The sequence below is a fragment of the Myodes glareolus genome, chromosome 5 (assembly GCF_982192425.1).
Source record: "Myodes glareolus chromosome 5, mMyoGla1.1, whole genome shotgun sequence".
Taxonomy (NCBI): Eukaryota; Metazoa; Chordata; class Mammalia; order Rodentia; family Cricetidae; genus Myodes; species Myodes glareolus.
This window is the reverse complement of record NC_142030.1, coordinates 33,186,583-33,330,761: the sequence shown is the minus strand read 5'-3', so window position 1 is coordinate 33,330,761 and position 144,179 is coordinate 33,186,583. Positions and strand designations below refer to the sequence as shown.

Below are 144,179 nucleotides of genomic sequence, written 5' to 3'. Positions count from 1 at the left end.
ACAAATATCCTATTCTAACTAGCTTAAGTCTTGTATAAGAAATAACTTGGCCACGTCATAAAAGGAAAGTAACTACGTTTATATAATCTTCAATCCCATCAAAGATCTGAGAAGGGAAATAATGTTACCTAAGTAATTAGGAAGTGCAATCAAACTTCCAGAACATGTAACAAATCACAGAGACAACTGGCTACCTGGGCAAACACCCAAAATCACGTTTGCAGCATTGAAGCAACCAACTTTGGCTAAGGCCTAACGTAACTGACATACCATTTTCAAAGGCAAGGAACTTTTCAAAACTATCTTATCCTGTCTTGGCAGGATATGACAGTCCTGTTTTATCCATTTACGGATACTCTGCAACTCTGTCAGTAGTTGAGGTATGGGCATTTCTTTACCCAAAGGCCAGTTCTACCAAGAAGAAAGGCTCCAGGTGGAGTGTCTTTGGTGCTCAACATTCTCTCGGGAATAGATCAGTGTTGCCAGGAAGGATTGTGTCTCCCTACCACAGAACTCTGAGTTAGATTAAAGGCCATTTTCTACAGCTCTTTGAAGAGGTTGAAGATTATCTATCTATACTGAATATAATCTCTATGTATCTAAAGAACCTGATTAGTCTAATTATAAATGACAAACTTAGATGACTATTGATCTATATTATTCTCAATATCTATCTAACTTAAAGACTGAAATAGTAAACAACTGTGCAATAAATGGGGACAATATGACCTCCAAATATAAACAATGTGCAAGTATACATTGCAATATGGTAAATATATATATCAATACATAAACAATATATAAGTATCTTAATCAGAGGTAGAAGTGTACAATGCAATATGGTAAAATATACATATATCAATACAATATATATATGTCAATACATAAAAATGTTTTAAACAGAGGTAGAAGCATGTATGCATAAAATAGTCAACATAATTTAACTTTGTATCAATATATAAGAATCAATACCAATATATTTGTCAAAAACAATAACTCACAAGTACAAAGCTATTATCCCATAATCCAATTATCCCTCTTTTTTTTTTTTTTTGATTCCTGCGCTTATAAAATTCCTCCCCCAACCCTCAACCCTATACTAATTATAACCAACCCCTAAATGATGTCCCTAAACCCAAGGACAAACTTTACTGGGAGAGGGGACGTCGTTCTCTAGAATTACTTCCAGCTGTCATGGGGGCGACGTTCTTTCTGGGGGATCCTGTGAAAGTAAAATGATGGTTAAATTTCAAGATCAATGTCTTTTAAAATTGCAAATAGTCTCTGAGTATTTTGTGGAGGTCTGGCCAGAATGTTGTACAAGATGTGCATCATTTCAGCTAACCACGTTGGCATCGTCTTGTGCAGCTGGTACTCAAAACAGGTCTTGTAGTAGCGCAATCAGTATCATGATGTCATATCAACCAGGTGGAGTTGTTGTTGTGGGGCCCCATCTTCTTCCTGGAAACTTCAAATGTCACTGCAGGAAAAACTTATTGTTCATTGTGGAAAAATTAAACATTAATCATATATATTAATCATATATTAATATCATATATTATATGATTATAATAATATATAATCGTATATTAATCATATAGACATATACAGACATACATATATTCAATGAAAGACATGATAGATATATTCACTGAAAGGTATGATAGATATGAAGAAAAGTAAAAATGTTTTCTAAACTCATATTTCTTTCTGTCCCATATCATGGCTCTTGACATGAGACAGAAACTCCAGAAATTCTGGGTTTTTCTTTTAACAACAGGCTTGGAATTAGAGAGGGACTGAGCCAGAGTCCAACTCTAAAACCAGCTCTATAAATTTAGAAATATGATTTAGTATATTTTACTTACAGAACCTATTCAGTTTTCTTGATAGTCCTTATTGTGCCATTATTTTCCATCTGTCAGTATTCAGATATCCAGGGTCCCTTGAACTTTTCAAAAATCAGTGTTTTCCTGTGGAGATAAGAACAGAACCCTGCCCCCATTCTATATGTTTTTCTTACCAACTATGAATATCATCATTGTGGATGAGCTGTCATTTCTCCTTTCCAAGAGGTTTCTCCTCTTCAAATCGAACCTTTATTAATTTTGATGGTATCCACAATTTTTCTTCTCCTGTGGAAACAAGAGCAAAACCCCTTCCCCAACGCAGCACATCTCCTGGCCTCCATTGAGAGGTCAGCATGTCTTTGAAATAAACAGGTTGGTTTAGTTCAGAAGTTTTTTCCATTATCCAATGCCTCTCTGCTGCTGTTGTTCCTTTCTCATTAGCATTAAGAAAATTCAAGGTTAATAAAGCATTATGCAATCTATTTCTGGGGGTATCTTTCGTCCCTTTCTGTTTGTTTAGCATATCCTTTATAGTACGATTTGATCTTTCTATAACGGCTTGACCTGTAGGATTGTATGGTATACCTGTAACATGCTTAATATTATAATAAGCAAAAAATCGTTTCATTTTCCTAGATACATAAGCTGGACCATTATCTGTTTTTATTTGTGCAGGTATACCCATAATGGCCATAACTTCTAATAAATGTGTGATTACTGAGTCAGCTTTTTCTGAGCTTAAAGCGGTTGCCCACTGAAAGCCTGAATAAGTGTCAATGGTGTGATGTACATATTTTAACTTGCCAAATTCTGGAAAGTGAAACACATCCATCTGCCAAATTTCATTCCTTTTAATACCCTTTGGATTAGTCCCTGCAGGCAATGGTGTTTGGTTATAAAAAGAGCAAGTAGCGCATTTCTTTACAATCTCCTTAGCTTGTTGCCATGTAATAGAAAACTCTTTTTTCAAGCCTTTGCTATTGACATGATGTTTTTTATGAAATTCAGATGCCTCCAGCACACTACCAATCAATAATTGATCAATATCTGCATTACCTTGTGCTAGAGGACCTGGCAGACCTGTATGGGATCGGATATGCGTTATATACATAGGGCAGAGCCTGTTTCTGATCATGTCTTGTACCTGGATAAACAATGAGGTCAGTTCTGTATCATCAGGTATAAATTCAGCAGTTTCAATATGCAAAATAACTCTTTCTGCATATTGTGAGTCAGTAATTATATTAAGAGGTTCTTTAAAATCCCTAAGCACCATAAGGATGGCATATAATTCTGCTTTCTGGACAGAATCATAAGGACTTTGTTCCACTTTACTCAATTCTTCTGATTTGTAACCTGCTTTCCCTGATTTATTAGCATCGGTATAAAATGTATGGGCTCCGGTTATTGGAGCATCACGGACAATTCGAGGGAGGATCCAAGAAGTTCTCTTTATAAAGTTAAGTCTCTTGCTTTTTGGGTAATTGTTATTGATTTCTCCCAAAAAATTAGCACAAGCTCTTTGCCATGGTTCATTGTCTTCCCACAACTTTTTTATCTCATCAGCAGTGAAAGGCACTATAATTTCTGATGGGTCTATACCTGCTAATTGACGGAGTCTCAATTTTCCTTTTATAATCAATTCAGAGACTTTTTCCACATAAGTTTTTAATTTTTTACTTGGTTTGTGTGGTAAAAAAATCCATTCTAAAATAGTATCTTCCCTCTGCATTAAAATTCCTGTAGGAGAAATTCTGGAAGGCAATATAACTAGAACGCAACTAAAATTTGGATCCACCCTATCTACATGTGCCTCCTGTAATTTTTCCTCAACCATCATCAGTTCCTTTTCTGCTTCAGCTGTTAACTCTCTGGGACTATTCAAATCTTTGTCACCATCTAAGGTTTTGTTTAAATGAATTATTAGATCAGGTGTTATCCCAACAGCTGGTCGTAGACTGGAAATGTCTCCTAATAATCTTTGAAAGTCGTTAAGCGTTCGTAACCGGTCTCTCCTGATTTGTGCCTTTTGAGTCTTAATTCTTTGTAAGCCTATTTTATAACCTAAATAATTAACAGAATCTCCTCTCTGAATTTTTTCAGGAGCAATTTGCAATCCCCATTTAGGTAATACTAGTTTTACTTCTTCAAACAGCCTTTCTAAGGTATCTTTGTTTTGATCAGATATCAGGATATCATCCATATAGTGGTATATTATGGACTTAGGAAATTGTTTGCGTATAATTTTCAATGGTTGGCTTACAAAATATTGGCACAGGGTGGGAGAGTTCAACATTCCCTGTGGGAGGACGGTCCACTGGTACCTCCTTGCAGGCTGAGAGTTATTATAGGTAGGCACTGTGAAGGCAAACTTTTCTCTATCTTTTTCTTGTAATGGTATAGTGAAGAAACAATCTTTCAGATCAATAACTATAAGAGGCCATCCCTTTGGTAACAGGGAGGGCAGAGGAATTCCAGATTGCAGAGGGCCCATAGGTTGAATAACCTTGTTGATAGCTCTAAGATCTGTCACCATTCTCCATTTACCAGATTTTTTCTTAACAACAAACACAGGAGAGTTCCAAGGGCTGGTAGATTCTTCTATATGTCCAGCATCTAATTGCTCTTGTACCAGCTGTTCTAAAGCCTGTAACTTTTCCTCAGCTAAAGGCCACTGTTTAGTCCATATTGGTTTCTCAGTCAACCATTGTAGAGGCATGGCTGTTGGTACCTCTGAAGAGCCATCAATTGTGTTGTGTTCTTGTATAGCTCTAATGGCTGGTTTCCGCCATCTGTAATATCTTGTAATATTGTCCTCAGAAATATGGGCTCTGGAAGCAGCAGGAATGTTAATTTGGGTATTCCATTGCTGCAATAGGTCACGGCCCCACAAATTCACTGCAATATTTGCTACATATGGCCTTAGTTTTCCTATTTGTCCGTCTGGACCTATACAATTGACCCATCTCGTGCTTTGTCTTACTCGAGATAGGGTTCCAATTCCTAAGAACTGAATATCTACCTCCTGAAGAGGCCAATGCGGATGCCAAGACTCTGGTGTAATGATACTTACATCCGCACCTGTGTCCAGTAAGCCAGTAATAAGTTTGCCATTACACACACTCTTAGCTGTGGCCTTTGTTCATTTATAGAAGTCTGCCAGAATATTCGTTTACTTTGTCCTCTTAGATTTCTTGATTCATTCACCACATTTAACTCATCCTTCAGGCCGTTATTGCTTTTAACAGCAGGCATGGGGCATTCTAATTTCCCTGAAGAGGCATGTTCTCTGCAGTGATCGGAAATGACTGGACCACATTTGCCATGGGGGCCTTCGAGAGGCCCCCTATTGAGTTTCCCGATGGCAACGGGTTGCCCTGTTTATCTCTTGTTGACCTACACTCATTCGTCCAATGCCTGCCCTTTCCACATCTCCTACATAAACCTGAAGGCTGAGTCCTCCTATTCCTGTTATTCCTAGAAGAGGCATTATTCCTGGACTTCCATTGTCTGCAGTCCCTTTTCATGTGTCCCATTTTGCCACAATGAAAGCATTTTGTAATCTGATGTCTCCTTTTACCTTTGGAAATTGCTTCTTGTACCCATGTTTCATTGCCATAATCAAATGTATCAACATTCATTGTATGTAAAACCCATTCGTCCAAAGGCGCTGATCTGAGCTTTAAAGGCCCCAGGATCCTTTTGCATTCTACATTGGCATTCTCATAAGCCAAAGACTCAATTACTATATTTCTTGCTTCTGGATCAGGTATCCCTATTTGTACAGCCTTAGTTAGTCGTTGCAAAAAGTCACTAAAGGGTTCTCTCTGACCCTGTTTGACCCTGACATATGATTCTACTCTCTGACCTGAGTCTTGAACCCTGTCCCAGGCCCTTAGAGCTGCTGGAGCACATATGGATAAAATGTTTTCATCATAAAGAGCTTGTTCCTGAGGATCAGAGTAAGGTCCTTCCCCTAGAATTTGATCTAGAGAAACCTCAATTCCTTTCGCTGATTCTTGTTGTTGTAAAAGTCTGGCCTCTTGTTTGAACAGGCATTTGAAATGCCATAAAGGTCCGTTCTCAAGGACAGCTGATGTGAGCTGGTTCCAATCTTTAGGGGTGGCCCTGTTGCTCAAAGCCCAGGATTTTAACATCTCCCTAACAAAGGATGAATGTAGTCCATAATTCACAATTGCTTGTTTAAATTCTTTCAGATCATTCATACATATAGGCTCCCATGTATGTTCTTTAACGACCTTAGGGTTTTTGGAGCCAGTTATCTTTTCTGATGTTATTACTGGAAAGGCAGGTATAACTCTATGTAGACTGAGAGTTTTTTGAGGTGAAGGTTGCCTTTCTACCTTTTGCTCCTGTTCATCAGAGTCTATGATTTCCTCAATCTTATTAAATCTGCTCACCATTGCCTTCTGTAAGTCCTGAATCTCCTGTCCAGTATTATGCTCCAAAGCCTTCATTAACGATTCTAAGGCATGGAGCTTGTCCGTCAGAGACACGATATCCTCCTTGGACATAATCCTCATGGCATGTACTGTGCCTTCTTGTATGGAAATCCTGTCTATTAATCTATCATACCCTTTTGATAAAGTCCGATTTTCACATTCAATGGTTATAATCCTCTCAGCTAATGTTTCAGCACTTACAGTCATGGACTGGAGGTTATGCGTCATTTTGGTTGTCCCCTCCTCCAGGGCAGTGACGCTCCCTTCTAAAGAAGCAATATCAGACTGTACCTTCTTGATATTTTGGCCAGTTGACCGAGTCATATCAAACAAAGATCTATTCTCCTCCTTGAGAACTCCAAACTCTGATCTAGTCTCCTGCTTGAAAACTCCAAACTCTGATCTAGTTTCCTCCTTGAAATCTCCAAACTCTTTTTTGAGGAGGTTGGTATCAGTCTGAATTGTTCTTAAGGTTTTAATCTCTGCCCTCAGCATTGTAGATTCAGTCTGTAAGGACTGTATCTTTCTTATAAAATAGCCAAACACCAGAAAAGCAACAGATCCCAGGAATAACAAAGTAAGAGGAATATCTGAGACATCCTTCAGAATATCCTCCATAGCGCAACTGAAAAAACCATTGAACTTTTGGATAGTAATATTTTCCGACATTTTCAATCAAAGGAAATTGTACTTGTATGTATGTATGTATGTATTTATTTTCAACCGAAAAGAAAAATCTTACCTGTAATGACCGTTGCCTGCCAGTAGGAGGTGGGGCGCACCTGAATCCACGTGGCAGTGGTGTTGGATTGAGGAAGTAAACTCTAGAATATATACACTCAAATCCAGAGGTTAAATCCACAGATCACAAAAGGTCAGAGAGCTTCTAGTGGCCAAAAAACAAGGCAATAAACAAGGCCCTGCTGCTCTGTTCAACCGGATGCAGAGGGTCGTGACACAGCCACTGCACTGTTGCTAAAGAGGCCTAGTGCTTTGGGCCCTGTGTCCCTGTGCCGGGATTAAGGGTCAAGCTGCTTTCAGCACTCCTAATCAGTTATGGGTTTCAAACAGCTTGCTGGAACTTCAAAGGGAGCTTGCGCTGTGAGCTCTTTGACTCACGTTGCAAGGAGAAATTTAAAAATCCGTGCCGAACAGGGCAAAGTAAGCCGGCAGAGACTGTCCGGACCTGTGTATCCTGGGAGGCCGAGCTGGGGGTGGGGGGGTGGGGCAGTTCTTAAACCAAACGCTGGGCGCCAATTATCGGCGAATCAATCCCACACCAGTTATGTTTTAAGGGGTTGTTTATTTTGGGGGGTAAAACTTACATACACCATAAACCGTCGGGAAGGGAGCCTAGTCGCAGGAGCCGGGAGCAGGAGCCAGGAGCAAGCACCGGAACCAAGAGCCGGAACCAAGAGAGCCTTATCCGGAACTGCTTCTCTTTTTAAGAGAGAAATATACTACGCCCCAGTGGGCTGGTATTTCAGCAGCTATTGGCTGACGGAGCGGAAGTCGCTCCCCGCTGCACTGTGGGCTCCTGCTTCAGTGATTATTGGTTGAGGCAGCGGAAGTTACTCCCACAACAGTTTCTTTTACCTTACAGAACATTTTCAGTTTTAGGAGGTCACATTCATTAATTTTTTATCTCAGTGTCTGTGATACTTGTGTTCTATTCAGGAAGTTGTCTCCTGTTCCAAAGTGTTCAAGGCACTTCCCTTTTTTGTCTTCTGTCAGGTTTGGTGTACCTGGGTTTATGTTGAGGTCTTGGATTCATGTGGACTTGAGTTTTGTCCAGGGTGATTGATATGACTCTATTTGCATTCTTCTGCATGCTGACATCCACTATGCCAACAGCATTTGTTGAAGATGCTTTCTTTATTCCATTGTATAACTTTGGGTTCTTTGTCAAATTAAGTTGTTCATATGTGTGTAAATTTACATCAGGGTCTTCAGTTTGATTTCATTGATCTACCTATCTATTTTTATGCTGATACAAAGCTGTATTTATTACTATAGTTCTATAGTAGAGCTTGAAGTCAGGGATGGCAATACAACTGTAAGTTCCTTTATTGCACAGGACTGTTTTTGCTAAAATAGTTTTTTTTTTTTTGCTTTTCCACATGTACCTGGGTATTGTTTTTTGAGGTCTGTGAAGAGTTGTGTTGGAATTTTGATGTGTATTGCATTGAATCTGTAAATTACTTTTGGCAAGATTGCCACTTTTACTCTGTTAATCCTACTGGTCAATGAACATGGGAGGTCTTTCTACTTTTTAATATCTTCTTCAATTTCTTTCTTAAATACATAAAGTTCTTGTCATACAGGTCTTTCACCTGCTTGGTTAGAGTTACCCCAAGATATTTTATATCATTTGTGCAGTTGTGATGGGTGTTAACTCTCTGATTTTTTATTCAGGCCATTTATTGTTTGTATAGAAGGGAGCTATAAATTTTTTAGTTAATCTTATATCCAGTCACATCACTGAAAGTGTTTATCAGCTGTAGACATTCCCTGGTAGAATTTTTGGGGTCACTTATATATACAATCATATTTTCTGCAAATAATGATACTCTGACTTCCTCCTTTCCGATTTGTATCTCCTTGATCTCCTTCAGTTTTCTTATAGTTCTAGGTAGAATTTCAAGTACTCTATTGAACAGAATTGGAGAGTGTACAGTCTAGCCTTGTCCCTGATTTTAGCAGAATTGCTTTGATTTTTGTCTCTCTTTACTTTGATATGGTTGTCAGCTTGTTCTATATTGCCTTTATTATGTTTAGGAATATTCTATGCATCTCTGATCTCTTAAAGACCTTCATCATAAAGGGGAGTTGGATTTTCTCAAGGGCTTTTTTAGTAACTAATGATTGCCATGGACCGGCTCAGAGGAGCCACTCAGACAGTGGGAGAAGCAGGGTCATGGTACACAGGAAGGCACAAGTTTGGCGAATGACAGACAGACACAACACACAAGAGAGTGGTTGGAATCTGCCGCGATTTTACTGAATTAATGTTTTCATTATATAGTATTCAAACAAAGAACAAAAAAAAAAGAAGGCCATGTATCATTGGTTGGCACAGTATGAAAGCTTCTTTTAGTTAGATCAGCAGTATGTAATAAAAGCATATTATCACGGACAGGTGTTAGGCATAAAGCATCATTAGAAGAGGAAATCTTGTTCTTGGGAACGTGACCCTCAGACAAGTGGTTTCATCTTATGAATAGAAAGTTTCTGTCTCATTATTGCTATGATGGCCTTTCCTCTTTCTAATCTTTTCTTTATCTCATCTAGTGACCAAATATGCCTAATCAGTTCTCTGCACTTGCTGAAATATACTTTCTTGTACCTTCTTATGCAGCGGACGCCATGGGGGTTGGGATCTAGCAAGCCTATCCATAAAGTTCAGAGTATAATATAACAGTCTTTGTCTGTCAACATTAACCCATCTGTTCCCTTGCTCATCATACACCCCATGTATGACAAAGGTTCTGCTGTAGTCTTATACATTCTCATTCTGTGCTCCCCTATCCCAGAGCTGTTCCTGAAGAGATAATCCTTGTATTGTAGATATGGAGAATATCATTATTATAAATGAGGTTGTGCAAAGCCCATCTCCTGCATAGCCAGCTAATCGAGAAACCCATCTATGCCCCAAGGGTGGCCAATACTGGACTGTTTGCCATTGACCTCCAGGGAGCCTAGTCCCATAGGACACGTAGCTCCTGTCCAGCATAATGACATATGTCATGTCACACAGACGACGCTGGAGTTGGTGTGGCAAATGATAGTATCATGTGTTTTTGTCTTTCAGTTTGTTTATATGGTGTATTACATTGACAGATTTTTGCATGTTGAACCATCCCTGCACCTCTGGGATGAAGAATACTACAACACGGTGGATTTTTTTTGATGTGTCTAGATTCAGTTTCCCAATATTTTGTTGAGTAATTGTTCATCAAGATTTATGAGGGAGATAGGTCTGTAATTCTCTCTCTCTCTCTTTTTTGTTGCATCTTTGTGTCGCTTGGGTAGCAGTGTAACTGTAGCCTCAAAAAAGACTTTGTCGATGTTCCTTCTGTTTCTGTTGTGTAGAACAATTTGGTGAGTATTGGTATTAGCTCTTTTTTGGAATTCCTGTACAATTCTGTACTGAGACCATCTGTCCCTGGGCTTTATTTCATTAGGGGACCTTTAATGACCTCTTCTATTTCCTTAGGGTTATGGATATATTTCAATTTTTTATCTTGTCTTGATTTAATTTTGGTATGTGGTATCTATCAAGAAAATTGTTCATTTCTTGTATATTTTTCAATTTTTGGAGTACAGGTCTTTAAAGTATGACCTAATGATTCTCTGGATTTCCTTAGTGTCTGTTGTTATGTTAGTGATCTTTTAAATCTGGATGTTCTCTCTCTGCCTTTTAGTTAGTTTGGATAAGGGTTTGTCAATCTTATTGATTTTTCTCAAAGAACCAATCTTTGTCTCATTGATTCTTTGTGTTGTTTTCTTTGTTTGTACTTTATTGATTTCAGCCTCACTTTCCACCGTCTCTTCCTGGGTGAATTTCCTTCCTTTGGTTCTAGAACTTTCAGGTATGCTGTTAAGTCACTAGTGTGAGATTTCTCCAAGGTCTTTATGTAGGCATTCAGTGCTATGAACTTTCCTCCTAGCACTGCTTTCATAGTGTCCCATAAATTTGGTTAATTTGTAAATTCTTTTTTGTTGAATTCTGGGAAGTCTTTAATTTCTTTCTTCATTTGTTACTTGACCCCGTGGTAATTCAGTTGAGAGTTGTTCAGTTTCCATGAGTCCATAGTCTTTCTTTAGATTGTGTTGTTGTGAAACTCTAACTTTAAGCCATGTGATCTGATAAGATACAGTAGGATATTTCAAAATTTGCATCTGTTGAGATTTTCTTTGTGACTGAGTATGTGGTCAGTTTTAGAGAAAGTTCCTTGAGGTGCTGAGAAGAAGGTATATTCTTTTGTGTTTGGGTGAGACGATCTATAGATGTCTGTTATGTCCATTTGAGTCATCTGTTAGTTCCCTTTTTTCTCTGTTAAATTTCTGTCTTGCTGACTTTTCCATTAATGTCAGTGGGTTGATGAAGTCTCCCACTATTAGTGTGTGAGGTTTGATGTGTTATTTAAACTTTAGTAATTTTTTTACAGATATGGGTGCCCTTGAATTTGGGACATAGATAATATGAGAATTAATCTTCTCCATCTCTTATGATTGATTTTACTTTGAAGTCTATTTTGTTAATTATTAGGATAGCTACTCTGGCTTGCTTCTTAGGTCCCTTGATGGGAAAATCTTTTCCTAACCATTTCCTCTGAGGCAATGTCTCTCTTTGAAGTTGAGGTATATTTCTTGTAAGCACCAGAAGGATAGACCATGTTTTCACATCCATTTTATTAACCTGTGTCTTTTTACTGACAAACTGAGTCCACTGATATTAAGAGCTATTAATGATAAGTTATTGTTAATTCCTGTTATTTTTGGTTTTGATGGTGGTGGTGATAGTGTGTATGTGTGTTTGTGTGGGTGCATGTGTGTGTATGCTTGTCTGTGTGTTTTCCTTCAGGTTTTATGGTGTGAGATTATCTATTGCCTGTGTTTTTGTGGGTGCAATGAATTTTCTTGTGCTGGAGTTTTCTTCTAGTACTTTCTGTAAGGCTGGATTTGTGGATATGTATTGTTTAAATCTGGTTGTGTTATTAAATATCTTGTTTTCTCTGCCTATAGTGATTTAAAGTTTTGCTTGGAAATTATTCTGGGTTGGCATCTGTGGTCTGCAAAATGTCTGTCCAGGACCTTCTGGCTTTCAGATTTGCCACGGAGAAGTCAGGTGTAACTCTGATAGATCTGCCTTTATATGTCACTTGGCCTTTTCCCTTTGTTGCTCTTAATATTCTTTCTTTATTCTGCATGTTTAGTAATTTGATTATCATGTATCATGGGGACTTTTTTGGTCCAGTATACTTGGTGTTCCGTAAATTCTTGAGCTTTTATTGGTATGTCTTTATTTATGTTGGGAAAGTTTTTGTCTCTGATTTTGTTGAATATATCTTCTGGGCCTTTAAACTGGGATCTCTCTCCTTCTTATATCTCTATTATCTTTAGGTTTGGTCTTTTCATGGAGTCCCAAATTTCTTGAATGTTTTGTTTTAGGAATTTCCAGGATTTAACATTTTATTTGACCAATAAATCTGTTTCGTCTATCATATCTTCAATGTCTGGGATTCCCTCTCCCAACTTTTGTATTCAGTTAGTGATGCTTGCATCGCTCCTGTTTATTTAGCCAGATTTTTCAATTTCAGAATTCCCTCAGTTTGTGTTTTCTTTATTTCTTCAATTTCAGTTTTCAAGCCTTAACAGTTTCCTGCAGCTCTTTGATTGTTATATCTTGGCATTTTAATGGGTTAGTTGATTCCTTCCAATTTTGTTTTCCTTTTCTGAGTTTTCTTTACAAGAATTTTTCATTTTCTCTTTAAGAGCCTCATATCATCTGCATAAAACTGGTTTTAAGGTTACTTTCTTGTACTTCAGCTGTGATGGAATGTTCAGGTCTTACTGTTGTAGTGATAGAGCCTCAGAGGGTGTCTTTAACACTTGGAGACCCTCGCCCAAGAACCAAGTCCGAGCCACTGGATGCAAGAACAAGAGGCAATTTTTATTGTTCACACAGGGCCTGTGGGTGCTGCAGTCACATGGAGGACTGAACGCCCCGGGCTGGGTTTGGGGCAGATTATATGGGGTTGGGGTAGGCAGAAGCAGGCGTACAGAAGCAGATGCATAGTTACAGGGGTCTCATTGGTCAATTTTAATGAGGCCATGAGGTCATGCCTGAGACAGGTTGTTGGCTCTCTGCTGGGTGCCTGGCAGCTTGGGGACTTTCCGTTCCTCCCCCTTAATCTTTCTCATGCGGGTGGCATAACTTCTGGTGTCTAACCACAGGCATCCTGTTTGTGCAGACTTGACAATATCATCTGTAACCTTATTATGAGCCCTAGTTCTTAGTTCAAGCCTTGCTATAAAATGGCATTACGGCAGCTAAGCCAGGCAGGGGTCTTTCAGTAGGATCACACCCCCACCACCATGCTCCCAGATTTTGCCCGGCAATCTTGTCTACTTCCAATTTCCAGGAGGATAAATATATGTTTTTCTTTGGGTTCAACTTATTACTTAGGTTCTCTAGGATCATGAACTATAGGCTCGGTGTCCTCTGTTTATGGCTAGAATCCACTAATGAGTGAGTACCTACCATATTCATCTTTTTGGGTCTGGTAATTTTTATGCTTCTCTTCAAGGCCAGCTTAAGTATAAATTTGTTTTTTAAAACGCTTGGAAAATTAAAGAACTCATTTTATATGCCGTTATTCAAAAACACAGAAAACAATGATGGTGACAATTTCTAGAGTAGCTACAGTTGAAATAAAAGGAACCACCATGTTTAATACACAGATGACATGACTTCTGCAGTGCTGGCTGGCACAGGTGAGGGGGTCGCAGGGCCAGAGCCCAGAGCTGTACTCTAGTTTCTCCTCTGCCCTCACTTCAATCTGCTGCTTCCTCCTGGATCCTGAAAGCAAACTAGCCACGCTTCCCTGCTCCTTGCCAGTTATTGAAGCTAGCTCACTTTCAAATAAGGCGAAAAGTGCCGGTTTGCTCAGGGCTTGAATGAGCTGAGTAACCTTGCTTGGCCCCCTAGTACAATCTGGAGCTGTGCCAAGCTTTCCATCATTGGCCTCTGCCCCTAAGACCCATGCTGCCATTTCATCCTCAGCTCCTACAGCAGGACCTCTGTGCGATGGGGAGCGTAGGTGGCTCGGGTTCTGAGAATCTTGCAGAGTTTGCCCCTGGCCAAGTTCACATGAGGTACACCATAGGCTCAGTTTCTGGGACTTCAGGTGTGACCACCACCAGATCCTTAGTTCGGGGGTGAGGGTCTAGAGAAGCAGTTGCTGCCACACAGCCCTACTCACCTCAAGCAGCCCCAGAGCTCCTGCTTCTCCACCTCAGAGGTCTTCATGGCCTCAGGACCCCACTACCTGCAGCTTTCTTGGCAGAGGCTACAGTGACAGCTCTAGGTCCCTGGGGAGCAGAGGACATGGCACTCCTGGAGCCCCATGTGCTGCCTGCTGGGCACCTCCTGTGGCTACACAGCCTTTCTTTGCCTTTGCCCCTGGGGCTGACCAGTCTCATCAAGCCATTGACCATCTGGATGCACAGGTTTGCTTGTGGCCAAAGCCACTTACTATCATGCCTGCACAGTGTCTCGTGGGCCCTACATTGCCCCTGTGTAACACCCTGTTGGGCCCCTGTACTGACCTGCCAGCCTTTGGCTTCCAGCTGCTGCCCTGTCTGTCCAAGACGCCTGAGTTTAATGTGACCCACGGCCCCAGTGCTCCCTGTTGGTCTGCTGCAGTACCTGAGCTGCTGGCTGAGCTCAGGGAGCTTCAGAGGTCAAGGTCTGCCCATTTTCAGATGCCTCTCTGTCCCCGAGGACTGAGTCAAGTGGACACCCGAGTGACATTCAGAGAGGTGCTGTGGGGGCACAAGGCAGGTGACAGTGCCACAGGCGTGCTTACATACCCCGCAGAGCCACTGGACTCCACACTGCTGGGAGAGGCCTTCCCTTTTGTGTATGCGCAGTTTTATTATTCTTATTATTTTCATCATCATCGTTATCATCATTCTTATTACTAGTATTGCAAAGTTTCATTCTTGGAGAAATAAAAGTCAATGAATTTTTTGTATGAAGGAACCAAATATTCACAGCAGAGCTATAGTGGTGTGGGTAGAACAAAAGATACCAAACGTTTGTATAGCTCTCAGACGAGTTTAAAACTTCAGTAAAAACAGAAACAAAAGAAAAACATCAACCCGGCACCAGCAGCTAAGACCCACCATTCCACCCCTTCTTTCTCCTGGAAGCCTTAGTACAGGTGAGAGAACTCTCCTTGGAAGGGCTTTCTAATGTTTGTCTCAGACAAGTGTGAGCCAGTCAGCAGCCACACTAAACCACAAGCTCCCAGAATTCAATATACTGCCAAGAATACGCTTGTATAGGAGTAATTAACCCCCAGTCTCATTTGTTGTATTTGCCTTCCTTTTGTTTTGTAACACATGTACTAAACTATGTTCATAGCAGCATTGTTTGCCATAGCCAGACCTAGAAACAGCCTAAATGCTCCTCGACCGAAGAATGGATAAGGAAAATGTGGCACATTTACACAGTGGAGTACACACAGCAGATAAATAGAGTGACATCCTGAAATCTGAAGGCAAATGGATGGAGCTTGAAAACACCATATTGAGTGAGGTAACCCAGACCCAGAGAGACAATTATCACATGTCCTCACTCATAAGTGGCTTTTCAACATAAAGCAAAGAAAACTAACCTACAAATCACAATCCCAGAGAACCTAGACAACAATGAGGACTCTAAGAGAAACATACATTGATCTAATCTACATGGGAAGTAGAAAAAAGACAAGATCTCCTGAGTAAATTTGTTGCATGGGGACCATGGCAGAGGATTGAAGGGGAGCGGAGAGGCAGGGAGAGGAGCAGAGAAAAATGTACAGCTCAATAAAATCAATAACAAATAAAATAAAACAAAGTAAAGATACATATGCGATGTGTGGTGTTGTACTCTTTTGTCTTTTTGGGGGTGCCCACCACCCAGCTCCCAAATAAATCACACACGAAGGCTTATTATTCCTTATGCACGCCCAGTCTTAAAATTACCCCGTCTACCTGTTGCCTCTGGGCTTTCTCCTTTTCTTACTGTTGTGCCTTCCTTCACTCTTACTCCTTGGCTGAGTGTGTGGCTGTGCAGCCGAGTGACTGCTCCCTGAAGTCCTCCTCTCCTTGTTCTCTTGCTCCTCCTTTCCTCGGTTCTCCTTCTATTTATATTCTCTGCCTGCCAGCCCTGCCTATCCTTGCTCCTCCCTCGCTATTGGCCATTCAGCTCTTTATTAGACCATCAAGTGTTTCAGACAGGCAAAGAACCACAGCTTCACAGAGTTAAACAAATGCAGCATAAACAAAAGTCACACACCTTAAAACAATATTTCTCAACACATACTTCTGGGGGGTGGAGGGAACCCTTGCTTTCCAAAGTTTGATACGGGCATCCTTGCCACCAACTCGTGAGTGTTTATCTTAGAGCCTTTGCCTTTGCTCTCTGAAAGACTTGAGCAGGGCTTGGTTAATAATTTTTGGAAAATATGGGCTTCCCAACATTGCACCACAATGCAATATTAAAAAATTTAAACTTATTTATTATCTTGTGGAAAGTATACATTATAGATATTTTTCTTACTGTCTTTACTGAGTATGACAAAAAGCAATATATGGACATATTGTTTTATCATGTTAAATTATAATTGACCTTGTTAATTGGGAAAAATGTGGATTGTAGTTTCTTAGGAATTTGGAGCTATGTCAACTAGACATTTGGTTATGTTGTGCCCTGAGGAATGGTGCCTACCTGCTATCAACTGCTGTCCCTAGAAGGGACAACTCAACTACCTCCAGAGCAGAACCCTCAAGTGCTTACTACTTTATGTTTACATGTATTATTTATGTGTGTCTGTGTGTGCACATACACACACACATGTAGACACACACGTGCCACAGCTCCAGAGGGAGTTCACTCAGGTCATCAGGGTAAGCGGCACACACTATTACTGGATGAACCATCTCATCAGACCCATCAAATACTTTCTAGAACCAGGCAAACCCCAAGATGACTGGATGTCTTTACCATCCAGTATTGAGTTAAAAGTACAGTTGGCAAGACCTGGAAAGGGCACCAGTTTATAAGGGTACTGCAGAGCAGGGTGCAGACACATACTTCCTCCATCATTGCTCTATTGTCCCTTTTGTCCTCAGAGGCTGCCATCACCCAGCCCTTTAATAAGTCCCTACTGCTAAATCAGGGTATCAGGGGGCCTGGGGATCAGTGGTAGAGCACCTGCCAAGCTTACAGTTGGGTTCTTTTTCCAGTACAAAAAAAAAAAACCGGGCTGGAGAGATGGCTCAGCAGTTAAGAGCATTGCCTGTTCTTCCAAAGGTCCTGAGTTCAATTCCTGTCAACCACATGGTGGCTCACAGCCATCTGTAATGAGGTCTGGTGTCCTCTTCTGGCCTGAAGACACATATGCAGACAGAATATTGTATAATAAATAAATATTTAAAAAAAACCTGTCTTTCTTTCTCTCCCTCTCCTTCTCCCTCTCCCTTTCTTTCTCTGCCCCCCTCTCCCTTTCCTCCATAACTCCGAATAAATATTTTAATCTCAAAAAAACCCCACAAAAACCAAAAACAAAAACCAAAAAACCCCCAGAAATGAAAAAAACTAAAACAAAAACTCAGGTGGCTGTCTAGGGACTCATACAGTGAATGATCAGTACTGTCTTCCATCCTTGGGGTATAGAGGCCTCCTCAGTCATTGTGGCCTCGAGTAGCCACTTGAGATTCAGGCCTTCCATACAGACAGAGAGGGGGCCCTGTAGTTTACAAAGAGTTCCCCAAAGTCAACTCAACCTGCGACGCACATCCTGACCAGCAGGAATGAACGCCACTAAAAACGAGAATTCCTTCCCTGGTCACGTCTTTATTCGGAGCCCTTTGATTGAGGAAAATTGGGGGAAGGGAAGATAGAGCCGGGACGAGAGAAAGCTTAGAGAGAGAAAGTTGAGCCCAGAGGCAGCTGCTTTTAAACGGTGGAGAGGCTTGAACGCTGTCCTGATTGGTTAATGCCATTCTGCTGGTCTGAGCATGTGCAAGCAAGGGTGCAGGCAAGGGTGCTCAGCCCCACGTGGGAAAGCCAGGTATGGGCTTGTATACCTCCAAACTGCAGGACCACCTGTGCCTCCAGGTGGCTTCCTACATCAACCTTCTGATTACGTCCCTTCAGCCAGTATGTATGTAGCTGAACCAGATCTGAGGAGGTTGGACAATGTTTCAACTCTGAATGGTCCTGTGCCTGACTATAAATAAGGAGCCCTCTTGTTAGCAAGGAACAATGGCACAGAATGGGGGGAACCAGGCATGTCTCAGTCCCTGGAGTCTAAGGACCTTTCTCATTCTTGGTTTGACAAAGGTCACAGTATGTCCCTTGACCTGTCAGAATGAATTTTATTTTTTTGCGGTAGAGTGCAAGGATCACTCCAGAAAATAAAGACAAGACAGACCCCATACGCTTCTTCTCAAGAGCCTTTTGATTTCTATTCAACGTTATGCCAGAGGGGTGCATACATATGTACGTGTGTATGTGACATTCAAATCAGACCCCACTCCCTTAGAAATAGCAAGCCACTCGAAATGGTTCTGGGGTGATGGAAGGGGTACTATTAAGTGCAGAATCACCAGCTATCACCATTTTCAACCATACCAGCAGGGTATAGGACAAGGTATACAACGGCCCCTCCCTTATGGGACACCTGTGGTGTCCCTTGATAATGTGCATTGAAGACTGTGGGGAAAGTATCAGAATAGGGTCTGCCATAATCTTAATGCTCAGCAAAAGGGAATTCTTCTGACTTGCACATGGCCAGAGCTGTGTTTATCCATGGAGCTCCTGGGTTTCAGAGTTGAGTCTGTGTCTAAAGTAGAGAATGGAGGTGACCTCATTGCAGTTCTTGTCTGTATTTCAGAGCAATTAACACAAGTCTTCTCTCTGTCCCCAGTTCATCTTTCCAACAACAACAACAACAACAAAAAACCTGAGAGGCCACTATGCATGAGGACAGAGTCTGGGGACAGAGGCTGACATGTCAGTGTTAAAAAGGATGACATTGCAGCAGTCAGTTCAGAAAGGAAGCGGACAATATTCCCTCCACTGAAGTTCATGACAATGAGAAGCCTAGAAGGGAGCGCTGACTTTAAACTCATCACCCTGCAGGCAGAAGCAGGCATATCTCTGCAATTTCGAGGCTAACCGGGTTTATGTAGACAGTCCTGAGATAGCCAGTGCTACATAGAGAGACCTTGTCTCAAAACTAAGAAAAGAAAAGCCAACAGAGACTTGCTGATGATCCTAGGAGCTCTTCCTAGGGAAACCAGGGGCCAGACTACAGGCAAATTGATCCAGGTTTCTGTTTCAGGGCACAAGATGCTTTTCTTTAGCTGCAGACAGGGCACAGAGGTAAGGTTAAAGATATTTCACTGAATGATGTGGCAAGAAAAACACATCAGGATACTCCTGGGAGAGTTTGGGTATCTGTAAGAACTGGGGACTCTATGCTCTTGATTCTGTTGCCAGCAGTGACCACCAGGAACACTCTTAGCATAGGAGTGTTTGTGTGCTGTCTGGGTCAGGGAGAAAGGCTGTTCGTGGAACTGTAGCCCAATTCCATTCAATCTGATGAGAGAACAGGCGGAAACCTAATGGACTGAGTTCTGGTGTGAGAATTGGCACAGAGACCTAGTCAATTTTTAGCAATGTGGTCAGAATGTAGTACGGTCCTTGACCTCAATAGTGACCCCTACCCCAGGCACTATTCCTTACTGTGTCTCCACAAGAAGACACTTTTTCTCACCTTCAGAACTACAGTTTGTAATATATAGAGCACTTGCTGTTCTATGTGGCAATCACACAAAACATATTCTCCCTGAGAACAGCCACATTGACAGGGTGTGATGTGTAGTTGAAGGTGCCCGGCACTTCAGAGTTTTCCAGCAAGGCCCCAGGAGACATTACTGACAGAGATCTGCAGGCTTCCTTGACAATTATTTTCATCATGTTCTCAGTGATTTTAACACATTTGTGGCAGGTGTGTGTGTGTGCATAACCACACACATGAAGAAGAGAGGACAGTCTTTGCGAGGGCTGTCCTCTCTAGCATGTGGGTCCCAGTGAAGAGACTCAGGTATGTAGGGCTGGCAGCAACTAACTTTACCCACTGAGCCATCTCACCAGCTAGCTGATCACCTCAAACATGGCATTTCATAAGCTGTACATCAGTATTTATGAGCTCTGAGTACATATCTGTGCTTTATTACTAAAATATAGAATCTTTCCACCCCCAAAATAAATGATTGCTGTAGTGAAAAATACATGTTCAACAGGTGGAGTCCATGGAGGGAGCTGTGAAGCTTGGGGTTGGGAGGTTGGAAGCTGGAGGACCGAGGACTTAAAAGCTCCACGTAGGTTCTAAGCTACGTTTCTTGCTGTTGTGGGATTCTTATCTTTTCTTCACCTCTAACTACATGGGTTAAAACTGAACCTAGAGCATTGTGCATTCTAAGCAACTACTCTAGCACTGAGTTTCTTCCTGGGTCTAGAAGTCCACTCATCTTTCACAGCAATAACAAGGCAGCTGGATGAAACGACTCAGCTGTCAGTTTGTCCACTCCAAGACCACACCATGAAAATGGCTGACAGAATGCACTCAAGACTGGGTGTGTATCTGGGTAGTGGTAGCACATGCCTTTAATCCCAGCACTTGGGAAACAGAAGCAGGCAGATCTCTGTGAGTTCGATGCCAGCCTGGTCTATAAAAGGAGCTCCATCCAGGTCAGCCAGGACTATTGCACAGAGAAACCCTGTCTCAGAAAAACAAAAGAGAACAGAACAAACAAACTTGCAAACAAACCAGCAACCTGGACTGTTAAGATAAATGGGAGCGGAAAAAGGGGGCTTCAACCCAACTCAACACTAAGGACAATTTAGCCTGTGAAAAGCTGAAATGAAACTATTATCTATCTTCAGAAATGTAGTAAAAGCAGCCAGGTTAATCTACCTATCTGTCAGCATTTACCAAACCAGCCAAACACTCTACTGAAGACTCACGTGTGAAAAGGTTATAGCTGGCTCCATATACTGAGAAGATGGAGAAGGAGACCTGTTGGGGACCCTTCCCCAACCTCCTCGGTTATGGATGACCCTGGGTAGTGCTGCAGATATCAGGACACAGGGGATGCAGAGTAGGAGATATAGCTGCAAACTTTATTGCAAAGCCATTGCTCTTTTTATAATACTCAAATCATGATTCAAACTAGGTTCCCATAATACATGAAATTAGTTTCATAGACTAGTCATTTAGTTGCGATTAATTTCAAGAGCTTTGTGCCCTAGCTAATCTAAACAAAAAGCTCGGTGTTATGGGAATAAGTCTTGTTGTAATATAATATGTAAAAACACCTCATCATAAGACAAACCACAACCTAATCAGAGCCTTTGAACTATACTGCACATCTGTGTTCGCAAGGACAGACCATTGGCAAGGCACTCTACTGATGGGAAAGGTTTGCCTCCTCCTGACTTGGTTTGCCAAGCCTATCAGCAAGAATGCTACCTCAAGTCTCCCTTGCACAGAGTTTCTATGCAGTTCAAAACCAGCCCTCTACAGAGACCCACTCAGTATACTAGGAACTAGGTAGTGTGGCCTAAACCAAGACTCACATAGTTTTCAATGTGTCTATAGATGGCCCTTTCTGGGTCAGGGTCAACTCACAAAGAGAAGGAGACCCATGACAGTGAGGAACCAAATCCCCTATCCTGGTTCTCTGGCTGCTGAGCTTGATGATTCCTGGTTTCTCAGCACCTGTCTGAGAAACTCCCTCCACACTTGCACTCTCTGACTCTCCTCAGTCTCAGAAGTCGGATCCACTCCTGGCACCTGTCCAATTATAAAACAATCACCTAGAAGAAACCCTGCCTCAATAGGCCTGGGGAGATGGCAAAGAACTCAAGTGCCCAAATACACTCAGATCTGTCACGGCAAAGGCCACTTCAGTTGTCCCTCTCTTGTCCCGAACTTGCACAGGCATGCTCTCCACCAAAGGCATTTCTCTTCTGTTGCAGGCTCCATGCACTGTGCCTGCTCTGGAGCTCCTTCCCAGCACTGCTTTAGCTGGAGAATTTTGCTATCAAGGCATCTTTGCCCCACATTCAGGCTCCAAGAGGGTCACCTCAACTCGACATTTCATAGATGTGATTAGTCTACACCGTCGTCCTAGACGAGAGGTGGCAGATCTGCTCCAATGCTAACAGTAAGTAGTGATGATGTGGCCTGGTCCTGAACCCACAAAGATCAGTGGAGACACATGAGCCTGCCATAGATGCCTGGCAGCCTAAGACAATTAGCACGCCTACCTCGTGTATACCTGTCCCCATGCATTCCCAGTGACTTCTCTCTTTGGTTGAGGGTGATCCCCATAACTTATACAGCACCTATGGTTTGAAGGACAAAAGCCAAGAGCAGAAGCTGGAGAAATGTCTCATAGTTAAGAGCATTTGCTGTTCTCTCACATGGCACCTTAGAACTTAGGAGGAACAGAAACCCAGTGCCCTCTTCAGGCCTCTGTGGGAGCTACGTTCGTGTAGGGCAAATACAAGCTCAAGGCCAATAGCCACTATCTCCTAATGTGACCTGGAAGGTCATTAATGTGTTGTGTGCTTATCACGGACGCTGTGTTGCAAGAAAAACAGAGGCAGATAGGTCTTGGTTTCCTGATTTCTTTTGTATTCCCGTAATGAATGTTTTTATTGCCTGAGAGTCCACTTAGCACTAAAGGTGCATTTCTCAATAATGTGGTCCTTATGGCCAATCCATAAAAGTGTATCTAGAAAGTATCATATTTAGGGTTAGTTAAATACATGACATCAAGAATACAGTATGGATACTACTTTCACTCTAAGGTGTGTTTCCATGGAGTAAGCCATGCTATCAGTACCCAAGATAAAAATCTACTGTGTCCCCCTGGCTGGCTGGGAACTCACTATGTAGCCCATGCTGTCTGGAACTAGAGGAGATTCATCTGTACCTGTGAGTTCTGGGGTTGCAGCAGTGTGACACCACACCTGACTAAAGAAGATGGGTGTAAGTGTGAAGACTTGGAAACTGCTTTTTAAAGGAAGCCATTTTAGGGTTGACAAGAGATTTGGCTCTAGAGGGATTCCCAGGTGTCCAAGGGGATATTCCCATCTAGGTCCTTGAGCAGCAGAGGAGAGGGTGCCTGAACTGGCCTTCTCCCACAGCCACACTGATGAAAATCTTGCACATCGCCATAGAACCTTCACCTGGTGATGGATGGAAATAGAGTCAGAGACCCACAGTGGAGCACTGGACTGAGCTCCCAAGGTCCAGATGAAGAGCAGAAGGAGGGAGAATATGAACAAGGAAGTCAGGACCACGAGGGGTGCGTCCACCCACTAAGACAGTGAGACTGATGTAATGAGAGCTCACCAAGGCCAACTGGACTGGGACTGAATGAGCATGTGATCAGACCAGACTCTCTGAATGTGGCTGACAATGAGGGCTGGTTGAGAAGCCAATGATAATGGCACTGGGTTTTGATTCTACTGTATGTACTAGCTTTTTGGGAGCCTAGTCTGTTTGAATGCACACCTTCCTAGACCTGGATGGAGGTGTGAGGGCCTTGGACTTCCCACAGGGCAGGGCACCCTGACTTCTTTTAGGAGTGGAGAGGCAGTGGGGAAGGAGAGAGTGGGAGGGAATTGGGAAGAGAGGAGAAAGTGGAAAATTTTAATAAGTAAATAAATTTAAAAAAGAATGACTTGAACATAATTTGTTATAACCTGAATAAAGTAGAGACTCACTATTTTGAAGTTTCTGTGAATTTTAGGAAGTTTAATAGCACTTATGCCACTATGGATATTTATTTAGAAAACTTATATATTTATCCATAACAATGATCAATATACACTCTTTTTCTTTTAATTAATTACCATCAATGTTATGATTTAATGTTGATAAAATTGATATAATTGGTTATTTGACAATTTATTAAAATTTTAATGCAAGAATATATTTTAAAACAAACAACTTATGGTACACAGTTACAATAAAATGTTGAATGGTAAAATATTTGAAACATGTATTGAGGAATTAGTCATTAGGGTAGAGAGTAAATATAGGGCATAATGGCATCATTACGTTCAAGACAAATATTGACTACATCTACCTTGCTCTTCCTTAATAGTGAACCGCTCTTCAGTTTTCTTTGGAATGGTATTTCTCTTTCTTATGGGGCTACTATATTTATCTATTAGCCTGGTCTATTATTTTGTTAGAAGTCCCATTCTGAAACAACTCTGCAAAGCCAGTTTGCCTCTTCTATGACTGTAATGTGCCTGCTGCACCAAAAGTTCAAATACAGAAAACATTTCACTAGACTTCCAGTTCAAATATTGTCACTCGTGGTGGGCTGGCCACATAACTCTTTGGAGTTTGTTTTTTATTATTTTCATCTTTGTGAAATAAATTAACTTTGAAATCTCAAAAAGAATACATTTTTCTCAAAGGGGGCTTTAACAGAGCATTCAACATAAACACTAGATAATATTCTTAACAAATTATGAAAATCAATAACAAGAACAGATAACGTCAAAGTAACAAAGCCAAAACTGAAACAAATAGAAACAAAAATGTAGAACAAAACCAAACAAAAATTAAACTAAGTAGCATTCTCTCATAGACATGGTGGTGAGGCTGTCACCGATTGGAACAGCTTTTTCAAGATGTCTGTAGTCATTTCTCTTCTGTTCTATGTCATGTTCCCCCCAAGGCTGAGGCCACCTGATGGTAGATGCAGCCTTTGGAGGAGTAACTTTTGTCTCTGGTGTTCTGTACCCCAAGCATGGTTTTGTTGCTTTCTTTTATTTATGAGAACTTAGTCAACAGACACATGGATCAGATTGGGCATGACCACCTGGAGGGCAGCTGATATTTCCTTCCCTGGTGAGTTCACAGTTACAAGGGGTGTCTTTTTGTCTAGAGGCTTTGATGCTAATGTGAAGAATGTGATGGTTTCTAGGTGTCTGTGGCTTTCTTTGGCTTCCTCAGTTCTCTCAGGGGGTGTGATCAAGAAGGAAAGGGAATCAAGACCCAGAAGCAGCCATGCTGGGTCACTGGATAGACATACTCAAGGCCTATTCCATGATGGAATCCAAATTTGAAGAATAAAATTCATCCCTGGAATTTAGTAGTTGCTGGGAATAGAGCTCAGCAGGTGGCTCTTGCTCTAGCAGCTCCTTCTGCAAGGGGATCTCATCCTGGGCTGTGATCTCTTCCTCCTTAGGCTGGAGTGTTTTGGACCTGGGAGAGGATAGCAGTTAAGGCACAGGTCAGGAGGGGACATGCCATGTCATCTGTCTGCTCCTACCTCCCAATACCTCAGGTGTCCTGGAGAACCTACACTGTTCTTTGGACTGATAACGTTTTTATATCCGCAGAGAAATAGGATCACAGAGTAGCTGGGCCTAGAACTTTTCTCAGCAATAGACACATGTCATAACTTAAACTGAGCTTGTATGTTGTCTTTTCTACTAGAAAATTAGAACATTCTCCTACAGATCAGAAACATCATTTTGTTCATAACAGCAGAATATAAATACAATTGCCAACAGTATATGAGCAATACACTTGGTATTGATGAGGAGTTACTGATCAACACATCATCTTATTGATAGCAGTAATACAGCCTAGCCATCTGCGCACCTGAACAAGGTCATGAGGTCAGCTCAGTCCTCATGCCCAGAGGGACCATAAACATGAGTACCATCCAAGACAGAGCCTGCCATGCTAGAGCAGCATTTCCTGTGAGGTGTGCTGAGAACACTGGCCCTGTCTGGGCTCTGGGACCAAACAGAGACTTGCATTTCCTTAGGACTAGAGCTGGGAATCTGCATCCTGGCTCTCTTTGGGAGTCTGTTACAGCACACTCCGAGAAGGTTATGATCTTGCCTGTAGCTGACATATCTGCCTGAGTTCATCCTGGAAAGTCCTTAACATAGTCTATCCAGAGAACCCTTCGTACAGGAAATAGGATAATGTTGCAGAGAGCATTGCTCAATGGTGGGAATCTCTTCTCTACACGGGATGTTCCTAAATAAAAATGTTATTTCAACAAGGTGTGGTGATGCACACCTTTAAATCCCATCTCTGGGGAAGCTGAAACAGGCAGGTCTCTTTGAGTTAAAGGGAAGTCTACTTAGAATGGAGAAAGGTCAGGAGGGAAAAAGTGAGACTCAATTCTAATAACACACTTGTATAACGTTTTATTTCCCGGATAGAATTTCTTGTTGACTGATCCAGCACAATTTTCTTTGGGCTTCTTTCCATGGTTCTAGCTTGGATCCAAGCAGAGGAGCAGAAACTTATAAAAGACAGAGGTCCAAGGTACAGGGGATCCCCTTGGCTGTATCATGTCCTCCGAATCTGAGCTCCTACCTCATCTGGGAGAACTCAAAGTGATGCCGCAGCTTTTCTGCTAAGACCTTTTTCTGGGTGTCTGTTTCCTTCTGCTTCAGCAGGAACTGAAGTCTTTCCACCAATCCCTTGAGCTCCTGTTCATTAGAAGATTGTGTTCTTAGTGGAGGATTATACAGTCTCATAGACATCTAAGCAGATACAAAGGAACCCAGTAGCTTGTTGGTCATCCAGGCAGGAAAAACAGTAAACATTCAGGGAAGTAAGGAAGCCTGATTCAAGGCAGAGAATAAATAAAAACAGAGTGGTCTCTGCTAGCTAATGAACATGTGTGTCATACACCACAATGCCCATATGCTTACACTACACACACATATGCGTGCACGCGCGTACGTACACACGCACCACAAGGTTAGAGAGTTAAAGAAAGAGAAACAGGGAGGGAGAAATGGGGTTTGTAGAAACATCATGTAGGATGAGCAGTTTAGATGAACCATACCAGCTCTTTCAGAACAGTCCCACAACTCAGCCATCATTTCTTGGAGATTAGTACGGTTGTGATTTGCTTGGCCAGACAATGTTGAGTTGGTTAGAGAAATTCTTCCCCTGATGGCCCAATTCTCCCACCTTCCACCACCAGCTTGTTCAAGCCCCCAGTAGATAATCCAATCAACCCCAGACTGTAGTCTGCTGGATGGGAGAACTGTCCAGCACTAATCCCAGACAACAGGGCTGACGAGCTGATGCTCAGACTCTGTCACTGGGAACTGAGAGCTGGGCAAAGGGAAGAGAACTCATTGGGACAGAGGAAGAAAGGAGAAGGCCCCATGCCACCCTAACCCATGACAGTGTGGGCACTCAATGGGCCCTTGTATGGGGAACTCCTCCTTGTAACTGCTTCCCACCTGTGATCTCTCACATGAGCCCTGCCAAGCAAATGATCCCCAGGAGCCAGACCTCACTCACTCCAAGCTATGTGCATAGAATGCTACCTATCATAGATGCATGTAGGTGTGTGGTATGTTATTGACCCATCTCCTTCACTGGACTGCAGCTTTAAACAGAGCAGCAGGAATGGTTCTCCTGTTTCAGCCAGCAATTCCAGGTCCTGGGTGACTATTGCCATGCACTTAGATAGAGCAATACCTCAGTCTCTCATAAGAGGCCAACTTCCCAGAAGTACTTGGACACGGACATGGTAATGAAGACCTGGTAGCATGAGGTGGGTGACTGAATGGGAGCACGAATGAGTCAGGTGAGGGTGAGGGCACAGGTGGGGATGGGCAGAGAGGCAGTCAGGATGGCAAAGGGGGCCAGACCTTAGTCTGGCTTATTTACCTGCCCCTACCTGTTGTTGCTGGGTGTTGACGGCACTGTTCTCTCCTTGATCCTTACAGAGCACTTTCAAGTCCTCTACGTGCTGCATCAGTAGGACCCAATAATCCCGCAATTTCTTTTTCTCCTGCCTCAGCAGGTGCACCTTCTTCTTCAGCTGCATATGCTGCATTAGGATCATGCTGTGCAGACAGCTAGAGAGACACACTGCATAGTAAGGCCCCACCAGACACTCGTGCCTCCCCTGCCTCCAAAAACCAGCACCCCAAAAGGCCTTATGTTTCCTGAAAGATGTATCTAAGAGTCTGACACAGCCTTGACAGCTACACTCAGAAAGCCAAAGTGAGACAGCAGCTAATACCAGAAAGTATCAAACTACTATAGAAAGCCCAACAACAAACAGGATCCTCGTCCCTTTAATAGGAAGAGGAGTCCCCTACCTGTCCTTAACTGTCCATAGTAATGGGGAAACATCACCATGTAGAGGGCAAATACCCTTCAAGGGGGGACAGATGACCAAAGGTGAGCTTCTTCTACCTACAAGTTCCACAGCCACCAGATCTCTCAAGCCTGGGCCTGTGCTCCAGACTCCCAGGGCTGCCTGGCATTTCCCTCATGGTGCAAAGCCCTTTTCTATCTAGAGGCTCCAGAGGCTCTAGGACAATGGTGGTAGGGCTAACAGTCTCTTTCACACTCTCCAATAATGAGTCCAAGAGACACAAGTCCCAGAGCTGCTTGCTAAGGAGCAGAAAGTCTAGAGGCAGAGGCAGGAAGTCTCCGTGCAGAGAAACAGAGAGGCAGAGATGGCCGTTCCACAACTTTCAGGGTCCAGGACGAGATGCGCCCTTACCGATACAGGACGGTCTCCCTGGTCAGCTCGCTCAGCTGTTCTGAGGCCTCGGTGTTCTCGTCCTCCAGGCGCTGTAGTGCTGACAAGGCCTGTTTGTGCTGCAGCTTCACTTTCTCATTCAGGGGATTGGGCGGGTGGTAGGGCCTAGAACAGGAGGAAAGAATCCCATGAACACAGGCCTCGAGGATCATGGAAACTCAAGCTGGATCCTAGTCTACCACAGCCCAGGGGTTGCCACATTCTGGATTCTATGTTCTGGGACCTCTTGGTGCTTATTTCTTGTTATCCTGACCCTAGGTCAGCAGAGGCCTGGCTCAGATGGAGGGTGTCCTAGCTGCATGAGCTCACGCAGTAGGCCTAGAGGATCAGCTGAGCTCTATGTGTTACCAGAAGTGTAAAACAGAGGTCCTGCAACACCAGATATTGCAATGAAATCTCATCTGTTTCAGAATTAGGATTCTAGGCCCTGGGTGACTGTCATTGAGCAGCAAGACAGAAAAAACTACTCTGGGTTTCAGATCCAATAGCCAGACAGTAATATAAACTCCATAAGGGATTCCTAGGTGCCATTACAGTGAGCACATTAGACAATAGTAATGTTTAAAGTTGGGCTCCCAGACCTCTACTAGCATCGCCTAGAAACTGGGGCAGGGAAATCCTTAGGTCCCAGCACAGATCCCTGCCTGCCACAGTCTGTAGAGTCAAGAAAATAAGCAAATATGTATATGCATGCACACACACACACACAGAGACAGACACACACATTCACATGACAGAGAGAGGGTGAGATATACAGAAACACAGAGGGTGAGCATCCACAGTCATATGCCAAAGAAATGTGTGGAGCAGTATTGGCAATGAGTACAGTGCACAAAACTAGAGAGAAACTGTGATGATCCCCAGGACTCCAGTTACCCTGAGATGGACCAAGTAGGAAGAGGCCCCTCCAGCTGCTCCTAGCAGCTTTCAGCACAGTCTCCTCCCAAGTAATCCAAAGACTCCCTACAAGCTACCAGCAGCTAGTATCTCACACAAGCCACTACCTGCCATGTCCCTTGATAATGCATGCTGGGAAATACACATTACTGCCCCAATCCCTTAGCTGTGTGACTCAGACCATAGGCTCTGGTTTTCACTTGGAGGAAGCAGAATTGTTAGAGTCCCCATTTCAGCTTCAGGACTGCCTTTACCCTGAGAATTTAGGACTTGAGGTTAGTCACTCAAAAAGTGCAGCCTCCTAGAAACCAACACTTTTTTTTTTTAAAAAAAAACAACAGAATTTTATTTTTACTTTATATAAATAAAATTTTAGACACTTCTTTTACAAATTGTTCGCATATACCCCTGCCTTCTCTCCTCCCTGTTACCCTCTTTCCCATCTATACCTCCCTCTCCTTCCACTCCTCCTCTGTCTCCATCAGAAACAGGCAGGCCTCCTGTGGACTTGAGCAAAACACGGCATGGCATGTTAATACAGGCTGAGCTCCCTGCCTTGTGCCATATCTAGGCAAGCAAATACAGCATGGGAGCAGGCTCCCCAAAGGCAGATGAGCTCCAGGGAAGGGTCCTGATCTCACTGATAGGAGCCCTACTAAGAGATCAAGCTACGCACTGTCACACACAAGCAGAGGGCCTAGTTAGGTCACATGAAGGCTCCCCGTCTGTTGGTCCAGATCCATGAGCTCCCACAAGCTCAGGTCAGATGACACTGTGGAGCCCAAGACCATAAAGAAAGCAGGTGAGGTGACATTGCTGACAGTGCCATGAAGTCTGGAACAATGGATACCTATCATCCACCTTTCCTTCTATGATAAAGATCACGTGATCTCGCAGCTCATTTCTCTGGCTGGTCATCTCCTGCAGCTCCGTGGTCAGCCTCTCTATTTCCTTCTGCATCTGTTTCTGGGTAAGGGGCCTTGGTTTGAATGATGGCACCGTAGCAGCATCTGTGGGTAGATGGAACACAAGTGAGATTGCATAGCAACAAGGCATAGACGATGGACAGGCCACCCCGTGGCCCAAACACAAATATCATGTCTGGAACCTGGTGACAACCCAAATATATTGGGCCAGGTTGAGATGCTCCCTCTGTGGACCTCAGCTCTCACATCGCTCTAGAGATGTGGCTCCTTAAGCAGTCAGCACTTTCCTCTTCCTCCCTACACATGCTTCAGGGGAACACAGACACCACTTCTTCAGGCACAGTATTCACAGCAGCCCAGGATGCAACATGGTCTAGAGCCCTGAAGCCTGCGTGGGGTTTCAGAAGCTCAGAGAATAATGGCATAAGCACTTGGTTGCTGTGAGGAGCCCAGATCTCCTTCCTGGTCAATCCAGGCCCATGGTTGTCAATTGAAAAGCCATTCAGGGGCACAACATGGTCAACAGACTCCCCAAGTCACCCACCGACAACCCAGATCACTGAAGCTGGCAGGAGGCAGCCAGTCTCTGCTCTACTCCCATACCTCGGGCAGGTGTTTGTCTACCCTAGGGAACTGCCTGCCATCCTCAGCTGCTGACATAGAACCCTAGGGGGCCACTGTTGGGGAGAGGTGCTCAGAGGAATTCTGTAGTACAGTCGGAGGACATAATGTCTTGGCCAGAAGAACTTTTTCTCTCTTGTGACTAATATCAGACAGAGACTGGACCCACAGGAAACTACAGAGGGTGAGAGGCAGTGATGCCTCCCTAAGGTGGGGACACATCAGTCCTTCCCTGCTCCTGCTGGTCTCCTTTTTTCCCCACATATCAACCGAAACCACAGTAAAGGTCACAGCTAAGTGGTCATTCCAGCACAACATCCTTGGCCTGGTCAGACTCTGGCTTAGGAGATGGGCAAAATTAGATTCTGGAATCTTTGACCTTCAGAAGTTATGATAATCAGGGATGTCCATTAGCTACTGAGAGGCTCCTGGTCCTCTGTCCCATTACTGGAAGCCCACCTCAAATCCACCTCTTCCAGAAAGCTGCCCACCTCCAGCCCATGACTTACTACATTTTCGCCAGAACCATTTATTCCTTCCTGATTTACGCCCAAACTGAGCATCAGCCTCCTCCTGCCTCTCTCTGTTCTCTGGACGTTCTCCATCCGCTCTCCTAAATAGACTCCTCAGTCTTGAGAACATGACTCTTGCTGTACCCTGTGGGCACCGAGGAATGTCCTAAGGGCAGTTGGTGTTGCTACAACACTGGTGACATCACATGGAATGCCAAGAGTTCTCTGGGATACAGTAGAATTGTCTGGGGGAAGGAACTGCTGATGTCAGGGGAACCTGCATTTGTCACCCTGCTAACTAGCTGTCCTTAACTGACCAGAAGCCAACTTCCCCATCCAGAAGCCTCTCTGGGAACACAGAGGAAGCCATTCATCACCTCCTCCTTCCAAACCCAGAGTTCCCTTAGCTTGATTGGAAGGCCAAACTTCCCATGTTGAGAACTGAGCTTTTCTTTTAAAACATGCTGGAAATGTCTCAATCTTTCCTCAAAATCACTGTTCATCAATATGAGCATGTAAATCTCACTGAGAGTCTATGTTAAGATGAACATAACCTAGGAAAGATCTCCTTCCTCAAGAACAAGTGTTAGAAAGCTTATTCAGGAAGAACCTGCAGAGCTGGTTACAGTGTGGGATTTAGGTTAAGGATACAGTCATGGAAGCCATGTGCTAAGTTTTAGAAAATTATTCCGGGATTCCCCAGCATATAGGGAATGCCCCCATGGGGGTGCTGGTCAATGTGTGATGATTCGTTAGCAGAGGAAACAGAATTAGGGAATCCACCAAGTGAAACAGCCGCCAGGCTGAGTGTGGTGCTCTCCACTCTGCACCAAAGACAACAATGCAGGGTTAGCTACAGGCCTCTGTGAGTTTCAGTGCCTACTGAAGGAAAAGAAAGGATAGTTGGAAAATCAAGACAACAGCTGTAGACATTCCTCAGTTGGCAGAGTGACTGCCTAGCATGTAACATGTCCTGGGTTCAGTGACTAATGCTGTCTTCACAGGTCTTTGGGGCCCCACTTGTAATCTTAGCCCATGTGAAGTGGAAGCAGGGTGATCTAAGCTCAAGAAAAACCTGCAGGGCCAGTGTTCATGACAGCTTGGGAGACATGAGACCCTGTCTCAACATTAAAACAGAAATATATTTGACCTCCAAGGGCCTCAGCTCCCAATCCTTTCTTACTAGCTCTTGCACACCAGGATGGCCTCAAACTCAGAGATCCCTCTGCCTCCTCCCCTGCCTCTGCTTCCACTGACTCCTGCGTCACTGCCTCAGCTGGGATTAAAGGCATATGCCACCTCCCCCTGACCATTAGGAATCATTTTATCAATTCATTTGTTGTTGTTGTTTTGGTTTTGTTTGATTCAGAACAGTAGTATTTGATTTTACCTAGGTCCCAGGGATATCTAGTCTCAAGTTCTTGGTCACACATTCTGTTCTAGTTACATCTCATGGAGTTGATCTTAAGTCAAATCAGTTTATTGGTTACTCCCACAAGCTTAGTATCACCATTGCCCTAACGTATCTTGCAGGCAGGACACCACTGTAGATAAAGGGTCTGTGCTAGGTTGATGTTTACATCACTCTTTTGATAGCATTCAGAGTACCTTCCTGTAACAAAGAAGCTGGAACTTAGGGGTGAAGTCACCAGCTCGACATCTCCATGTTCGATATGGGTGTTGTCTTCAGCAATGTGGACTTGTCAATCTGCGGAGAACAATCTATGGTCCTGGCAACCGCATGGGTTGTTTGGGGATTCCCATTAGACCTTTGAGCCAGGAACTCAATTATATGTAACTCAATTCTGGTACTGGAAGCCTCATTGCGTGGCAAGAGATGGCCAGTTGTGATTCTGTCTCCTCCATTATTTGGCAATTTCATTTAGATTGCCTTCATGTGCGTATATATTTTAAGAAGTTTCTACTGTCTCAAGTCTCCATACTGCCTCTCAAATGCCCCTTAAATTTTGCTGTCTTTCTAACTCTTCATCCTAAGTTATGTCTATCATTGATGTCAAGGTGTGTCTCTTGACTGCAGCAGAAGGCTGAATCTCATTTACACATCCATCTATTAGTCAGTGTCTTTTTATTGAAGGAATTAAGACTGTGGGTGTCGAGAGATATCAATGACCAATGATTGTTGATTGTTGTTGAGTCTTGTTATTTTGTTGTTGTTGGTGTGGTGATGTGTGTGTGTTTCCTCCTTTGACTTTGTTGGTCTGGTATTATTTTTTTTCCCGTTTTTTTCTTAGATGTAGTTATCCTCTTTAGATTGGAGCTTACCTTCTAGTACATTCTGTATGGCTGCACCTTCTGTATTGGTAGATTTCTAGATAGATGATGCTTCAATTTGGTTTTATCATGAAATGTCTCATTTTCTTCATCTATTGTGATTGAAATTTGTTCTGGGTCTACTAGTCTGGGCTGGCATCTGTAGTCTCTTAAGAGTCTGCAAGGAATCTGTACAGGCTATTCTGGCTCTTAGTGTCTCCATTGAGAAGTCATGTTTTATTCTAATAGTTCTGCCTTTATATGTTACTTGGTCTTTTTTCGTTGCAACTTTTTATATACTTTTTTGGTTCAGTAATTTAGTGTTTTGATTATGTGTCTAGGGCACTTTTTTCTTCCTATTCCAATCTATTTGGTGATCTTTCTGCTTCATGTACTTTGATAGGCATCTCCTTCTTTAGATTAGGGAAATTTTTTTTCTATGATTTTGCTGAAAAATTTTCTGTGCCTTTAACCTGTGTTTCTTCTCCTTATTCTATTCTGTACTCCACTTTTTTTATTGGATTATGTGGGTTTTTTTGGTGACCAATTTCTTGAGTTCTTTGTATATTCTGGAGATCAGACCTCTGTCTGATGTAGGGTTAAAGAAGATATTTTCCCATTTTGTAGTTTGTCGTTTTGTCTTGTCAACCGTGTCCTTTGTTTTACCGAAGCTTTTCAGTTTCAGGAGGTCCCATTTACTAATTGTTGCTCTCAGTGTCTGTGCTGCTGGGGTTTTATTTAGGAAGTAGTCTTCTGTGCCAATGTATTCAAATGTACTTCCCACTTTCTCTTCTATAAGGTTCAGTGTGGCTGCCTTTATGTTGATGTCTTTGATCCATTTGGACTTGAGTTTTGTGTATGGTGATAGATATGGGTCTATTTTCATTCTTCTACATGTTGATATCCACTTATGCCAGCATCATTTTTTAAATATGCTTTCTTTTATCCATTTGATATTTTTTGCTTCTTTGTCAAAAATTGGGTGTTTGAAGGTGTGTGGATTAATATCTGGGTCTTCTATTTGGTTCCATTGTTCCTTCTGTCTGTTCTTATGCCAATACCAGTCTGTTTTCAGTACTGTAGCTCTCTAGTAGAGTTTGAAGTCAGGGATTGTGATGCCTCCAGAAGTACAGGATTGTTTTGGCTATTCTGAGTTTTTTTGCTTTTTCATATGAAGTTGAGTACTGTTCTTTTGAGGTCTGTGAGAGGGGAGTGCTGAAGTCTCCCACTATTAGTGTGTGGGCTTTAATGTATGATTTAAGCTTTAGATGTGTTTCTTTAACATGTCAGGGTGCCCTTGTATTTGGGGAATAGATGTTCAGTGTTGAGATTTCCTCTTGATAGATGTTTCCTGTGACTAATATGAAATGAGCTTCTTTGTCTTTTTTGACTGAGTTTAGCTTAAATTCTATTTTGTTAGATATTAGGATAGTTACACCTGCTTGTTTCTTATCCGTTTAGTTGCAGCATCATAGATTTCTTTAAGGGAGTTATTGGATTCCTCTTCAAGGTACCATATTATAATCATAAAGGCTATTTAAGGTCTTTCTCTTGTGCCTTAGCTATATTGCAATACTCAGGGCCTACTGTGCTAGAGTTGTTGGGATCTAGTGGAGACATATTGCTCTGGTTGTTGTTGATTGTGTTTTTACACTGGTGTCTAGGCTTCCAGGATTTGGAAAGATTGTAATTCTAAGTATTGGTAGCTGGACTTATCTTTGTTGGGTGGGTGTTTTGTTCCTTGGTTTCTGTTTCCTTTCTGGTTCTTAGGAGGGTGTGTTGCCTGTAGGAAATTTTTCTGAACTTCTGATAGATGTGGTTACTGGGTATTGCAGGTAAAATATGTTTCTGGGTGTTTTGACCTGAGAATTAGGAATTGGGATGGCCTGGGTTTGGGGGGCTTGTTTCATAATAATGGAGGATGTTCCAGCATCTGCTTAGACAGGTCTCAGAAGAAGGTGCACTACACAGCTAGTAATGAATGAGACGGGGGGATTTGACTTAGAGGAATGGAGGGAAGATCAGAAGTTAGCACACTTGCTTCCCTGGTCAGAATGGGCTGTGGCTTCCCAGGAAATGCCTTCTGGAGTTGGAGCCTGGGACAAAGTGGGGGGAAGGGAGTTTGAAGAAGATTTGTAGGATCCACTGGAGATGAGTGATGGAGGCTACAGCAGGTGTTCTGCTGCAGAGCTGGGATGAGGCTGGAGGGTGGATGTAAGGAAGAGGGAGAGGTGAAGATCTGTAATTAACCTACCTGCTTCCCTGCCTGGAGTACTTGTTGGTACTTAAAAGTAGAGCTCACACTGCAGCCCAGGCTAGCCTGGAACTCATAATATACCCCAGACTGGCCACCAAGTCAATGGAAATCCTGCCACAACCTCTTAAGTGCTGAAATTACAGGCCCTAAACAACCTTTCAGGGGAACCAGAGGATTCTTAGGGCCACAAGAGGACAACATCCACAACTGGCAGCCAACTTCTCAATAGAAGTCTTAGACTGTCCTTGTTTGCTTTCTGTTGTTGCAATAACGATCACGACCAAAAGCAACTTTGGAGGAAAGGGTTTGGCTTGCACATCCCAGTCCATTACTGAGGATGTCAAGGCAAGAACTAAATCAGACAGCGAACCAGGAGGCAGGCACTGATGCAGAGAGAAGATGGAGGAACGCTGCATACTGGCTTGCTCATCATAACTTGCTCAGTGTTTTTTTCTTACACAACCCAGACAGCCAGCCCAAGTATGGACCCTTCGACAGTAGGCTGGGCTCCCACATCAATCATTAATTGAGAAATGCCCTACAGAGTTGCCTGTAGGCCATTCACAGGGAGGCATTTTCTCAGTTGGGGTTCCTTCTTCCTAGATGAGTCTAGCTTGTGTCAAGTTGAGAAAAACCCTGACCAGCACATAGAGCAAGATAAAAAGGCATGAAAAGGCCAGAGACAAAAGCTGAGAAGTCTGTCTCTACTCTAGCTACTCTACATGACGTGCTTTACTCAGGCACTGAGGCGGGGGGGCAGCAAAACCTGGGGTTCACGGTCAGACTCGGCTGCATAGTGAGTTTGAGGTCAGCTTGAGCTCTTTTCTAAGGGAGATACTAGGAGAATTCTTTGAACTGAACAAAAGATGTCAAGGCCTGGATAGATGGTCAGCAGTCAAGAGCACTGGCTACTCTTCCAGAGGACCCAGGTTCAGTTCCCAGCACCCACATGACAGCTCACAATTGTCTTAAATCTATTTTCAGGGGATCTAATGCTCTCTTCTGAATCTGCAGACACTGCATGCACATGGTACACAAATGTACATGCAGACAAAGCAAACACACACACACACTATAAACCCTCAAAAAGCTTTAAAAGAGATGTCAATGAGTAAGGAGAAACTATCAATAAAAATAATAATGCAGGGCTGAGCTGGCCCAGGGCTTGAAGGTACACTACTGCAAATACAGAGAACCTGAGTGTGGCTTCCAGCACCAATATGCAATGGCTCACAACTACCTGTACCTCCAGTTCCAAGGCAAAATGTCACCTCTTGCCTCTATCGGAACCCACATTCACATGTGTGTACTCATACACAGACCTATACACATACACATAATTTAAAATAAAAAATTTAATTACTTATGCAAACAAATATCATAATATTGCAAGTATGGTGTATTAAAATGGGGCTCACACAACAGTCCTCCAATGTGTACACACATTGCTTGGTCCCCCCAATAAATAATAATATTTTTAATTTGAAAGTGTATCCCCTCTCTTTCTGTGTGTCTTTCTTTTCTAGGAATTGTACCCTTGGCCTTATACGTACAAGACAATTGCTGTACTCAGAGCTATACTACCAGCTTGTTTCAAGGAAATATTTTAATTTTCTTCTTGATTTCTTCTTTGCTTATTGATTGCAGGAAAGTAAATATTTGGCTATTCATGGTGGTGAACACCTTTAATCCCAGTGCGCAAGCAGTAGATTCAGGAGTTTTTGAGTTGATATCCAGAATGCACACTGCTATAGCAGAGGACCCCAGTTAATCAGGAACTTTGGATATAGCTCAGTTGTTAGGGTGCTTGCCTAGAGTGCACAACTTCTTAGGTTTCATCACCAGCACCACAGATATCCAGGTATGGTAGTAAGTTCATATAATAGCCAGCATGTGGAAGGTGGGTCATGAGTTCAAGCGCATCATTTGAAGAAGAGCTGAGTGTATCCTGAGTTCAGAGCAAGGAGTCAAGAGGAGAGAAGGGTGCATCAATCCACATCCTATTACAGATGATATGAATCTATGTGCAAGTCTTCCCCAAATGCCACCCACCATTTTAGAGCTAATAAGATGGTTTTAGCAGAGTTGTAGAAAACAAAATCAACACTCAAGAACTCGTAATTAGAAGCACTGCTAAAACCAACAGCAAATGGTTAGAAATCACAAAAACAGTGTGTGTGTGTGTGTGTGTGTGTGTGTGTGTGTGTGTGTAGTGTGGTCACCAGAAAAGAAGAAAAAGAAGAAAAAAATTAACCAAAGATGGTAAAGATTTCTAAAACAAAAATTACACAACACAGGTGAACCGAGTGGAGATGCAAAGACATGGAATCATGCCATGGCTGATGGGTTGAAAGAGTTAGTACAGCTCAATGTCTGTGCTGTGCAAAGCAGTTTCCAGAGCAGCACGGTCCCTATCAAACCACGACAGCACTTACCCCAGTTACTTTTCCTGTTGCTTTGGTAAAATACCCTGACTGAGCCACTTCACGGATAACAAGTTTATTTTGGCTCACAAACCAACTCTACAGTCTATGCTGGAGGAAGTTACAGCAGCAGGATCTGTAGGCAGCTGGTCTCGTTGTGTCCACAGTCAGGAAACAGGGATGAATGCTGGTGTTATCTTTCTCCTAATTATGTAAGACAGGAGACCTACCTGTGGGATGATTGATGGTGTCCACACTTAGGCTGCGTCTTTCCACCCAACTTTACATAATCCAGAAATCAATCACAGACATGACCAGAAAGTTGTCAGCAAGATAGATCTAGATCCTGACAAGTTGTCAAATTAAACATAGAACTATCATAAGCCTGAGCAATTCTACCACTCTGTATGTGTCCAAAGAAACAAACTCATGTGTCAAAGGAAGATCTGCTCGCCTGTTGCAGCACTGCTCACAAAAGCTAAGAAACTGGAACAGCCTGTCTACCAGGCTGACAAAGAAAATGTGGTACATATGCGTGACAGAAAATCCCAAAAAAAATGATGGAACATATGCTACAAAGTGTTTTGAAATTTTTCACCTCAAAAAATGGGAAATATTTGAGAACAAAAATATGTTTGTCCTAATTTAAACATCACACAGATTCCAGGTGAGGTAGTCTATGACCTACCTCAGCACTCAAGATGTAGAGGCAGGAGTTCAAGGCATAGGAAGACCCTATCACTGCTAAAAATCATTCTTGTGTCAAATATTGCATAGTACTTCATTAAAATGTCTAATAGATTTTTTCTGTATTTTTTAAAATTTTCAAATAGCAAAGACTACAGATTATAAAGTTCAAAACTTACACACGGCATCTGAGGCAATTTTCTTGGTGTGGTAGGACGCTTAGGGTTGGGTCTGAGACCTAAGCTTGATCCCTAGCTATGCATGCGGCCTCTTTAGCTCACCCAGTCCCACCTGGAAGGCCCAGCTACACATGTGCACACACCTGGGACCCCTCCTGGCATTCAGCCGGCCTTGCAGTAACCTTCCTCCACCCTTTAACACAGCTGTCCCAGCAGAGCCTGCCTCTGGCTTGTGGCCTTGACTCCCTGTTAGACTGCATACTTCTGGATGTTCCTTTTTTATTCTCTCTGGTGTCTCTAATGGGCCACTCAACAAATTTGGTCTGCCTAAAACGCCAAGCTAATAAAGCTATCCTGGGAGTTTTCTGTTTATTGTGCAGCTGGGACCCTGCTCCCAAGTGAACACAGACTTGAACCTTCTTGGTGGGAAGTGATCGTGTACTTATTCCTCCTGAGGTAGTTCTGTTGTTCTCAGTGAGTGGCTACCTATGTTATGTTATTGTAACATGAGGGCCGACTTGTTGGGGTATCTGTTTCTGCCCAGTACCCCACAGCCGGCAAGTCCCAGAGAAAATCAATCACACAGCGATCTCTATAAGTTATAAAGCTGATTGGCTCATTAGGTCAGGCTACTTATTAGTTCTTATGACTTATCTTAACCCATTATTCTGATCTATGTTAGCCATATGGCTTGGTACCTTTTTCAGCTGTCAGCTCACATATTGCTTCTTTGGTGATCTGGGCAGGAATGGAAGAGGGAGCTTCCTCCGCCCTAGTCTTCTCCTATTCTCATTGCCCCGCCTCTACTTCCAGTCTGGTTGACCCGTCTATACTTCCTGCTGGCCCATTAGCGTTTTATTAAAATACATGATTGACAGAAGACAGACAATTCTACTGCACCATGTTATGCAAAAAATCATATCCAAACTGGGTAATCTAATGCAACAAGCATTTATTTGATTCACAAGTCAGCGGATTCACGATTTAGACTGGGCTTTGCTAGGCAGTTCTGGGCTGGCTGTCTCTTCCACAGGCTCTTCTCAGCAGCCTGTCCCAGGCTGTCAAAGGCAAGGAACAAGGGCTATCTAGAGAGGAACACTATAGAGATAGCTTTGTATTTTAAGAACATGGCTGCAGGGCTGTGCTTCAAGCACTGCTATAGGAAGCTGAGTGGAGAGCTTGGGAAAGCTGGAAAACCACTACATACTTTGCTAGAACACCAATTTCTTCACTGGCATTAGAGACTACATTGAGGCTGAAGCAAATACAAAAATATAGGAGAGCAGCTGAGACCCCTCTGCCTCATGGAACAGAGCAACTGCTGGACCCTTGCACTTTCTATTCACAACTAGCCACTGCTGGATTCAGGCTACTAGGGCACCTTGCCTTGCTGCGAGCACTCAGTACTTCATTGTCTGCTGGTTTTGAGTTGGAAGAGACACCAGAAGTCACCCAAAGCAGCAAATCCCTGTCCAACTTCGGACAAGGGGAGATCCAGGGAGAGGGCCAAGAGGCTACCAGGAGCATGAGAGGTGATTAACCGCCTGCCAGGAGCAGCAAGCAATCAGCCACTGGGAAGGAGGACTGCAGTGGCTTCCAAAGGCTAGAGTAAGAAGTTCCTCCAGAAAAGAACACCTGTGTCCCAGCCAGCATCCACAGCCATTCTCTGTCTGAGATACCTTGCCCCTGGAACTTGATCCCCAAGTGCACCGAGAGGAGAAATCACCAGAGCCCTGGTCCCACCTGCACCTGAAAGAGCATTCAGGGACCCAACTATGCCAACTGGAGGAAGAGGGTCCCCAAAGCACAGACTCCACCTATACTAATTGGAAGAAGAGATGGGCAAACAGCAGTGTAAGAATACATTCAGCAACGTAAAGAGCAATACGGCTTCACCAGAAACTAGTGGTCCTACAACAGCAAACCTGAGCATCCCAACACAAGTAAAGCAGAAGGAAACAACCTTAAAAATACCTTCATGGAGATGATTGAGGCCCTTAAACAGGAATTTAAAAATTTCCTTAGAGAAGTGAAGGAAAAGACAAACAAAAAAAAAGAATCAGAAGAAATCAGCAAATCTCTTAAAGAAAACCCAGAAAAAGCAATCAAACAGATGAAGGAAATGGCTCAAAACTTGGAAACTGAAATAGAGGTAATAAAAGAACACAAACTGAGGGAATTCTGGAAATGGAAAATTTGGGTAAACAATCAGGAACCACAGATGCAAGCATAAACAACAGCGTATAAGAGACACAGAGAGAATCTCAGGCATTGAAGATACAATAGATGAAACAGATTCATCGGTTAAAGAAAATGTTAAATCCAATAAAGTCTTAATGCAAAGCCTTCAGGAAATCTGGACACTAGAAAAAGACCAAACCTAAGAACAATAGAAATAGAAGGAGACAAATACTAGCTCAAAGGCACAGAAATTATATTTAACAAAATCTTTGAAGAAAATTTTCCTAACCTAAAGAAGGACATGCCTATGAACATACAAGAAGCTTCCGGAACACCAAATACACTGAACCAAAAGAAAAGTCCCCTTGCCACATAATAATCAAAACACTAAACATATAGAATAAGAAAGCATATTAAGAGTTGCAAAGGAAAAATTTAAGTATATATAAAGGCAGACCTATCAGAATCACACCGACTTCTCAGTGGAAACCATGAAAGTCAGAAGGTCCTGGATAAGTATTATGCAAACACTAAGAGACCAGGGATGCCTGTCCAGAATACTATACACAGAAAAATCTTTCAATCATGATAGACAGAGAAAGCAAGATATTAAACGACAAAAGCAGATTTCAACAATACATATCTACAAATCCAGTCGTGCAGAAAGTACTAGAAGGAAAACTCTATGCGAAAAAGTGTAGCTACATCCACAAAAACACAGGCCATAGAAGATCCCACAGTAGCAAATCCCAAAGAAGGAAAATGCACTCATAAAACCAACAACAACAAAAACAAAATTAACATGAACTAGCAATCATTGGCCATTAATATCAATTAGTAAATGGACTCAATTCACCTATAAAAAACACAGGTTCAACGATTGGATATGAAAACAGAATCCATCCTTCCGCTGCATACAAGAAACACACCTCAACCTTAAAGACAGATATTACCTCAGAGTAAAAGGTTGGGAAAAGATTTTCTAATCAAATGGGCCAAGGAAACGAGCCAATGTAGCTATCCTAATATCTAATAATAGATAATGAAACTAAAAACTAAAAGACATTTAATATTCATCACAGGAAAAGTCCATCAAGAGGAAGTTTCAATTCTGAGCATCTATGCCCCAAATACAAAGGCACCCACATTTCTAAAAGAAATATTACTAGGCCTGAGGAAGCATGTTCCACCAGGAGCAGAAACCAGGAACAAATCCAGTCCTGGTAGCTAACCCAGTTCCACATTACTGGCAGGCCAATTTTGAGCCAGTGACCTGATCCAGAGTCAGCGATCTCCACCAGAACAGGTACAGGGGAGGAACCACTGAACAAGTAAGCCAGAGCCAGAAACTGCTGAGGGTCCAGATGTGAATATGGGACCTTCAAGAGAGTAGATACAAGCCAGGACCCCTGTGGGTCTGGGTGTGAGTCTAGGACCTCCCAGGAACTAGGCTTGAGCCAGGATCTATGCCAGTCTGGGCGTGATAGCACCTGGGACCTCTGAGGGAATAGGCAGGAACCAGAGATATTTGCAGGGCCAGGTGTGAGCCAGGATCTCAGTGGGTCGGGTCATTAGTTGGGACATCAAAGGGAATAGGCAGAAACCTGAAACCTCTGCAGGTGCTTGAGTCTAGAACCTCTAAGGGAGAAAGCCTGAGTCAGGTCCTTTGTGATTCTTTGCACACCTGAGCTTGGGAACTCCGAGGCAGTAGACTGGAGCCAGAAACCTTTGCAGGACCAACTCCAAGCCAGGGACTTCTGCAGGATGGGATCCAGACCAGGACTTACAGAAACAGGGCAAAGCTAGCAACCTAGGTGAAAGTAGGCCTGAGACAGCAAACTCCAAGGGAGCAGAGCAAAGCACAGAAATGCTGTGCTATCTCTAGGAACATGGAGTAACCAATGGGGTAACTAGAACTATGGCACCGACTTACCATGAGGAACAACCAACTGAGCTTTGGATTCACTGGCACTTAGACGATTATTCAACAGAATCTCAGACAGCCTTAACCACACCTTAGAAACTTAAATACCATATGGAGCCTCCCCTTGGCTTGTAAGCAATACTCTTGGTGTCATGGGGTTCTTATCTTTTCTTCACCTCTAACTACATGAGTTAAAATTGAACCTAGGGCATTGTGCATTCTAAGCAACTACTCTAGCACTGAGTTTCTTCCTGGGTCTGGAATTCCACTCATCTTTACAGCAATAACAAGGCAGCTGAATGAAACAACTCAGCTGTCAGTTTGTCCACTCCAGACCGCACCATGAGAATGGCTGACAGAATGCACTCAAGACTGGGTGTGTATCTGGGTAGTGGTAGCACATGCCTTTAATCCCAGCTCTTGGGAGGCAGAAGCAGGCAGATCTCTGTGAGTTCAAGACCAGCCTCGTCAGTAAAAGGAGCTCCATCCAGGTCAGCCAGGACTGTTGCACAGAGAAACCCTGTCTCAGAAAAACAAAAGAAAACAGAACAAACAAACTTGCAAACAAACCAACAACCTGGGCTGTTTAGATAAATGGGAGGGGAAAGAATGGGCTTCAGTCCACACTCGACACTAAGGACAATTTAACCTGTGAAAAGCTGAAACGAAACTATTATCTACCTTCAGAAATGATAGTAAAAGCAGTCAGGTTAATCTACCTATCTGTCAGCATTTACCAAACCAGCCAAACACTCTGCTGAGGACTCACATGTGAAAAGTTTATAGCTGGCCCTAGACTACTTCCAGATACTGAGAAGATGGAGAAAGAGACCCATGCAGTATACTAGGAACTAGATAGTCCGGCCTAAACCAAGTCTCACATCATTTTCAATGTGTCTATCGATTGGTGTGGGAGAATTGTCTGTATTCTGTCAATCATATTTTAATAAAACGCTGATTGGCCAGGCAGGCAGTATAGGCGGGAAAGCCAGACAGGAATTAGGGGTGGAGTAAAGAGACTGGGAGTATTCTGGGACACAGGAAACTCTCTCTCGCCACTCCTGTGCAGACCACCGAAGAGGCAGCATGTAACTTGCCCAGCTGAGAAAGGTACGGAGCCACGTGGCTATTGTAGATAAGGATAATAGGATAACATAAGTTATAAGAGTTAACAAGAAGCCTGACCTAATGGGCCAATCAGTTTATAACCTTATGGAGTCTTGTGTGTGATTTTCTCTTTGGGATTTGCCGGTTGTGGGGTACCGGGCGGGACGGAACAACAAGCCGGCCCCTCATATTACAATAGATGGTCCTTTCTGTGTAAGGGTCAGCTGACAAAGAGAGGAGACCCATGGCAGTGAGTAACCAAATCCCCTATCCTGGTTAACTGGCTGCTGAGCTTGAAGATTCTGGGATTTCTCAGCAATTGTCTGAGAAATTTTCCCCACACTTGCACTCTCTGGCTCTCCTCCAGATTCAGAAGTCGGATCCACTCCTGGCACCTGTCCAATTATAAAACAATCACCTAGAAGAAACCCTGCCTCAATAGGCCTGGGGAGATGGCAAAGAACTCAAGTGCCCAAATACACTCAGATCTGTCACAGCAAAGGCCACTTCTGCTCTCCCTCTCTTGTCCCGAACTTGCACGAGCATGCTCTCCACCAGAGGCATTTCTCTTCTGTTGCAGGCTCCATGCACTGTGCCTGCTCTGGAGCTCCTTCCCAGCACTGCTTTAGCTGGAGAATTTTGCTATCAAGGCATCTTTGCCCCACATTCAGGCTCAAAGAGGGTCACTTCAACTCGACATTTCATACATGTGATTAGTCTACACCGTCGTCCTAGATGAGAGGTGGCAGATCTGCTCCAACGCTGACAGTAAGTGATGCTGTGGCCTGGTCCTGAACCCACATAGATCAGTGAGGAAACCTGAGCCTGCCATAGATGCCTGGTAGCCTAAGACAATTAGCATGCCTACTTCATGTACCTGTCCCTACGCATTCTCAGTGGCTTCTCTCTGTGGTTGGGGGTGATCCCCATAACTTATACAGTACCTAGGGTTTGAAGGACAAAAGCCAAGAGCAGAAGCTGGAGAGATGTCTCATAGTTCAAGAGCTTTTGCTGCTCCCTCATTGCAGTGCGCCATAGAACCATCTGTGAATGGGGATACAGCGCCCTCTTGAGGCCTCTGTGGGAACTATGTACTTGTTGGGCAATACAAGCTCAAGGCCAAAAGCCTCTATTTCCCAATGTGACCTGGAAGGTCATTAATGTGTTGTATGCTTATCACAGATGCTGTGTTGCATGAAAAACAGAGGCAGATAGGTCTTGGTTTCCTGATTTCTTTTGTATTCCCATAATGAATGTTTTTATTGCCTGAGAGTCCACTTAGCACTAAAGGTGCATTTCTCAATAATGTGGTTCTATGGCCAATTCATAAAAGTGTATCTAGAAAGTAACATATTTTAGGGTTAGTTAAATACATGACATCAAGAATACAGTATGGATACTGCTTCCACTCTAATGTGTGTTTCTATGGAGTAAGCCATGCTATCAATACCCAAAATAAAAATCTATTGTGTCCCCCTGGCTGGCTGGGAACTCACTATATAGCCCATGCTGTCTGGAACTAGCAGAGATCCATCTGTACCTGTGAGTTCTGGGGTTACAGCAGTGTGACACCACACCTGACTAAATGAGATGGTTTTAAGTGTGAAGACTTGGAAATTGCTTTTTTAAGGGAACCATTTTAGGGTTGGCCAGAGACTTGGCTCTAGAGGGGTTCCCAGGTGTCCAAGGGGAAGTCCCGAGCTAAGTCACTGACCAACAGAGGAGAGGGTGCCTAAACTGGCCTTCTGCCATAGCCACCCTGATGAATATCTTGTGTATACCATAGAACCTTTATCTGGCGATGGATGGAGATAGAGACAGAGACCCATACTGGAGCACTGGACTGAGCTCCCAAGGTCCAGATGAAGAACAGAAGGAGGGAGAACATGAGCAAGGAAGTCAGTGGTGCGGGAGAATTATCTGTATTCTGTCAATCATATTTTAATAAAACGCTGATTGGCCAGGCAGGCAGTATAGGCAGGAAAGCCAGACAGGAAGTAGGGGTGGAGCAAAGAGACTGGGAGTATTCTGGAAGCAGAAGCTCTCTCTCCGCCACTCCTGCGCAGACCACCGAAGAGGCAACATGTAAGCTGTCACACTGAGAAAGGTACTGAGCCCATGTGGCTAACATAGATAAGGATAATGGGGTAATATATGTTATAAGAGTTAACAAGAAGCCTGACCTAATGGGCCAATCAGTTTATAACCTTATGGAGTCCTGTGTGTAATTTTTCTTTGCTGCTTGCCGGCTGTTGGGGTGCTGGGAAGGACAGAAACCCCAACAAGCCAGCCCTCATACTACATATGGCGCCCAGACGTGGATAACTGAATCCACAGAAAGCCTGAGAAAGCTTAGAAAAGAATAGAGTAAAGCATGGCTTCTTGGTGGCAGCAATTTCTCAGGTCTACTTTGCTTGCTAGAGGCAAGCAAGCGCTCTCATCTGAGAGAGGCTTCCTGAGTCAGCTTTAGCTGCAAAACCTTGCAGCTCTTTAAAGAGGTCCTGCCACAAAATACTTAAATGTTGTTGATGACAAGCTGAACGCATTCTTTTCAGTTTTCAGCTGTAGCAGGAGAAAAGCTGTGCTGTTTTAAAATGCCGGCTATCTGGGCTGTCCTGCCAGAGCAAACTCTGACTCTTTCAGGCAGGCAGTCCGACTGAGTGTGGTCTGTGAGCAGAATGCTGCAGCTTGCTTGCTGGCAAGGACCTTGAAACGCCATAGAGTTGTGGCAGTGAACACAGCTCTGGCTGGTACCTCAGCCTTGAGGCTGAAAAGCTAAGGAATGAGCTGGATCTAGTCGTCAAAGCCACAGCTCTCCATATTGCTTAGTAAATTAAAGACTCATATGGTCAGAAAAAGAAAAACATACAGTAAAGAGAGATTCAAAGAGGAAGAAAACCTCTAAATGGTTTACAGTGTGTATATGCAGGCTAAAAGTTAAAATTCTTAAAGTTAAAAGGAAAGAAAGAGAGTAGTTGGGTGTGGTGGTACACACCTTTAATCCCAATGCCTGGGAGGCAGAGGCATATTGACCTCTGTGACTTCAAGGGGTAGAGGTAGATTGACCTCTGTGACCTCAAGGTGTGGTAGTACACGCCTTTAATCCCAATGCCTGGGAGGCAGAGACAGATCTCTGTGAGTTCAAGGTGTGGTAGCATACACCTTTAATCCCAGCACTGGGGAGGCAGAGACAGGAGGATCTCTGTGAGTTCAAAGACAGCCTGGTCTACAGTGTTATTCCAGGACAAAGATATACAAAGATCCTGTCTCAAAAAGTAAAAGTAAAAATAAAAGAAATAGAGGTTAAAATAAAGCCACATAAGGATGGAAAATGCACAGAGAATCTTCATACTGTATGCTTTTATGTTCTCTTTAAATTGTTTGATTGCTGAGGAAGGAGCAACAACTGCTAAAAGACTTTTGTTTATAAATGCTGCTGAACTAACCCAAGATAGGAATTTTGAAAATACCTTGGCTTCAAAACTGAAGTCAAAAGGTATGTTACTTTGGAGAAGAGATTTTGCTTTTGTTTCCACAGAAAACGAGAGACTCTGGATTTATTCAGAGTTAAGAATAATCACCTTTGACCAAGGGAGGCCGCCTGAAAAATCTCCGATAGGAACAGATGGCCCAGATGACAGAGGTCTACATCCAGAACTGATCCAAGACTGCTGCCTGAGATGATCGAGACTCACAGGATACTCCAGTCATGACTTGATTATAACTCTAAATTTTCTTTAGGTCCCCTTAAGACTTTCAGCACCCCCAACCAGCAGGAAGTAGCCTGAAATACTACGCCCACATTCCCAACAAATGGATTATGGGTATTTTCCTTTGTTTAAAAAAAAAAGAGGGAAATGGTGCGGGAGAATTATCTGTATTCTGTCAATCATATTTTAATAAAACGCTGATTGGCCAGGCAGGCAGTATAGGCAGGAAAGCCAGACAGGAAGTAGGGGTGGAGCAAAGAGACTGGGAGTATTCTGGAAGCAGAAGCTCTCTCTCCGCCACTCCTGCGCAGACCACCGAAGAGGCAACATGTAAGCTGTCACACTGAGAAAGGTACTGAGCCCATGTGGCTAACATAGATAAGGATAATGGGGTAATATATGTTATAAGAGTTAACAAGAAGCCTGACCTAATGGGCCAATCAGTTTATAACCTTATGGAGTCCTGTGTGTAATTTTTCTTTGCTGCTTGCCGGCTGTTGGGGTGCTGGGAAGGACAGAAACCCCAACAAGCCAGCCCTCATACTACAAGTCAGGACCACTTGGGGTGTGTGTACACACTGAGACAGAGGGAATGATCTAATGAAAGCTCACCAAAGCTAGGTGGGCTGGGACTGAACGAGATTGTGATCAGACCGGACTCTCTGATTGTGGCTGACAATGAGGGCTGATTGAGAAGCCAATGATAATGGCACTGGGTTTTGATTCTACTGCATGTACTGGCTTTTTGGGAGCCTAGGCTGTTTGAATGCTCACCTTCCTAGACCTGGATGGAGGGGGGAGGGCCTTGGACTTCCCACAGGGCAGGGCACCCTGATTTCTCTTAGGACTGGGGAGGGAGGGGGGAGGGGAAGATTGGTAGGGAAATGGCAAGAGGGAAGGAGGTGGAAAATTTTAATAAATTAAATTAATTTAAAAAAAGAATGAAATGAACATAATATGTTATAACCTGAATAAAGTAGAAACTCACTATTTTGAAGTTCCTGTGAATTTTAGAAAGTTTAATAGCACTTATGCCAGTATAGATATTTTGTTTAGAAAAATTATATATTTATCTATAAAAATGATCACTAATACATTCTTTTTTTAAATTAATTACCATCAATGTTATGATTTAATGTTGATAAAATTGATATAATTGGTTATTTGACAATTTATTCAAATTTTAACGCAAGAATATATTTTAAAATAAATGATTTATGGTACACAGTTACAATAAAATGTTGAATGGTAAAATATTTGAAACGTGTATCAAGGAATTAGTAATTAGGTAGAGATTAAATATGGGCATAAAGGCTTCATTATGTTCAATACAAATGTGGACATCTAACTTGCTCTTTCTTAATAGTGGACCACTCTTCAGATTTCTCTTGGTATTTCTCTTTCTTTGGGGCTATTGTATTGACGTATAAGCCTGGTCTGTTATTTGGTTAAAAGTCCCATTCTGAATGAACTCTGCAAAACCAGTTTGCTTTTTCTGTGACTATAATATGTCTGCTGCACCAAAAGTTCAAATACAGAAAGCACTCCACTAGGCTTCCAGTTCAAATATTGTCACTCGTGGTGGGCTGGCCACATAGCACTTCAGAGTTTGTTTTTGATTATTTTCATCTCTGTGAAATAAATTAACTTTGAAATATCAAAAAAGAATACATTTTTCTCAAAGGGGGCTTTAACAGGGCATTCAACATAAACACTAGATAATACTCTTAACAAATTATGAAAATCAATAACAAGAACAGATAACATCAAAGTAACAAAGCCAAAACTGAAACAAATAGAAACAAAAATGTAGAACAAAACCAAACAAAAATTAAACTAAGTAGCATTCTCTCATAGACATGGTGGTGAGGCTGTCACCGATTGGAACAGCTTTTTCAAGATGTCTGTAGTCATTTCTCTTCTGTTCTATGTCATGTTCCCCCCAAGGCTGAGGCCACCTGATGGTAGATGTAGCATTTGGAGTAACTTTTGTCTCTGGTTTTCTGTACCCCAAGCATGGTTTTGTTGCTTTCTTTTATTTATGAGAACTTAGTCAACAGACACATGGATCAGATTGGGCATGACCACCTGGAGGGCAGCTGATATTTCCTTCCCTGGTGAGTTCACAGTTACAAGGGGTGTCTTTTTGTCTAGAGGCTTTGATCCTAATGTGAAGAATGTGATGGTTTCAAGGTGTCCGTGGCTCCCTTTGGCTTCATCAGTTCTCTCAGGGGGTGTGATCAAGAAGGAAAGGGAATCAAGACCCAGAAGCAGCCATGCTGGGTCACTGGATAGACATACTCAAGGCCTATTCCATGATGGAATCCAAATTTGAAGAATAAAATTCATCCCCAGAATTCAGTAGTTGCTGGGGTTGGGGCTCAGCAGGTGGCTCTTGCTCTAGCAGCTCCTTCTGCAAGGGAATCTCATCCTGGGCTGTGAGCTCTTCCTCCATAGGCTGCAGTGTTTTGGACCTGGGAGAGGATAGCAGTTAAGGCACAGGTCAGGAGGGGACATGCCATGTCAACTGTCTGCTCCTACCTCCCAACACCTCAGGTGTCCTGGAGAACCAACATTGATCTTTGGATTGATATCGTTTTTATACCCCCAGAGAAATAGGATCACAGAGTAGCTGGGCCTAGAACTTTTCTCAGCAATAGACACATGTCATAACTTAAACTGAGCTTGTATGTTGTGCTTTCTACAAGAAAACCAGAACATTCTCCTACAGATCAGAGACATCATTTTGTTCATAACAGTAGAATATAAATACCATAGCCAGCAGTATATGAGCAATACACTTGGTATTGATGAGGAGTTATTGATCAACACATCATTTTATTGATAGCAGTAATACAGCCTAGCCATCTGCGCACCTGAACAAGGTCATGAGGTCAGCTCAGTCCTCATGCTCAGAGGGACCATAAACATGAGCACCATGCAAGACCTAGCCTGTCATGCTAGAGCAGCATTTCCTGTGATGTGTGCTGAGAACACTGGCACTGCCTGGGCTCTGGGACCAAACAGAGACTTGCATTTCCTTAGGACTAGAGCTGGAAATCTGCATCCTGGCTCTCTTTGGGAGTCTGTTACAGCACACTCCTGTAGCTGACATATCTGCCTGAGTTCATCGTGGAAAGTCCTTAACATATTCTATCCAGAGAACCCTTCACACAGGAAATAGGCCAATGTTGCAGAGAGCATTGCTCAAAGGTGGGGATCTCTTCTCTACACGGGATGTTCCTAAATAAAAATGTTATTTCAGCAAGGTGTGGTGGTGTACACCTTTAAATCCCATCTCTGGGGAGGCTGAAGCAGGCAGGTCTTTGTGAGTTCAAGGAAAGTCTGCTGAGAACAGAGAAAGTTCGGGAAGGAGTAAGTGAGACTCAATTCTAATAACACACTAGTATCAAATGTATTATTTCCTGGATAGAATTTCTGTTTGACAGATCCAGCACAATTTGCTTTAGCCTTCTTTCCACGATTCTAGCTTGGATCCAAGCAGAGGAAAAGAAACTTATAAAAGACAGAGGTCCAAGGTACAGGGGATCCCCTTGGCTGTACCCTGTCCTCCCAGTCTAGAATCCTACCTCATCTGGGAGAACTCAAAGTGATGCCGCAGCTTTTCTGCTAAGTCCTTTTTCTGGGTGTCTGTTTCCTTCTGCTTCAGCAGGAACTGAAGTCTTTCCACCAATCCCTTGAGCTCCTGTTCATTAGAAGATTGTGTTCTTAGTGGAGGGTTACACAGTCTCATACCAATCTAAGCACATACAAAGGAACCCCGTAGCTTGCCGGTCATCCAGGCAGGAAAAACAGTAAACATTCAGGGAAGTAAGGAAGCCTGATTCAAGGCAGAGACTGAATAGAAACACAGTGGTCTCTGCTAGCTAATGAAGACGTGTGTCATGCACCACAACCCCCATATGCTCACACTACATACACATATACATGTGCGCTCGTGCACACACAGACACACACACGCCACACGAACTGAGAGTTAAAGAAAGAGAAACAGGGAGGGAGAAATGGGGTTTGTAGAAACATCATGTCGGATGAGCAGTTTAGATGGACCATATCAGCTCTTTCAGAACAGTCCCACAACTCAGCCATCATTTCTTGGAGATTAGTACGGTTGAGATTTGCTTGGCCAGACTATGTTGAGCTGGTTAGAGAAATTCTTCCCCTGAAGGCCCAATTGTCCCTCATTTGACCACCAGCTTGTCAATAGTCCCCATCAGATCATCCAATCAACCCCAGACTGTAGTCTGCTGGATGGGAGAACTGTCCAGCGCTAATCCCAGACAACAGGGCTGACGAGCTGCTGCTCAGACTCTGTCACTGGGAACTGAGAGCTGGGCAAAGGGAAGAGAACTCATTGGGACAGAGGAAGAAAGGAGAAGGCCCCATGCCACCCTAACCCATGACAGTGTGGGCACTCAATAGGCCCGTACATGGGGATCTCCTCCTTGCAAACTGCTTCCCACCTGTGATCTCACATGAGCCCTGCCAAGCAAATGATCCCCAGGAGCCAGACCTCACTCACTCCAAGCTCTGTGCATAGAATGCTACCTATTATAGATCCATGTAGGTGTGTGGTTTGTTATTGACCCATCTCCTTCACTGGACTGCAGCTTCAAACAGAGCAGCAGGAATGGTTCTCCTGTTTCAGCCAGCAATTCCAGGTCCTGGGTGACTATTACTGTGCACTTAGACAGAGTAATAACTTAGTTTCTCATAAGAGGCTAACTTCCCAGAAGTACTTGGGCACGGACACGGTAGCACGAGGTGGGTGACTGAATGGGAGCACGAATGAGTCAGGTGAGGGTAAGGGCACAGGTGGGGGATGGGCAGAGAGGCAGTCAGAAGGGCAAAGGGGGCCAGACCTTAGCCTGACTGATTTACCTGCCCTACCTGTTGTTGCTGGGTGTTGACGTCACTGTTCTCTTCTTGGTCCTTACAGAGCACTTTCAAGTCATCTACGTGCTGCATCAGTAGGACCCAATAATCCCGCAATTTCTTCTTCTCCTGCCTCAGCAGACGCACCTTCTTCTTCAGCTGCCTATGTTGCATCAGGATCATGCTGTGCAGACCGCTAGGGAGACACACTGCATAGTAAGGCCCTGCCAGGCTCCTCCTGCCTCCCCTTTCTCCAGGAACCAGCACCCCAAAAGGCCTTATGTTTCCTGGAAGATGTAGCCAAGAGTCTGACACAGCCTTGACAGCTACACTCAGAAAGCCAAAGTGAGACAACAGCTTATAACAGAAAGCATCAAACTACTATGGGAAACCCAACACGAAATAAGATTTATGTTACTTCAATATGAAGAGGAGTCCTCCACCTGTCCTTAACTGTCCAATAGTAATGGGGAAACATCACCCCATTCAGCCAGCAATTCCAGAGAGGGCAAATACCCTTCAAGGGAGGACAGAAGGCCAAAGGTGAGCTTCTTCTACCTACAAGTTCCACAGCCACCAGATATCTCAAGCCTGGGCCTGTGCTCCAGACTCCCAGGGCTGCCTGGCATTTCCCTCATGGTGCAAAGTCCTTTTCTATCTAGAGGCTCCAGAGGCTCTAGGACAATGGTGGTAGGGCTAACAGTCTCTTTCACACTCTCCAATAATGAGTCCAAGAGACACAAGTCCCAGAGCTGCTTGCTAAGGAGCAGAAAGTCTAGAAGCAGAGGTAGGGACTCCCTGTGCAGAGAAACAGAAAGGCAGAGATGGCCGTTCCACAACTTTCAGGGTCCAGGACGAGATGCGCCCTTACCGATACAGGACGGTCTCCCTGGTCAGCTCGCTCAGCTGTTCTGAGGCCTCGGTGTTCTCGTCCTCCAGGCGCTGTAGTGCTGACAAGGCCTGTTTGTGCTGCAGCTTCACTTTCTCATTCAGGGGATTGGGCGGGTGGTAGGGCCTAGAACAGGAGGAAAGAATCCCATGAACACAGGCCTCGAGGATCACGGAAACTCAAGCTGGATCCTGGTCTACCACAGCCCAGGGGTTGCCACATTCTGGATACTATGCTCTGGAACCTCGTGGTGCTTACTTCTTGTATCCTGACCCTAGGTCAGCAGAGTCCTGGCTCAGATGGAGGGTGTCCTAGCTGCATGAGCTCACGCAGTAGGCCTAGAGGGTCAGTTGAGCTTTCTGGGTTATCAGAAGTGTAAAACAGAGGTCTAGCAACACCAGATATTGCAATGAAATCTCTTCTTTTTCAGAACAGCGATTCTAGGCCCTGGGTGACTGTCATTGAGCGGTAAGACAGAGAACACAACTCTGGGTTTCAGACCCAATAGCCAGACAGCAATATAAACTCCTTAAGGGATTCCTAGGTGCCATTACAGTGAGCACATTAGACAATAGTAATGCTTAAAGTCGGGCTCCCAGGCCTCTACTGGCATTGCCTAGAAACTGGCGCAGGCAAATTCTTAGGTCCCAGCACAGATCCCTGTCTGCCATAGTCTGTAGGGACAGGAAAACAAGTAAATGTGTACACACACACACACACACACACACACACACACACACACACAGAGAGAGAGAGAGAGAGAGAGAGAGAGAGAGAGGGGGAGATATACAGACACACACAGAGAGAGTGAGCATCCGAAATCAGATGCCAAAGCAATGTGTGGAGCAGTATTGGCAATGAGTACAGTGCACAAAACTAGAGAGAAACTGTGATGATCCCCAGGACTCCAATTACCCTGAGATGGACCAAGTAGGAAGAGGCCCCTCCAGCTGCTCTCAGCAGCTTTCAGCACAGTCTCCTGCCAAGCATTCCAAAGACTCCCTCAAGCTACCAGCAGCTAGTATCTCACACAAGCCACCACCTGTCATGTCCCTTGATAATGCATGCTGGGAAATACACATTACTGCCCCAATCCCTTAGCTGTGTGACTCAGAACACAGACTCTGGTTTTCATTTGGAGAAAGCAGAATTGTTAGAGTCCCCATTTCAGCTTCGGGGTTGCATCTACTCTGAGAAGAATTTAGGACTTGAGGTTAGTCACTCAAAAAGTGCAGCCTACTAGAAACCAAAACATATTTTTTAAAAAACAGAATCATTTTTACTTTATATAAATAGAATTTTAGACACTTCTTTTACAAATTGTTTGCATATACCCCTGCCTTCTCTCCTCCCTGTTACCCTCTTTGCCATCTATACCTCCCTCTCCTTCCACTCCTCCTCTGTCTCCATCAGAAACAGGCAGGCCTCCTGTGGACTTGAGCAAAACACGGCGTGTCATGTTAACGCAGTCTGAGCTCCCTGCCTTGTGTCATATCTAGGCAAGCAAATCCAGCATGGGAGCAGGCTCCCCAAAGGCAGATAAGCTCCAGGGAAGGGCCCTGATCTCACTGATGGGAGCCCTACTAAGAGATCAAGCTACACACTGTCACACACAAGCAGAGGGCCTAGTTAGGTCCCATGGAGTCTCCCGTCTGTTGGTCCAGATCTATGAACTCCCACAAACTCAGGTCAGATGGCACTGTGAAGCCCAAGACACTAAAAGAAAGCAGGTGAGGTGACATTGCTGACAGTGCCATGAAGTCTGGAACAATGGATACCTATCATCCACCTTTCCTTCTGTGATAAAGATCACGTGATCTCGCAGCTCATTTCTCTGGCTGGTCATCAGCTGCAGCTCCGTGGTCAGCCTCTCTATTTCCTTCTGCATCTGTTTCTGGGTACGGGGCCTTGGTTTGGATGATGGCACCGTATCAGCATCTGTGGGTAGATGGAACACAAGTGAGATTGCATAACAACAAGGCATAGATGATGGACAGGCCACCCTATGGCCCAAACACAAATATCATGTCTGGAACCTGGTGACAACCCAAATATATTGGGCCAGGTTGAGATGCTCCCTCTGTGGACCTCAGCTGTCCCATTGCTCTAGAGATGTGGCTCCATAAGCAGCCAGGGCTTTCCTCTGCCTCCCTACACATGCTTCAGGGGAACACAGACACCACCTCTTCAGGCACAGTATTCACAGCAGCCCAGGATGCAACATGGTCCAGAGCCCTGAAGCATGCGTGGGGTTTCAGAAGCCGGAAAAATAATGGCATAGTGCATAAGCACTTGGTTGCTGTGAGGAGCCCAGATCTCCTTCCTGGTCAATCCAGGCCCATGGTTGTCAATTGAAAAGCCATTCAGGGGCACAACATGGTCAACGGACTCCCCAAGTCACCCACTAGCAATCCAGAATACTGAAGCTGGCAGGAGGCAGTCAGTTTCTACTCCGCTCCCATACCTCCGACAGGTGTTTGTCTACACTAGAGAACTGCCTGCCATCCTCAGCTGCTGACATAGAGTCCTAGGGGGCCACTGTCAGGGAGAGGTGCTCAGAGGAATTCTGCAGTATAGTCGGAGGACATAATGTCTTGGCCAGAAGAACTTTTTCTCTCTTGTGACTAATATCAGACAGAGACTGGACCCACAGGAAACTACAGAGGGTGAGAGGCAGTGATGCCTCCCTAAGACGGGGACACCTCAGTCCCTCCCTGTTCCTTCTGGTCTCCTTTTGTCCCCACATATTAACCCAAACCACAGTAAAGGTCACAGCTAAGAGGTCATCCCAGCACAACATCCTTGGCCTGGTCAGCCTCTGGCTTAGGAGATAGGCAAACTAATGTGCTGGAATCCTTGACCTTCAGAAGTTATGATAAACAGGGATGTCCATTAGCTACTGAGAGACTCCTGGTCCTCTGTCAAATTACTGGAAGGCCCACCTCAAATTTGTCTCTTCCACCAAGCTGCCCACCTCCAGCCCATGACTTACTGCGTTTTCGCCAGAACCATTTATTCCTTCCTGATTTACGCCCAAACTGAGCATCAGCCTCCTCCTGCTTCTCTCTGTTCACTAGACGTTCTCCATCTGCTCTCCTAATTAGACTTCTCAGTCTTGAGAACATGACTGCTACTCTACCCCATGGGCACTGAGGAATGTCCTAAGGGCAGTTGGTGTTGCTACAACACTGGTGACATCACATGGAATGCCAAGAGTTCTCTGGGATACAGTAGAATTGTCTGGGGGAAGGGACTGCTGATGTCAGAGGGGCCTGCATTTGTCACCTTGCTAGCCAGCTGTCCTGAACTGACCAGAAGCCTAACTTCCCCATCCAGGAGCCTCTCTGGAAACACAGAGGAAGCCATTCAGTTCCTCCTTCCAAACCCAGAGTTCCCTTAGCTTGAGTGGGAGGCCATACTTCCCATGTTAAGTACTGAGCTTTTCTTTCAAAACATACTGAAAATGACTCATTCTTTCTTCAGAATTACTCTGTTCATCAATATGAGCAAACAAATCTTACTGAGAGGCTATGTTTAGATGAACATAACCAAGGAAAGATCACCTTCCTCCAGAAGAAGTGTTAGAAAGCACATTCAGGGAGAACCTGCAGAGCTGGTTACAGTGTGGGATTTAGGTTAAGGATACAGTCATGGAAGCCATGTGCTTAGCTTTAGAAAATTGTTCTGGGATTCCACAGCACATAGGGAATGCCCCTGTGGGGGTGCTGGCCAATGTTTGATGATCCCTTAGCAGAAGAAACTGAACTAGGGAATCCACCAAGTGAAACAACCACCAGGCTGAGTATGTTGCTCTCCATTCGGCACCAAAGACAACAATGCAGGGTAAGGTACAGGCCTCTGTGAGTTACAGCACCTCTTGAGGGAAAAGAAAGGATAGTTGGAAAATCAAGACAACAGCTGTAGACATTCCTCAGTTGGCAGAGTGACTGCCTAGCATGTAGCATGTCCTGGGTTCAATGACTAGTGTTGTCTTCCCAGGTCTTCGGGGCCCCACTTGTAATCTTATCCCTTGTGAAGTGGAAGCAGGGTGATCTAAGCTCAAGATAAGCCAGCGTGAGGACAGCTTGGGAGACATGAGACCCTGTGTCAACATTAAAACAGAAATATACCCAACCTCCAGGGGCCTCATCTACCAATATTTCTTTACTGTGAAGATTGTTTGGAGACAGGCTTTATGGAACCCGTAATCTCTAATTCACAATCCTGTTAAAATATCCTTAGTGTTTGACTCCCTGGAGTGTCCTAGTCCCCTGGAAGTCAGCTCCTTTTCTGTCTTCCTGAGTTTTAGACATTAATGAGAGGATGCTTCTCAATATACCCACCTGGAAAATTAATTGTGGCCATAATAGATCCAGGGTTCAACACCTCAAATTGTGAGCTGTGTCTGTGCTCACAGGTCAGGGTGGTCCTGGAGTCATCTTGTCACATTCTCTGCCCTTGCAGATTGAGAGCATGCTGGGTGAGGACGGGGAGAGACAGACTGTACAACAGAGTGAGCAGTTCTCCTTCACATGAGCATTTACATGTGTGCATGCATACATGACTGGATGTCCACCTGCTCTCACACAGACAGCAACACACAAAGTCATGGACATCTGCTTCATGAGCAATTTTAAATATTTCTTAGGAGTTATTGTTAGCCACTGCGATTCACGGTCCTCCAGGACCTAGGGAAAGAAAGGCTTTAGTGCAGCTTGGACATTTTGATTGTCTGAGCTCAGGAAACTTCATTGATTGGAAATCTGACCTGATGAAACATTCTCAAATTTTCTATAAATTTAATAGGTTGAAGGTTAGTGATCTGCAGAACCAGAGTATGGCTTCTCAAGGACCGCATTTTCTTTCCTCATCTGCTACCTACTGACCTTGGATCCTTGAAGGAGCTGTCTGTGATCAGGGACCATGTTGTCAGTACCTGCCTCTGAGAATTGAACAAGAGCAACCTCCCCCTCACCTCCCTCACGTGACCCTGTGTGGATCCAATGACGAGCTAAACCCTCAGGGTTGGCTATTTGTGTGCCCTATCAGAGACTTGTCTGTAGAACATGTCTTTGGTGGTTTTAACTTCAGAGAGGCAATTAATTTCTTCAAGTGCCTGTCTCTAAATCATGGAAATCTGAGCTTTTGTCCCCTTTGGGTCGGGGCAGTTTAAGTCTTTTGAAGACACTAGTTAATAATGTAGTTGTGTTCCTGAGATTGAAGGTGGTTTGACCAAATTTGGTGTTAAAAAGATGAAAGCTGAGAATTTTCAGTAATTTTTTTTAGGGAAGTAGCTTTTTTCCCCCTTTTCTTGCAATGCTGAAGATCAAACCCAGGACCTCATGCATCTGAGGCAAGTACTCCACCACTGAGATATAGCACTAACTTAGATGTAGCAAAATCTTTAACTTCATATTTACTCAGACCCTTACAGCATTGCTCAAACTCAGAACCTCAGGGCTTCTATTGCTGTGGGGTTTTGTTCATCATGAAATAAAATTCCAGCTCTCTAACTTGAATGCCCTTTTCCCTTTGCTCTACTTCCTGCTCCTGGTGATCACCTAGGGTCCCCTCCTCTACCTTTGCTTCTCTCTCACTCTCCCACACACATTCACACACCTTCTCCCCTTCCTCCTCTCTGTGCAAACCCCACGTCCAGAGGCCAATCTGACGTCGTCTGAGTGACTCCAGTGGACCTTCCCTCTACCCTACACATGCACACGTCCCTCAGCCCTGTCCTTGTTCCAGCTCTGTTACTGTCATTCTGTCCTTCAGTAACCTTGGACTGGTTGTGCTGTGTCACATTCTGTTTATGCCTCTGTTCTGTTTGGCTTCTGTTGCTGTTTCCAGTACAGTTTTCCATTTCTGACCTGTTCCCAGGTTCCTTCATTAACATATCACAGATGATCGCTTGTGTGGGACAGCAAGCCTTCATTGGCTCCAGGCTCCAGATTACTTTCAAAACAGACCTTTGCCTCACTTTGGGGAATATCAAAGGTAAATGGCAGTGGAAGTTTGACAGATTCTTTGTCTGGATCATCCTCTGAGGAACAGAGACTCATCAGGATCTAAAGCCGTTGGTTATTTTCACTTGGTGTTTACATAAAATGTGTTGCTGTGGCATTGAGTTGCACTGCATGTCAGTCTGGACCCACTGAGGCGCCTGTTCAGTGACTGTTGGTGTGTCAGAGCTGCACTGCCATCGCTGAGTCTATTTTACATCTTCAGTACCTCTAGCTACAGGAGGTTCTGGTTTGGAGGTGGGCGGGGCCTGCCCACAATAAGGATGTCTTGAAAAAAATGATTTCCCAGGGAATGGTTTGGGTGCCCTCTGAGGTGCTTGGCTCTTCTGGAATAGCAGCTCCAACCCACGTTTTCCTCTTGCTAGCCTCTAACCTGCACCAACATTCTAGCAAAGATGTAATGCCTAAATTATTTCTCCTCTAGGCAAGGGCATAGGACATCTGCCAGTTCTTGAGTTTGTTGTGTGTAGCCTCCAGGGAACATATCCTTATGTATATGGATTTTACAATTTTGGATCTTGGACCTTGATTGCTATTCTTTTTTCCTACATCTGTTTAGCTCCCTGCTGCCAGAGATTTTGTGACCTATAGGTTTTATTCTTGCTGAATGCCTACTGAGATGTTCTTTCACACAATGCCTGGATGGGAGGGTCTTGTAGACTCTGCTGTAAAGACCCCTGGAAGAGGATACCAGTAGGAAACTTGAGGAAGTATCATATTTCACAGAACAACAGCACTGTATAAGTATGCACATCGCCTGTTCGGTGCATGTGTGCGTGTTTGTGTGTGTGTGTGTGTGTGTGTGTGTGTGTGTGTGCGTGCATTCTTTTGTGTTTGATTGTGTTCATGCATGCATGCATGTTTTGTACAATAGCTGTGATATACCCTTCTTGGGGTTGAAAGGGAACATTTAGACATGTTGGTGCTTTGACGATAAGGAAAAATATAGGAACTCAGCTCAGGTTGTGGTGTGAAGTTGAAGTTGAAGTTGCCCATCATTTCAGTGTTTTCCAGCATGGCACCAGGGGACATTACTGACAGGGGTCCACAGGATCCCTGACAATGCTTTTCATCATGGGCTTCTAGGTGATTTTTTAAACAAAGTTATGGTGTGCGTGTGTGTTGTGTGTGTTGTGTGTGTGTGTGTGTGTGTGTGTGTGTATGTAAACACAGACACATGAAGAACAGAGGACACATGAGGGCCTACTAGTTGGGGTTTCTGTCCTGTCCAGTTCCCACAGCTGGTAAGCCCCAAAGAAAATCACACAGAGATCTCCATATATCATTGAAATAATTTTATGGTCTGAGGGGTCACCATGAGAAGAGGAACTGTATGTAATGGTTATACCATTGTTATGAAGGCTGAGAAGCACTGGCTAAAGGACAGAAGGTGCCCTACTGTGACTTTCCAATGAGTTCATCCATGGTTCCTCAAGACCACTGACATTGTAGCAGTGTAAGGTGAGTGGGAGTTGTTTACCTCATTGCTGACAGGAAGCAGAGACACAGAGACAGGAAGGGCCCAGACAGGACAAGCTCTAACCTGAGTACCTCTCTCCCCTGAGAGCTACTTCCTCCAGCTAGGCTCTGCTCCCGATGGTCTGGAATCTCTCCACAGGGTGGGCTCACACTTTGACCAGTTGTCCTCCAGCTGCTGGTTCAACCTCAGGAGGTTGGGGGCTCTTAGGAGGGGCTTCCCTGGGAGAAGGAGGTCACGACAACTGTGCCTCTGAGCAGAAAAGCCTAGTTTAGGCTCCCTTCTGGCCTAGCCCCTTGAGCCTGTAAGCATCTTCCTGGTATGCTGCCATGGAAACAGCCTCAGCCTCCCAACTCCACAGACTGAACTTTCCACCTGCCTTCTCTGCTGAGATGGAATGAGCCCTAGTAAACCCAAATGTTTCTGTCAGGTATCGAGGTGAAGTCATACATTATAAGGAACTAATACAGAAATTGACCTCATCACACCGAAAGCTCCAGGTTCTGACTGCTTCACAGGTAAAATCTAAATTCTACTAAACTGTAGAGAAGAGATAATGCCCATTAAAAGAAAGACAGTCTGCTCTGTGGCTCTAACTGGTGTAGGAATCACTATGTACACCAGGCAATACTCAACAATACATTAATCCTCTTTTGTCTGGTTGCTATGTGCTGGCCTTACAAGCACTCAGTACTGCTTTTTCAATGAAAGCTGTACCCAAGAATAAATTTAAACAGTGCCTCAACTCTAGTTTTGCTTTTCAAGACACAACTTTTCTGTGTAGCCCTGGCTATCCTAGAACTCACTATGTAGACCAGGGTGGCCTGGAACTAAAAATTCTGCCTGCCTCTACCTCCTGACTGCTGGGATTAAAGGGATCTCCCACAATGCCTGGCTCTGCATCAACTCTTTTTGAAGTTAGCTTAGTTTTGCTTACAAAATTTAGAAAACCAAATAAAATTATAGACTCACTTTCACTTATTAATGTAGCGCTGTAGGAAATCTTACAGCTTGTAGTTATCCACCTACTGGGGCATGGCCTTTTAGACCATATATGCTGATACAGAGCCTGCGTCTGCCCCTTCTTCTTTATTCCCAGCTGCTCTTTCAGATTGCTGGTTTTGATCTCTGTACTTCATTCAAGCAGAGAATTCTAATTTGTGAGTTTACCCCTAAATAAATAACCATCTATTTTTCAATTCTGAACTAGTGTGGAATTTCTTTTAAGCATTCGTTCCACACTTGGCGCCCACATGGATTTAAACTCCATGCCTACCAGGTGGATGGCCTAACAGCCTAGCTGTTCCTGGCCCAGACAGTCTCCCAGCCCTGCCCGCTTGGCTTGCTTTTGCCTAAGCAGTTTTTTTTGTAGACTCCCCACCACAGAGGAGTTTACTGCATGCGGCAACTTGGAAATTTCTTTGGGGAAGTTCTTTGCCACATGGCTACCTATGCAGCTTCCGGTTTCTGTTCCCGGCCCTGATTTCTGGTTTTCTTGCTTTGTGTATGAAATTGATTTAATTGCCTTTAATTTGTCAAGCAAAGCATATTTCTCAGTATTTAACCAGTACAAGGCAGAAACTAAATCAGCCCAGGACCATTCCTGTCATTACCATTTGCATTGCTTCTAATCGCAACTCTGCAACCACAACATCTGCTGGACAATAAAGATTGTTGTTTACCGTATCTCATAACAGGTAATAAATAAATCATTACGGCAGACTTCGTTACCAATGCAACTTTAAGTAACTTTTTGCTAATACTATGGATTGTATTATGCGAGGCTTATATGACTATGGTGATACTTTAATTTATTGGGTGTTGGGTTTAAGTTTTCTCCATATTCTATCATTAAGGAAGAATATGGGATTTTTAGGAATGGTACAATCTTTACAGACTAATAATGAACAGCTAGTTGACAGGATTAATAACATCAAAAATCAAAAGTTACCTGAAAATGTTAATACTATTACAGACAAAATTGAATTCATATCTAAGGGTACTAAGAAGTTATCTGAAAGAATTCATACTGTTGAATTTGACAATCAAAACTTGTCAAAAAGTTATGGTAAGTTAACAGAAAAACTGTCTCTCCAGGATGGCAATCTGCCCGATAGTTCAAGCAAAGTCCAAAGATGAGATGTTATCATTAAAGGAGAAACTTCAGACCTTGGAATCACATGGGCAGAATGAGGACCAGAGACTAGGTGCCTCACTGAAATATGATCAAAGACCAAAGCTAAGAGTGCATATAAATGGCATTGTAATTGTTGGCTTGATAGATACAGGTGCAGATGTGAGAATCATTACTCCAGAATCTTGACATCCAAGTTGACCTCTTCAAGAGGCAGATGTTCAGTTACTAGGAATTGGAACCATAGCTCAAGTTAAACAAAGCATGAGATGGGTTGACTGTATTGGGCCAGAGGGTCAAAGAGGGAAGCTGAGGCCATATGTAGCTAATATTGCAATAAATTTATGGGGCCATGACCTGTTGCAGAATGGAATACACAGATTAACATTTCTGCAGTCCCAGGAACTCAGAATTCTGAAAGGAATATAATAAGGTACTATGAACAAAGGTCACCAGTCATTCAGGCTGTACAAGAACATAAAGCAACTAGCAAACCTTTAGAGGTACTAACAGGCCTTCCTTTAACATGGTTAACTGAGAAGCCAATATGGGTTAAGCAGTAGCCTCTAGCTGAAGATAAGTTGCAAACTTTAGAACAACTGGTATGAGAGCAACTAGATGCTCACCATACTGAAGAATCAAGCAGCCCTTGGAATTCTCCTGTATTTGTTGTACAAAAGAAATCTGGTAAATGGAGAATGGTGACAGATCTAAGAACTGTCAATAAGGATACTCAACCTATGGGCCCTCCACAATCTGGAATTTCTCTGCCTTCTCTATTACCAAAAGGATGGCCTCTTATAGTTATTGATTTGAAAGATTGTTTCTTCACTATACCCTTACAAGAAAAGGATAGAGAAAATTTTGCCTTCTCAGTGCCTACTTATAATAATTCTCAGCCTACTAGGAGATATCAATGGACTATCCTCCCATAGGGAATGCTCAATAGCCCCACATTGTGCCAATGCTTTGAAAGTCAGCCACTGGAAATAATATGTAAACAATTTCCTAAGTCTATATTTACCATTACATGGATGACATTTTGCTATCTGATTCAAACATGGATACTTTAGGAAGAATGTTTGAAGAAGTACAGAAAGTTTTGCCAAAATGGGGATTACAAATTGCTTCTGAAAAAATACAAAGAGGAGAGTCTGTCAGTTACCTAGGTTATAAAATAGGTTTGCAGAAAATCAGAACACTAAAGGCACAAATTAGGAGAGACTGGTTATGGACTCATAATGACTTTCAAAGATTGTTAGGAGACATTTCCAGTCTACGACTGGCTGTTGGGATAACACCTGATCTAATAATTCATTTAAATAAAACCTTAGATGGTGATAAAGATTTGACTAGTCCAAGAGAATTAATAGCTGAAACAGAAAGGGAATTGGCAATTGTTGAGAAAAAAATTACAGGAGGCACATGTGGATAGGGTGAATCCAAATCTTAATTGTAATCTAGTCATATTGCCTTCCAGAATTTCTCCTACAAGAATTTTCATGCAGAGGGATGATATTATCTTATAATGGAAGTTTTTTTTTTACCACATACGCAAGTAAAAAATTAAACACTTATCTGGAAAAAGTCTCTTAATTAATTATAAAAGGTAAATTGAGACTTCGTCAATTAGCAAATATAGACCCAGCAGAGATTATAGTGCCTTTCACTACTGATGAAATAAAAAAGTTATGGGAAGACAATGAACCATGTCAAAGAACTTGTCCTAATTTTGGGGGAGAAATTAATATCAATTATCCCCAAAGCAATAAACTTAACCTTATAAAGAAAACTTCTTGGATTCTTCCTCGAATTGTATGTGATGTTCCAATAACTGGAGCCTGTACCTTTTATACTGATGCAAACAAAACAGGGAAGGCAGGATACAAATCAGAAGAATTAAGTAAGGTGGAACAAAGTCCTCTTAATTCTGTCCAGAAGGCAGAATTATATGCTAGTCTCATGGTACTAAGGGATTTTTTTCCTTTGTTTTTTGTTTTTCATTTTTCCATTCAAAAAATTTCCACTTCCTCTCCTCCTCCCATTCCTCTCTCACTCCTCCACTCACCCTCCTCCCTCCCCCTCCAGCCTTAAGAGAGGGCAGGGTACCCTGCCCTGTGGGAAGTCCAAGACCCTCCCCCCTCCATCCAGGCCTAGGAAGGTGTGCAGCCAAATAGACTAGGGTCCAAAAAAGCCAGTACATGCAGCAGAAACAAGTCCCAGTGCCTTTATCAATGGCTTCTCATTCAGCCCCCATTGCCAGCCACATTTAGAGTCTGGTTTGATCACATGCTTGTTCAGTCCCAGTCCAGCTAGATTTGGTGAGCTCCCATCAGATCAGGCACAGTGTCTCAGTGGGTGGACCAACTCCTCATGGTCCTGACTTCCTTGCTCATGTTCTCCCTCCTTCTGCTCTTCAACTGGACCTTGGGAGCTCAGTCCAGTGCTCTGATGTGGGTCTCTGTCTCTATCTCCATCCATCACCGGACAAAGATTCTATAGTGATCTTCGAGATAATCAAGCACCCTCTCCTCTGGTGCTCAAGGACCTAGCTGGGGACATCCCCATGAACACCTGGGATCCCCTCTAGAGCCAACTCTCTTGTCAACCCTAAAATGGCTCCCTTAGTGTAGATATCTTCTTCCCTGCTCCCAAATCTTCCCTTCCTCCATCTCAGCCCTCCCACTCCCCCAAACTCTCCCCAATCCTTCCCTTCTCCCTTCTCTCTCCCCCTCTTTCTTTCTCCAAACCCCATCCCTACCTCTACCCCAATCCCCATGCTCCCAACTTGTGCCTGGCATTCTTGTCTGCTTCCAATTTCCAGGAGGATCTATACATGATTTTCTTTGGGTTCACCTTGTTATTTGGCTTCTCTAGGCTTGTGAACTATAGGCTCAATATCCTTTGTTTATGGCTAGAGTCCACTAATGAGTGAGTACATACCATATTCACCTTTTTGGGTCTGGATTATCTCACTCAGGATTGTTTTTCTGTTTCCATCCATTTGCATGCAAAATTCAAGATGTCATTGTTTTTTTACTGCTGAATAGTATGCTAATGTGTATATATTCCACACTTTCTTTATCCATTCTTCCATTGAGGGGCATCTAGGTTGTTTCCAGCCAGGTTCTGGCTATTACAAATAGTGCTGCTATGAACATAGTTGAACAAATGCTTTTGTAGTATGATTGGGCATCTCTTGGGTATATTCCCAAGAGTGGTATTGCTGGACCCTGAGGTAGATTGATTCCTAGTTTCCTTAGAAACTGCCACACTGATTTTCAAAGTGGCTGCACAAGTTTGCATTCCCACCATCAATGGATGAGTGTTCCCCTTACTCCACATCCTCTCCAGCATAGGTTATCACTGGTGTTTTTGATTTTAGCTATTCTGACAGGTGTAAGATGGTGCTAAGGGATTTTAAAGAACCTTTTAACATAGTTACTAATTCACAATATGTAGAAAGAGTTGTCTTGCATTTTGAAACTGCTCTATTTACACCAGATGATACAATTGACTTTATTATTTATCCAGGTGCAAGACATAATCAGAAATAGGCTTTGTCCTATGTACATAACACACATCCAGTCCCATACTGGTCTGCCAAGTGCTCTAGCACAAGGTAATGCAGAAACTGATCAATCATTGATTGGAAGCGTGTTGCAGGCCTCAGAATTTCACTTAAAAATATCATGTCAATAGCAAAGGTTTAAAGAAAGAGTTTTCTATTACATGGCAACGAGCTAAAGGAGATTATAAAGAGATGCCCTGCTTGCTTTTTCTATAACCAAACACTGCTACCTGCAGAGACTAACACAAAGGGTACTCAAAGGAATAAAATCTGGCAGATGGATGTGTTTCACTTTGCAAAATTTGGAAAATTAAAATATGTGCACCACACCATTGACACTTATTCAGGCTTTCAGTGGGCAACTGCTTTAAGCTCAGAAAAGGCTGATTCAGTAATCACACATTTATTAGAAGTTATGGCCATCATGGGTATACCTTCACAAATAAAGACAGATAATGGTCCAGCATATGTCTCTAGGTAAATGAAACAATTTTTTTCCTTTTATAATATTAAGCATATTACAGATATACCACACAATCCTACTGGCCAGGCAGTTATAGAAAGATCAAATTGAACTATAAAGGATATGTTAAACAAACAGAAAGGGGTGGAAATGCCCCCAGAAACAGATCACATAGTACTTTATTAATCTTGAATTTTCTTAATGCTAATGAGAAAGGGACAAGAACAGCAGAGAGACATTGGATAATGGAAAAGTCTTCTGAATTAAAACAACCGGTTTATTTCAAGGATGTGCTGACCTCACAATGGAAGCCAGGAGATGTGCTGCATTGGGGAAGGGGTTTTGCTGTTGTTTCCACGGGAGAAGAAAAATTATGGATATCATCAAAATTAATAAAGATTTGGTTTGAAAAGGCAAAACCTCTTGAAAAGGAGAAATGACACCTCATCCACAACAGTGACAACCCTACAGGTGGTAAGGAAAGCGTATAGGGTGGGGGCAGGGTTCTGTTCTTGTCTTTTTAGAAAAATACTCATCTTAAAAAAATTAAGGGAGGATTGCTGTTTGATGGCTGGCTCAGCTAACTTTCGTACACAGTCCACAATGGGTTAGGCTACCCTAAGTCAGTGAAAATCAAGTCAATCCGACAGACATGCCACTGGCCGGTCTTTGCCAGGCCTCTCTCAACTGAGATTCTCACCTCTGTTGTTGCTTGGCTGTTTCAAGATGACAGAGAAAGTTAACTGGGACTTCCATTCCTTGTCAGCGCGACACACAAACCCATCCCCATTCCTTGTCAGCGCGACACACAAACCCATCCCCTGAAAGCCATAGCCATTTATTCCTTGTTTCCCTAAACTCTCACGTTAATATCATAATGTAAAAAAGCAGTGTATGTTTTAAAAACCCTACAATCTTTAAATAGTACAACAATTCAAAAGTCTGAGGTCTCTTAAGAAAAGAACGTTTATGAATTAGGCCTGGTTAAACAAACCAAAGAACTTACATATTTTCTTATTCCAAAGGCAAGAATGGAACACAGAAATATTCAGATAGGAACAATAGCAAAATCTAGCTACATGACTCCAAATCCTACAGCCTGCTGTGCAGCATCTGGTGCTCATGGAATCTTCTGGGCCCTGAATGGATTGGGCTTTCCCACCCCTCCAGCTCTGCCCTGTACAATGCTCACAGTGCTGTTTTTCTCAGGATTCATATGCTCTGCTCCATGTCTGTGCTTCTTCTCAGTGGATGGACCATGGCGTCTGCAGGATTCTGTGGCAACTCTTTTCACCTCCTCTTCCACAGGGATCCCCAAGTCCTGAGGGGAGGAGTTGGATGACAGTTGTCTAGATTTGATTGCCAGCATGGCTGCTAAGAGCCTCTGGTAGCCAGTCTCTTCCCTTGCACAACAAACTGAGCAACTGTTCACAAACTAAAATGTCTTGACAGAGCTGAGGAAATCAGAAAAGGGACCAAGTGTCTGTAGTTACTGTAATGGAACAAGCCCCATTACAATGGAGGTGGGAAGGAAAGGCTTGCCTAGACTCAAGCAGGCATGGAGGACGGTACTTCCTGCTCGAGGGAGGGAAGTGCAGTGCGTCCAGAGACTTGAAACCTGGCCCAGTGCTCCTGTACCACTGTAAAACCCATGCACTGTAAAACAGCGCCTTGACACTTAGCTGTCTTGTCTGTTACACAGAGAAACTGTCAAGGTAAATAAATAAAATGTAAGATAATACAAAAATTCATCACCTTAAAGTTGGACAAGGCAAACCAACAGAAGGAAAAGGACCCACAAAAAGGCCCAAGAATTGGAGCCACACTTGTTTGCTTAATCAAGAACCCCATAAAAACACTAAAGAAGCCATAACACATATATAGGACCTGGTGCATGCCACTGTGTGTGCTGCCTCAGTCTTTGAGTTCATATGAGCTTTTCCCATTTTGATTTGGAGGGTCTTGTTTTCTTGGTGCCCTCCATCTCCTCTGGTTTTTATACTTTCTACCCCCTCTTCCAAGGGTTCCCTGAGATCCAAGTTGAGGGACTGATGGTGACATCCCATTTAGAGCTGTTAGAAGGGCCCGCTTTCTGTGTGATGAATGTCTGGCTGTGGGGTCTGTATTTGTTGCCATCTGCTACAGGAGGTAGCTTCTCTGATGATGAGCAAGGCCCTGACCTATGAGTGTAGTAGAGCATCATTAGGAATATTTCCTCTCTCCATCCTTTCTTTCTTTCTTTTTAAGACAGAGTTTTTGTTGTTTTGTTTTGTTTTTTGTATAGTCTTGACTGTCCTGGAACTCACTCTGCAGATGATGCTGACCTCAAACTCAGAGATCCCTCTGCCTCTGCCCCTGCTTCTGCTTCCTCTGACTCCTGTGCCACTGTCTCAGCTGGGATTAAAGGCATATGCCACCTCCCCCTGACCATTAGGAATCATTTTATCAATACTTTTTGTTGTTGTTGTTTTGTTTTTGTTTTCTTTAGAACAGTAGTATTTGGTTTTACCTAGATCCCAGGGCTATCTAGTCTCAGGTTCTTGGTCACACAGTCTGTGCTAGTTACATCTCATGGAGTTGATCTTTAAGTCAAATCAGTTTATTGGTTACTCCCACAAGCTTAGTATCACCATTGCCCTAACGTATCTTGCAGGCAGGACACCACTGTAGATAAAGGGTCTGTGCTAGGTTGATCTTTACATGACTCTTTTGATAGCATACAGAGTACCTTCCTGTAACAAAGATGCTGAAACATAGGGGTGAAGTCACCAGCTCGACATCTCCATGTTCGATATGGGTGTTTTCTTCAGCAACGGGGACTTGTCAATCTGCGGAGAACAATCTATGGTCCTGGCAACCACATGGGTTGTTTGGGGATTCCCATTAGACCCTTAAGCCAACAACTCAACTATAGGTAATCCAATCCTGATACTGGAAGCTTCGTTGCATGGCAAGAGATGGCCAGTTGAGACTCTGTCTCCTCCATTATTTGGGAATTTCATTTAGATTGCCTTCATATGTGTATGTATTTTAGGAAGTTTCTACTGTCTTAGGTCTCCATACTGTCTCTCAAATGCCCCTTAAATCTTACTGTTTTTCCTCATATTTCCTCGCACAACTCCTTATTCCCCCTTCCCCATTTTATTCCTTTCTCATCCCAGTGTTTCCCTTTCACCCATTATCTATCAATTTTGTTTCTCCTTCCTGACAAGATCTGTCTGTTCCCTCTAGTCTCTTACGCTATACCTACCATTTGTGTTTCTATGGACTGTAACTTGGTTACCATTGACTTCACAGCTAATATTCATATTTAAGTGGATACATGCCATTTTTGTCTTTCTGAATGCAGGATATCCTTCACGCAGGATGATTTTTTTTCTAGTTCCATCCATTTGCCTGCAAATTTTATGGTGTCATTTTTAATGGCTGAGTGATACTCTGTTATGCAAATGTATAACATTTTCTTTATTTTCTTTATGCATTCTTCTGTTGAGGGACATTGAGGTTGTTTCCAATATCTGGCTATTATTAATAGAGAAGCAATGAGCATGGCTGAACAACTATCTCTGTGGTGGAATGAAGCATCCTTTGGGTATACGCCTAAGAGTGGTGTTTTAGGGTTTCTATTGCTGTGAAGAGACACCATAACCACAGCAACTCCTACCAAGGAAAACACTTAATTGGGGCTTACTTACAGTTCAGAGGTTTAGTCCATTATTGTCATGGTGGGGAGCATGGCAGCATGCAGACAGACATGGTGCTAGAGAGGTAGCTGAGATTTCTACATCTGGATTGGCAGTCAGCTGGAAGAAAGGGAGAGCACTGGGCCTGACTTGAGCTTCTGAAGCCACAAAGTCCACACGCAATGCCACACTTCCTCCAACAAGGTCATACCTACTCCAACAAAGCCAAACCTGCTAATAGTGCCTGTGAGTCTATGGGGGACATTTTCATTTAAACCACCACAAGTGCTATAGCTGGATCCTGAAGTAGGTTGATTCGCATCTTCCTGAAGAACTGCCACACTGATATACATAGCGGCTGTATGAGTTTGCACTCCCACCAGCAATACATGAGCGTTTCTCTTACTCCATGGCTTAGTTATGGTTTCTATTGCTGTAAAGAGACACCATGACCATGGTAACTCTTATAAGGAAAACATTTAATTGGGGTGGCTTGCTTACAGTTCAAAGATTTAGTCCATTTTCATTGTGGTGGGAAGCATGGCAGCATGCAGGCAGACATGGTATTGGAGCTGAGATTCCTAACATCTCGATCAGCAGGCAACAGGAAGTGGTCTGTCTCCCTTGGCATGCTTGGGCATATATGAGATCTCAAAGCCCACTTCCACAGTGACACACTTCCTACTCCAACAAGGCCACACCTCCTAACAGTGCCTTTGGGGGCCATTTTCTTTCAAATGACTACATCTACATCCTCACCAGCATGATTTGTCACTTGTTTTATTGATCGTAATCATTCTGACAGGTATAAGATATCATCTCAAACTAGCTTTGATTTGCATTTCTCTGATGGCTAAGGGTGGTGAACATTTCTTTAAGTGTTTCTCAGACGTTTGAGCTTTCTCTATTGAGAATTTTCATTTTAGATCTGTACCATGTCAGATGATGATGACACACACCTGTAAACAGACAAACTGAGTCAGGTGTTGGTGGCACACACCTGTAATCCCAGCACTTGGTAGGCAGAGGCAAGTTGATCTCTGTGAGTGTGAGACCAGCCTGGTCTACAGAGTGAGTTCCAGCACAGCCAGGGCTACACAGAAAAACCTAGTCTTGAAAAAACAAAACAAACAATCTAACAATAAGAATGGAAAGAGATTTTTATCAACTACAAATCCAATAGAGGGCTAATATCCAAAATATATAAAGAACTCAAAGTATTAGGCATCAAGGAAACAAATAATCCAATTAAAAACTGGGGTACATTCTTTTTTTTTTTTTTGACAGAGTTTCTCTACGTAGTCCTGGCTGTCGAGGAACTCACTCTGTAAACAGGATGGCCTTGAACCCAGAGATCCACCTGCCTCTGCCTCTAAAGTGCTAGGATTACAGGTGTGTGCCACCAACACCTGACTCAGTTTGTCTGTTTTGTGCCAAATAAAATAGTTTTTATTACTATAGATTAGTTTGTAGAAAGAAAGAAAGGGAGAGAGAGAGAGAGAGAGAGAGAGAGAGAGAGAGAGAGAGAGAGAGAGAAAGGAAGGGAAGGGAAGGGAGGAAGGAAGAAGCAAACAAACAAAAAAAAGGGCACTGATTGATCTTACAGAGAACCTAGGTTGGAGTACCAGCACCTACAAGGTAGCTCACAGCTGTCTGAAATTGCATTTCCAGGGTATCTGACAACCTTACACAGAGTACATGCAGGCAAAACACCAATGCACATAAAATTTAGAAAGAAAGGGAGGGAGGGAGGGAGGGAGGAAGGGAGGGAGGGAGGGAGGGAGGGAGGAAGGAAGGAAGGAAGGAAGGAAGGAAGGAAGGAAGGAAGGAAGGAAGGAAGGAAGGAAGGAAGGAAGGAAGGAAAAAGAGAGCAATAGAGTCTCTGAGGCCTCTGGGGCTCTGCCATGTGTGTCTGGCTCTGAGAGAGGAAATCCCAGTAGGAGCAAAGACCAGTTTCTCAGGTTCTATTCCTGGTTCCTGCAGAGGGCGCCAAATGCAAGGCAGCAGTTGATTAGTGCGACTAATCAACTTCTTCAAGCTGTAGCTTGTTTCCCTTTGCCTCTTCTCCCCTAAAAGTAACTTGCGGGAGGAAAAGGCTTATTTGGCTTATGGATTACATCACCCATAAGTCCATCACTTAGGGACGACAGGGTAGGAACCGAGGCAGGAGCTTGAAGCAGTAACCATGGAGGAACATTGCCTTCCTGGCTTGCTCCCTCTTGTTGCCTCAGCTATCACTCCTACACAACCTCACCCAGCTGCCTGGGGTGACACCACCTACAGCGGGCTGGGCTCTCCCACACCAGCTAGCAATCAAGAAAATGCCCACAGGTGCGCCCATGAGTCAACCCGGTAGAGGCAATTCCTTCATTGAGGGGTCCGCTTTCCAGGTGTGTCAAGTGAAGCGAGGTTTGACACTTTCCTTACACCAACGACATTGCAGATTCCAGTTACTGTAACAAACCACCCAAAACTTAAAACAACAACCATGCTCATCATGGGTTCTCTTGCTTAAGGTCTGGGACCATACTTAGCCAGGCAGGTCTGCTTCTGTGCCTTCATTCATGTATCCCCCACCTGGGTGGGCATGGCTAGAGGGCAGGTCATCTGGGCCCATCAGGCACAAGGCCTGCATGACCTTGCACAGCCAATCTCAGGGGAGTTGGCTTTCTTCTGAAAAACTGGCTTCCTCTAGGGATATTCTGAGAAGCTGTGTGACCTATGGCCTAGCAGGTCATCTGGGCCCATCAGGCACAAGGCCTGCATGACCTTGCACAGCCAATCTCAGGGGAGTTGGCTTTCTTCTGAAAAAATAGCTTCCTCTAGGGATATTCTGAGAAGCTGTGTGACCTATGGCCTAGCCTGAGGAAACCATAGTATTCCTTTGGTCAAAGCACTCCCTCCCTCATTCAAGAGGAGGAAGCCAGGACTTCATGGCTGGAATGGATGTATATTTAAAGCTCCATGCCCTGGCCCCACTTTTCAATCATTTCTGCCTCTGTTGCAACATTGGAAACTGGAGATATCAGAGTCACAGAAAGTGTCGTAAGTGACCCCTTTCACCCCTACAGAAGCGAGGAAAAATGGGAGGGGACCACTCTCTTCTGACACTAAGATTGTGTTTTTAGGAGAGCTGTCTGGATCTGGGAAGAACTCAGGGTGGACCTTCCAAAGGGAGTCCCTCAGATAAAAGCAATCAATGTGGATTCATGTCCTCTGTAACTCAATGGAGCTTGGTAAGGTGGGGATCCCTTATTCTACCAATCTGAAACAGGGGCTCACAGTGTTGATCTGGGTGGCTTTGAATTTGCTTTGTATCCTAAGTTGGACTGAGTTCAAGATCCTCTTACCTCCATCTCCAAGTATAGGGATCACAGATGTATGCGGCTACACCCAGCTTTACTCTTGTGTCATATGCTGAGTGACCTCTGCCCCTGGAACCTCTGGACACATGTGTAATTAATGGTGGCATGAAATCCTTGATCAGTGGCCAAGGACTTTGACCCACACAGGTGGAAAAACCGTACTTCACTGATGATTTCAACTGGCCTGCTCTACTACAGGAGGTGGGTGGGGCTAGATTCCTGGGAGCCGTCACTCGGGCAGAGGCTGGCCTCTACCCCATGATGAGCTTCCATTGATACGCCCAGTGTGCTCAGTGTGCTGTCCAAGTCCCTATTAGGTTGGCTGAGATTTGGGTGTCGTAGGAAATACCCAGAAATATGTCCTACATACTAGTTGCTAGACTTTCTCCAGAGACCACACTTGGCTTACACACATGTCAACTATACAGCTGGGCAGTGAGGAGTTCTGGGCTGGACTCTGACAGATTGTGTCCCTGGGAGTCAGATGAGCAGAACAGGGGCCTCTCACGGGTGAAATCCTCAAAAGCCAGCTCAGTACTGAAAGTGTAGAACTGCAGCCCAGGAGGTGTCAAAGCCATCTAATGCCCTGTCACTCATAAGACACAAAGCCAGCTCCAGAATTAACGAGAAGTGACATTTCTCCCAAGGCGCTGCCACTGCAGTTCAAGTGGTCTCCTCGTCTGAGTGGCTACTGATTGGTTTCCAGTGCCATTTCCAGCCTTGCTCTGTTGCTTCCATCCCCTGACACTTTTGTCACTGCCAGTCTTTCTGGCTGCACTCCCAGACTGTGAGTCCTTTGTTCCCTGAAGGTCAATCAGTACAAATGGAGCATCCCACTGTGGCCTGGGAGAAATAGCCCTCATACAGCCACAGAAATGCAGTTCTTACTTCCAGCCTAAACATAGAATTGTGTGTGTGTGTGTGTGTGTCTGTCTGTCTGTCTGTCTGTCTGTCTGTCTGTCTGTCTCCCTCAACTCCCTCCCCTCTCTGTTTTCTTTCTTTCCCTTCTTCTTTCTACATGTGTGCATGGAGGTACATTTGTGTGGAAGTTAAAGGACACCACCTCTGGTCCTGAGTGTTGTTCCTCCTTTATTTTTTTGAGACAGGATCTCTCACTGGCCTGGAATTCACCAAGTAGGCTAAGCTGGCTGCTGGTCATTGAGCCCAGCGTTCCACCTGTATCTATCTCCTCAGTGATGATTTTTTAGTAACTTATTTTTATTTTATGTACATTGGTACTTTGTCTGTTGTATGTCTGTGTGAGGTATCAGAAACCTTGGAACTGGAGTTACAGACAAGTGTGAGCTGCCATGTGAGTACTGGGGAACTGAACCCAGGTTCTCTGCAAGAGCAGCCACTGCTCTTAACTGCTTAATCATCTCTCCAGCCCAGGGCAACGTTATTACAAGTACACACTCCCATGCCCAGCATCTTTTTAAAATATCAATGATTTGGAAGATGGTACTAAGGACTCCGGTCCTGGTGCTTGTCTGGCACACCCTTCACAGCCTGACTGCTCTCCAGCTCCCAGCTAGTTCCTGACAGAGTTCCAGCACAATGCTCCATATTCATCTTAGCTCCAGAGTCTCCAAAGAATCAGGTCCTGCACCCATTTTGCCACGGGGCCTGATGTCAACCCCCTGTGGTGTGGCCTGCTGTGCTCTGAGCCTAGTTCATCACTGTTCAATTTACAGTGGTTTACATGCGTCTTTCCTCAAATCCTGTCCTGTCTGTCTTGATTGAAGAGCTGCCCTTGTTCTGGTATTCTGTCTCCCTGCAAGGCAAGGAACCTACCTTCGTGGGTTTTTCTTTCTCGGTGGTGGCTTGCAGCAGTATAAGAACTATTGCCTTTTTTCTATTTTGTAAGAAGAGCTGTGGTCCTAACAGGTACCCCAGTAAGTACTAATGTCTTTTTTTCCTATTTTGTAAGAAGGAATGTGGTCTAGGGTACCCCAAATCATCTCTTATAACCAACATTAAGGGAGAAAAAAAAACACTGCTGGCTCTCTAAATAACTGATTTATTAGGCCCAACCCAGTAAATAATCTAGATGTGGGTATCCAATCTCCTTCCCCTGGCCACAAATTCCTCCTCATTTTTTGCCAGCTGTGGTACCCTATGAACCAACCTCTCTTAGCTTAATGGAACTGCTATAGAGTCTGGGTATGCATAGTCTTCCTTAACATCTATTGCAAGTGACTGATGTCCTGTCAAAGAGAGAGAAGATTCAGAGTGACGGATGGCCACTGGGATGGAGGGCGTTTGCATCAATGATAATTAGCTTTGCCAACCTGGCACAGTCTAGAATCTAGAGTTTTGATGAGGGATTGTCTGGATCTGTGGATGAGTCTTTGGGATTGTCTAGATAATGCTCATTGGTATGGAAAGAGCCAGTCTACTGTGGGTGGCATCATTGCCTGGGTTTGGGTCATAGACTCTACGAGAGAAGAAAAAGTGAGCGGAGTGGTAAGCAGGCACACACGAATTCACTTCTCTCTGCTCTTGAGTGTGGATGTGATGTGACTGCTTCGAGTTCTGCCATCTTGGCTTCCTCACAGGATGGACCATAGTCTGTGATTGTAAGTAAAAATAAACCCTTGAAAGCTGGCCGGCTGGGACGGGGCGGGGCCGGTGAACTTCTGTGCCTCCTCATCCTGGAACTCTGCGGGACACTGGCTGGGCAGCTGGCACCATGAAGATTTGGACATCCGAGCACATCTTGGACCACCCATGGGAAATGGTTACCACGGCTGCAATGCAGAAATACCCAAACCCCATGAATCCAAGCATGGTTGGTGTTGACATGTTGGATAGACACGCTGATCCCTCTGGAAAGCTGCACAGCCACAGGCTCCTCAGCTCAGAGTGGGGCCTGCCTTCCATTGTGAAGTCGCTTACTGCTGCAGCAAGAACGAAAACATACGTGCAGAAGCATTCTGTAGTTGGCCCAATAATAATAATAAAAAAAACACCATGGAGCTCAAGTCCTCCAGCATCTCATTTACAAATATGGTCTCTGTCGACAAGAGGCTCACGTACAAGCCGCACCCCCAGCACCCAGAGAAAACTGTCCTGACCCAGGAAGCCATCATCACTGTGAAAGGGGTCAGCCTCAGCAGCTACCTTGAAGAACTCATGGCAAGCACCATATCCTCCAATGCTAACAAAGGCCAAGAAGCAATGGAATGGGAGATTCATAAACTGAACGCTGAGATTGAAGAATTGACAGCACCAGCCAGAGGAAGCATAAGGACCCCAATGGCGACTGCAGCAGCGTTGGTGGAAAAATGAAAATTGGTGTGCAGCTGCAGGGCCCCAAGACTCTTCAAGCTAACATCATATTTATTTGTTATTTAAAAGAATATAGCTACTTTACGTAGATTTTATTATTATTTTTAATCAGCTCGGGAAAGGCTGTGACTTTTGATCAAAACAAAAGATGGAGAGGGTCTGAGTCAAAGTGATCATCAGAGGTGGAAGGGCTTGAGGGGCTGGCTGGAGTCTTGTGTTCACATGGACAGTTCACAGGCTTGTTTGTTGTTGTTTAGGTGCTTAGAAGAAATTGATGTTGGTCTCAAGTCTCCTTAGGTATAGAATCTTATCCTTTCAGGTACTGAAACCCTGCATGGCTGTGGACCAAACAGCACAATGGCCAGCTGCCCTCGAGTCCACATAGTTGCCCAACCTAGAACCTCCTGTGTGACCGTGTATAATTTCAAAATACATTAATTTGTATAAAATAACTTGCCCTGTTGGAAACCAGTGTTTGTATTTGGTATTCAAATGATATTTTTGGAGTGAAAATTCGCACTAAGGTTAATATATGACTCCAGCAAAAATAGTATTTTATTGTATTAATGGGTACTGTATTGATTTGTCAAAGTTTTGTGACTTAGTAAAGACATTCCCTTCCTCAAAAAAAAAACCCTTTCTCCCCTAAACTCTTCTTTTCAAATATTTTAACATTATAGTTGTTATTTATCCTCTGTGAATATGTATGTGGGCACAGACATGCAGAGCCATGCATGTAGAGCTCACAGAACATGTTGGTTCTTCATCCCACTATGTGGGTTACAGAGATTGAACTCAGGCCATCAAGTCCAGGGGCAAGTGCCTTTACCTGTTGGACCATCTCATGATCCACCCCATGGTGGATGGTCCACCCCATGCCACCAATGTCACTCTTGCCACCCATGCCAACCATGCCACCCACACCACTCTTGCCACCCACGCCAACCATACCACCCACACCACTCTTGCCACCCATGCCAACCATGCCACCCATGCCACCCCAAAGCCATTTTGTCAGGGTATCCTCCCACTTCAACAGGAAAGGAAACTAAACAGCATCCTAACCCTTACTCTCACACTTCAGGGGTCAGCCAGGTAGCCATTGTGTTTCTGGAGAATTCTCAGAGGATAGGCCAAAAGTAATATTGTCACCTTGGGCATTATGGGTTCAGGAACCCAGCTGTAATTAACGCAGCAGACACCCCTTGCTTCTGGCTGTTTAAAAAGAGGCCTGGGACCCAAAACAGGCCTAGTAGTCTAAAGGTAGGATTTAACTGGGGGCTCTGGGGGCTGAGAGCCTTGTGGCAGTTCTCCACCCCCTCTGGGTCGTCCTGGAGAGCAGATAGTGCTCACATTAGCAGAGGAGACTCTGGCAGCAGAGAGGAGGCAGGAAAATGAAGTAGAGCCCTTCACTGAACGCTGTCTACCCACCACTGGACGTCTCACTTGTGACTTGATAAATACCACCCTGTGGCTGGAATAACCTCATTGGGTTGCCAGCTGTGACTCTGAAGTCCTAGTCATAATCTCAGCCACTCATGTGACAGCCTCGGGGACAGCTGAGGGAATCCCTCACCATCTCTGCAGAGTGCCCTGTTGGGGTACAGAGCAGCATCTACACAGGAGAGTTGGTAGAGTTAGAAGAGCAGCCTATGGCTAACTCAGGGAGAGGCATACCAGGTGTGAGCTCAGGAAACATCTTCCTGTGTTCTTTCCACAGTGGGACCCCTCGTCTAGGTCCATGCTGGCCATAAAGTTACCTCAGGGTGCATTTACCTGGCACATACGGGCTCTGTGGCCACCTAAGGACTCTCTAAGGCCTCAGGGGCTGCTCCCTAAAATGGGAGACTCAGGACAGAATGTGTTTTACCTAGATTGACAGGTGGCACAAGGTGTCTATGCAAGATGGTCCTCAAGCAAGATGAGAACCAGGATTAAGCCAGTAGGACTATGCTTGGTGATCTTTGGTAAGCCTCGCTACCTCCCTGGGCAGGAGTTTCCTCCATTATCCTCAAGGAAGCTGGGTGCCCCGAATCCAGTCATCAGAGAGTCTGGGAAGTAGAGATGACTCCAATTTCTCCACTTTATTCAGCATCTGTAGGCATTGTCCCAGAACCCAAGGGAGATCAGGGCACGGCCAGGAATCACCTTTATTCCTTGCTTGCCCACCCAGATACCCCAAAATAGTTCTGTAAACAGCATAAATGCTTGCCTGCAAAGACACAGCCTCTGCCTATGAAGATGCAGCTCATCTCTCTCAGGAAATACAGTTCACAGTTCTGACTTGCTGGGTAACAAGGTGCTGCCTGTTGAGTTTCTAAGACTTAAGCTCACTGAAGAGCTTTGTCTAACAGTCCAAAGAGCAACCTATGAGGTGACAAGGTAGGTGTGTGCATTGGGGACGGGGACAAAAATAAATGTCTTTCCAAAATAGAGCCAAGCCCCACTCAGGAACTATGGGAAAGGCAGATCTCAGATAGGCGGGGTTAAGGAAAAAGGAAGCGGTCAGGCACACAAGGGGAAATACAAGGGTGTGCAAGATGCAGGCATGGAAGAAGTCACAGGGCCCTTCCAGCAGGCAGCAAGGACTCAGCAGTGGAGCCATAGACTGGGAAAGCCAGCATGAGAAAACACCAGCACCTGCCCTGCTGAGGGTGTGTGGAGGGAGTCTCCCACACAGGACATGGTTGTGAAGGGCACTGTCAAGGCAGAGGCCACGATGGCACCTGGGATGTGTTGCTATCACCACTGTCCTTCTGAGAACTTCAAGAGGAGGACCGTTTCTTTTCCGACCTGGTTATGGCTTTCTTAGTACTTCCAACTCTACACATAGTTGTGGCTCTGGCCAGTTGAGGGGTCCCTGGGTAGGTCTGAAGCTGGGAGCTGCACCAAGAGAATATGCTCACCTCCGGTTTTGTGGTTCTTAAATCTTGAGAAACCTAACAGTTGGCTGCCTTGGGTAAGAACTGTGTTGGAGATCTGAAGGGTGCGGAAGCCAGTGCGCCAGCACTCCCAACCCCAGATGAGAGCAGAACAAAACACATGAGCCCTGCTGATTCCTGTATGAATAACAGTGCTAAGCCAAGTCCATGGCCTGAGACAGCATCTTTCCAGAAGAGATAAGGCATTACAGCCAGCTGCTTAGCCAGATGAGGGAGGGGAGTCCCAGGGCGGACATGTAGAAGATTTCTGGTTCTTTTAATTAAGACAGGATGCAGTGGTCCAAAATTCTTCCAGTCAAACTGAGTCAAAAACACATCTTAGCAGCAAGAGTGTATTCTTGTTTCATCATATGAAGGTCGGTAGACACTGGCCAAGGAGAGGGTAAGGCCAGCTTGATGTACAAGGCAGAGATACAGCCACCAGTTACATGGGCTGCAGCCCACCTGCTCCTCGAGCCCCTCACGTGAAGTAACGACAGGGTGTGGAGTCGATGTAGCAGTACTGGGTGCACCGAAGGTCTCCGTATGATCTGAGGGAGGCAAGCATACCAATCAGGGCAGAGACAGCAACAGAGGGCAGAGTAGGCTGGGAAAAGCACACTCTAAAAAAGCGACTGGTGATGCATTAAACTACCATACCCCTCACTGAGAGCTCAGACCTAGGAAAACTTTTCTGCCTCATTTGGGGTGTGGAGCCCAGTGAGGCTGAGTTGGTCTCGAGAGATTTCTACTTTGAAATCTAGTAAAGGGACTATGGTGGGACTGTTAGCCCAGATGTTAATCCCTCATCTATATGACAGTTAGCTCCCTTCTAATGTCTAATCTGTGACATCACTTAGTTCCAATATAAATGTCCTCTATTTGTGCCCAAGGGGCAACACTGGCCTGGTAAAACTGCTAAGCTCTTAAGATTTGGCTACTGTGACTGAAGATCTGAATTAAAAATTCTAATGATTTTAGAATTGAGTCGCTACATGGAATAGGGGCTGCCGTGTTGGAAAGTGTATCCCACACATCTGCAAATGTAAATGACAATCCCCAGTGTCTTATCCGCATGCATTCTCAACCCTATCTTGGAAACTTCAAGAGATCAGAGGAGCGGCTCTGGTGAGCTGGTAAATAAGGCCCAGGCTCCCTTCAGCCATTAACTCTGAGTCAGATGCAGACACCATGTGACTCTATGGAGCTGGTAAGCAGCTCAATCAGGCCAAATCCAGTATGTGGCTGTTAGGAGCCTTCCCTAGCTCAGGCATGGGGCAGTGCTCACATATGTAGTGAGACCGAGGCCGAGCCTACCCAGAGTTGGAGTCTGGGGGTGGATGGAGGTGTGCATATGTTAGTGTGTGTTGGAGAATGAGTGTTGAGAAGACCCCCCCGAGAGTATGGGATGGAGGTAACTGTGGGACAGGTGATGTCTATTTCCCAAGCTGCAGAAGATCTTCTGGAAGGTAAGTGATGGGTGTCAAAGCTGAGGACATCGTTCTCAGGAGAGACTGACTCGGTGATCTAAAAGGCCAGCAGATGAGTGGCTCCCTGGAGTACCATACAGCTGAGTCGATGAAGGTCAGGGGAGCACAGGACAATTTAGCATTATTCTATACTGGAAGGTCGACTGGACAGGGGACTGGGGGCTATAGGAAGCTTGAAGATACCACTGTGGAAGCAAGGACACTAACACATTTGAATACCCACTGAGCATTCTCCAAGGTAGCGAGACAGGTCCTTGAAGGGGATATTTTCTTGGAGGGACTACGGACTTGCAAGGTTAGATATTTTTCCATTTATATTTTAAAAATTATGTACATGTCTGTTTGTGTGTATGTCTCTGCTCCTCCCCCCCGTGTGTGTGTGTGTGTGTGTGTGTGTGTGTGTGTGAATGATGGGGTTAAGAGTGTGTCATGGTGTATATGTGGGGGTCAGAGCACATATTTGAGGAGTCAGTTCTCTCCTTCCACCTGTCCACAGGTTCTGGGGATGAAACTCAGGTCACCAGGCCAGCATGGTAAGTGCACCATCTTTCTGGCCCTCCTTTTCCTTTCTTGTGGGACTGGGAATTAAATCTGGGCTTACTGAGTGATATTTTAAGCCCCTAATGTCACATATTAATTCTGGTATGTTCTCATTTAGATTTGTGGGAGGTGGTTATTGTGCTCTGGGAACTAAGCTGGGTAGATGACAGACGGGGTTGTGAAATGGACTCATGCTGTCCCCTGCCCTCCTCTCTACTTCCTCCCAGATCACAACCCAGTAACCTCCAGGACTAGCAGACCCAAAGCCTGCTCTTCTCCCTGGCACAGGATGATGCTGATGGTTGTGACTGCTCTGACTGCGGCCTCTTGGGTACTGTGACTATTATGTGCTCACTAGGGGAGCATGGACTCTACGCTACCTCACTGTCTAGAAACACAAAAAGCCATTAATATCTGTGAAGGAAAGCAGGGAATGGGAGATGCTGGAAGACTGTGGGGGGCCTCCCTACCCAGGGAGATAGGTCTCGCAGGTCAGGTAGCCAAAGTCAGAGCCGTCACAGTCCTCCACGCCCTGGTGCCGGTAACCGTCTCCACAGTAGGCCCGATGGCAGTCTAGGGGGACAAAAAGAATAACATTGAGAAGGGGCAGGTGGAACAGGCTTGCCTACACAGTAAGGGCGGTGTTGCCCAGTGGAGTCCCTATAGCGTTCTACCTACTTAAAAACCAACTGATGGAAGGCTTCAGACCCATGCAGGACCAAGTGCCACACTGACACACCAGGGCTCTGTATAACATGCCTGCCATTTCCTTGGCAGGTGACAAGAGGCTTCATGCTATCTGTAAAACTGGAAAGGGGACACTGCCTCCCCTTCATAGTAGTACTGTGGAATATTGGTAAGCTAAGGCTTAGGGGACCCCCTTGGTGAAGCATCTGTCAGTCCTGGCAGGGCCACCTACTACTAGGCTCAACCTGCTTACCTGAGGGACTAGGTGATCTCCATGGCTTCTAACTTCACACAGGAGAAGTTCTCCATCCATCCATCCATCCATCCATCCATCCATCCATCCATAATCCATCCACCTACATAGCGTCTTGTTATGTAGGTCATACTGGCCTTTTTACTCTTAGAGATCTTCCTGCCTCAGCTTCCCAAATATGCCACCCTGCCTAGCCCACCCTTGTTCTTAGAAGAAATGGAGACCTCACTACTTTGTTTTGACTGTGACAGCTCCTGCTGAGGGAATTCTGGGAAGAGCCAGTACCCCACAGAGGGTCATCCAGAAGTTGCCAGGGGACTGATGAAGCCCCACTGATGGGATAACAGCCTCCTGTGGTTTCTCAACTCCACCACGGGGTGGAACTTCATCTTGGGTCAGTCATCAGTCCTCTGAAGTTCTGGAGGACAGGGACAGCAAAGGGGACCACACTTTCCCAGTTTGACCTCAACAAGCGGAGTCACGGACGGATACACTGACCCCAAGCCACATCCTGACAACCTCCACATGTCAGGTGGAGGGATCTTTGAAGACAGGAGCCACTGTCCAACCAAACCTCCCTCAGAGTCAAGAGAGCCAGGCTCAGCTGGAAATGGCCCTCCGGTGCCATCCTGCTTGAGATGGGGGACAAGCAGAGCCAGCAGCTGAATTCTGTTTTGACTCTGAAAACTGTACGTCTACCTCACCTCCTGCTCCGGTCACTTTATGTAAAAAATGAAACAACAACAACCCCAAAACCAAAAGAGGATCATCATGGATCCTCCAGAGCCAAGTCCTAGCACTATCACAGGAGAGGGAGGGGGTGCTGGAGGCCCACGTCTCTCCTGACAGGGCTGGCACCTAGTGTCCACCTAGGAAAGGAGTTCTGATCCAGTCTCAGCCCCTCTTTCTGCCTTTCTAGGGTGCTGAGTGAGGGCATCACCTTTCTCTTCTGAGCTTGCAAAGAAGTAGGGCTTGGATGAAAGAGCATCAGTAACAAGGAAGGCCTCTCTGGAGGACGTGATCCTGACCACCTCCCCTGTTGACAGGCTTGGATGAGGGAAGAATTAGCATGCAGCCTGGATTTGGGAAGAGGCTCTCCAAAGCAGCCCCAGGTACTTTGTCCCTTGCCTTTGACTGGGACCATCAAAGCTGGCAGCCAGGGCTTACCCCACCCCCTCAGTTGGTCAGGACTCCCAGGCTGGGCCTCACTCACCAATGCAGTCGTCCCTCACGTCATGATTACCATCATCACACTCCTCCCCAGGCTGCAGGACGCCATCCCCACAGGTGCTATGTTGGTTTATGGTGTAACCCACAGGGTAGAAAGGGGTCAGCTGGCCAAAGAAACACACAGCCATTAATGAGGGTGGCATGTCCAGGCAGCCACAGAGCAGGTGAGTCTCTGGCACTGGAAATAGATGCTCTGGGTCTGGGAGGTATCCCTTAGCTTTCTTCAGAAAGGGGGATGAGAGAGACCATCTTTCCCAGAGGAAATCCTGACTCAAGATGAGCTTCTGTTTGGGAATGGGGCTGCTCAGAAGACGAGGGAGGGACACTATGTAGCTCTCCTGCAGACACAGCAGAAGCACAGTTCGGACTCAGTTGTCTACGTTCCTCCCTTCTAATGGGAGTGTCCCTTTCCTGACTGAGGTCAGGAGGGTCACATCCCAATGAGCCCATCCCAGAGTACCTGGATAGGGAGCCAGCCAAGGCTGTCTTTGAAGTACAATGATCGCTGGTCTCTGCGAAAGGCAATGGCATTCTGAGTGTTCAGTTTCTCAAGCTCCTCCTGGTTGTTGACCACAAAAATCTGCCAGAGAACATAGTGTTTAGCATCCAGAAAAACGTCCCCACAGGGACAGGGAGAGCCAGGGGAGCAGTCAGTATGTCTACTCCTCATAGGGAGGACTGTCAAGATGCTCACACTATGTCAACCCAGTTCAGAAAGCCCAAGTTTAAAAAAAAACTATCCACTTTGACTTAACATATTTAAATGTTTTTTGACATGTTGCCAAGGTTTAAAAGATGATGCTACATATGTAAGTAAAATTTGACATCTGGAAACCACTCTTCAACAACAATATGCAATGATGATCATTAAAAGCAGCACTGTACAGTGTACTCAGGGGGAGGCAAGCACTAACTGTTGGGCTACATCCTCAGAAACAGAACTCTTTCAGACAATATAACCTCAACCACATCGGAATTAGTCTTGAAAGTGAAACGTGGAGGGAATGTCCCTCAGTAGCTTCACATCCAAATTAGCATTCTGCTTCTTTTCTTTTGATTTGGTCACCACTTTGCAATTTCCCATTGCGAATGGGTCGTCATTGTATCAAGGGAAAGTAGACTTTCCTAAAGGACATCATGAAGGTCTGTGTTCAGGCAGAAAGGACGATCAGTACCCACCCGTACCATGCCCTGAAGAGCCTTACCGCAGGAACCCGGGGGGAGCCAGGCCCATGGGAGGGGTTATTCCCATTCACTGGGGGTCCACAAAGACATCTTCCTGGAGGCCCTGGATATCCTCTCTCTCCTTTGAGTCCCATCACAAGTTGTCCTAGGAAGCAAAGGAAGCAACAGACTGCTGTGTTACTAGAGTCAAACAAGTCAGGAGACGGAAGCGGCCTGTGCAAGGCAGAGAAGTGAAAGTTTAGGGCAGATGAGGGGCAAAGGGAGAGGCCCAGCCATGACGTGGAGGAATAAGGAAAGAACAACCCTCAAACAACGGTCCCCCTCAGCCCTGCCTTGAAGACACACAGACAGCGGGTCCTGTAGCAGCCTGAGCTCAATTTCTAACAACCTGTGTGAAAGATGAGGGTTTTGTGGGACCTGCATTCTTGACAGTGACACCCGGAGGCCAATCCGAATGAATAGATCACCTGTTGATTAGCTCTAGATGTCCTTGTGGGAGGACATGCCTGGTTTATGACCATTAGTAAAAGGGTCTTATTGCAGATGGATATGCAATGGATGGAAAACTTACACTGTATTTTAAGAAAATGGATTTGGTCATTTATGTGGGCAAGGAGGGAGGCTGTGCACACCAGGAAACAGGACGGAGGTTGCAGGACAACTTTTGGGAGTTAGACCTCTCCTTCCATCACGTGAGACCTGTATGTGGATCTCGTACGTACAGGATCTCTTGGGCGTGGCAACAAGAGCCTGTACCCACGGAGCCACTTTGCCATTCCAACTTTCACTGTATTTGTTATTTGCTTGTTTGTTGTTTTTATTTCTCAAGGCAGGATTTCTCTACGTCACGCTGGCTGTCCTGGAACTCACTCTGTAGACCAGGCTGGCCTCAAACTCAGAGATCAGCCTGCCTCTGCCTCTGACTCTCAAGCACTGGGATAAAGACTTGTGCCACCACTGCCTGGCACTTGCACTGCTACTTTAAGTTTCTTATATAGAGGATATTTACTTTTATTTATAGAGGATGTTTACGAAGAAATTTTGGGTGTGTGTTTCTCTCGTTTCTCCTGGAAGAAATGAGAAAAAAAAAACAGACATCCATAAATTTGTTTGTTTCCCTTTTTTTCAGTGCTGTGGATGGAACCCAGGCCTTTGAATATGCTAGACAACTGCTCTGCCACTGAGCCACACCACCAGCCTTTGGGCATCCATAATTCTAAAAGTGTTCAAGATGCTTCCATTGTACATCAAGATGGGGAAACACTAGGGAAATGGTACGTGGATAGAATATCCCCCCATCAAATCATCTGCCTCCATCCCTCCCTTCACCAAGGGCCTGTTAGGAGCCTTCTGTTCTCAGCACAAACCTCAGCTCCTCTGGGAAGCCTTCCCAAATCCTCCCACTGTGGCACATTGGCTTTGGTACCTTCACTTACATCTGCTCTTCATGGTACTCCTGTCTGCTCACAAGCCTACACACAGAGTACAACATCAAGGTCTCTCTTCCCGCAGGCCAAGACTTAACACATTTGGAACAGAGTATCTGTTCAATGATTGAATGATTAATTGAGATGAGAGTGAAAGACTGGAAGTCACGACTGTCTGACAGGATGAAGAACCAGAGGGCAGGGCAGGATGAAAGACTGATGAGCATATGCCCCTCCTCCAGGGACAGTGAGGACCATTGGAAACCAGTCTATCCTTAGTCTTAGGCAGTCAGCGGAGGCAGCCAGGAACTGGGAACAGACTCTAATGCTAGGACGGCAGGAAATCAAGAGAACCCAGGGAGGAATATCTGATCAGGATCCATACTGGAAGAGGACCCAGTGGAATGATCCCACCTCCTTAAGCCTTCCTGAGCCAGCTTACAAACTGGTCCAACAGCAGACATCAAGTTACAGCTCTCACAAGGAATAGGAATAGAATTCTGTGGGGAAAGCTTCTGTCTCGGGTTCTGACTTTTCAGAAGACTTCCAAAGAGACAAAGATACCACCAGCTCCGGAATATCCTGAGTAAAAAACCCTGGGAACATGAGGAGTTTCCACCTGGAGAAGCAGGACTGTGACGTGAAAGTATGAGAGCAGTATCAGAGCAGCCTTCTGGAATGTTCTATGATCCCAGAACCATAGTCCCAGAAAAAGTCAGACCTTTCCAGATACTTAATTAATCGGTGGTGTGACTGAGATCTGAACTCACGTTTCACCTACCTCTGTCCCATTCAGACAGACAGATCCAAGAAATGGGTGCTCTCAGGGAGCTGTCATTCCCAGGCACCATAGGATTTGTTTATACCCTGTCTGGGTATGGGAAAGAATTATCCAAATCCATAGATGTATTATTTCAAATTTACATCTTAAATTTACCTTTATTCCTTCCTCACCCCACCACCCTTTCCCTGTAACTTGAGTAATTAAAAAGTTCCTACCCTCTCCAACCCCTCCAGCACCAGCTGACCCTGTGGTGCTGAGAACTAGACCTAAGGCAGCTTCCCAACAGGACGTGGCAAGGAGCCTGCTGCCACCGCTGCAGTTTCCCCTCTGCTTCCCCTTCCTCCCAGTTGGCAGAGGACATCCATCACCCTGCCAGCTTCCTGCCATGATGCTCTGAAGGGCAAAACAATTTGAACTGCTTCACCTAGATTAACTGCCATGATCTGTTGTCAGAAGACTGGTGTGGGAGGTCCTTACATCTATGTGTTGCTTTTATTGGTTAATGAGTAGAGAACTGCTTTGAACCTATGGCAGGGAAGAACAGAGCTAGGTGGGGAAATCTAGGCTGTATGCTGGGAGAAAGAAGGGTGGAGTCAGAGAGACGCCATGTAGCCCCACAGGAGAAACATGCTGGAATTTTAGCCCATAAACCACAGTCACGTGGTACTACACAGATTAATAGAAATGGGTTGAATTAATATGTAAGAGTTAGCCAATAAAAAACTAGAGCTAATGGGCCAAGCAGTGATTTAATTAATACAGTTTCTACATGATTATTTTGGGGCTAAGTGGCTGGGAACCAACAAGTAGGCCTTCTCCCACAGAGGACCTCACTTTCCATCTCTGCCCAGGAGCTTCCTGTGGAAAGCAGGTCCAGAGAAGATAGTATGAGAAGGCAGAGGAACCAGAATGGCAATCAAAAGGCTGTGTGAAGGTTTTAGTAGCCACATGAGGAATCTGAACCATGGTGACCACTAGACAGCTGGACCAGGGCATCCTTAAGGAAGCTCAAGGTTCTTAAACCTAAAGTAAAAACTGGGATAGGCCAGGGTTCTTTGATGTATTCTCAGGAGCCCAAGGATATCCCAAGAAGGAACTGAGGAAGGCTCAGGGGACACAGTTTCTTCTTGAATAACTTGGAGGCTTTTTGTTTAGCCTGTTTTCTACAGGCTAACCTTGGAACTTCCCATCCTCTTAAATGTATACTGCCTATGCCACAATATCTGGTAGGTTTGGGGTTTTTATCAGATTGAAATTGTGGGGAGTCACTCCAGGGGCCTGTTCTAACTCTGTATTATCCAAGTTAGACACTGGGAGGTCCCTTCTAAACCCCTACCTATGCTCCCAGCCCCCACATTTTCACAAAGCACAGGAAGAGTGCCCCATTTTGTCTCTTTGTCCTCTTCAGCCCCCTTCCTCTTAGTGGCTTCTCAGAAAGGAAGTGATTTAAAGAGGTGTAGGGAGAGACATCAGTCAGAGATGGCCTACAATCCCACGAGGCTGCTGCTGTGAGCCAGGCGCAACAGAGTAAGTCTCTGTAGGGACCAATCCCTGTGTGCTTCCAACTACCAGATGCCATGGGGGATGAGACTGTCTCAGTTCTCAAGGTGGTTGGCATCTAGAAGAAAGATGAAACCCATCTGCATAAGGCAAGAGTGAACTGGGGACAGCATGTTTGTCTAGCATATAAGAAGTCCTGTGTTCACCACTCGGACAGACAGACAGACAGACACCCTAAAATTTAATAACCCAATGGTAGAGCCATAACAGAAAGGACAGTGTATCTGGTTGGGAGAGGACAGGTTGTACCAGGAAATGGGCATACCCGTCCAGGAGAGATGGGACTAGAAGGTCAGAGAAGAAAAACAAAACTGTGCTGGCTGCTAAGTCCTTTGGTTCCAATTCTTAAAACTGATGGCACGAACGTGACTTTGTGGGAACCTGCTCACAGAACCCCAGGCCCAGGAAGAAACCTAAAGTCAGATGGGGCCGGTTTTCACAAAAGCACATTCCAAGGCCCAAGAAAGTTCTTTACACAGGATGAACCAGGCTTCCGCCCGGCTGCCAGTCCCTGACTGCTAGCTCGAGACGCCCTAAGAATTTGAGTCTTAGAATGCTGTGATGCCCAAGCACACAGCCTGAGCTAATGATCCCTCTGGGCAACCATGGGCCATTAACATAAATAAATAAGAGGTCAAAGCAGGAAGGCCCTTCCTGATGTTTTCTTGCCATACTCTACCAGGACCTTCACTTAGCCCTTTTGTGGCAGTTAAAAGGGCACAAAAGAAAAAAAAACCCAATTGTTTCTTCATGGCCTCTTGACAGGACGGAGGACCAGAGCAAACTTTCTTTTGTGTAAGGGACCTAACTGAATAGGACTTTTCATGACAACCTCACTATGCGGTGGCAAGCATGTTCCCGTAAATACAGTATGATAAAAGCATTGTGGAATTTTAAAACGTTCCCATTTTATTAAGAAAAAAGTTGCGATTAATTTGTGATTTCTCTTGTCTAGCTGAGGACAGGCCTAGGGAAGCTGTCTTTATACAGGCGATGAGCTCTAAAAGGCCTGACATTGAGCTGATGAAGGAATAAAATAAAGGGCTTAACTACTCAAGTAGTAAAACAAGTAGAAAGAGACATAGTTCATCTTCAATGATTGATTCTTAATTTCTTTTTAGCAGTTCCTTCCAATGCATCCATTATCTTCTATGTAAATAAACAATCTTTCATCACACTGTATAAGACAGAAAAATCTGCGATGGCTTCCTTACTTCTGGGTTTAACATGATGTTTGGAGCCATGAAACATGCTTTTCCCAAAAGATTTTAGTTGATGAGATAGATGGCCGTTTCACCTTAAGGATAAATGATATCCCCAATGTAAATCACCCCCTTCTATTTCCTCTATGTGTTATCTCAAATGTTAAAGTTAAGTGAGCCAAGTCATAGAAAAATTACGAAGATTTTGAAAGAGCCCCTGTCAGTTTCTAACAAGAGATACAAAACGGAGCTCTGCCAGTATCTCCTTGTGGTCTCTGAGGGACCTACCTAGGGGACGAGCTGTGTAGGTCAAGTAAAGCTGCAGATGGGGCTCTGGAGGTCTTACCTGCAGATGGGGCACCTGGAGGCCCTGGAGGACCTTGACGACCAGGTTGACCTGGAGTCCCAGGCTTGCCTGGTGGGCCCATGATTCCACTGTCTCCCTTCTGACCCTGACAAATAGAAAGATAAAGCCTGTTGTGATACCATGGCATAATGAAGTTCCTTCTCTCTTGCCTCTAAATCAGAGACCACCTAGCTTAGACAAGCAAGGACTCTAGGTGGGATAGAACTGGTCTCCAGCACCCAGCTTCTGAGAGGGACGGAGCTAGTGATCTATGCAACTTTGAAGACCTCATTAAGTTTTGCTCTGCTCCAGAAACAAGGCACAGGACTACAGAACCAACCCACTTCCTCCCTTGGCATGAGTTAGAATATGGTGTCTCAGGGTATCTGTGCAATAGCCTCATGCTGAGGTAGCTGAGGTAGATCTATAATTTAAGATTTCATTTACCTGTTAGCGTTACTTTTATTCTGTTGGAAGAGCTCTTTCTACCACAGAGTTCTCATTGTTCTCGTGGTAGAGACCCAGGTCCTTATTGAACCCAAGAAGCTGAACATGGTCCTGCTCTCTAGCCTTGAGTCAGGAGCTTTTGTCTATCATGTTTTGTTGTTGTTGCTGTTTGAGACCGCTTGTGTGTGTGTGTGTGTGTGTGTGTGTGTAACAGCTCTGGCTGCGCTGGAACTTTGGAGACCAGGGTGGCCTCAAACTCACAGAGATCTACCAGCCTCTGCCTCCCAAGTACTGGAATAGTCAAAGTGTGTGCCACCATGCTGGCCAGAGTTTGTTTGTTTGCTTTTGTTTTCAGTCAAAAGCATCATGATTCTTATCCCACTTCTTTAAAAATATCTCCCTGCCTCAAACTCCTCCTTATGACTCTCCGGCTTCAGTTTTCAGCTGTGATGTCTAAGCAGCAAGGTCTCCCTTGATCTCCGCAGGCTGCACTCGTGTTCTCTCCACATTCTCTCAAAACTCCTTTTCAAGCTGGGGGTTGAGGTGCAAGTCTGTCATTGCAGTACTCAACAGACTGAGACAGAGGGATTGCTGCTAGTTTAAAGTCAGCTTGGGCATTAACAATGGCACTGGGTCTTGTTTCGTCTGCATGGACTGGCTTTTTGGGATCCTGGCCTGTCTGGATGCTCACCTTCCTGAACCTGGAGGGAGGGGGGCGGAACTTGGATTTCCCACAGGGCAGGAAACCCTGACTGCTCTGAGAGGGAGGAGGAGAGGGAGTGGGCGGAGTGGGGGGAGCGGGAGGGTATTGGGAGGAGGGGAGGAAGTGGAAAGAGTGTTTTCAGATACTTGAATAAACAAGTCTAACGGAAAATAAATAAATAAATAAAGTCAGCTTGGGATACACAGTGAGTTCTAATTATAAGCTACCCAGAGCTACAGTGTGAAACAGCCTCAGAAGCCAAGCACACCCACACGTGCACACACACACACTATGGCTCTTCCTATTTATTTCAGATCACTGGTCACAGATTATTATGTGGACAGTCATCACTGTCTCCCCATGAGACGTAAGTTCCATGTGGGCTAGAATCTACCATGTTCATCTTTTCTTCCCAGACCAAACGAAGGAGGAGAAAGAAGTTGGCAGCACATGGGGATAGATTTTTGATGATCTGTTAGTCAAGGTATTTTACCTTCACAGTGAAGCCCTGGATAACTCATGGCATTGCTTTGTGATTTGATTTTACCTTCTCTAAAGTAGGGTCAGTACATACATTTCCACCTAAGTGCATTGTGAGGGTAACAAAGATGGCAGAAGTGAAACTACGGTCTGTGAAGAATGAAGTGTGTTGGGGGAGACACGCTGATCGTCCTAGTGACTGGCCAGGCTTTATCTTCTCCCATGGTAGAAGAAATTCTAACCTCCTGAGACCTTTTTGGAGATTCTAACTGAGGAGGACAACTACTCGAATACTGTTAGTCAAAGAGCAGCCCTCTACTGGAGAAGGTCATCCCTAGCCAATCAGACAAGTTTGGAAGACACACATGGAACCCTGAGCTCCCTCTCAGCATCTAGACCATTTAGATGAACCACAACGGTCAATGGATGACCATGTCAAATATCCTTAACACCTAAGGAGTCCTGATTGCTTAAAGAGAGTCAGACCTGTAGATACTTCATTTCCAATCACACCACTGGCTCAGTGAGGCGCTGTCCTAACAACATGGCCCTGGGGACCTACTCCATAATACCAGAGGAGTTCCTAAACTTGTCCCAGGGAAGCCATGAGGTTAGTTTGTTTCCAATTCTGTCCACACAGAGGAGGCTGTTAATCCTCAGGCCAGGCATTCCACACGATAACCAAGATGAGTCTCAGAATGGCAAAGGAAGTCACACCAGCTTAATATAACCAGTAAAGCTTGTTTTTCTAACAGCCAGGCCAGCTGGCTCTGCACACAGGAAGTGCATGATTGAAGGAGCTGGAAACACTCCTTGACCCTGACACCAGGAGTAGAGGAGTCTTCAGCTTAATTGGTCATTGTCAGATCTTTACAGCAGGTTCCACTGAATTGAACTGTCCAGGAAATGTCTCTATCCCTTATCTTCTGTGAGCTCAGGAGGTTTCTCTTGAAGTCATTCTGTCTCCTTAACTGAAGGTTTTTTTCTTTTTTGTGGTTCTAGGATTTGAACTTGGGGCCTTTTGCAAACTGGGTATATCCTCTACCACCAATTCGTATCCCCATCTCCTGAAGGTGTTTATGATCAGGTCAACAACAGCTTTCCTGGTCCTGCCTGCAGACAGTCTGGAAGCAGGACCATGATAAAGAGTCATAGCAAGTGGGAGGAACATGTGCCCAAAATTCTAACGCTGGCCTTGAAGACGGCTCAGCTCATGAGTCTCACCAGTTCCACTTCCCTGGCCCCTAGTTAACTTGTGAATAAATGGGAGCAATCTGAAGGGGAGAGATTGGGTTAAATGATCTCTGAAATCCCGTGTTGGAAACTGTACTCTGGATTCTTCCTGGAGTTTTGGTTCCTAGTTTGGGATTAACCTACAGTTACTCCTAGAAATCATCATCCTTCTGGATATACGACTCTACTCTACACTAGGAGTGAATTCGAGGTATGAAGGAGGCTCCAGGGCAGGCTTCCAATAACAGTCGAGGTGTCTGCAGAGTAGAAAGGTCCTGCAGAGTGTGTAAGGCAAGGCCCTCCATCTCGAAGATCATCCCTAGCCAATCATACAGCTTTGGAAACCACACGCGGAACAGAGAGTTCCTGCTCTCTCCTCCCAGAAATCCATTGCTTCCTTGCTTATGAAAACACAATTCAGGGATTTTTAGGAGAATGCATGAGTGTCTACAACAAGAAGTTGCACACACTGTGATTTTTAAGCTGTAAGTGACGGACAAAATAACTACTTAGTGGACATGAAAGAAATCATTTAAAATATGAGAAGAAAGACTTCTGAACTACACACAACCTCAGCATGTCTGGGGCGGAAGCAGGAGCAGTCAGAGTTGGAGGCCAGCCTGGGCTACATGAGACTCTCACTCAAAGCAACAACAATAAATGAATCCACAACTTTTAAAGTGAAAGAAAGAGTCCTGGATGGGGAGAATTCCGGATCAAACCCTAACCACCAACAGAGATGAGAAGCCAACCAGCAGGACAGATTTCAAATATTCTCATGACAAAGAAATAGGAAATGTCTGAAGTGATGAACGTATCTATTGACCTGACTCAGTCACGCCACAATGTATGTATATGTGTATATATGTGATATATATATCACAGTGTACCCCATAATATACAAAAACAATTAAAATGTTTATGTCCATACTCAAAATGACATTTTTCTTTTAACATACTAAAAATCATTAACATTAAAAAGTACACATAAGTACACATATTAATAAATACTAATTTTCAAAAATTGAGGTTATTTACATATAGTCTTGTGTTTGTGGGTGTGCAAGCAGAGGCCAAAGGTCAGCATCGGGTATCTTCCTCAGTTTCTCTCCACCTTATTTAAGACAAGGTCATGGATTCAGCTGGAGCGGCTGGGACTCTGCCTCCCTGGGGCTAGGATACAGGTGTGTGCTGCCACACTGGCTTTGTCACGTGAATGCTGGGGACCAACACAGTCCTCACGCTTACACAGGAAGCATTTTACCCACTGAGCCACTGCCCCAGTCCCTGAATAAAGCTGGGTTTCAAGTATCTATGATAAATAAAAAGACAGCAAACTGCTGCTGCTAATAATTATAAATAATAATAATAAATAATAATACATATGCAGTAAGACCAAAGTCATCTTGCTTAAATAGTGAGATTCTTCCTTAAAACAAACAACAAAAAACAATAGCAAAACCAAAAGGTAAATGGCACCTCTGTAGTTTTCCTGTGGGCACTTAGTGCAGTCTCAAAATCAGTCCAGAAAATTGAGTCTGTCTTCTTCCTTTCCCAGTTCATAACCTGGCTTACCCTGCTGACAAGGGGTCTCAGAGCAAACAATTTCCCTAAGCTCTTAACAAACCCAATGAAGAGGATCACTTCCAAATTAGGGGTTTGTGTAGTGAAAAGACCTGTTAACCACAAGGACATGAATACATTGTTCTCTAGAACTCAATTTATATCTAGTATGCTGAGTCAAAAAGCAGGTTTCCTGCATAATGACTATTCCGTTACCTTGGTTAAGATATGTGCATTCCTATGAACTACAGCCACTCTTGCTTCTGCTCTTGAGTGGAGCCTGTAGCCTTGAACCGTGGTTAGCTGGGAGAAGCCTGACAGTCAGTGTGAGACTGCTCTGTCCACTAGCCCCAAGGAAGCCTGAATCCAAGGCTGAGGATGACCCTAGTTGACTGCTGAAGGGTTTTCCATACACCTCCAGAAGTTGTGCCCTCAGTGGGGTAAACCCTGGAATCCTTACCTGCTTGCCTCGTTTTCCTGGTCTCCCGGTGGGGCCTCGGTGTCCTGCTAGCCCAGGCTCTCCCTTTGGACCCATTTCACCCTAGGGAGAAGAGAGCAAAGCAAGAGAAAGAGTGGATAGGTCTATGCTGGTCACTCTAATCCCTGGCCTCCAGTGCCTGCTAGTCTTCATCTGAAGTCTCTTCCAGGTAGACTGTCCTGGGAACATGGGAGACTGACCTGAGCTCATATCCAGGACACAGGAAAGAAAGAAGGTGCTCCCCAAGATGTGACTTACTGCTGCATGCAGTTGGTGCTCTGGTGGTCAAATGAGAGAGACAACCCCATCCACAGCGGTCAGTTCTGGCTTCTGCATTTCAGTCACACCTGTGCCTGGGTCACTACAGGCTGGGAAGAGGCTTTCTTGCCTAGCTGAAAGTTTGCATGATAATTTCCTGTGTTTTGGTTTTAGTGCAAACTTACACATATGAGTTATTTTTGTTTTGTTTTGTTTTTATGTTTGAGAAGAGTCTTGTCCACTATAATGTTTGGTATTTTATAGGATTTATTTAGGATTATATAGTTTTCTTTTCCTTCTTCTTTTTTTTATTTTTTGAAATGGGGTCTCACTATGTTGCCCTGACTGGCCTGAAATTTGATATGTAGGCCAGGCTAGCCTAGAATTCTTAGACATCCAACTACCTCTGCCTCCTAAGTGCTGGAATAAAAGGTGCGTACCACTCTGTCCAGCAGTTCTCCACACTTTAGTAGATATTATTTTGAGTTCCAGCTCCCTTCTATCCACTCAGACAACTCTCTTTTTGAGATAGGGTCTCCTGTAGTCCGAGCTGTCCTCTACCTCTCTGTGTCACTGAAGATAAAACTGAAGTTTGATTCTTTTGCCTGCGCCTCCCTCATGCTGGAGTCACAGAAGTGTACCACTGTTCCCAGCTCAGAAAACCCTTTCTCTGAGGAGAGATGTGTCAAGCATGTGTTTAAATAATCACCATAAAAATATTATTGAGGGCCAGAGAAATGACTCAGCAGTGAAGGGCACTGGCTGCTCTTCCAGTCCTGAGTTCAGTTCCCAGCAACCACATGGTCGCTCACAACCATCTATAATGAGGTCTGGTGCCCTCTTCTGGCATGCTGGCAGAACACTGTATACATAATTAATAAATAAATCTTTTAAATATTATTAAAATACGAAAAATAATGTAAATTATATTCCTAATTTAAAATATTTTTTTCATAGTTCAAGGACAACCTTTTGCAAAACTTATTTCTCAGACTGTCAAAATAGCTATGTGGGTAAAGGTGCTTGCTGCTGAGTCTACAGACCTAGAAATGGAGAAGCAACTTCCAGTAGTTGAACTTTGACCTCCATATGTGTACTTTGGCATGTATAACACACACAAAAAAGAAATACATTTTTTTCATCCATCTTAGCTTTTCCTTAGTTTTGCTAGTTTGCTGCATAGGATTCCTATCCCACTTACTGCTTCTGAGAATTCTGGACCCATGGGAGCATTATTTCTATTTCAAGCAATTTGCCCTGCATCCCAAACCGCACCACCAGCATGGCCAGTGTAGCATTTGCTACCTGGGAGTTTCTACTTATCAGTAGCCAGTGCCCATGACAGACCTCCCTAGCTGCTCAGAGACAGCAACAGACACCCAGGCTCCTTTTCAGGATCTCTAACACAATAGAAAATTCCAGTGGATACCTACAGGTGGTGAGGATCAAGCCCAAGCTTCCCTTTCAGCCCAGCAACAGGATGACCCTGTCTTTCCCGAACTCACTCATCAGTTGAGAAGGCTCACTGGTTGTCCAGAGAGCCCAAGTTCAGTTCCTAGCACCTTTATCAGGTGGTTCACACTGCCTGCAACTCTAGGCAGTTGTGAATTCTCAGAAAACTTCCACCTTCAGGAGTGGTGTAGGAGGTCCTTCTGTTTGTGTGTTGCTTTCATTGGTTAATGAATAAAGAAACTGCCTTGGCCTAGTTGATAGGGTAGAACTTAGGTAGGCAGAGAAAACAGAACTGAATGCTGGGAGGAAGAAGGGCAGAGTCAGTGAAGCCATGGATCCTTCACTGGAGTTGGACACCAGTTAGAATCTCCGGTAAGTCACTGCTCATTGGGATACACAGATTAATGGAGATGGGTTAAACTCATTTGTAAGAGTTAGCCAATAAGAAGTTAGAGCTAATGGCCAAGCAGTGTTTTAATTAATACAGTTTCTGTGTGGTCATTTCAGGTGTAAGCTAGCCAGGCGGCCGGGACAAACTAGCGACCCTCTCCCTGTAACACAGGAGGATCCAAGGCCTCCAACCTTCATGGACACTGGCATTTATGTGTACATACCTACACATAGACACACACAGTATATATAATTAAAAATAAATCTTTGAGAAAGAATTTTCCTTAGGTTCATGTAGTCCTTCTACCGTGTTCAGGATTCTCTCAGTAATGAGAGTATAATGGGTCAATGAGCCATGACAATGTTTCACCAATTCCCTGGGCTGTTTAAAGAGGCCCAGGGCATGTCTTGTTTGTCTAGAAGAAAACAACAGCATAAATATATATATATATATATATATATATATATATATATATATATGAATTTTTAAAAAGAGATTATCAGAAGGAAGTGTGGCCCTTCTCTTTATCAACTAGAGGCAGCCAGTAATTTCTTGATCTAATTTCTCTCCTAAGACCTAATTATGGTTATCATATCAACTCTGTCTTAAAACAGCCTGCCATGGAAGGGGAAGACAGCTCTTTTGTTGCCAAGTCTAGTAAATGGTGCAGAAGCCAGAGAAACTGTCATATTTAATTTCACAGAGATTTATGAGTCTTTAATGGTTACTGTTGCAGGAAATGAAAACCTAGACCAAATATCTTAAGGGACTCACTTCTCTTTTGAAGTTTGCTTTAACTGAGCATCTGGCAGGTTACGGTAAGGATAAATCACAGTGACTTGCATACTGGCTGAAAGAACCTCATCATGCGCTGATGGCTGGGTACCGCTCAATAAAATGTAACACTTTAGGAAGTAGTTCTTTAAAGTGGATGCTTAAAAAGAATTTAAAATACTAAGCAAACACTTGTTTGCACATTTGAAGAATTTCAGGTTGTAACCTGGGTGAAGATGACAATTTCCCATGGCAATGCCTTACAAAATGAAGACCCAGCATTACTGTGTTAGCTTTTGTGGCGGATTGAACCAGAATGACCCCCATAGGCTCACAAAATTAAATGCTTGGTCATCATTTGGTGAGACTGCTTGGGAAGGATTAGGAGGTGTGGTTTTGTTGGAGGAGGTGTGTCACTGGGAGTGGGCTTAGTGTTTTGAAAGACTTGTGCCATGTTCAGTGAGAGATTCTCTCTCTCTCTCTCTCTCTCTCTCTCTCTCTCTCCCTTTTTCTTTCTTTCTCTCTCCCACCCCCTGTAGTATTTGTAGATCTGGATGGAAGTTCTCAGCTATTCAATGCCATGCCTTTCCTCCCCTATTATGGACTTAAGCTTCTGAAACACTTCTTTTGGAACTTGTCTTGGTCATGGAATCTGATCACAGCGATAGAAAAGTAACCAAGACAGCTTAGGGGTGGTTTTATGTGGTCAATGCCTTCCATTTTGAGAACCCAGGATTTTCACCTTGGCTCAGGAGCTGCTCAGCATGACCAGAACTTACTGTGCTGAGGACCCAGCACTAGCATATCAGAGGCTGTTTTCTACGGCTCATGCTTTACAGTGTAAGGAGCCACCGTTTCCACATTAGGTTAGGAGCTGTTCTAACACGGAAATTTATGCATGGTCTTTTATGCATCTCTCTTTTTATGCTATGACATCTTCCCTTATCCAACACCCAACCTTACTCCAGATCCTAAACCTAAGCAACATTTCCCAAAAATTGTCAGTCCTGCCACCTTCACAACTTTTGTTTTATTAATACATAATAACTGCATGGTTATTTACTGAATAATCTCACCCAAAAACTGTCTCCTTTTAAAATTAAGCCTGTATCAAGTGAGATACTAATATGTCACTATTTAAATAAAATAATTGTCACCTATTTAAAATCCTATGTCCCTCCAACAGTGTTTGCCACCCTCGAAGACTGTATTGAGTGTTTAGACAGCAGTGAAACTAAATCAAACAAATCCCTCTGTGCTCCAGGATCTGAGAGAGAAGAGGGGTCCTGACCATTGTGGCTCAGATAGGAGATTGGAGTTGGTCCTCACAAGACTTCCAACTTTCAAATCTTTAAGCTACAAGAGGTAGGAGAAACAAAGAGGGGCCTCTATCCATGGTGTGGGGGGGTGATAGCCTTTCCCGCTAAACTGGGGGTTGGTCTCAGACCTCCCTGCTACCCTTTCCCCGGTGAGTAAGACACCTGGTCCGCTTCTCAAACTAGAACTTCCCACAGTTAAAATCAGTTTTTTTGCCTGAAGGATCAAGGAGAGGGCTCCTTTTGCTATGTTTGGAGGACCTGAGGCCTGTTATCTCTGTTTCTAGACACTTACTTTCTGCCCCAGCATTCCAGGAAAACCAGGGAAACCCTGTGAAAAGAACAATAAATGCCGTCACTGTTCTAAAATGCCACGTGGAAGAGGCTGTGTACAGATTGGGTCAGCCATTTTCAAGATGGCTGCCCATCAGTCCACAGGTCTGGGGAGCAGGTGCTCCCGCTTCTATGGCAGCATATCACTTGTAGGGATTTGCCATTACCTTTTCTCCTTTGGGACCCAAGTCACCCCTTTCTCCTTTGGATCCCTAGGAGGAAACCGAAGAGAGGGTCAATTAATATTGCACTAGTGTGTTGTGGGTAAGGGGTGGGGACAGAGGCGTTTCAAACTGATAAACTCCCGAGGCCAACACCCTCAGTTTTGCTCAGATAATAGGTGGCTTGTCAGCAAATGCTTTCTGTCTAGACCCCTAAGACCTCTTAATGTTAGTTAATAAAGAGAAACTCATAGAAAGTTCTGGGTCTCAGAGGTGTCCTCTCACCTCACAGGACATGCGTCCGCAGGTGCCTGTTGGCAGATGAGAAAGCTGTGTGGTAGAAACCTGGCCTAAGGACAAGTCCCCTTCTTCCAGCAACCCTCTGCTGACAGACTAAACTCCTACCCGCCTGCTGTCATTTGTCCCTGCTCCCTGTCGGGGCAGGCATCTCACTGGGAGGTTCTCTTTACCAGAACTACCCTGCCTCAGAAGGCCAGCACTTCTTTTTCAGTCCATACATGATAAAGGACAGAGGAATAGCCAGGAATGATGGCTGCAGTTGGTATCTGGAGAGAGAGCTGGGCATGTCTTCCACCCACCACCAACTCCAGAGCTGTGCCCAGACTAGGATCTGGGATGCCACGAGAGGCGAAGACTGACCTTTTCCCCTCTGGATCCAGGGAAGCCCTAAAAGAAAGCACACTGTTTATAATCATTCCAAGACAGCAGGGCGTGCTGTCAGAGAGGAAGGACTTTCTGAATGTGTGACTGATGTCTCCACACCGTCCTGTGAGTTTCAAGGACCTTGCAGCAGTAAGCACGGAGATGTGTGTCTACCAGGCCTAGAAACATCATGGCTTTTCTCAGCCCTTGAATGCCCAAACTAGAGGCAAAACCCTGATAGCTAAAGAGAACAAGAGGAACAGGAACCCCGTGTCCCTGCACCCCAGGGTGTGATGTCTCCTGAAGGACTGACACCCCAGCTCAGGGTAACAGTTTCCCAGGCCTGCCCTCCCCATCTTTGTAGACAGCTCTTGTTCCTCAGTCTTGGTGAGAAGGCCTGGGAATGTCCATCTGCACCACTCACTGACCTTAGAGCCCATTGGTCCTCTTGACCCCGGCAAGCCCATCATACCCAGGTCACCTTTTTCACCCTGTGACAATTAGAAGATGGAAAAGAAGGCCCACAGTGATATTTCTTGGAGAAGCAGAACCAGGGAGATGTGGGCAAAGCTGGGATGGAACCAGGGTGTTGGGGCTGGGTGATAAACTTGAGGTCCCATAGGCCTCTCTGCCTCCTCCCAGGACTCCACTTTCCACCTTTCTCTGTGGTCACTGAGATTAAGTTAGAGAACAAAGCCCCCAAGGTGGTGCAGGTCACTAAGGAGCTGAAAATGGTGATGCTTGACCTTTTCCTGGAAAGGGTTGTGAGAGGGCATGGGAGACAGCGTGGGGGCCTCAGAAGATAGGCTTGCCACCATATAAATTCTTTGTCTGATTTGCTCTTTGCATAGGGAGGGCCTTTCAGACATCTCATTACACTCTCGCCCTCAGTTTGCAGCCAAGCAGAGGGAAATTCAGCTTTTAGATACATACTTGGGATGGAGGTGGCTAACATGTAGGGTGGGCTCTGTTGCACCTCAGAATAAATTTGGATCTAAGCATTCTTCATACTACAAAACTGCACACCACCTCTAATTAGTAAAGACAGCTCTATGCTGACTGAGGAGACTAATCTGTAGGGTTTTTGCTTGTTTGTTTGTTTTGTTTTGTTTTGTTTTGTTTTGTTTTGTTTTGAGGCAGGGTCTCATGTACCCCTGGCTAGCCTCAAAGTTAGCCATGAAGATGACCTTGAATGGATGCCTCTGCCTCCCCCCCTGAGTGCTAGGATTATAGGAAATGTACTATGCCTGGCTGTATAGTCTGAATTTCAAATGTCTTTATATATTACCTTGAATGTAAAACAAAGCAAGTTGAAATTAACTTTGCAAGTATTTTACTTTTTACTTAATCTAATTGTCACTTCAACATATAGTCATTGTAAAATAATGAGATCTTAAAATTTCATCTTATTTACTCTCTGTGTCTGTGTGTGCATGTGTTGTGCACACACACGCACACACACATACGCTTGCGTTCCACAGCACATATATGGAGGTCACAGGACAACTTCTCCGAGTTGATTTTTTCTTCCATCATGTAGGTTCCAGGGACGGAACTCAGATTGCCAGGCTTGGTGGCAAGCGCCTCCACTGACTGATTTCTCCCCAGCCCTGAGCACAGTTTTATAAATTAAAACTTGGGCAGTCAAAATGAAGCCTTCAGTGCTTCGTTTGTATTAGTCACATCTCATGGGCTTCATAGCTACGTGTGGCCACCATGATAGACAGCCTAACTCTCTACAGTGGGAATTTTGTTTGTTTGAGGCAGGCTCTTGCCTGAGCTCAGACTGACCGGGAGCTTACTTTGTAGCCCAGGCTGGCCTCTTAAGTCATGGTGAGTACTGAGTTTGTAAGTGTGAGCCACCATATCTGGTCATACAGTGAATTGAAAGTTGCCTCCACTTATGTGTGTGCACCATCCGCATGCCTACTCCCCACAGAGACCAGAAAAGGACATCGGATCCTGGAATGGGAGTTACAGGCAGATGGTTGGGAGCCACAGTGTTGGGAACTGAACGCAAACCTCTGCAAGAGTGAAAGTGCTCTCAACTGTGAGCCAGCTCGCTGTCTTTGCAGCCAGGATACAGTGGCTTTAAAGACAAATCAATCTCCTTGGGACTTTTGTATTACCAGCACAGCCAAGAAGGCAGAGCAACAGAGGATATTCACTGGCCTTGCCCTGGCTTCCAAGTCATGGCCTCTGTACCCTGCATTCTGGGATGGGCAGCAAGAACATAAACCAAGGAAAGATAGGGGTGTGCTTGCCTTGTATACTATCTCTGAGGGGGAGTGACCCCTTGCTCAGTGTAGCTCTGCATCCTCCAGCCTGCAATTCTCTTCAGCTTTCCACCTGCCAGGTCAGCATGACAGGTGATAGCTTCCAAGACCCAAGTTCCCTTTGGGTCATCTCAGAGACACCAAAGACCAGCACACCAATTCTCAGGACAAAAGGAGAATGGGACTCATGGGAAGGAAGGGAACAGTTCCTGCTTCTCCACAGAAGCAGAGTCACAGCACTGACCAGGCTCTGGCTCTGCAGGCCACAGGAAGGAGACATGCTTGTTGGCTGGGAGCTGTCTTCCAGCTATTCTCCCTCTCAAGGAAGTGATACACTTGACTGTTGGCCAGGAACCAGGCCATCCCCATTATGTTCGGATACTACATGAGCCCCAAGCACATACGACACTTACCCTGGGTCCTTCAGGGCCTGGCCAGCCAACGGGCCCGGGCATTCCAGGAACACCTGGGAGTCCAGGTCTACCCTTCAAAGACCAAGAACAAAAGTCAAGACACTTCGGTGTGCTTCCCTCGAGCCAAGAACATTTGAGGTCCTGATAAAAGGATGAGGCCACTAATTGCGGCCCTGTGCCTTCATCCCTACCCTACAAAGAACGAGGCCCCGAAAAAGCCACAGCAAACAGTTATGAGTTAGATTTTTGGTCTCACATTTTATTATCCAACGAGGTTCTATTCTACTTAAGATAGAGCAGTGGGCAGAAGAATTCTAAACTTCTTGGTTTTTTCATTTCGTCACCACTATTCGCTGTATCACTGGCCCTTGCTTCCTGTGGAGTCTCCACAAGGCTGTCCTATGATGTGAGCTGGGACTGTGTGGGAAGCAGTAGCGACACTGTTGGGACTTCCTCATAGGCATGTGGCCTGCTGGATGTGCCATCACTCCATGGCTACCCTTGTTGGCGTCTATCAAAGCCTGAAACCTTGAACCACTTTGGGGCTCTAGAGCTGGCCAGTCACTGATGAACCTTCCTTCCTACAGCTGATAACCCAGGGCTCTTACCATCACGGTCTCAAGGAAGGACCAACAGACAGGCAATCCATACCCCCACGTTCCAACATTGGAGTTGGACTTCCTCTTTGACCACGGTCCTTCATGACCGTTCTCTCCTCTTTACAAGTTTCTCCTGACAGTTCTCCCTTCATAATTTATCCACTTGTATGTGTCTCTGCCTCCAGAGAGCCCCACCTCTGTTAAGGGTTGTAGAGGAGAAACCCTTGTGAAAGAGGGTGAGAGCATAGACTAAGGGGTCTGCCTTGACCTCCCACTCAGCGGCTCACTTCCGTTAGCTAAGGATACAAAAGGTTCAGTCAAGAGCTCAGAGATGCCAGATGTTGGTGCTTACACTCTACTTTTGCTTTCCAGGCCCATGGCAGACTTGATGCATCTGTGCATACCATAAGCCCACCACAGGGTTCTCTTCAGGTCAGCATTCGACACAGCCGCTGGGCTGTGGCTGCCCTTGTTCTTTCTACCTTGCAAAAGTCTGGTTATGGCTTCTGTTAATAATAAACCCACTGGCATCTTTTCACCTGGATTTGCTCTTCCTTCCATCACAGTCAAAAGTAGAACTTGAGTGCCAGCACCCACTGACGACAGCGACGTCACCTGCTGGTTCTTACTCTGACTCTAGTGATGGCCTGTAGCTGGTTCGCTCTGAGCCGTGGTAATTTCCAAAGCAAAGCCATTCATGGTGTCTGCTCAAGCACTTTCTTCCAGTTTAATCAGGCAGTGGAGGTCATTTGGGGCCACTGTTTGGGCTTGGAGAGTTCTCTGCTACGCAGAACATTTAGGCTGGGGGAGCACAGCCGGGCCCAGCAGCCTCTGGAAGATTTGTCAGGTGCCTGGCAGCTACAGGCCACAGAAATGGCAAGCGTATTACCATCAGAGGGATGGCAGCACCAGCACTCCAACAGGTACTGATGGCCACTGAACACGCGCACACACACATGCAGCACAGTTGCCCGACAGAGCAGCATGGGTCATACCTTCCTTCCCGGGCGGCCAAGATCCCCCTGTGCATAGAGAAGACAGATAAACAAAGGTTGTTTGGAAGTGGTGTTCTGGAATCCAAATGCTTAGTAGGGTGTGGCTGTGGCTCAGTCAGTCAGCTGGTCACGTGACCAGTTATATCACACCTGCCATGCCAGTGACCCAAAGCAGGACACACCGATAGCACCCCTACTATAGCTGCATTCATCAGGGAGCCCTCCTCATCGGCTAAGACAGAATGAGCACACATTTTGGTATTTCAACCAGAACATTCTCAGCGGTACCCCCAGAAAGCAAGCTGTAGCTATTAAGGTGAGGTGGGGCTGAAGAAGCAGAGGCTCCTACCTTCTCTCCCTTTGGTCCTGTCTTCCCAGGAAGCCCAGGCGGACCCTACACAATTGAGATAAGACGTGAAGAAAGCACACACCCAACCACAGCGGGGCGGCAGGGGAGGGTTTGTGGTAGGGGTCTGTGGACCTAGGCCTGTTCAGAGCAGTCGGACTCAGCATGTGGGGGTCCCAGGCACTCCTGCAGGAACCTTTCATCCTAGGTTGCTGCTCTGCTCTCTGTTTCTCTTCTTCCTGACATTTCTCAGCACTGTTTCAAGCACCATAGTTGCCAGCCTGCGAATCCTTCAGTGCTTGATAAGATCAACAACAGAGACTGAGACTGCTAAGTCTCTGCTGAGACTGCTGCCCCTCAGCCTTGGGATCTTTCCCTGCCTTGGCTACACCAGCACAAAGAACCATCCCCAGGGAGGGAGGAGCGTGGCAGGAGAATTGGGAGCACAAGGCCAGCCTTGGCTGCACAAGCAAGTTCACGGCCAGTCTGGACCCCTGGGATCACATCTTGCAAACAAAACAAAAACAAAAAACAAAAATAATATAAACAAAAAAGAGAAAGAAGAAGCAAAGCATTCCTCAAATGACCTGTGGGCTTCAGGCTCTGAATAATCCTCTTCCCCCACTTTCATTAATATAAGGAGCATGTTTGTGTTCACTGACAGCCATGGGAGAGAGGTGGCTCCAGTCAGCGACTGTAAAAACACCAGTGTTTTGCACACCCACAGTCAGAAGCAGCTGTTTTCTGCTCATGCATCTGTGGAAGGCTCAGTTAATGACTGTTTTCCAAATTCCTGGGGATGGCAGAGAGAAACCCACCTCAAATCTCTTTACTTGCAAGTGAACAACATTCGTGAAAGCCGGTTGGAAGTGTGGTTTCTAGAAATTTGTCAGCACATTACAATTTCCCCAGCAGCATTGAAAAATCACAAAACTCACTCCACACCCAGAGCAAACTAGTGACTGTCTGGGCAGTGGGAACTGGTGAGAAAGTGAACACTAGGAATGTTTGAACTTCTCCAGGGTCATCATGTGGAGACGGGAGACTCCACCATTGGTCTATCTGCCTTCTCTTCTGGGAATGGAGTTGGGAAGTTGCTTTAATTGTATTCTCCTCATCCTTCCAAGCCTTTTATTTCTTAAAATGATTAAAGCTATTTTACAAGATCATTGAGCTTGGCACCCACCAAACAAATGCAGATTCTGATTGAATGAAGGGTAACAGACAGGGTGTAAGGTTCCCCTCCCTCCCTCCCTCCCTCCCTTCCTGTGATGGAAGTCTTACTCTAGCTGGCCTGCTACAGTGTAGCTCAGGCTGGCTTCAAACTCAAAGTAATCTTCCTGCTTCCACATGCCAAGTACTGGGATTACAGGCCTAAGCCAACACCTCGTGAGATTGCATTTCTAACCAGTTTCAGGCTTAGATGGCTCACTTTTAATAGCAACAGCACTCACTGGTCTCAGGGAAGGAGAGAGGCTGCACAGACTCCGTGGGTAGGCAGCAGAGTCTCCATGTGACCCCCAAGAGCTTGTGCAGCTCAGAGATGCATTAGTGTGGCTGACTGGAGCTGCTGTTCTGAGGTGAGCAGAGGTCCCCCTTCCACATGCTCTGTTGGTTCTCATGGGCATCAAGACCATCAAGACCCATCAGAGAAGAGCACTGAAGATGGGAGATGGAGTCCACCTTAAAGGACTCTCGCCTGGCCTTCCTGCAGACTTCCCAGCACCTTGATGATGGCCTCTGTCCTCTGAGTTCAAAGTCATTTTCATTAGAACATTCTTCAAATGCTTTAATTGTTTGCTTCTTTGTTTGTCTTGCTTTTGAAGCAGGGTCTCTTACTATGTAGCCTAAGCTAGTCTTAAGTTCAGGATCCTCCTGCCTCAGCCTCACAAGTGCTGGGGTTACAAGCCTATCATTATACCTGGGTCAATAAATGATTATGGAGAACAGGCTAGCTATAGCCCACAGGCAGGGTAGACTGGGAAGTGGGGTGAACAATGCCCCTGTCTCTGTAGACACGGAATCAGTAACTTCTCTTCAAAGTCAGAGAATAATTCTCTTAGGCTTAGAGAGTCACCTCTGCTGTCTGTAGACTCCTTAGCTCTGCCCTGATAGCCGGAAACAGCCATAGAGAATAAAACAATAATTAGAAAACCAGACGGGGCTGGATGCAATGCCATAGTTTTAGACTTGGTAATAGAAAAAAAATTCTCCTCTCCACCCTCTTCTTCCCTCCCTCCCACCTCCTGAGATATGGTTTCATTCTGTAGCTCAGGCAGCCTTGGAACTCACTATTTAGTTCAGTCTGGTCTCAAACTCATGGTAATTCCCTGGCCTCAATCTCCTCTGATGCTGATTAGAGCTGTGTGTCACTATGTTTGACTGATAAAGGTGTCTCTAGAGGGGGTAGCATGAAAGCCAACCTCTGAGTGACTAGGAAGAACTATAGAAGCTCCAGGAGGAGCAACAGGGCCCTCAGTGTGCGGACAGAGGCTGAGACAAACTTGATGAATGTGTGCACACAGAAGAGAGACAGACACTGTAGCTGAGTCGAAGGTGGAGGGTGTGTGAGCTGATGGAGCAGTCGAAGTCAGGGTGCACTCATGGGACTTTGTCTTCCAGGTCAGGAAGCTCAGCTTTTAGTCCCCTAATGCTAGGAAGCCATAGAGGTTCAAGTAGCTAAACAGTGATTTCTATGCTTCCTGCCTAGAACAGTACTAGGAACCGACATGCTCCTCCCTTGAACAACCCAGAGCCTCAGAGCCATTGAAAAAAACTCTCATGGCAACAGGCCAGCCTGGGATGAGGATCTTCGGAGTACATTCCATTTTGTCTAGAAAGTTCTTTCTCTAGCATCAGGCTTGTTCCTTGCTCTCCTCTTTTACTTTGGGTGGGGGCTGCTTGTAGCAGTCCAGAGCCCAGAAAACTCAGGCAACAGGTTCCTCTGACTGCCATTTTCCTGCACTGAGCAGAGCACCTCTAGGTCCAAGAGTGGAGAAGACGGTCACATCTGTATTTGGCGATAGTGACAGTAGCAGTCACTACCATATGGGCAGCATCCCATGTGAGATGCTACAGAAGAGAGACCAGCCGGGCAGTACATCATAGGGGCAGGAGCTACGAGGCTCTGCCCACTGGGATTCTTTGTCTGCGGGAAGACACAGGAGGGGGCCTGGAAAGATGCACCCACCTGGGGACCAGGGGGCCCAGGAGAGCCGAGTGAGCCTTGAATGCAGGGTGATGGTGAGGCCTCAAGTTCCAGAAGATTCTCCATGTCTGGAGAGAGAAGCTTCAGAGCAAAGCAATAGGTTAGAGGTCAGACCAATGAAAGAGATGCCTCCTGGACTCGATCCTGCTCATTTTCTATGTAGTGGGAGCCCCTGTGCTCTTTTTCCCTAAAAAATAAGTTGCTACAGACTGTAGTTGTCCTAATGCCTTACATCTAACTGCATTTTGATACCTATTCTCTAACCTCTGTCTACCCCGCTTCTTCATGTTTAGCCTCCATATCCCATGTTAGCCTTCCCTTTTCCCACCATAAGGATTTCATAAATACTTGATTAAAAGAAGGAAATGAACAGCTGATGGGAACTTGGAAGCTAAGTGTTTTCAAAAAGATGAGGCATTTTGCTACATCTAACTCCCAGAGAGAAAAGCTCCCTCCTTCACATATTTAAGATGACAGGGGACAAATATGTGGCAAAATTGGCACAACTGGCACAGTGCCCACCCACTCTGGGCCGTGGTCCCTGAGGGAAGGTAGAGCTGCCTCTGTCAAATGAGCTTCAGAGATGGCCATGTTGAGTCTTGTATGGGATGGCATGGGGAAGTCTGGAGATTTTTACTCACCGAAGTGCAGAACACTCACCAGGCTCCTGCTGCCTCTGAAGAAGGGTGGTGGGAACAGTGGGGGCGGCGGAGGGGTCAGGAGGCAGCATGCTTTGTGGCTGCCCCTTTTCTTCTGATCCAGGCCAGGCAGGGCTGTTCAGAGAAAACTGCTACTTTTTAGCATGGGGGAATGAAGGCTGAGATCTTCTTTGGGAAAATGCTTGGTGTTTTCTAATAGAACAGGATGTAGACATACACTCCAGCTCAGGGATTCCATGTCTAGGGATTTACCAATAGAAAGGCAGGCAAAGTAGAATGTTCGTAGCAGCAGAAAGGGCATGTTGTTCAGTTCCTAGTTTTCCTGGAACTCTACCTCCTTCTCTTGTTCGGATACCTGACCTCTCAGAACAAGACCAGGTGGGCCTCTCCGTGCATCTCAGAGCTGAGCTCCATGCTGAATCTTATCTCTAGAAAGCTTTCCTTCACTCGCGGGCCGAATTTCAGGGCCTTACTGTGCTTTTCTCTGGGTTCGTCCCTATGTTTGTGCTTCTCCACAGAACAAAACTGTTCCCTTCTTCCTCCCAAATGTGCTCCCTGGGAGGGGGACAACGGCCAGTTTCTATCCCCAGGGTCTAACATTGTATTGGTAGACATCAGACTTCGGTAAACGGTTGCCGAATTAACAATTAGTGATCAATACTGACTACATGTGAGGAGGCACCATTTGTGTGGTTCATGTATACAGGCATGCCAAACCTTCATAGCAACCCTGCGCTAAGCTAACCAGCACTACCATTGCTGTTCCTTCTTTACTGACCAGCTAACCAGGAAGTGAGTCAATTTGCTTAAGGTCAAACAGCGAGTCGGCAGTGGAACCTATACTTGAGCACAGGCAAGCTATTTCGAGAGCTCGCTCTTTTGAACTCTGACTTCAGATAGGTTAAAAATTAAGACTGGGACCCAGGAAGGAGGCAGGGGCTTCCCATAAGACCACTTGAGACCACCATATCAATATCTTCCAACCAAAGACTAGTGGGAACACAGCCAAGGAAGAACCAAATTGGGTTTGTTGGTTCGTGGCAAGAAGAGAGGGCACACAGGAAGAACCAGCAAGCACAAAGAGAAACTTATTCTGGGATTCTGGCTCCTTGCAGATTTGTGGAGGAGACTGAGATGCAAAATCTGACTTTGCTTTGGAGCAGCTGCTGCCGAGTAGAATGGGCTGTTCTGCGATCAACTGGCTTGGTTCTTCTCTGGGAGAAGAAGGAATGAAACAGAACAAAGGCTGATGAGGTACAGGAATAAGAATGATCACTTCGGGGTGGGAGAGTCTTGGCTTTTTCCTGTGTTTGGTCATGACTTTTGCACTGTTCCATCAGGGTCACAGACTAACGCTGTCTGAGGTTGAAGGTTATGGAATTATGTGCCATTGAACCCTGGTCATCTGGAAGCGCAACTAGCACTCTTAGCCACAGAGCCATCTCTCCAGTCCCCACTGTCCTCTTTCTTGGTGGAAAATGCTAGCTATGTTTTCAAACATTCTCACAGCTCTTTTCCAGTGACACAAAGTCAGGAGTAGACAGTTTCAGCTTCTCCCTGTCACCTGGGCTAGCCAAGATGGTGGCAGGTACGGTACACACTAGCCTCTGAAGCCTGATAGAGTCCCCTCCGGACCTAGTTTCCTTTTGTCTCCCTTTGCCTCAGTAGACAGGTCTAAGACTGCAGCCTGGCGGGTCATGTGCCTAATTTGCACCATCACCATTGATTTTCCAGCCCATTTATGGTCTCCAGTGTGGCCCGTCCAACACCCTGGGAGCTGCCCCAATGAAAGATCTTGGGTCTCTCAGGGCAATCACTCCTCTCGCTTCTTCCTGGAAACTGGAGACATCTTCAGTGAACATAAATTATCGGCTGCTTTTGCTGCCGGAGCATCTGCCTTTTACCCTACCCCACCCCTCCCCATTCTCCCCTTGACCTACTTCATCCCAGCAGGTGGAGGGCTTCGATTTCTGCCCCTCTCCCACCTCCAGGAGCTGTAAATAAACAGTCTGGTTTATTTACAGCTCATTCCAGCGCTGAGTATTTCCATCAGGTGGATGAGTTTAGAAGCAGTGCCCCCACCCCCATTCACTTTCCCCATCAGCTAAGCCAGGGCTTCAAGTATCTATTTTGGTGCTGAGTGGCCCATGGGTCTCTCCCAGGCCTGTGCTGTCTCTGCTGGAATAGTCCTTAAGCTCAGGGAGCAGCCTGGAAGAGCCCCAGAAGGCTCTATTGTAATAGAAACTGACTTGTGTGCAGTGCACGGTGCCTGCTGTGGCCTGGTGCACCATGAGCATGGCTCAGCCCCAGGCAGCTGCCTTAGCAATGTCAACAATCAAAGGACTCCAGGACTACTGGCCCTCACTTAAAGACACCAGTGCCATGTTGTTTGTGTGTATTGCACTGCCAAAGTAGAGGTAACTGTCTAATGAAGGTTTTTGGCAAGTGTTTTTTTTTTTTTTTTTTTTTTCCATTGGAAAGGATCCTTTTCCATGCTTTGTCTTGAGAAACTGAGTTCTATTCTTGGAAAGTGATCTACACCAATGGACTTTTGCAAATACAGGAACTTGCATCGAAGAGTGTGAGTCTGGAGGGCACATGGCCTTGTAATATGGTACAACTCACTTCCTCATCCCGAGGACTCAAGTTTCTTTATTTGTACCCTCAAGAGTTTGGCATATACTGCCTCCACAGGCAGTTTTTAAGGCAAGTGTGACCCCAGGATCACCACTAGGTCTATCCTCATTTTCCTACATGCAAGACAAGCCCAGGCCACCAGGCAAGGCCACCAAGACAGCCGTTCCGATTTCAACCTCCTATACCAAACAGCATCCCTCAGGGGAAGCCAGCATGTCACTAAAAGCTGCCAAAGGAAGCAGCTATGAAAAAAGATGACCTCCTGCCTCAGCAGGTTGGAAAATGCCAAGTGCAACCATATGCTGGCGTTCTGTACCTGCCCTGGCATGTGGTAGTAGCCTGTTGAGTTTTTACTTCTTTCCCACCCGTGGGAGCAGTGTTAGAAGGAAGCACCAGAAAAGGAGAGGTGAAAGGGGCACGTTCCATGGCGTCACTGGCTGAATCAGTGGTAGTCTGGGAGGCCCAGCAGCAGTGACATCCACACAGTAGCTAGCTGTGATTTGCCCAAAGTTGTCTACAATTCACATATCCCAGAGAAGCCTGACTCCCCATGCTTTCCCTTAGCCCCAAGCACAGACCATACCGCCTTTGAAAAACAAATTCTGATCCTAAAGGTGAAAGCACTTTGAAGTTCTTTGAAAGGCCATGGTGGGGGTTTGCACCAGAGTGGGTCTGGGCAGCAGGTGAGGACACACCTGCCAAGAAAGCGATTTGGCGTTTTGGTGGCGCTGAGCCTTTGAGTCACATCATCCAAGCCAGTTGGCCTGGAATGATGGCGAGCCTCCCAGTCACTTAATGGGGTGGGGGCAGGGGATGAACACACGGACTACAGAACATGGTTTTACTTCAAAGTCAAACTCAAAGTCAAAGGGGACAGCAGCTGCCAGCCACCCTGGAGTCAAGGTCACCAGAGGGACAACAAACAAATTCACACACATAGGCATGTATACAAGGCCCCATTAACTCCATCACACCCCTTCACATTGCAATTCTAACACTGGCTGAGGAGTTTCTAATTTAAAATCTGCTAATGCTCCCAGGACAAGCCTAATATACAAGTCTTTAAAAAAAAATGCATGCACATATTCTCTCTCCATCCCTCTCCCTCTCCCTCCTCCCTCTCTAACACATGCTCGCATGCGCACGCACACACTTACTCAAGTAGCCAGCTGAGTGACAGAGTAGTCCTGAAATGGTGAGGAGATGCGTGAAGCTGAATAATGGGCCCGTCATCGTGGGGCAAGGCCCAAGGCAGACTGGCTGGGGAACACAAGCTAGAGACAGGCTGAGATTTGTCACGCCCCCACGCTGTCCACGCCTGGCTTGTTTGGCATTTGTGCTAGGAGTCAGCCAATCCCTGCTTTGATGCTGTTTCTTCCCCAGATGCCAGGCTTTTTGGGGCTAGTCCTGAGCTCCAGACAGCAGGAATGGGTAAGCAGCCCTATCGTAGCTCCTCACTGATGCTTCTGTGGGTGAACCACAGAGACACAGTACCCTCTGCCTAGGGCAGGATAGGCGTTCGGGAGCTTGGGGCACTGATCACCTCACGCACCACTAGGAGGAAACAGCACAGTCTGTCAGCCAAGCCGCTTTTCATTTGGCTCAAAGCTACCTCATTGCTACCGCTCTGGCATGCATTGGAGTCGGACACCACAGAGCATCCAAGGAGACTCTGCCCTCTTCTGCTTCAGGGAAGACCTGTGTTGCTCAGTGTTTGCTATCTGGCAAGGTGTTGTCAATAAAGTCACACTCAAAACCACAAAGCACAAACCCTAGATATATCATACATGTATATGTGTGTGTATTTTATATATATATATATATATATATAGTCTTCTACATGTGTAAATATGTGTGTATACATATATATATATATGTGTGTATATTTCCAAGGACCATGAGGGTTGAACCCAGGACCTTAGGCGTGCTAAGCATGTGTTCTACCACTGAGCTACACCCCAAGTCTTAAACCTTTTATTGTAATATTGTCTATAAAATAATAAAGTGGTACATGCCAGATACACACTGAAATATACCTGATACTGTATACCCAAAGCATGAACATATACAATATTCCAAATCATAAAAGATAAGCGTATTGGTTCTTAGTAAAAGCACTGGTTTAAGCAACTTAGCAATGAGATTTATAACAAGATTAGCAGACCTCTCCTATAAACAGCCAGTATTAAATATCTTAGGATTCCTGGCAGACATTGTCCCTGTGGCAAAGAACTTTGCCATTAAACACAAAAGCAGTCGTGGGCAATATCTGAATATATGAGTTTGACAAGGTTCTAATAAAACTTTATTTATAAAAAAATGAGAGGTATGCTGATTTGGCCCCCAGGTTGTATAGTCTGCTGACCCCGGCATTGTACCATCAAGTGTAAAGACAGTGACTAGGTCCATCCATGGTCTGCATCATTCACTGGAGTATGGAGAGAGGACCAAGTGTGTGGATGTACCATGACTAGACTTGATTTCCGGCCCCAGAAACGTGTGTCTCAGAAACCAGTCCTGCTATCAGGCAAACATGGCTTAAGTCCACACTTAACAGCTGTGTGTGCCTGAGGACGATGTCTTTGTTCAGAGTCTCAGCTCATCCACCTGTAAAGTGGGTGTCGCATAAGCTACTTTGGACTCAGTCGGGAGGATCTGAGCCAGGGCTTTGGGCATTTCTGGTGCAGAAAGCTTTGTATCAGGCTTTGGGTAGCTTTTCTAGGGTGAGAGAATGGAATATAGGGCTAGGGGTGTCTGGAGGGATTAACAGGAGGAAGAGATAGTTGATGGAGAGGGAATGAAGCAAGTAGGTAGAAAGGCTTCCCGCAAGAGGTGGCATCTGAGCTGAGTATTAAAAGCTGAGATTTTTCTAGCACAAAGAGGGGAGGAGGATAGGGAAGGCTTGGGCTCAGTTCCTCTGGGAACTAGGTCTAAGACATCAGACCAAGCAGCATCAAGGGCATAAAGCACTCAGTTTAGAGGCCCAACAATTGAACAATATCACCCGCATCATCTCCCCCGGGGTCCCCTGTTATGGTTAAAGTCCTCTTGGTGGTGTGAAGGAGAATGGCCCCCAGAGGCTCATCTGTTTGAATACTTGGTCCCCAGCTGCTGGGTTGCTTTGGGAAGGACTAGGGGGTGTGACTTTGTTGGAGATGTATCAATGGGGCGCAGGATTTGAAGTTTCAAAAGACTATCCCTATGCCCAGTGTGTTCTCTCTGTCAGTTGTTTTCCCAAATACATGCGAGTTCTCAGCTGTTCCTGCCACCATGACCTCACTCTGCCGTCATGAAGCTAACCCTCTGAAGCTGCGAGACCATCAAATACTCTCCCCTGTAAAAGCTGCCTTGGTCACGGCAACCGGAAAAGAACTATCACAGTTCCCGTCTTGTCCCTCTTCTTCCTCCTCCTATTCATCTTCTTTTTTGGAGATAACTACAACCCAAGCTATCCTAGGACCTACCGTGTAGTTTAGGATTTCAACTTACCATAATTCTCCTGCCCCATGTCCCTAGTACTGGTATTACAGGCATGAACCACCACATCAGGTCAGATCTTGCTTCCCCCCCCCCCCCCCGCCAACATCATGTCACAAACCTTTGGAAGTTTTCCACTTTCACACCAAAACCATTACACACACACACACACACACACAAAATGCATCATCAGATTTTTTAAAAGAATTTGTTCATTTTATTTTATGCATGAGTGTTTTGTTTGCATTGATTTATGCATACCATGTTATGCCTGGTGGCCTAAGAGGTAAGAAGAGGGCATCAGGTTTCCTAAAGTTGGAGTTACAGATGTTGTGAACCACTATGTGGGTGCAGGGAATAGAACCTGGGTCCTCTGAAAGATATGCCCTCAACTGCGGAACTGTCTCTCAAGCTTCCGACATCAAACTTCTCTTTAAAACCTTTCTTTAAAAGACGTTAAAGGGTTGCAATGTGTAACCAGCTCAGCTGGCCACATGTCACTCATGTGAAAGTCAGTCAACAGCCCTGAGCAACTCTGAATTTCTGTTTGTCCTTAGTAACAGGCTGCGAGTCTCTGTCCCGCATCTTTCTGCGTGTGTCCTTTAGCTGTTCTTTTCTGTCTGTCTTATTTCACTTCTAGCTTTATCCTGCTGTCTTTGTCCTCTGTCTTCCCAGATGCCACCTTTATACCACTCCCCCACCTCCCAGACCACCTGGGACTTAGGGTCCTTGGTCCTTCCCCTGACAGGAAATTGCTGTTTGAATTTCCCCTGAATATGCGAGGGCATCTGCCCAGTGCGCTCTGAGCTTTCTCCAGCTTCCCTCTACAGAGGCTGTGCTTTCTGGACACAGGGACCCTCTGTAGGGCCCTGAATACAGGGAGGTGCATCCCTTCTCCCTGATATCAAGCCTTATCCTTAGTTTCCCTCCTAAGCCTGGGCCCAGCCCAGCTTACTACTGACGAGCTGCCTGCAAGTTTCATTCATAATCAGTTTCTGGGCCATCCTGCCGCTGTCAACAGGTGGCACATTCACAATGCTTTGTCTTAATTGTGGCTCTGGGATTTATCACCCAGGCCAGAGGACCACTTCTGGAATATTGCCTCCCTGGGCACCATTCCAGAATTTCCAGTCCCCACTGCAGCACAGGGACCTGTCCTTGCAGATCACAGCCAAATGGATTCTGTCATGGCATCTGTCTTTGCTGGCTCACCTATCATAGATCAATATCTGTGACCAAGCTAATTCCAAGCTAATTCCAGGGGTCTAGAGTTCTCATGTGAGGGAAAGATGTCCATACTTGAGCCAGATATGGTGATGAATTGTGATCCTGTAATCCCAGCGCTCCAGAGACTGAAGAAAGGGATTGTGAGTTCTGGGTTATCCTCCGCTACATAGTGAGACCTTATTTCAAAATTCAAGAAAAATCGTCATTGAGATGACTCAGAGAGTTAAGGTATTTGTCATCAACCCTAACAACCTGAGTGCAGTCCTAGGGCACCATCTGGTGGAAAGAAAGAACCAACTCCTGCAAGTTGACCTTTGATCTCTAAATGTATGCCACACACATGCATGAATGAGCATGCATGTGTGTGTATGCACACATGCATGTACACACACACACACACACACACACACACACACATTGCACTTTCAGAATTCTATGTGCTTGAGAGCAGAGCTCAGGGTCCCACCAGTGACAGAGCACTTCAAATCCCATCTCCAGACTTTCTTGGGCAGTAGGGTAAGTTGAAGAAGCCCACTGACAAAGACTGCCCCCTCCCCCTTGACAGGCTTCACTGACTCCTCTTGACTAAGACTCCATCTTGAACTTGGGCTCCTGCATCCATTCTTACAGTTGTAGGTACCCCACCTGCACCCCCAATAATCAACCTAAAGAAATTTCTCATCCTTGACATCAACTCAAGTCCTCATTTCCACTCTTGACAATGAATGGCTCTGGCTTGCTTTTGACAAAATCTTGTGAGCTAGTTTTGCCAGAATTCCCCTACCCTAGTACTTTTCCATCCACTCATCCAATTGACTCCTTTAAGTCCCTTTTCTTCTTGTACTGGAGCTGATCCAGATCTTTGTCACCCACAGGAATAGTCTTAACAACAATGCCAACAACCTTGAGTTCTACTAAATATTGCCTCCAGATCCATTGCTTTCATTGTCTTGGGATAGCCCTACTGAACATTCTCCTGGATTCTACAAACATTTATTAAATGTCTATGCATGCTAAGCTTTTCTACACTAAAATAATGATGATATGGGATTAGCACTTTGCATGCATCTTGCCATTAGTCCTCTTGGCTAACCATCTTCATTTTGCTAAGGCAAAAAATGACTTCTGGCAAAACCATATTAATAGGTCTGGGCTCCACAACTAGAACAGACATGGAAATCGAGTTCATAAGAAATTTTACATACAGCTCTGTGAAGAAGTAGCCTCCCATAGTCACCTTAGCCAAGCTTGGGGGTCAAGATCACTTGACCTCAGCCACTTGCACCCTTCCCATTCTTCTCACTACTTCTGTGAAGCCAGCAGCTTCCCTTCACTCTGATCACTCCCTACCAACTTCACTCTGATACCTCCCTCCCAGCTACTGACTATCCATCTCAGGACTTTCTCGAGTTGGAACTTCACAGAGAATGTTGCCATTTCCCTCAAATAGCTCACCACTCCACAGGCCAGTGAAATCCCTGGGAACTGAAACATTCGACTATATTTGTCAATAGTTCTGAGAGCAGGGGATTCCACCCCTGGGGGATGGTAGAGTCACAATATGGAAAGAACCCATAGCTACTATTGTTTGATATTTCATATTATATCCTTAAAGAAATGGTTTGATAACAGAATCAAGAATGAAAAACTTATAGAAATAATACAAACTCTATAGACTGGTAATGAGAAGTTAGCTGAAAGGAGTCATACTGTTGAAATTGACAGTCAAAATCTGTTAAAAAGTTATGACACACTACCAGACAGAACATCCCTACTGAAAGGCAATATAGTTGTCATCCAAATAACCTCTAAGGATGAGAAGATAACACTAAAGAAAAATTTAAAAACTTGGAATCACATGTGCAGAATGAGAAACAGAAATGAAATGATTTGATGAAATCATTAGAAATATTCACAGGTCAAGAGATTCAGACTTTACAAAAGACAGTGATAAAAATATTTGAAATAATTGAAGAACTTGTCAGAACAGAAAAGCAAGGAGCTGAGGTAAATATAAAAGACAATAGTAAAGACTTAACATCCCCAGTACTTCTCAGAGTCAGAGATGACTTAACAAAAGTTTTAGCTACTTAAACTGTTACTATTTCTGAAAATCCATCAAATATTAAATACACAAAAGCATATACAGAATGTAAATGGGAGCCTAACTGTATGAACGATCTAAAAGATATTAAGGAAGCAATAGTTTCTTATGGCATGCATTCACCATATGTGAGGCAGTTAGTCAAGACTTGGACTTCAAAAAATAATGTTATTCCACATGATTTGCTTCAATTAGTCTCAGCTATATTAGATCATGACCACAGTTATAGTGGAAGGCTTACAAGAAGGAGGAGGCTAAGGCCCTTGAGCATCAAGATAAAGTCAGAGGTTTTGAGATCTTCCAAGATCAAATTTTGGTGAGGACTGTTATGCTGATCCAGATAGTCAAGCTACATACAATTAACACATCTTGTCCCCATGTCTTGAATGCTTGGGACAGGATTCAAGAACTAAGAAAAAGAATTGAATTGTATACTACGGTTATACAGGGCCCAAGAGAATCCTTTAGTGACCTTTTGCAAAGATTAACTAAAGCTGTACAAAAAGGAGTAGCAGATCCAGAAGCTAGACAAGAACTCATTGAATCTCCGACTTTTGAAAATGCTAACTTAGAATGCAAAAAGGTATTAGGGACCTTAAAGGTCAGATCAGCACCAATGGATGAATGGATCCTACACACAGTCACTGTTGACCCCTTTTAGGCCATCTGAAAAGGAATTGTAGACAGAGCATTCCTAGAAATAATGTTTCTTCTGGGAATAATCAAAATAGAAGTTCCTAACTTTCTGAATTTTGCAGAAGATGCAGCAGAGGCCAACACTGGACCAATGAATGTAGATCAACAAGAGACAAACAAGGCAACAAATTACTACTGGGAAACTCCTTAGGGGGCCTCTCACAGATCCCCAGATCGAACATGCTCCAGTCATTCCCAGTCACTGTGGATGACATACCTCTCCAGGAAAATCAGAAAATCCAGTGGCTTTTGAAAAAAAAAACTTACTGCTCTGGATGATAGAATAACCATGGAGGATGAATCAAAAATTTCAGTAGAAAATAGAAAACATATACTTTGCCAGACTTTTATAAATGATGAAAAACCAAAACTGAGAGTATGAATGAATAACTTATAATTGAAGAATTATTAGACACAGGTGCAGATGTGAATATTATTACTTCAGAATTTTGGCATCTGAATGGGCCTCTACAGGTGGCAGATGTTTAATTCCAAGGAATTGGAACCCTATCTCAGGTAAAACAGAACAAGACATGGGTTGAATGCATAGGGCCAGACGGACCGAGAGGAAGGCTGAGGCCATATGTGGCTAATATAGCAGTGAATCTATGGGGTCATGATCTGTTGTAACAATGGAATACACAGATTAACATGCCTGCAATCTCAGAAATGGATCATAAACCCAGAATAGCCAAAACAATCCTGTGCAATATAGAAACTTCTGGAGACATCACAATCTGTGACATTAAACTCTACTACAGAGCTACAGTACTGAAAATAGCCTGGTATTGGCATAAAAACAGACAGGAGCATCAATGGAATCAAATTGAAGACCAGGATATCAAGCCACACACCTATGAACATCTGATTTTTGACAGAAAAATCAAAAAATACAAAATTGAAAAAAAAGAAAGCATATTCAAAAAATGATATTGGTATAACTGGATATCAACATGTAAAAGAATGAAAATAGATCCATATCTATCACCATGCATAAAACTCAAGCCCAAATGGATCAAAGACCTCAACCTAAAACCAACTACACTGAACCTCATGGAAGAGAAAGTGGGAAGTACACTTGAACACAATGACACAAGAGACTACTTCCTAAATATAACCCCAATAGCACAGACACTGAGAGCAACACTTAATAAATGGGACCTCCTGAAACTGAGAAGCTTTCAGGTAAATGTCTCAGAAACTGAGAAAAGTAAAGACATAGTTAAGAAGACAAAATGGCAGCCTACAAAATGGGAAAAGATCATCACCAATCCCACATCAAACAGGGGACTGATCTCCAAAATGTACAATAAACTCAAGAAATTGGTCATCACAAGAACAAAAAATTAATTTAAAAAAATGGGGGACAGACCGAAACAGAGAAATCTCAATAGAGGAAACTAAAATGATTGAAAGATGTTATAGGAGTTGCTTGGCTGCTCAGCCCCAAAATAATCTCACAGAAACTATATTATTTAGAACACTGTTTGTCCCATTAGCTCTAGATTCTTATTGGCTAACTCTTACATATTAATTTAACCCATCTCCATTAATCTGTGTATCACCATGTGGCAGTGGCTTACTGAGTAAAGTTCCATCTGGCTTCAGTGGGGCTACATGGCTTCTCTTTGACTTGGCTCTTCTTTTTCCCAGTATTCAATTTAGTTTTCCCCGCCTAGCTAAGTTCTGCCCTGCTATAAGTCCAAAGCAGTTTCATTATTCATTATTGGTAATCACAGAATACAGAGAGGACTCCCACATCAGAAAAACACTTAAGAAAATGCTCAACATACCTAGCCATCAGAGAAATGCAAATCAAAACAACTCTGAGATTTCATCATATACCTGTAAGAATGGCCAAGATCAAAAATTCTGATGACAACTTATGCTGGAGAGGTTGTAGGATAAAGATCACACTTCTCCATTGCTGGTGGGAGTGCAAACTGGTATGGCTGTTTGGGATGTCAGTATGATGATTTCTCAGAAAATTAGGAAGCAACCTACCTCAAGACCCAGCAATACCACTCTTGGGTATATACCCAAAGGATGCTCAATCATACTATGAGGACATGTGATCAACTATGTTCATAGAAGCACTGTTTGTCATAGACAGAACCTGGATCAACCCAAATGCCCCTTGACCAAAGAATGGATAAGGAAAATGTGGAACATTTACACAATGGAGTACTATACAACAGAAAAAAATAAGGACATCCTGAAATTTGCGGGCAAATAGATGGATCTAGAAAACATCATATTGAGTGAGGTAACCACACCCAGAAAGACAAATATCATATGTACTCACTCATAAGTGACTTTTATACATAAAGCAAAAAAAAACCCAGCAACCTACAATTCACAAAATGAACCAGAGAACCTAGACAATAATGAGGACCCTAAGAGAGACATATATGGATCTAATCTACATGGGAAATAGAAAAAGTAAAGATCTCCTGAGTAAATTTGGGAGCATGGGGACAATGGGAGAAGGTAGAAGGTGAGGGGAGAGGAAATAGGGAAGCAGAAAAAAAATATAGTTCAATAAAACAATTTTTAAAAAAGAAATGGCAGGTGTTTGTTGACAGTTGTGGGCATTCAAGATCAGACAGAGTTGACATCTGTCTGGCTCTGTTAAAGGCCTAACAGTAAGTGGCATCACGGTGGTGGGAATACATGCAGAATACATCACGCAATAAGATAGGAAGGCAGAGATGTTGTCAAAACAGCTGATCTTGCTTTATAACAACTCATTCTTGGGCAAACTGATCTACTCTGTGAGACAAGTATTCATCCCTTTCAAGGGCAACACCTCAGCACCTGGGCATCTTCTACAAAGTCTCACCTCTGAATGTTCTATTTTTTGGCAACTCTACAGAAGGAAGCAAGTCACATCCAGACCAGAGCAGGAAAGAACAATTTGGACATACTTTTAAGGGGAAATAAAACTCTGTGCTAATGAACCCTCTAAAAAAGCAAAAAACAGTCACTGACCATTCATGCTGTATAAAAACACAGAACAACTGGCAAACTCTCAGAGGTACCAATGGCCCCACCTTTGAAATGGTTAACTAAGAAACCTATATGGATAAGCAATAGCCTTTAACAAAAGAGAAACTACAGGCTTTAAAACATCTGATAAAGGAGCAACTAGATGCTCAACATACAGAAGAATCAACCAGCCATTGGAATTCTCCTGTATTTGATATTAAAAAGAAGTCTGGAAAATGGAAAATGGTAATAGATCTAAGGGCTGTCACCAAGGTAATTCAGCCAACAGGCTCTGTACAATCTGGAATTCCTTTGCCTTCTCTATTGCCTAAAGGATGGCCTCTTAAAGTTATTGATTTAAAAAGTTGTTTCTCCACTATACAAGTGAAGTGTTTCTTCACTTCACAAGAAAAAGACAAAGAAAAAATTTGCCTACACAGTGCCTAATTATAATAATTTTCAGACTGCTAATAGATATCAATGAAAGATTCCCCCACAGGGAATGTTAAATAGTTCCACTCTACACCAATATTTTATAAATCAGCTATTTGACATGATATGTAAGCAGTTTCTGCTTATATAATTTATCATTACATGGATGGCATTTTACTATCTGATTTAAATGGAGACACTTTAGAAAGAATATTTGAAGAAGAAAATTTTGCCCTGTGGGAGATTACAAATTGCTCCTGAGGAGATTCTATTAGTTACTTAGGCTATAAAATAGGTTTACAGAAAATTAGACCCCAAAAGGTGCAAGTTAGGAGAGATGGATTACAGACTCTTTATGACTTCTAAAGATTACTAGAAGACATTTGCCATCTATAGCACACTATTGGGATAAGTCCTGATGAACTGATTAATTCAAACAAAACTTTAGATGGTAACAAGGACTTAAATAATCCCAGGGAATTCTCTGTTGGTTTTTATTGAAAAGAAATTACAGGAGGCACCTGTTGATCATGTGGGTCCAAATCTCAACTACAATCTGGTCATATTACCCTTCAAATATTCCCCCACAGAAATTTTATTGCAGAAGAAAGATATTATCTTAGAACAGATCTTTTACCACATAAACTGAGAAAAGAATTAAAAACTTTTGTGGAAAAGGTCTTTGAGTTAATTATAAAAGAAAATTGAGACTACAGCAATTAACAGGATTAGACCCAGCAGAAATGATAGTACTTTTTAATAATGATGAAATTGAAAAGTTATGGGAAGAACGTGAACCCTGGCAAAGAGCTTGTAGTAATTTTTTTTCAGAGCGATTAACAAACACCCCAAAAGCAAGAGAATTTGACTTATAAAAAGAACTAATTGGATCCTTCCTCTTATTGTATGGGACACGCTAATAACTGGAGCCCCCTACATTCTATAATAATGCAAATAAATCAAGAAAGGCAGTTTACAAGCAAGAAAATTTAAATAAAGTGGATCAAAACCCTTATGATTCTGTCCAAAAGTCAGAATTATATGCTATTGTAATGGTACTAATGGATTTTAAAGAACCTCTCAACATAGTTGCCAATTCACAATATGCAGAAAGAACTGTTTTGCATATTAAAACCATGACTTTATACCAGATGATATAGAATTGATTTTATTGTTTATTCAGGTACAAAACATAATCAGGAATAGGCATCCTTCCAAATACATAACACATATCTGATCTCATACATGTCTGTCAGATCCTCTAGCACAAGATAATACAGAAATCAATAAATTATTGATTGGAAATGTCAGGCCTCAGAATTTCAAAACAATCATGTAAATAGCAAAGGTTTAAAAAAGGACCTTTCCATCAAATGGCAACAAGCTAAGGAGATTATAAGGAAATATCTTACTTGTTCTTTATACAACCAAACACCACTGCCTGGTGGTGTTACCTTTGAGTAACCCAAGTGGTACTCAAAGGAATGAAATCTGGCAGATGGATATATTCCATTTTGTAGAATTTGGAAAACTAAAATAGGTACACCACACCATTGATACATATTCAGGTTTTCAATGGGCAACTGCTTTAAGTTTGGAAAAGGCTGATTTGGTAATCACACATTTACTAGAAGTTATGGCCATCATGATTACATGCACAAATAAAAACAGACAATGCTCCAACATATATCTCTAAGAAACTGAAGCAGTATTTTGCTTATAATAATATAAAGCATATTAGAGGTATACCACACAATCCTACAGGTCAGAAAGTTATAAAAAGATCAAATTGAACTATAAAGGATATGCTAAATAAACAGAAAGGGATGATAAATATCCCCAGAAATAGATTGCATTGGCTTTATTAACCTTGAATTTTCCTAATGCTAATGAGAAAGAAACAACAGCTGCAGAGAGACATTGAACAATAGACAAAACTTCTGAACTAAGTCAGCCAGAGTACTTCAAAGATGTGTTGACCTCAGAATGGAAGTCAGGAGATGTGCCACATTGGGGAATGGTTTTCACTCTTGCTTCCACGGGAGAAGAAAAGCTATTGACATCGTCAAAATTAATCAAGGTTCAGTTTGAAAAAAAGAAACCTCTGGATAAAGAGAAGTGACAGCTCATTCACCAAGGTGACAATCCTACAAGCTGTTAAAAAAAAAGCTTACAATAGTTGGGACAGGGTTTTGTTCTTGTCTTTGCAGGAAAACAGAATAGGGATCTCTTTTGGGAAAGAACAAAAAAGGGAAGAAATGCAATAGATAATAGGTAAATTAGTATAGACTTGTGGACTATTAATTATAGACAATTTATATTGGTATAGGTTCTTGTAGATTGATAGATACATAAAATTATCTCTGCATTCCTAAGATAATTTGTATATTGATAAAAATTCAAATTATATTTGTTATATTGAATATACTCCTATTTCTGTTTACAATAATTGTGCACATATGCAAAGCTTTTTGTCATATTATATGCAAGCATATTTCTACCTATGATTAAGATATTTGTATATTGATGCAATTTTAGTATATATTTACCATATTGTGCTATGCATTTCTATCTCTGATCAATATATATATATATATATATATATATATTGTTTACATTTTGAGGTCATTGTCCTCAACTGCTGCATATCTGTTTAAGGATTTTTTTCTTTTTATAATGTGAAATCTTAGCCTTTAAGCTATATAGGTATTAAGAATTACAAGTCAATAGTCACCCATGTTTGTCATACTTAAGACTAGTCAGATTCTTTAGATGCATAGAATTATATTCCACATATATATGTCATCTTCAAACACTTCAAAGAACTGTAGAATATGGCATTTAAATAACTCAGGATTCTGTTGAGGCAAGACACAACTGCTCCTGGCAGCACCAATCTATTCCCAAAAGAATTTTGGGCACCGAAGACACTCCACTTGGAACTGGTTTTCTTCTTGGCAAAACCAGCCTTTGGGCATGAGAACTTGCCTCAGCTACTGATAATATGCATGCTGTTCAAACTGGACAAGCAGGATACAAGCAAAAATGACTGCCAAACCTTGCCAAAACAGGGTTGGACAGTTTTTTTTTTAATTTTCCTGCCTCTGAAAATGGTCTGTCAGATACTCTAGGCCTTAACCAAAATTGGTTACCCCAATGTTGTAAATGAGACTGGGTGATTGCTCAGGTAGCCAGATGTCTCTGTCATTTCTTATACCTTTTGGAAGTTGCTTGCTCACACTTTCTGCTTATTCAGGTAATATTATTTCCCTTCTCAGATCTTTGATGGAATTGAAGACGAGATAGTCATAGCTATTTTCCTCTCATAACTTAGCTAAGGTATTTTTAATATAAGACTTAGACTGCTCAGGATAGGATAACTATTGAAATAATCTCTGTTATTTACTAATTACCTTAGACTGAACATTTAGCATGAATTTCTTACTTGATGTTGTTCATGTTGGTTGTAGTTCTATTTTTATGTATGCCTTTGTCTTTTCTTTTTCCTGGGCAATACTTGATATTTGTTCTTACTGTATATAGTTTTGTTTTGTGGTTAGAACCCTCTTATTTAGACAAAGGGGAGAGGTGTTGTGGGAATTAATTCAGCCAATAGTCTTTTGGATACAGGCCCATTAGGGTGTGGACTGAGATACTATAAGAGGAGACAGGAAGCATGCTGAGGCTCTCTTAGTTGGTGGTTGGAGTTTGGTTCACAGCTTCAAGTGACCACAGAGGACCATAGTGCTCTACCCTTAATGTGAGTTTTTTCCCAAAATAAATAAATACTTGTTGTCCTTTAATCTTGGCTCTTGTGAACCTCCTTAATTACACCTACAGGACCCATAGCCTGAGTGCCCGCCTAGAGATGAGTCATTCTCAACTAGGGATGCTGTGATTAGAATTTTTTTCTCTTTAGACAAGGTCTATATAGCCATTGCTAACATGGAACTTACTACACAGACCAGGCTGGGGACACAGTGCCCAGTACCACCCAGAGAACAAACTCTTAAAGAAGCCAGAGATTGTATCTAAAGTTCTGTCTAAGTATATGGCCATTTATCAATACTAGTGGCCTGTCTGCTTTTATTTTATTTTTAGTGTATATAATAATCTGTTTCCTATGATCACATTCTCATTCATATGCCATCATTCTTTGCTCTTATTCACTTTTCCCTGTACATCCCTTCTCCCCCAAAGTAATCCCTTCTGTATTCATATCATATAATTACATATATATACATATATATGTCTAGATTCTACATACAAGAAAACATGAATATACTCTTTTTCTCCCTCATTTAACTTTTCTTGTTCACCTCTCCCCACTCCCTTTAGGCTTCTTTCTCCTCCTTTTATGCCACCTATCATATATATATAATATTCTATATTATAATAAATACATATATGATTATTATGTGTGTTGTATAATTATGATTATTATATTTATATTTAAATATAGAAAACCCTACATTTGTTTTTAAAAGTTTTTATTATTTATCTTATATATATGCATGTGTGTGCCCATGTGCCACGGCATGTATGCAGAGGTCAGAGTCAACTTGTAGGAGTTGGTTCTCTCCTTCTACTAGGTGGGTCACAAGCAATAAACTCAAGAAATTGGGCTTGGTAGCTTGCTTCTTTACCAGCTGAGCCGTCTCTACACCCCATAGCCAGTCAAAGCCAGAGCTCATTCGAATGCACTGTCTGGTTGACTTTCTCAAACACATTTACTTTCTATAGGCTGCTCTTCAAAGTGGGCAGAGTGTTTAAGTCACTTTAAAATCTACCAAAATGAGAACAAAAAGAAGATTGATGGTCAAACAGGTAATAGAGGGAACAAGGCCAAGCCCTGACAGAAGAGAATCGGAGTGGTTGGTGAGTCACTGTTGAGTTGTATACTGATGGATATCAGACCAGGTAGTTTCCTTAACACACACTCGTTTCTCATAGGTCTGGTCTCTAGAAGATCAAAGGCAACATGCTGAATGTTTAGATTGTCCTGTGCCTATCCTCATTGGCTCACGGGCAACTAGATGCCACCTTGATGTGTCCCTCCATGTCTGTTCCCTGTGACTGTCCCTGACCTCTCTTAGTATGTCCAAGTCTCCATCCTTTATAAGGTCACTGATCAGAGTGGGTTAGGTTTACCCGAAGGCTCACTTAACTCAGTAGCTTCTTTATAGACCCCGTGCCCTCAAACAGGCCCATTTTGATGTATTGGGGGATATGAGGAATCTTGAGGGGGTAGCATTCAGCCCATAGCAGTGAGCTGAAAACTGGTGGCTACTGGATGATTCTTTTCACAATTCCTTTTGAACTTTTGAAATCATTTATTAATAGGGACACGAAAATTTTTTAAGCAAGTGACTTAGAACAAGATAAAGGTTGAGGCAGGTCAGCCCTGTGTCTTCATTGACCAATCTGAGGGCCCTGAAGTCACACAGAGCTGAAGCCACACAGAGCTGAGGTGTCAATGCTTTGGGGAGTTTGCAGCCACTCATTATGAGGACAAGAAACCTCCCCACCCCACTCCCACATACACGCCATAAAGACACCTTGAGAGGAGCCACAAGGAAGAATAAGAGCCACCTCCTGTCTGTCATTATTTTATCCAAGCCACGTATCAACAGTGCCGCCTTTGCCCACAAGAACAAAAGAAAACAAATCTATTCCCTCTCCTTCCACAAGGGAATTGTTTTGGATTTTATCTAAAGGAAGGCATCTGCTTCTTCAAGTTCATGTTCTAATTTGACCAAATGGCCTGTGGTGGATGGAGAGGGAAGAGGAGACAATGTTATTAGGAAACCAGGGAACATCAAGAAGCCTCCTCGATGCTGGCTGCGCCTTCGCCAGGAATTCGATTACAGCGGCCGGCATCAATCAGCAGGCGCTATTAAATCTTCTGCTCAGCTTGACAGGGAAGGCCAAGTTTGTGGAATTGCTCAGAAGATCTGGCCACAGGTCAGATGCCCTGGGCCTGCAGGGTGAGTTCTTCCCAACACCTGCTGACAGCTGTGGATGGGTGGAAGGACCCTGTGCATCCATGTCTTCATTTTTCCACGGTGACACTTTGCTATAGGAAGTTGAAATACGAAACTACATGGCTCACTTAACTCCTTCCCCTAAATGCCTGTTCCATCTTAGCCTGCTATATAAGCTGTCTGGGGTTCCATAGCAAGTCGGAAAGAAAGAAGCTGGATTCCTGGGAGACCTTGACTGCACAGCGCGCAGACAGGCATCTGACCAACTCACCTGAATCCCTGTATTCCAGAAATTGGGGGACACAAGGGTGCCCCTCTGAACTCTATTGTGCACCAGAGCTTCCACAGAGCAAGTTGCCAAGATGAACCCACAGCTTTCTGTAATCTTTTAATTGCAGAAATCCCCCTGCTTTGGCTTCCTAAGTGCTGGCATCACTGCTGTGTGACATGTCTAGCCCTCTTAGCTCTTTTACACATTATTATTCTGTATTGTAGGAGCCACGGAGGCTCCTGTGCGCACAGATAAACCCTAGGGGAGCCTGGAGTGTTAAACACACATTTTGTTTTCCATCCAGACACAGTTACAAAAATCTGCCAACCTTTCCACCATCTGTGTGGCAAAAACCACGCCAGATTCTTCCTCCAGACCCTTATTGTAAGCTTTTTTTTTTTTCAGTCAATCTATAGAAGCCATCTTTGTGGACTGTACAAAGAGTTTTGATGTAACCAAGTGTGGTCTGTGTTTAGTTTACTTTGTTCCTCAATGAGATTTATATATGCTTTGTTGTGCATGTAGGCTTGAGTTAATTAACACCAGAATAAGTTTTCACCAAATGATGCTGTGCCTAAAATAACCACTTGGGGTCAGACTCCAGATGTTTGAGCCAACAGTGGTGACTGAATTTTGCTGAACCAAACTATCTTCTTGCCTCCCATAGACAGTTACTGTGCCAGCTGTGGTTGTTGCCGAGAGGCCCACTCTGTAGAAAATGCACCTACATTCTTTTATACAGCTTCATAAGATTTCTTCACTCGAAAGAGCAAGAATGTGTCCACTCTGTTCTTTCTGATGTGCAATCGGGTGACTTGCAAACATTCATTAGAGGAAAATGATACCTCAAAATCACCATCTTCTTTGTGTTGTGTGCATTATAGGTGGGTTTCCAGAAACAGAAGTACCAGTCAGGGAGCGTGTTTTACACGTACCATCTGCTTCACTCCACAAGGCCCTCATCAGCCAACTCGTCTTCCTAGGAGCAGGGGATGAAAGTGTCTGTTTGCACACTGCAACAGGCAGTTCACTGCCATAGCTTTGAGGGGAGCGACAGCATCCTCTGTGGTTTTCATTTGCATTTCCCTTATAGTGGGTGGCACCAAGGACATTGTCACCTACTCTCTAGCCTTTACACTTTTCTTCACTGGGCTACTGGAATTACTCTTTCATGATGAGGAGAGTAATACTCCATTATACGGCTTCTCCTCCTCCTCTCCCTTTCTTTTCTCCCAGTTTGTTTAGGCTTCAAATATATTTTATAATGAAGTGGAATTTAATGAATCAGCCTTTTCTTTTTTGGTTTTTGCCCTACCCCACCACCACTTCAGTTATACAAAAAACTCCCAAGCTTTCCTTTAATAATCTTACAGAACCCGTTTCATATTTAAAATATATTTATATTTGTACTTTGTATTATAATATAAGATGTAAGCCTGTTTTCTTTTTCTCAGAAGACAATTTTTCTTTTTATTAATTTTTAAGTTAACATACAAAGTAATGCTTCTATTATATTTTATATATATATATATATATATAATTTATTATACTCATATGTGCCTTCCATTACCATTCCTTTTGTTGGTCTCTCTTCCCCCAAATAGTCTTCCTGCTTATTCTCGTGTGTGTGTGTGTGTGTGTGTGTGTGTTTTATACACGAGAAAACAGAAGACACGTTTTTGTGCCTTAAAGCAGGAAACAGAGTCTATTCCTATAAACTTGGTCAAAGTCCAGGGTGGGGAGGGCACAGGCCCTAGTAAGGAGTCTTGTCCTGTTGTTTTGTACTGAAGACCTGTAGCAAACTACCTGTAAGTATTTGTTTATGTCCATACATTTGGAGAAGCTGCCTTTTGAAGCAATTGATGCAGAGACTCAAAACTTGTCAAAGTTCTGAGATTAAATAACTGTAAGCATTCAGCTGTCAATGAACCATTTGCACCCCCACCCCCAACAAGGCTCAGGGAGAATCATGGAAGAGGAGGGACAGAAACCATGGAAGAGCTGGGAGTGTGGGGGAGATGCTGTAAAATTGACATGGCTGTTGAACTCATAAACTTACTGCAGCCATGCTTATTTGCAAAAAAATTAAGCTGCATATAAATATATGTGAGAGAAATACTATGTTTTTATCAATCTCCCTTATTACCCTCTCTGGATCCCCTCTCTATTTAGGCTATTTCATCCCTCCAAATAGATCCCTTTCTATTTTCATATGGAAACATGCATGTCAATAAATGTTTTTATAATTGTACAAGTATGTATTATCTCTGTGTTTATGAATAGCATCTAGCATCCTTGTATGAGAGAAATGTGAGATTTGTCTGAATCCCCCTTATTTTGTGCAACATGATGATTGCCAGTTGCAGACACCTTTCTGAAAACGGTGCAATTGTGTTCTTTACCGCTGAAGAAAACCCCATTGTGTTTACACGCCCCGTTTTCCTCACCCTTTTATCCGTTGATGGACATCTAACCAGCTTCCCTATCTTGGTTTCTGTGACTAGCCCTGTAATAAACATGAACGTGTGGGAATATCTGAAAAATGCTGATGCAGAGTCTTGGGTATGTTCCCAGGAATGGGATAGCTGGGCTCTACAGAGGCTCTCTCCTCAGCTTTCTGAGGCCCCGCCACGCTGACTTCCATAGTAACCTCACTAGTCTGGCATTCCCACCAGCAGTGTGCAAGGGTTCCTTTCCTCGCCCACACTTGACAGTATTTACTATTGCTTGCTTCCTTTTCCTTTCTGCTTTTCTGGGGTTTTTTTTTGTTTTGTTTTGTTTTGTTTTGTTTTTTTGTTTTGTTTTGTTTTTGGGGGTTTTTTTGTTTTGTTTTGCTTTGTTTTTTGTTTTGTTTTGTTTTTGTTTTTGTTTTTGGTCAGGCCTCAGTCTGTAGCCCCAGTTGGTTTCAAACTCATTTCAGTCCTCCTCCTGCCTCAGCCTCCCTAGTGCTAGACTACACGGGTAGGTACCATGCCCGGATTGTTATCTTGATGACAGTCATTCTGACTGGGATGGGAAAAAAAAAATCAATGTAGCTTTGATTTGCATGTACCTGACGGCTAAGGATGCTGAACATTTTTTTTCACATATTTATTGGTCATTCTCTTTTCTTGTGAGAACTGTCTATTATGACTCTCTTGAGCCATCTTCGGCTTCTACTTCTGCTTTGTACAACATTCCACCAGTGAGGGAGCCTATCACCCAAAGGCAAACCAATGTGGCTTCCACAAGGCCCTGCTGCCTTCTAGACACTGGAGTATTCATCCCTCCAAATACTAAAACTTCATGTTGAGAATTTGGTTTCTGCCTCACCATGGAGGAATTTGGAATCTTCTAGAGACAACTGTGAGGTTTACTCCCAATAAAAATTGGTCTTGGAAAATGTGTTGGCCATCCGAACACAAAGCAGCAGGCCAGCTTCACCCTCTTCTGAGAGTGAGACGCTGCAGGCCCCTCAGATAAGGCACCCATTTGTCACTGGGGTGAACTGGGGTCTCAGCAGGAAGAGAGCATGGCCATTGTCACCCCACCCCCAGCCATTCTGTGTCACTAAAAAGCTCTACACAGTGTCTGAAGCTAAGAAGGCCTGCCTGGTGCATGCATCACTCCCAGAGGGAAGTCCCTGAAGCAAGAGGACAGCTGCTGGGGCTTTCCCAAAGTCTTCAGAGTAGAACAGCTGCAGGGTGGGGGTGGGGCTGGAACAGAAGAGGGTTCAGGGAGGCTGGAAAGGGGGTGGACCTGCGCAAGTCTCATTCAGGTTTCTTCCCTTCCTCTTCAGTCCTCATCCCAGAGAGTTGACTGAGAGACTACACCAGCCACATGCTTCCTCTCAGCTGTCCCCAGCTCCAAAAACAAGCAACTCCCCCGTGTTTTCATTGGTTGCCATGGGGAGATAAGCACAGGTTTGAACGGAGAGTTGCTTGTAGCTCAGCGATGGAAGGGTGTCAGGTTCATTTTTAAAGACATCGGGGAAGACCATGGCCAGGGAAGGAAGGCTTTCTTCCCCCAGTAGCCCAGCGTCTTCCTTCTTTAGGGCCTGCTTGAAAACCGAAAGTGGCAGAAAAACGGAATTTCCTGCTTTAGTTCATTAAGTGTTTTAAGCAAAAAGTTATTTAGGCTTTTGGGGTTTGATGCAATAAACTGCAGGGTGAATCATAACCTTTTGACGTATGTCTACACATGGTGAGATTCTGGAAACACGATAAAAATGTATGTATGTCACAGGTTATGTGACAGGCACTATTCAAAACACTGAAATGTTCATAAGGAGACTCCTCAATTTCAAGACTGTAATTGTGAGTTACATATGTTTAGTGTGATGGATGACAATTTGCCGACGGTCACAAAACTAGAAGAAATATAAAACTTGACCCCAAGGAGCAGAACGCCAGAAGTGCTACTCCCAATACCAATAGGGTATCCTCTGTGATGATCTGGGAAGAAAAATTGGTCCCCAAGATTTGGTTTGTAACTATCCCAGCTCCCTGTCTTCCTGGGGCCCCCACTAGCATTGAAATCCAGTGACTCATGTGGTAACCAGGTCAGGAAGGTACCTTGCTTGCATGGACTTTGAGTTCTACTTTCTTCGCTGCTCCACCAGATAATTCACTGCTTGATTGCACATTCCTGTCTGCTGCATTTAATCTGGTAGCATTTAATCAAAACTTATGAGAAACTTAACAGACTGAATGGCCCCTATCAATATCTAGACCTGAACTGTGGTTCTTGTAAATGCTACATTATATGCGAAAGGGGGCATTGTGGGTATAACTAAGATATTTGAAGGAAGGAGATGATCCTGGGATATCTGAGAGGTCCCTAAATGTGATCACAAGTATCCTTAGAAGAAAGAGGCAGAGGCTGGAAGTGGTAGTCCCGTGTTAGAGTGCTTGCCTAGAATGTGTATGTGTGTGGAGGGCCGGACCACATTCTCCATTGCTTCAAGGAACAAAGGTAGAGATTGACCTCTGTGACCCCAAGGTGTGGCAGTACACGCCTTTAGTCCTGATGCCTGGGCGGCAGAGGCAGATTGACCTCTGTGACCTCAAGGCGTGGTAGTACACGCCTTTGGCCCCTATGCCTGGGAAGCAGAGACAGGCAGATCTCTGTGAGTTCAAGGTGATGTAGCACACGCCTTTAATCCCAGCACACGTGCTTGGTAACTCTCTACCGCTGCGTCCCTGCCTACTCCCGAGGCATCATCTGGGATAATGGGCAGCGGACCAATCCAAGAGTGACACGTCAGAAGCGAGGACTGTTTCCTTTATAAGGGCTGGGTTCCCCTCATTCTGGGTCTCCGCCATGTAAGCTTATGCTCTCCCTCTCAAGACGCATAAAGCTTTACTGCAGAAGAATCCTAAGTGTCCCGCGTCGTTCTTGCGGGCGAGACGGTAGCGCGGGACATATGTGGGTTCACAACACAGCACCACTAACACACACTAGAGACTGAGAAAGGAGATCTGAGAAAGAAGGCCACGTGAAGCAAAGTGTAGCATGGCTGCATATGAACACAGGAAAAAGTTCAGAACACAAAGAATTTGAGAAACACAGCTTCGATCTAGAACAGGTGAGGAAACTAAGTCTTCTTTGGGTCCTTGGCCTCCCCCCCAGTGGAAATTATTTCAGACTTTGGACCTCTAAAACTGTAAGAGAATCGGGGTGTCCTATACCAGTGTTGGAGGTGATCCGTGTCCACGGGAAGGTAATGAGGTAACTACAGTGAGCAGGAGCAGTGGTTTCTGAAGCGTGGACGATGCGCTGGCAGCATCAGAGGCACTACAGTGATGCAGATGCTTGGGTCACTTGAGGACCTCAGATTCAGATGCTTGAGACACTCTAGAACTTCGGGATCAGAACCTCTTGGGATGGGTTCCAAGGATCTGTATTTTAACAAGCCATCACCGTCTCTGATGTTGGCTATCGTGCCGTGGTTAGCTACGGCTAAACCTTCTGATTGCTAGAACTTGATACAATGCCCAGGCCTGATCCATAGCCTACAGATTTGGACCTAATTAGTCTGCTCAGCTTAGATGCTGGGCCTCTGGTGAGCTCCTTAGGCAGCTCTCGCTGGGCCGGGAACCCACACTGTCTTATGAGGCACTGATGTGGAGTGCTCCCTCCAGCACTGTGTTATGAGAGTTACTGATGTGGAGTGCTCCCTCCAGTACTGTGTTATGAGAGTTACTGATGTGGAGTGCTCCCTCCAGTACTGTGTTATGAGAGTTACTGATGTGGAGTGCTCCCTCCAGCACTGTGTTATGAGAGTTACTGATGTGGAGTGCTCCCTCCAGCACTGTGTTACGAGGCACTGATGTGGCTCCCTCCAGACTCAGCAGCACAGAGCTCTGGAAACCTAGAAAGGCAAGCTGGAGGCTAAGAAGAGTGGGAAAGGCAGAGGCCAAGGCAGCAGGGCTTCTGGCTGCCAGGCCTAAAGTCACGTGCCAGAGGGGCTCACAGTGGTAGATATAATTAGAAGAATGGAGCAGGTGTAGGACGGGAGGGTGTGGAGACACTGGGTGAGTGGGAACAGACTCTCCAGACAGCAACATGCCGTCCCAGAAGGAGGGATCAGAACTACCAGGTCAGTCAGTGCTCCAATAGATCTGTTTTTAGGAAATGCCAGAAATATATTAAAGTATAAAATCATCCACTTTTTAAACATTCACAAAGAAAGCAATTGACCCTCCACTCTCTGATCTCTCCATGGTGCCAAGCATGAAGTCAGGCCAGCTAGGACACGTTCTCAGAGATGACTGACAGAAGTTCCCTGTGGGTAGGATAACTATGTGAGCTACAACCCACTTGCTGGCACATGGTTGGCTCTCATTAGAATTTTAGTTGAATGAATGAATACTTCTAGAGTATCTTTGAGATAGAGACTGCTATGCCCATTTTACAGATGATGAACGAACTTGAGGCCACCCCAGTGAAGTGAACTTCATCACTATCCAGCTCACAGCTATCAGTCAGAGTTCAAACACAGGACCTCTTACTGTGGAGGACGCTGTAAAGATCAAGTACTTTATAACTGTCAGAGATCTCTGTAACAGAGAGGTTGGGGCCGTTGGTAACAGTCATGGTCAGTACTCGTAAGCGTCAGGAGCACTTAAGGAAGGCCTGTCACCAGCTTCTTGTACGTCACATGGAAGCCAGAGGCTCTCTGTCTCCGCAGAAACTATGCAGCTTCTGTATGATTATGCATCAGAGGAAGGCAGCCCTGGGTTTACTGAAAGGAAAAGGGGGGGAGGGGTCAGGATGACTAAAGGGAGGGCTTCCTGTCTCTCATACCACTTCTGTTTTATGGAGATGGGGAGTGGGGAGGCCCCTGCTTCTGTAGACGTTTGGGGTTGGGGTGGCAGATGCCTGAGACCCCCTAGAAAGCTGGTAACTTAAGAACCCTCTCTGATTTTATTATCCAGAGGATATATGTGAAACTAAATGAGAGGAGACGGCTGACAAGTGCATTAGGGGACATTAAACAATAGCTGATCAGCATCAGACACAAATAAATGGCCCATGATCCAGTGCCAAGAATCTGGATGGTCCCCAAATGGTGGTCTGGCTGGCTTCCAGTCAGCAGAGTGGGTAGCTGGTCATCATATAGGCCACAGAATGTAGCAAGAGAGGATTCCAGCACCTGACCAGACTCACTCCCTTCCAGGAGACCTCACTCTACTGCATGAGATTTGTGTCCTTTCCCTGACCTGGATTCTGACATTTGGATCCACAAATGCCCTGGAGAGCTCCTATCTCCTTCTTGCCCGCCTGGGAAATCTTGGACAGAAGAGGAGCCCGTGTCCACGTAGGCTAAAGGTAGGATGGTTCACAAGGCCTAAAGAAATTTGCGGAACTGACTTGGTTACAGGGAGGTCCCACCCTGACTCAAACTTGTCTCACTAGCAGGTCGTTTAGGTCTGATTTTTAAGCCCCGCTTAAACTAAAATAGAAATACCAGAGAGCTAAATGGGTAGCTAGGCAACTCACGCACACACAAGTTTATAAAGCAGCAGTAAAGCTGAGCATGGAGGGGTGTGTCTGTAATCCTAGCAGTTGGGAGACAAGATAAGGGTGCTGCTAAGCCACCCTGACCCATCAAGCAAGTTCAAGGCCAAGTGGAAGAGAGAAAAAACAAACCACCAACAACCAAAACCAACATTCAACTGTTAGAACTTTGGGCAGTGACAACCTGAGGACAAGATAGGAAGGCGTGGACAATGAAGAGTTTCCAGGGAGGGTGGGTGGTGAGGGAAGGTGGCCTTGCAGTACTGAATAAGCCACTGGCAGATTTATCCAGGCAGAAGAAGACTTGGCCTACATTGACTTAGAGGCAGGATTCCAGTCTCCAGATCTCCTGCAGCCCAGCTCTGTGGTCTAGGGTACATTGTTTAATTAGCTTCTCTGTGCTTCTTCTTCAGAGAAGGAAGAGCATCGCTCCACACCCACCCAGGGTATGTGAATATCGCACACATCTTATGGGAGGTTTGTTCCTCCGGAAATATTACCTTTAGGCCTTCGCCTTATCCCTCTGTAAACCACAGCCTTTGAGCTCTACCCATCCATGGATACTAGCGCCAAGTCAGTCTATAGACCCAGACAGAGCCCAGGGTTGGCTCAAACCATGCCAGATGAGATGACCCTTGGGTGACCCACAAAACATCAACTTCAGTAATCAACAATTCTAGTTTTAAGCTTCAGATAGTAGCTTATTACCCAGCAAATGGCTAAGGCAGTGCACTCCAGACTCCTGGTATTTGTAACGGAAACGGTTCTGAGCTGTGTTTGTCACTTGCCTGCCTTTGGAAGGAGGCACAATAGAGGGAACACAGTCCTTCTGAGTTCACTGGACCCTCTGCCACCATGATAAAAGCCATGCAGTCGGTGCCATTCCCAGGGCTCATATATCCCCTTCCCTCAACCACTCTGTGGTTTTCAACATCATTCCCCAGCTCTCTATCATTTTTCTTTCCCTCTACTATTTAGCCCAAGTAGCCTTGAACTTGAGCTTCTGCTGCCTTGGGTCACCAGAGTGCTGAGATCACAGGTATGCGCAGTCACACTCAGCCTATTGTAATCGCACTTGCCACCTACCTTTCAGACCAGCTAGATGATGTGGAGGTAAAGGCACTCGGCACTAAGTCTGAAGAACTAAGTTCCATCCTGGACCTTAGAGGAAGGAGAGAACCAACTCCTGTAAGCTGTCCTCTGAACATGTGCACCCCTTACCACCACGCTTTAATCAATGAAAATGCACAACTATATCATCTGCCTGTTGCTGTCCCTGCATCTGCCTTCGGCAGCATGAGCCTGGAGGAATGACGCTCAAGCGCTAGCAGACTGTGACAAGAACCGGAGACAGTAGAGTGTCAAACCCCTGCCGTAAGAGCTGGGATGATATCACAACTTTGGTCTCTTTGGTGTTTTCTCCTCCCTGCCTAGTTCTTCACTGAGGCCCAGTGGAGGCTGTCGGGTAATGCACACCTGGTTCAGAGAGCTGGGGCTATTGTGTAGTTCAGGAGTAGGGTTCTTCCTAAAGAGAAGGAAGGGTGCCCCCAACACAAGGGGGAGTGTTTCCTGCATGAGACCTTCCTCCACCACAGTCCTAGAGAACTCAGGACCAGTGCTCCCACACAGCCCCTAGAACACAGGCTGCTTCCTACCAGCCTCTGAAAAACCCTGAAAACAGCAGAACCTCCTAAGGCAGAGTGGCCGCTGCCGACTGAAATGGTTTTCCTGGCGGCTCTCACTTCAGCGTCCGCCCAGCTTCCAGTCTTCAGAACAGTGAGAATGTATGAAGTTTGGGAGAGAGGATGTCAGGCCAAGTCAGATTGTAGGCGGGGATTTGAAAGGTCTCCTGACAACTGACTCAGGGAACATGTCATTGCAAGACCTGAATTAGTTTCAGGGCGGTACTTTGGGAAGTCACAGCAACTAAAGGAGGGGAACAAAGTGATGTGACTCCTGCAGGTGACAGCAGATACTTGTGCTAGACTGGTACTGCTGTCTCTGGTTGACCAAATGCCTAAAACCTACATTCCCAATCACAAGCTCTAGGGTTAGCAAGGCATCTTGAGGGCGTGTGGGGCCAGGGATGACGCTCAGTGGTAAAGAGCTTGCACGGCTTGCTCAAGGTCCTGAGTTCAAGTCCTAGCACCATGAAAAGGAAAAAAAAAAGTAAAGAGGATGAGGAAGAGGAAAAAGGAAAGGAGGAGAAAAAAGAAAGTGCAGGGCAGATCAGCCTAAGCACGGTGGGCAGGTAAGCCGGGGTTGGCCTTGCCGAAGCCTCGGCCCCTGTATCCCACACATTGACCCCACTGTCTGTGTCAAGGAACTCTGCTCTTAGACCTCTGCTTCGGGTGGGGTTTGGACAATGGTAGGCTTTGTCAAGAGGTGTTTGGGTGGGAGGAGAGAGAGGCGGGAGACTTTGCTCCTCCCTGCTCTGGTTCCCCGCTTATGCATAAGCGGGGCAGCCCCTCCTTCGAGGCTTCAAGGTTTCTGAGCTCCATCTCCTCAGTTCCTTCTCTTGCCTTCTCAAGCACAGGATGGGCAAGCCTTCCTGCAGTCGCAGATCCCCGTGTCCCTCGATGTGCCAGGTATCCTGGACCTGACTTTCCTGAAAGTGAGACCTGTACTCAAGGGTTTTTTTATTATTATTTATTTATTTATTTTCCATCTAAGCTGCATCTTGTCACTGTTGAGTCCTGACCAGGACAACCTTCAGAACACTTCTTTGAGAGATGTCTACACTGTGTAAGTTCTCTCCTAAGTGAGCAGTTCTAAGAAACTATAGGGTCTTTTCTGCCTAGTTTTATGAAGGTCTTAGTGAACTTAGTTTTACATAAATTAAATGATTCAAATATATGGGTGACTCCCTCCCCCCCATTCTACAGATGGGCAGTTTTTTGTTCTTTCACTCAACAAGTAGTTACTGAGCATTCTCAGACCTGGCAGCGTTCTCACCCTGGAAATATGTATAATTACGGATGCACAAACCACACTGTCCCCGCCCCCACACTGTCCCTGCCCCCTGTTCTCTACCCAGTGACTCCCAGCAGGCACACAGCTCCTAAGAGGTGGACTGGAACCAGAGAAGCTAGTACCCTAATTCCTAAACCCTCAGCAGATTCTCAAAGAAATCTATAACCCAAATATAACAAAGAAACAAACACTAGGTCCAACCGAATTAGCTACCAAGTCCTCTTGGGATTCTGGAAACAGGATCTCGCTCTATAACCCAGGCCGGTCTTGAACACACTATCCCTCTGCCTCAGCTTCTCAAGTGCAGTCATCGGGTGTCTCCACACTCAGCTACCAAGCCCCTCAGTGGACGAAAAATGCTGCTCCACAGACCAGACGAACTTGGGAGAGACACGCTGACACACTCTCGCCACACAGCCTCCGGCTTTTCCTGCCCCTCCTCTCCAGCATTCCCTTGGGTCCTCTCTTCCAGTCCCCACTTCTTCTGTTTCGCACACTTTTATAATTAGCCTCACAGCAGTCTCCCTGCCACTCTCTTCGGGCCTGCAGCGTTTGGCAGCACAGCTGGCCCGTGGGCTGTTTTTATGAATGGAGAAAGGCTGGGGGTGGGTCCAGAGGAACACTCGCCTGGCCTTTCACAGGCAAGGACACAGATTCAGCTGTGGCGCTCAGAAGATGAGGCCTGACTAAAAACACCTTGGAGCAGTGGTCGCGGTGAATGAGGGGGCTGTGAGGAGACAAGCAGCAAGTTTCAGGCCCTCTGGAGAGATCCAGATTTCCTTAGAAAGGTTTGAAAAGGCTATGTCAGTAACCCAATACTTCTCCTGAACCAGGTCAGGCAGGGCAAAGACAACAGCTGGTGCCTACAGCAAAGGTCACCAGGCTGGCTGACCAAGCAAGCCCCTTCCCCAGCCCTGCACTCCACAAGACTCATCTGGCTCCATGTTCACTAAGTCTCTGGAAGCCCTCACTCTCCTAGGACCTCTAGGTAGGTTATCAGAGCTGAAAAGAAGAGCCCAGCAGGAGAGCAGCAAGGGCTGAGGAGACAGAAAGCCTAGCCCTGAGCCAACAAGGGAGCAAGGACTCCCTGCTGACAGGGGCCAGGCAGAAGCCCTGCCTTTCACCAAGGTTGTCAGAGAGATGCTTGCTCTCCAGCATCTTGTGGTAAGCCCCACTGGGAGGAGGTCAGAGACAGACTTTTAGAAACACCTGGGACTCACGCCTCTAGAAATTGTACTTTTTCTCTCCCCAGTTCCCAATTTCCTGACCAAAACGAATCACACAGCAAATGGGCAGGAGAGCTAGGACCACAGTAGCAGTGATTTATAGTCTGGCCTTGAGCAGCAGCGGTTGGAGCAAGGACAGAAGGGCCTTTGGAGACAAGCTCGGGTAACAGGAAGACAGGAGACAAGCTGGGTGACCATCTCCCCCCGAGCCTTTTTTCTGCTAAGAGCAGAATGTCAAAAATATCAGGACATATTGCTAGACATTCTTGACCACCCCCGCCCACTCTCCCGTTTCCTGTCTCTGCCAGATGGGAGCAAGGAAAGCCGTGGTCATCAGTTACCTGCTGAGACTGGACGGACACTGTTGATGGAAGCCGGCTGAGACACGATGGAGCGGAAAAAGAGTTGGAGATAAATTCCCAAAGTCATTGGAGTCAGGACAACCATGCTGGCCAGGTCTGCTAAATATCAAGTTAGTGGGCAAGGCTACCGGGAGCTCTCCTAGCTCTGCTTTGACTTGACTGCTGTTTGCCTTTGCCTCTCTCTCTCTCTCTCTCTCTCTCTCTCTCTCTCTCTCTCTCCCTCTCCCTCTCTCTCTCTCTCTCTCCTTGCCTCCCTCCGTGCCTCCCTCCCTCTCCTCTCCCCATGCCTTTATCAAGAAAGAATGCCAACCATTTCCCATTAAACCTTCTCCGTACTACACAGGGTTATATTTATCTCAAGCACTGGGTCAAATGGCCACATTAAAATTAAGATGTCAGAAATTTCTTTTTTTGAGTCTGAGGTAAGTGGCTATTAAAAAGATAATAAAGAAGCAGCCACGTCTCCTGCTCCAGGGCAGATGGGTTTCCTGCTCCGTTACCCACCATCATCTAATACACGTGTGAAACACGGGGACTGCGTTAGCGCTAATCAAGTCTCCTGATGCAAACTGCCTTCTGTGGGAACAAGTTCCTGGCCTGGGATGGTCTTCCCTGCAGGTAGCATATGCCAGCTGAGCTGGGACTTCCAACTGGGGAGCTTGCATTTCCAAACAGTCCTCACTATGAAAAGCCCTCCCATCTCCAAAGTGGCAACCCTTTAACCTCGTGTGAAAAGCAAAGCATAAGAGAACAGCAAAAGGACACAAAAGTGATCTATTGATTATCCAATTGTACTTGGAGCAACAGCATCATCAGCTCAACCTTGCTTAGACAAAGGTTCTTCAAACACAAATAATTACTGGGACTAGAGAGATGTCTCAGGGGTTACAAGCATGTGCACACACAAGGGCCCAAGTTCAGTTCCAGCATCTGTGCCAGGTGGTTCACAACTTCCCATGATTCTGGCTCCAGAGATCTGATGTCTTTGGCCTCCCAGGACACCTGCACTCATATGCACATACCCCCCATATACACATGTGCACATACCCCCCCACACATATGTGCACATACTCCCCCACATGTGGACATACTCCCCCACAAACATGTACATACCCCACATACATGTGTGCATATTTCCACACACACATGTACACACACGTGTGCACATAGCCCCATACACACATGCACAAAACCTCCACACACATGTGCAAT

General features: G+C 44.5%; 3 protein-coding genes and 1 pseudogene across 4 annotated transcripts; 1 reads left to right on the top strand and 3 right to left on the bottom strand.

Annotated features, from left to right (window-relative positions):
* Window positions 1-24,108: 24,108 nt before the first annotated feature.
* Window positions 24,109-31,878, bottom strand: LOC125391558 (disks large homolog 5-like). Its single transcript, XM_087906226.1, has 6 exons — window positions 31,683-31,878; window positions 30,477-30,636; window positions 28,691-28,834; window positions 27,854-28,034; window positions 26,527-26,642; window positions 24,109-25,392 (listed from the first exon to the last, which is right to left on the bottom strand). The coding sequence occupies exons 1-6, from the start codon at window positions 31,813-31,815 to the stop codon at window positions 25,227-25,229; spliced, it is 900 nt and encodes a 299-aa protein (XP_087762352.1). The 5' UTR covers window positions 31,816-31,878; the 3' UTR covers window positions 24,109-25,226.
* A 17,743-nt stretch (window positions 31,879-49,621) lies between these two features.
* LOC148122059 (disks large homolog 5-like) lies at window positions 49,622-57,405 on the bottom strand. Its single transcript, XM_087906225.1, has 6 exons — window positions 57,202-57,405; window positions 55,988-56,147; window positions 54,192-54,335; window positions 53,336-53,516; window positions 52,015-52,130; window positions 49,622-50,898 (listed from the first exon to the last, which is right to left on the bottom strand). The coding sequence occupies exons 1-6, from the start codon at window positions 57,332-57,334 to the stop codon at window positions 50,733-50,735; spliced, it is 900 nt and encodes a 299-aa protein (XP_087762351.1). The 5' UTR covers window positions 57,335-57,405; the 3' UTR covers window positions 49,622-50,732.
* A 20,174-nt stretch (window positions 57,406-77,579) lies between these two features.
* LOC125391955 (PRELI domain containing protein 3B pseudogene) lies at window positions 77,580-78,621 on the top strand (annotated as a pseudogene).
* Window positions 78,622-80,275: 1,654 nt separating this feature from the next.
* On the bottom strand, window positions 80,276-143,163 carry Colq (collagen like tail subunit of asymmetric acetylcholinesterase). 2 transcript variants are annotated; one of them, XM_048421563.3, is made up of 17 exons: window positions 142,947-143,163; window positions 110,591-110,703; window positions 109,913-110,011; window positions 106,726-106,770; window positions 106,377-106,403; window positions 104,783-104,854; window positions 102,522-102,584; window positions 102,091-102,117; window positions 101,437-101,481; window positions 101,232-101,267; window positions 96,728-96,808; window positions 91,842-91,947; window positions 86,543-86,667; window positions 85,798-85,917; window positions 85,321-85,441; window positions 83,638-83,740; window positions 80,276-81,688 (listed from the first exon to the last, which is right to left on the bottom strand). In XM_048421563.3, the coding sequence occupies exons 1-17, from the start codon at window positions 143,050-143,052 to the stop codon at window positions 81,619-81,621; spliced, it is 1,359 nt and encodes a 452-aa protein (XP_048277520.3). In that variant the 5' UTR covers window positions 143,053-143,163; the 3' UTR covers window positions 80,276-81,618. The 2 variants fall into 2 exon arrangements, with proteins under 2 accessions (XP_048277520.3, XP_085543954.2); XM_085687828.2 differs by lacking the exon at window positions 102,522-102,584.
* Window positions 143,164-144,179: the final 1,016 nt, after the last annotated feature.

Coding starts and splice junctions, on each gene's coding strand:
- Colq (XM_048421563.3), bottom strand. CDS start 143,052: ATGGTTGTCCTGACTCCAATGACTTTGGGAATTTATCTCCAACTCTTT. Junction 110,012..110,590: donor TCAGAGGCAGCAGGAGCCTG/GTGAGTGTTCTG, acceptor TTTGCTCTGAAG/CTTCTCTCTCCAGACATGGA. Junction 83,741..85,320: donor CGTGAGGGACGACTGCATTG/GTGAGTGAGGCC, acceptor TTGTCCCCCTAG/ACTGCCATCGGGCCTACTGT.
- LOC148122059 (XM_087906225.1), bottom strand. CDS start 57,334: ATGTTCTCAAGACTGAGAAGTCTAATTAGGAGAGCAGATGGAGAACGT. Junction 53,517..54,191: donor AGGGAGACCGTCCTGTATCG/GTAAGGGCGCAT, acceptor GTGTCTCCCTAG/CGGTCTGCACAGCATGATCC. Junction 52,131..53,335: donor TCAACACCCAGCAACAACAG/GTAGGGCAGGTA, acceptor TCTAATGAACAG/GAGCTCAAGGGATTGGTGGA.
- LOC125391558 (XM_087906226.1), bottom strand. CDS start 31,815: ATGTTCTCAAGACTGAGGAGTCTATTTAGGAGAGCGGATGGAGAACGT. Junction 30,637..31,682: donor ATGGTTCTGGCGAAAATGTA/GTAAGTCATGGG, acceptor ATCTACCCACAG/ATGCTGCTACGGTGCCATCA. Junction 25,393..26,526: donor TTTGAGTTCTCCCAGATGAG/GTAGGAGCTCAG, acceptor ATCCTCTCCCAG/GTCCAAAACACTCCAGCCTA.